Below are 144,179 nucleotides of genomic sequence, written 5' to 3'. Positions count from 1 at the left end.
ATTATTTGCAAAGAGCTCGACCCTGAAGGGCGAAACGGACGCGACCGGCGCGGCGGCCTGGTCTAGACCAGGGGGCTGGGGTAAAAGGATCTCGAACTTTCGAGATTGCGGGGGCGGCGCTCTGCAAATTCCGAATCGCGCCGTAGAGAACAAAGGAAGACGCGGGTGTATTGGGCCCCGCACGTTTTCGGATGGGGATTTCGGCGGTGTTGTTGGGCGCCGCACAGTCGGCGAAGGTGACCAAGTTCGTGTCAAAATCGCAGGTCTTTTGACAAACATGAGATAGGGAGACGTCCTCTTTTTTTTAGCGGAACTTAACCCTTTGCACTCGGATCTCGCCGATACGCTCATGTCGATGTGGCATCTCTTTTTAATTATTAGTCTTCTTCGTACTGTGAGTGAAACACGTACAGTGGGCCACAAAAGTGTTCGCACATCTTTTGAAACGCAATTACTTTTTTAAGATTGGACTAAGGGGCTTGAATATTTTGCAGATGATAGCGGAACTAACCAGACGATGACCAAAATGCTTTTTTTAAATTTTGATATTACTTGGAATGACAAAAAAAAACAATTCAAGTCCCTTAGTGCAGTTTCAACAAAGTTATTGCATTTCAAAAGGTGTACGAACACTTTTGTGGCCCACTGTAATTGAAAACACAAAATCTTTTACTTATCAGTTTGTATACAATTTTCGAGCAGCATAATGATTTTTCTATCAATTCGACTCTGTATAACGAAATCTCAGTGTTTGTAAAATCTGTTTCGGATGGAAAAGGTTAAAATGTTCCGAAAGAAGGGAAAATTATAGAGAATGACGCACGAACGATTTTCGACGTTGGAAATTTATGTCGAATTTGATATTCCTCGATGAAATTTCGGTTTATCCATTATGACATGTGATTATAATTGAGTGATTTGAAAACATAATTCAGGATGCATTCTCTGGAACGAAAATTTGCGAAGTAGATCTTGAGAGAACTAGATTTGACGGAGCGAAAAATATTCGTAATTAGCGGTTGCAAAGTAGACGATCTCCGGAATCTAAATCCGTGAAATAGATTTTCAGAATTAAAATTTGCGAGACGGCAATCTGCGAGGCATAATTTAATCTGCAGCATACCGAAATCATATTTCGACCGAAATAACGAAAGGGGGAGTGACACCGCTCTTAAGAATCGCGGACAATGAGCGACTATTTTCGCCAGCATATATTTTATGGTAATGAGCATAACGTAAAGCGATTCGAGGCGTGTGTCAGGAAGCATTTCTTCTACTTAAACCCCCGACAAACTCGAGCCCGCATCTCTTATCAATCTCAATTCCACCTCCACCAGATACGAACACAATAAATAGTAATTCTATTAGCAGGAACAGTGCAGCCTGATGAAGACGGCTAGCCGAGCGGATCGCGAGGCCTTCAAGACACACGTCATTTAGTACTATCAATTTAACGTTTCAAAAGTAAGTGCAATTGACTTCCGTGAAACGGGAGAGAGGCGACGCGCAAGAATGGTCGCCGAGGCTAATAAATTGAACGTATTTAAAAAGGGGGGCTGCGGACAGCGGAGCCAAGAGGCAAGGTAATGCCACCTGTCAACCTCAGAGCTTCAGACCCACGAGTAGACGTCTCTTGTGTGCTGCCGACGAAACGCGACTCTTTAATAATTCAAAGTCCCGTGGTCAAGAGTGAAACTCTATTCTCTATGTAGAGTAGACGCAGATTTACTCGCGAAACTCGAAACTTTGTTGCTACGCTTCGGCAGACTTTTCTCAGGCTACGGCTGTCTTCGTTGCAATTTTCACTGATGGTTTATTAACATATGACTTGAAATGAGACGAGGACTGGTTTTCAACATTTTATTCATTGATATATCAAGTGACGGTATAAATAAATAGATAAGTTTGCATTGATAAAGTATTGATAAAGGGAATTATGCATAATTGGCAATGGCGTTTAATTACGGAGAATGAAGGATACTTAGTTTCATTCTCTTTCAGCAGGTGCTTTTTCTATTCGCGTGAACTTCATTTTCGAAATCTCGACTGTATATGCGAGCCTGTTCCGTTTTTAAACAAACGTCGCCCTTCGAATTTTGTTTACATATTGTTACTGAACTTTAGAAATCGTATTTTCATCATCGTTTATCTGCTAGTTGTATACAAATGAATTTTTATATCTATAATTGACTTCTGAAAATCAAACAAACTCGTGACATTTTCGATCATTCGATTTGCCATCCTTACAAAATAAACATGAAGCGCGAAATGCTCCAATGAGAATGAATCATAGTAAGCAAAAGGAATCCTAAAAATTTGCAAATAAAAAGTTACAAATAAAAAATTTACAATACTTTTTACTTTAGAATAAAGAACGGTTTAATAAGTGATTAACATTGCACTTTCTGAATAACATTTGACATTGTGCTACCCAAAAAATGCTGGACATTGTACTGTCTAAAAAACGTTCCTTTAAAAAGAATACTTTCATTTTACTTATTTAACACGTTGACTGCCAACCACGAGTTACAGTAAATTCTCCCTAATTTTCCTTCAACTTATAAACAAAAATGGACAATTTGGGAAGAGTTAACAATCGTCAACTTTAAGAGAATGAGCCGCGAGGCTCTAATAATCAAACGTATCTTCTCTTCCCAAATTGTCAATTTTTATTTACAAGCTGAAGGAAAATTGGGAAGAATTTACTGTATTTCGTGGCAGACGTTCATAACGACGCTATAATTTGACTACAAAATCTATGCATTTCATTCTTAACGACCTAATAATTAATATTAATAATAAGTCATAGTTATGTCATATTGTTCAGTCATAGTTTCATTATCGTAACTGTGAAAAAATGTCTAACGACATTGAATAAAGACGCTGCGTCAGAATTCTAAAAATCATTAACGCACGATTAACTTCGGAGAGCAGAATAGCAGCTAACTGGATGAACAAAAATGCTACGGAAATGAATACTTTCTATCAGAGTCACGATGCACAATTAGCTCCGAAAGGCTGAGTAGCAGCTAACATTGAGGGAACACGCAGCATAAATCCGAGCGTTTGGCGACGTTGTAGCGTGGACAGGCTCGAGGGGGGGAAATAGCGGCTCGTGAAAATGGAAACAGAACGTCGGCGATCGACTGAAACATGGGAAAAGGGGCAAGGAAATAGGGGCAAGGGAGAAAGAAAAGGAAAGATCGAGGGAGAGCAAGTGCCGCGGCGCGAGAAGCGAGTGCGTAGCTTAATTTCCTGCTAAATTACTACTTTAATAGGAAAGATGAACGCCGTTGATGAGGAGGGTGAGCCGGAATATAAATAGGGGGTACTCGCGCTATCCTCCTCTATCTAGCCACCCCAGTACTCTCCGGTTCTCGACGTCCCTTGTCGGCCCCCGGCCCCGCGAACCCCCGGCCCAACTCTTCTCTTTAGCAACCCCTTAACACGAGGCATCATCGTCGCTCGGTTAACAGCGTGACAGGAGGCAGGAGGATGATGATTCACGGCCGTGACGATTTCACAAAGAGGTTTTTCCCTCGGAAAGCTGGCCAATTTCACTCGTGACTTTGCGACGAGACGTCGTCGCGCGACTCCGAACCAGGGAAAATTAAGGGCACTCGTGTATAGAAGTGTGCATTCGGGAGTGGTTCACTTTTGTTCGGCTTGGAAACGGAAGAATCGCGTATTGATTAATTTCCGGCTTATGGCACCGGTCGTGTGTGTATTTGATTTTATTTCATAGTCCCCCCGGCCGGTTTTTCTCGTTTTGCTTTCCTAGAGAGAAATGTTTGAAACGCTAAACTCCATTTAACGCAATTTTTTTAATTAAAAGTGGAATACGAAGAAAGAGAACCACCGACAGAAGAGCACCGTTTTAACTTTGATACCGTGGAACTTTTGTTATTGAATTCACCGTATCGCGCGCCATGGGCGCCCGCCGCGATCGTTTACTTGGTTTTATTGAACGCAACCAGCGAAAATCTTCCGAGTAGTCCTCCAATTTCTACACTCAGATTAAGACTGAACAGTCCTAATCATCCGCAGCTTCTACATCCTACTCGACATCTTCCACCTCTTGAATCCTCTATCTCTAAGTCCGTTGCTTCGCGAACATTCATTTTCATTGTTTTCTGATACGCGGGCACAATTAGACGGTTCCCCGGGTTTCCTATTCACGAAATCGTAGTCCTCGTGATCTTCTGCTTCGTGAATCCTAATTCTGCTTCGCGAAACAATTACATGTCGTTTCTACTTCAGGTATCAGCGATTTCGAGATGTTCTATACTTCTTGCGAATTCTTAGTCCCCTGATTTCTATTCGACTAATCATCTGCGAGACTCTTTAGTCTGCAAATTCTATCTCAGGATTTTCCGCTTCACAGATTTCCATTCGGGTTTCCGCGCAGACTGTTCATTTTATAAATCATTTGGAAGACTTTTTTAGGTAAAAAATAAATAATAAAATAAATAAATCCTCAATTCGAAGATCCTCTGTTTCATCGATTACAACATCCACGATTTTCCGCGTTGAAGATCTGCATTCGGAATATTTTCTACTTCACAGGCCCTCAATTTACAGATTTTTTATTTTGCAAATACACTCGATTGTTTGTAATAATCAGGAAATTATCAGTGTTTAGACGAGAACACAGTGACGCAAATAACACTCGAGTATAAATATTATTTGATTCCGCAGTTTCTGACGAATAGTGGAAACTTTCGCACGTTTTATTAAGCCCAACAGAAAAATTATCGCGTTTAGAAAGAGTACAGCATACTTATAAAAATTGATAAATAAAATTTTATATGATCCTAGATGTTCTCAGTAATATTTTTGTCAGAAAGGTTCACCTTTCAGTGAGTAATTTAATAAAATTAAAAGCTAAATTAAATCTTCACCGATTTATACAACACATACTGTTCTACATAAATCTCTTTAGCTCAATCCGTTCGCCTGTATAACACTCATCTGTCTACTCAAAATCATTCTCAAAATCTTTCGCTTTACAAATCCTGATTCCAAAAACCAGCTATTATTCCGAAACGATCGGTAAACCAGATACGACTGCAATGCTCGCAAGTTGCAACGAAATTGTAATAAAACTGGCACGAGTATCCCTACGCGATGCAAATAGAAAGCATCATTAAATTGGTACAGCACATTTCACATGGCGGAGATTAACGTTCCGCGACTCCTATTATTAACAATTTGAGCGGAGGCAGACTACTTTGAGTCCTTCGACGGAGCCCGTGCTCGTTAATATCGAACCAATGACCCCAGGACGTAGGACACACATGATTAACTATAATTATTACCGTGGCCGCTCGAGGGGACAATTTAACATTCCACGGGGGCAGCAACAACACCAATCACGCCGGCAAAAAATCGCTAGATCGCTATCAGCATAATGGTACAGGTAGGTGTGACAATAATAATAGGCCTGAAGGTATCAACATCCTGCGACACGTTCCAGCAGCCATTGAATAACGAACGAGTTCGAAACCATACGGGCACCAGTGTTTCGGCGACACATTTTTTTCAGGTACCTGCATGCCGCGATCAATTCGGCCAAGTGTATCCCGGTGACGAGTACCTGCATTATATACTGTGAACAGATGACACGAATTTTAGACCAAGACCACTCGAGTTGCGTCTCGTCCTCTCTCTCTCTCCGCTCGGTCCATTAATAGTCGCCGGGAAACGATGACGGCTAATTGCACCTGGTAAATGAAAGGTTACCGAAGACTCGGCCAGTAAATCAAACATTGAAACATATATGTGTATACGTATATAAACGATTCGAAAATTGTCGAGAGGTTCGCGGGCGTTTTCTTGAGTTACCGGCACCGCACCGGCGAGCTTCAATCATTTATATAAACGTCCAGACGGACGATACACTGATGGTTATCGATAATTCGAATCGATCGGGGCAATATGTACTGGGCGTTGAAATCGTTGCCCCACGGCTACCAGAGGAATTGAAAATAACAGAATGCTAACAATTATCGGTCATTTAAATTCTGGTAATACACGTTCGCTCGGTCCACCGTTTCTTGCGTGTTCCTTTCTGGCTGTCATTGTGCCGCAAAGTTGCCCGGTCTTTCTTCACCGAAAGGTTTGCACAGATCTCGTAGTTGCTTGATAAAATACTCTTCCGAATTTCGCAGAAGTGTGAAACGGTTTTTCGTTTATTTACACTTTATTCTGTGAATTTATCCGTATACTTTTTTCTCGTTTTAGTCAGTTACAATCGTCACTGAAGTTGCCAAGCTCTTTTGAAATCTTCATTATGAGTTAAACGATTTGAAAAATCTCGAATTTAATCGAAATAGATTACATGAACATTCTGTTATTTAATAGTTAATGAACGCGGGTAATCATTTTCGTTTTTGCTTTACATTCAAGATATGACAGATATGACAGTGACGTGTAATTTAAAATTTTGTAAAGTGAAATAGATGAACGTGATGTATTGGTGTAGAGATCGAAACAAAAACACAATAGTTAACGATTAGGATGCATTTTGCTTCTTACGCAACAACTGTGTGCATTACACTGATACGAAGATTACACTGATTTTTGCTTTATTAATAAACTGGAAATTTTTATGTGAACATCTATTTTTCGTGTCTTACTTTGCAATATTATATATAATAAATATTAATTAATATAATAAATTAATATATATTTATTTGTTTATTTATATATTTATATATTAATCATTTTACATATCCTCTAAAATGAAGATTATATATGACCTAAACTAGAAGATCATCTGATCGAGAAAAAAATTTTCTAAAGCAGAAATTAAATAGCACGCGATGAAGAAAACGCTTTCTCGTGTTCGCAAAGTTGTTTTTAATTATCGGAAACATTTGACAGAATATTTACCGTCATTACTGAGTAAATCCGCAGATCGAAACGAAGCATTACCCTTTAATTAGCACATTCGCGTCTGTGAAACGAAACGAAGACGAGTGGCATTTTTATCAGTTACCTGTTGTTCGAAACAGTTCGCGCGGACAATGGACCGTGCGATCGTCGCGCGAGTAACGGCTGCGTATTCTCATTAACTTGCTGTTTGCTTCTAATTAGAAGTTATTGTTATAATACACGTAGGTCTACGCGTCGAAACGATTGTTTCAGCGGTACTTGAGGAATAATGAAGCAGCGGTGGGCCAGTTTTGAATATCGATTGCAGAGAAAGGGAGTTCGCGAGCGCAGCTGGAATGTTCTTCAGCTTCATCTCTCTCTCTCTTTTTCTCTTTCTCTCTCTCTCTCCCCCACTTTTTTTAGTATAATCGGCACCAGAGCACAATTCTAGAATTTCGTTATTGATCGTTCATTATCGTTGTGGGAATAAACGATGGCTAGCACACGGCCGACCGTAAAGAATATTTTAATTGCCGCTCGACTCGTGAATTTCGTGCTCATATTCGACGTTCGACTGATTTAAGCCGCGCTCTGCAGAGGGGTTGCTAGCATTCAGTGAGACAAAGAACAAAGAAGCGTGTAGGGACGCTCGGCAGGGCGGTGGAGGGGGGTCGGGAACTCGGGTGGATGCACAGGGTGGGTTGATCCTCGTATGAAGGGCTGTCAAAAACCTAATGAGAGGTGTGACTGCACATGTTCACCGGCCTCTCCCGTGATTACTCAGATTTTTTGAGAGAAATTAAAATTCAAAGACGTGACTCATCCGGCGCGTGAACTGAAAAATCACGATAATACTTTCGCTCGTCCCGACAGACGACCAATCGCCTCTCACATAATTCGTGTATCCGCGGGGAAGTGAACGGAATCTAACACATTTCAGTGTATCCTTGGGATCACGTACTGATTTATCACGTTTTCAAACCTAATTTTGTTTTTAACCACTGATAAGAATTAATGTGGACTCCATAAACATCATACAGTTTGTTTAACAAAAAGGATGTATTAACTTACACAATTCGGCATGCCAATATGTTGCAACGAACATAGCAACAATCAACTGTAAAACAAGAAAATGAAAGATCCTAATTTTTATTATCATTTTATGTAGAAAGTAATTTTTATTATAGATATATTTCATACATTTAAATAATTGTGTAGAATCTTATTTTCAATAAATAAAGTTATGTATACCATTATTTCTATATAAAAATGTGCACAAAATTATATCTAGATAAAATCATGTATAAACTTACTTCTATATAAAATTATGCATGAAATCATTTCTATGTAAAGTTATGCATAAAATCATTTCTATATAAAGATATGTATACAATCATGTCTATATAAAATTATATACAGATTTTATAAATTGATTTTATATTTTAAAATAATGATGTATAATCTTATTTTCAGTAAACAAAATCATTTATAAAAATGATTTTTATATAAAATGTGTTATCATATACATATAATTGTAATATATAATGTAATATAATGTAATGTATATGTAATATATAATCATATAAATATAAACGTTATCATATAATATTATATAAATGTTTTATCATAGAAATTCTCCCTGGTGATTGTATCATAATTCTATGTTAATTCTGAGTTATCTCTGTGTAATTCTTTTATAATTCTATGATCCGTAATAATAAGTTAAACTGAAGCACGAAATAAATGAACAACACCGCATTGGATCAGAAATATCTTGCACACAAAATGACTGAAAAATGAATAATTCATTAACGCATTCGCAGATCGATTCCACGATCGACCTGAACATTCCAAAAAACTTGAGAACTACTCCCTGCCAACTAAAACTTAATTACAAGTTCTTATCCTAAAATGGAACGCAGCAAATGGTGCAAACGAAAGCGTATCGCAAAAGTCCGAAAAACAGAACCACGCGAACAGGATGAAACAAGAGCCTAACCGGATACATAAGACTTCGAAAAAACACTCGCGCGAGCCCAGAATTCTCTAAAAGCATTCACCGTGTCATTCGCTGTTCATTTTTCCGCGGAGCACCGGCTCGCGGCGTCGATTCCGGTGCTCCAATATTTTAATCATCGAAACATCTGTTCCCGGTGACAATCGAATTATAGTCAATTCCAGGGACACGCGGCGGCGCGAGAGGGAAACAGGAATAGAATAGAAACGCTTGCGCCGCTATCGAGGGAAAGAGGAGGGAAAAAAAGAGGCCGCGGCGGAGAGGAAATAATAATGAAACTCAGAACAGCGCGAGCTCGTGGGACGAGCAGACTCGTTTTCCCTATTGTCTGAAATTTCGGACGTTTGCTCCCCCGACGGCCGTCTCGAGGGCGTCTTCGCGACCCCCGGCACGTCCCTCCTTATCGTCGCGACGATGCGCCGCGCGCCGGTGGCTGACTTGCTCCGGCAAATGTCATGGAAAAAAGTTTAGATTCGCGTCTTGACCGTCGTTCGCTCTCGTTTTACAAGGGCATGGCTCACCCCTTCGCCCCGTGCGTGCCCAAGTGGTCCAGACGCATAATGCAGACGCACAGGATGACGGGGTCGGCCGCTTCGGCGCGGGGGGGCCAAGGGGGCGGTATAATTAGGGACTTGAAGGGGCGGCTACCAGGGGAGAGGAACTAGAAGAGGCTGACAGATGTGGGAGCATTGTTTTATGGGGTGAACACCACCCCTCCGACGTCCCCGCTCCTCCTTTGCGCCTTGTGTCTTCTGACTACACCCCACGGCGCGCGTGGCGTGCTGTGATTTCAAATAGGACCGGCGATTTCGTGGATCCGAGACTGAATACCGAGCTGTTTAAAAAGCTCGGCGGGCCATGATCGTGTGAATGTTCCTGCGGGCTCGGACGTGCCTGTGCGAATCGATCGCCAGCTTAAGATCGACTTGCAACGGACGATCTCCAACCGGGAAATTCAAAAATTTTGAAACTTTCACGATAAGATATCGTTTGTAGATACGTATTTCGCAATTCTATTTTCTTTCCTACATTCACTTTAAGGGCTGGAAATTAACCCCTAAATATTTTGCTATTTTTTATTTCATCGCTATCACTCGGAATCTGTACAAAATAAAATAAAAGAAAGAAGTTACTTCTTTTCTTTCCAAATCTATCGCGTGGTATACGATTTATTAATTGTGTAAAGAATTGGGAGATATAATAAACAGATAATAAATATTTTTTCTTACTTTCTTATTTCCCAGATAATCATTCAGATAATCATGACCGACGTAAAATAAATAAATAAATAATGTATTTCTTCTTTTATATATATTTATTATTATATTATTATAATATATTTATTAATTATATCATATATATTATATTATTATTATATATATTTATATTATATTATATATTATATATTATATATTATATATTATATATTATATATTATATATTATATATTATATATTATATATTATATATTATATATTATATATTATATTATATTATATTATTATTATAATTTATATTTTATATATTATATATTATATTATATTATATTATTATTATAATTTATATTTTATATATTTGTATAAGCAAATTTCGTGTCTCCTGATAATCGTTATGCGATTTTGAAGGGTTAACTTGCAAAGGGCAACGCATCTGTTTATGAACATATTTTATTCCACATAGATAAAATGTCAAAGATCGTTCCCGAAATTACAAAATGAATTTTTCTCTTCGATAAATCAGGATCGAGACAACAATGTTCGATATCAACGAATTCAAAGTTTCAGTTGAGGCAGCTGCATTCTAATTGTGGACCCAACAATTTTTTAAAACTGGAATTAAGAAATTTATTGATGCAGAAGAACTGTAAAAAAGAATGGTTGACACAGCAATCACTAAAAGTGATTGATATAGTGCGTTTATAAACTTCCACGATGATTTTAAGAATTAGAACGCAAGTATTAATATTTTATATTTAAAGTCATGATTTAACTGTCATAGAGATCATTTGTGATTTTTCGGACTGAATCATCCCGAATATGTGGATCTCCATAAAGTTCTTTCGTCGTTGGAGAGAATTGGAATTCAGTGAGATATTCATGGAGATTTCGATATTCATAAAATTCCAGGACCCCATGTAAGTCAAATCGTTGTTTGATATTACATGGGAGGGAGATTTTCGAACTTCTGATATCTTCAATTTTAGCGGCGGATCAAATTTGATACAGATGATCCACAGTATGTAAGCCGTTGATTATGAAATCAATATTCATAAAGCTCCTGGTTCTTATAATCCAGCCGCTGTTTGATTTTATAGAGAGTTTTCAATATTCATAAAGTCCCTAGTTGATGTAAACCTGACAACGTTTGACTTTTTAGGGCTTTTTGGAATTTCTGCTTTTCGCTCGGTTTAGCGGTGGATTCGATGCGGATATTCAAACAAGTTGTTTCACCGATATTTGACGCATTGATCACGGCGAAAATAAACCTTGGAAGATTTCGTGCGTGCATAGGTACCGCCGGAAATAGATCCGCGAGCTACGAAATGCGAACACAATTTCGTTCGATCCTGCGATTATAATGATTGAAATGCCAAATTAGTTCGATACCGGAAATTTCAAATACGAAACTGGAGCGACGTTACGGAAACATCGTAATTCTATTAACATTTGGTAAACATTCAATATTTTATATCGCAGTGTATTCATTTGCATACAAACCGAATAATTTCTCTCTTGCATTAACCCAGTCCCAGCACTCTGCATAAAAATCTCCCGATTCGAATGGAAAAATTTTTATCTAAACAGTGAAAAGAATAAAATGTAGACCGAATAAAATACACACTCTTCTCAGATTCTCCGCGCAGAGATGTCATAATATTTTAATGCAGAGCGCTGCATCCAGAACAGGCTACCTAATTATCTTTGCCAAATTGCAGTGCTGTGCAAAATGTTGCTAATTTAAAAATTGTTGAAACCAGTTATTTGAAGAACGTACTATTGTAATGGATGAATAAAAGTGCGAAATGCTACGTCTGAAACAGACTACCTAATTATTTTTTCCAAAAGCAGCAGTGCTATAAGAAATGTTTCCAATTTAAAAATTAGCGAGCCCATGGTTATTTGGAGGTTATGGTGTACATTATGATGTACGAATAAAGTAAAGAAGAGAAATACAGAGTGGTCCATTTAAAGCGGACTGGCTAATTATTTTTTCCAAATGCAACGCTGAAAGAACTATTTTTAATTTGACCATTACGAGGCACAAGGACATTTGACGGCCCTATAATAATATATATATATATATATATATATATATAATAATAATAATAATAATATATAATATATGTAAAATAAATAAATATTATATATATATTATATATAATATAATATAATATAATATAATATAATATAATATAATATAATATAATATAATATAATATAATATAATATAATATAATACAATATAATATAATATAATATGATATAATATAATATAATATAATATAATATAATATAATATAATATAATATAATATAATATAATATAATATAATATAATATAATAATAATGTAATATAATATAATATAATAATAATATAATAAAATATAATAATAATATATATTCTAATAATATATAATTTTGAAGGCCCCCTGAAGGCAAAGCAAACAAAGAAATAGGCGGTGCCTCGGACAATAGTAAAACTCATTGCGAGTTCAAATAGAAGGGTGCCGATGGAATAGGTATTCCGCGAAAATGTTAATTTAAGAAGCCGTAGTTTGGCTCGTAGAAACATTTTTCCCGAGGCCGGTTGCCCTCGTTGAACAATTTCGCAGTCCGGGGGCCGAATATTACGAATTCATCGTAGCGAGTTCGGCGCAAGATGGCAACGCTTAGGCGCAGAATTACAAATCGATTGAATCGAAGGGGTTCCCGTCGTTGCGCGCGGAGAGAAATTAACATCGTGTTTTTAATGCCGGGGATAATTGTAAGGGTGGAATTATACGAGGGGTCCGAGAGTCCGGGTCTGCGTTTCGTTTGGTTGCGTGGCTGGCAGCGGCTCTCACCCTCGGCCGGGCTCCGGCTCCTTCAATAATCAATGAGTCCTCGGCTCGTTCGCCGGCCGACCGGGAAAATTAACATAACGAGACCGACGCCAAATCCGCGGGCTGTCTAAATATTTGCCGGGATCGTGGCGCACCGATCGCGTAGCCGAGAACGGCGCGGATCTCTCGAGGCCGTGGTTGGCACTCGAGCGATTACACGCATTGTAACAGTCAACGCATTCGTGAAATAAAATCCAATCGGACCAATTGACACCGGAGAACGGCTCCCCCGGCGTCCTCGGCGTCCTCGGCGATCTTCAATTCCGAGCGACTTGCTCATCCGCCTTTTTCCACTTTTCCTCCCGGATACCACGCAGCCCTCGTCCCTCTGTTTTCTCCCCTTCCCCGAGCCCTCTCTATGCTTGCTCTATTTTTTTACGCGCGCGCTTTCAACCCTTCCGAAGCACCACTGTCGTGCTGCTAAGGTGACTCATGGCCACTCAGCGGTTCAACTGCGCGTGAACCCTCGATTCAACAGCTGAACCGTGCTCGTTACGTGAACCGCGAGAATCAGTTCCAGCACCGTGGGCTCGATCGGTTCCATTTGATAAGTCCAATTCGATGACTTCCTTCGCCACCGTCACCGAGAGTCCGACCGCTTCCGCCGTCGACGCCGTCGACGCCGCCGTCGCTGCCGCCGTCGCCGCCGTCGCGTCGTTGTGTCTCGTCTGCGTCACTTTTCCGCCGCGGCCGTATACACGCGTCTGTGCCTCCTTCCTTTTTTTCTACAGCAAGCCCCCACTCCCTCCCGCTCGCTCATTCGTGTATATGTGTTGTTGTTTCTTTTTTTCCTCCTTTTTTCTTCGCGTTTTTTTTTTCGCTACCTCTCCCGTCCATCGACGATCGCGCACACAGACCCGCGCACTGACACACGGACACAATCGTTTCTGTTTTCCCACCCTCTTCTTCTCGTTTTTTTTCCGCTGCTCCCGCCCCCTCGGCCCCCTACCGCCGCACCACCCCCGCCCCCTGTATACCAACGATAACAACGCGACGCCCGAGCGTTCCTCGAATCGTAGTATTTTACCCAGAATTAATCTGCAATTTTATTTACTACGGATCTCGAAAATAACGCTTTTTTTCGCCGGTGCTGGACGGTCGCCGGGCGACGAGGGGCGCGCGGCGGCCGGAGCGGTGATGGCGGAGAGGGCCCACTCGAATGAACCAGCTATAAATATATCCGGTGACATTATTCGGATGATCCCGGGTCACGGATCTATCGGGAAGGATTATCATAGGATCCGGCTGCGACAGAGGAGCCCGGAGTCGTCGGCGTGTTGCCAAAGTGGCGGTGTGAAAACGTGGATCGTAATCGAGGGCCTCGAATCGTCCGTCTTTGAAGGTTCAGTTTCGAGGCTGGTCGCTCGAATTGGGTCTGAATGAACACCCTGTGCCCGTGTAAGGTGGGGCCCTGGCAACGCTTCAGCTGCTCGAAAGCCTCTGGCAACTATCCTCTGCAAGTGCAATTTTCTTTTTTATTGAGCATATCAAAACCTTGCAGGTTTACAGTAAATTCTCGCTAATTGATGTTGAGATTGGGCACAAAAATGGGCAATTTGGGAAGAGGATAATTGGGAAAATGGACAATTTTTATAGTTGTTGACAATCGGTGATTATAAAAACGAGCTGGAAGGCTCGAATAATCTTCAGAAATTGTCCATTTTTGTGTATAATTTGAGCGTCAATTGGAGAGAATTTACTGTATTTCACTACATATTGTGAATACGCTAAGATTACAAGAAATACTCATATTTGTAAATTACAATTCTTGAAGGAAAACGAAATGCAAAGGCAAGCTTTAACCCTTTGCACTTGAAGCTATTTTAACTCGAAATCTAAAATAGTTTCTCGGATCTATAGTATTTCTATTTCAAATAATTTACTGCATTTTGACGTTGAACTTTGTGACTCAAGCATTTTGTTAGACTTCGCACAGTTTTTCAAAAATATAAACACGTCATGAATCTTGTTTGAGGTGTTGAAAGGACTGCATAGTTTACTAAAGAACGAGACACAAATCTTTCGAAAAAATTGCAATTGATTGGGATGATAGGGAAAAGTCAGAAAATAATGTTTTCTCTTGGTAACTTACAGTGACCCACAAAAGTGTTCGTATAACTTCTAAAACGTAACTACTTTTCTAAAGCTCAATTAAATGACTTGAATTTTTTTAGATGATAGAAGGACTAGTCTACTAGACGATGACTAAAATACCTCTTTTTAACTTTGCTATTGCTTGGGATGACAAAAAAAGATAAGAAACTCTTGTTTTTTAACTTTTTTATTCGAGCCTCTAACAAAAATTTAAAAAATGCCTATCGTAGATCTCGGTAACTTATGTGCTGCAAATTTTGTCGAAATTGTTTAAGCCAGAGTCGAGCTGCAGGCGTTGAAAGATTTTGAAAACTGCAATTTTCTTGCAGTTTTTGTAATTTTTGCTCTTTAACTTGTTTCTTTTTTTTTTTTTAAATTTCGATCAAATTTTCAGCATGCATATAAGTTACCGAGATCTACGAGAGGCATTTTTTAAAATCCGTTATAGGCTCAGATAAAAAAGTTCAAAAAATGAGAGTTCTTTATTTTTTTGTCATTCCAAGTAATAGCAATATTTAAAAAAAGCATTTTGATCATCGTCTGGAAGAGCAGTCCCGCTATCATCTAAAAAGAAAATTCAAGTCACTTAGTCGAGTTTTAAAAAAGTGATCGCGTTTTAACTCTTTGGGGCACAGGATTTCAGAAAATAAAATAGACCCATGTTGCACAGAAATTTTATTACGTTTTAAATTAAACAAAATTGTTATATTATTATTAACAACGGATAATATAAAATCATAAAAGGATAATAATAATTCAATTTAACTAGTTGTTAGAGGGTGAGACTCAAGTAGTCCCACCGTGCCACATGGGTTCACGAATGCTCCTGCAGATACTGCAATATTTCCAGGTGGGTCTAAAAATGTCCCACCACGCATTACCATGCATCAAAAAGATGGTACATTTTTAACCCTACCGTGCTTCAAAGAGTTAAAAGGTGTACGAACACTTTGTGGTCCACTGTACGTGGATACTAACATCGAAAATTCATCGAAGTTACTGACCATGAAAATCAGAGTCTTTCACGACTTTCAACCAACAACATTAAGAAATCTGTAGACGTTTCCGTCTTCCGATTCCACCCAATTTGCAACATTTACACAAATTTGATCCACGTCGTCTAGCGTCGTCTAATCCCGCCGACGTTCCAAAACGATCCCAGTAGCACGATGCAATTTGAACAAAACGTTATTCCGTTTCAAAAACAGCGTCCGATTATTTCCGTGGCCGACATCGCCTCGATCTCCGACATCGATCGCTCATTATTCAGGATCGATTATCAATCGTTTACCGCGCCGTCCGCCAGAAAGTCGCGGAACTGCAGAAAGTCCGCGAATTCTCGCGGAAATCGCGAGAGGCGCGAGAGCGCCGGGAATTCCAAAAAACGCGAGTACCTGGAAAAATTCGAACGCTCGACTTGGCTGGAAAGATCGATCGCTACTCGACTCGAAATTCGAGTGCACGTATGTACACCTCTAGAGAAATCGCGCGACCGAGTTCGCAGGGCAACGGAGCGTGGTCTAAAGTGTCGGCCGGGGTGCGCGGAGGGGGGGAAACCGCGACAGTCGTTGTAAGCCGCGCGAGCGGCCAGTGTTCTCGTACACATTCGTTAGGTTGCGGGTTTCAGATTAAGGGGTATGAGCGTAAAAAGGGGGCATCGGTCGAACGCGAGGAGCCAGCGCAGCGACGGGAACCGGCGGGGGAGGAGGGGGGGCGGGAGGGCGGTAAATGTAAAAATATTGCTGAATCGGTGCAGATAACGGTTTCATATGGGGGCTCTCTCTACTACGGCTCAACACCACCTCGCCCACCCCTTGCTCGTCCTATCCGGCGGCCCACCCCGTTGCTCGCCCCCGCACCGCCACGCGGCCCCGATACGGTGCGGGACTTGCTTTGAAAAAAATGTATCTCGACTCCGGGCGTAGTGATACGAAAACGTTTTGCATTTCAGCGAGCACGATGGCGAGCCCGTGCACCCGCCGTTCCGCGCGCGCGCCCGGTAACGAATCAAACGAATAACTTTCGACGCGCGAATCGTCCCTCCGAAAATTACCGTAGTTCCCTGGCAAAACGTCCGTATAATACGAGAGCGAGAAAGTCGAGCTCTCTCTCTCTCTCTCTCTCTCTCTATCCGCCGATCCGCAGCGATCCACCGGCTTTGTAATCTCCGGCGAGCCGTGGATCCTTATCGATCCATCGGTAACAAGATTCCATATGTAGATCGACGCGAAAGTTCCACCCGGCACGATTAATATTTGCCACCCTCCCCCTACTTCGTCGTTGACGAATCGCACAGTTTCTCGGCCGTTTGCCGCCGCTTGAATAAATTAAATATTGTTCATTAGCAGCTTCTCCGCTCGTCGTTGTTTTTCGAACGGGCCCGGTGTTTCGTCGCGCTCTTCCCCTTCCCCGCTCCTTCGTCCGGCGTGATTAAAAACCTTTCGAGATTTTAATCGAAGAAAAATATTCGCATCAATTGTACAGGCACGGCCGATCGATCGATCGCCGACAATATTTTCCCTCGGACTCTTCGAGCCCTCCGTCGCGGTTTCGCATTTATTCCCCTGATGCTGTTTTCACGAGGATACAATCTTCCCTACGCGACCGGTCTCAATGGAAACAATTTGTTGATCTTTTTCGGGAAACGCTTTTTTCCGGCCCTTTGTCTCGCGCCGGTGTTTGCTCGCCGATCTACGCGAGGGAACCGCCCCCGCGCGAATTCGTGTGTGTTTAATATTTTTTTCCGGCGGCGAATCGCTAGACGTTTAGCGGATTGCTTATGAAATCGACCGTTGCGAATGCTGATCGTGAGCAGAGGATTCTTAGATATTGCAGACTCGAGAACTTCTCGCGTGCAATTCTTGTTTTATTATACATAGAAGAGAAAGACGATTCGTATTTATCGCGTGGCTGGATTTGCTTGAATAATTGACCGACGATAGCAAAGGGACAGAATTCTCTTCTTTTTTTCATTTAATTTATTTAATGTCGCGTCTGTTTAATAGCAATTAGCGACCACTAATGGGATAACATTTTTAAGGTAACATGTAGTGTAATACATACAATAGTCTTGCATTACATTTTTACATTATTTTCTTAATCCAGGCTTCTTAAGTAACCATATAATTTCGCTAAACAATTTGGTTTCTTCTAAGTATGACATAATTTTTACCATTTGTTTGTAGGTCTGATTAGATATGAATGTCAATTTGGTAGAAGTGATAACAATGGGGAAAGATGATTTTCTGTTTGTTGCTGATAAAATACAGCTTTAATAAACTAGTTTATTCGACTTTGACTTGGTTGATGGACGTACGAAGAAATTGGTTTGACAGGTTTTATTCAAGTAACAATGCTCGTTTTGTAGGAATAATGAAAATGATAGAGATGATCTTCTTTGGTTTTCATTGTTTCAATATTAGTTTAGTTTATATTATATAGTATATAGTATATATATACATTATTTAGTATATATTATTTAGTTTATATCGTTTATTAAACTTCGACTTGGTGGATGTATGCGCAAAGAAATTTGTTTGACAGGTTGTTTATATTTAATTTCTTATTTAATTTATTTAATGTCGCATCTGCTTAATAGCAATTTGCGACCGCTTGTGGAATAACATTTTTGAGGTTACATGTACTATAATATATACAATAGTTTTGTATGACATTTTTACATTATTTTCTTAATCCAGGCTTCTCAAGTTAATTTCGCTGAACAATTTGGTTTCTTCTAAGTATGACATAACTTTTGTTGTTTCTTTGTAATTGTTCAAATATTTTTCTATAGTATCGGACATTTTTACTTTTCTTCTGATATTGTTGTACACTGGATATTTTATTAGGATGTAACAGAACTCTGTTTGGACTTAAAAGAAAAGAAGCTTTATAATACATAGATTTTGTTTGAGATCTTCGTCAGGAGATTGACTCAAAGTCGTACAAAATGTCTCTAAAGGATATCAAACGAAGATCAACAGGTCAACCGGAAGTCTATGAAATTATTGGATGATATTACCGGGAACGTCTCGTTGGTATGCTATTGAAATAGTTAATGCCATTAAAGAATTTATTATGCAATTTTCAGCTGTAAATTATAGCCCAACGGAAGTTATAAAACGATCGCAGATAGATAATATTATATCGTCTAAAAGAGAAAACGATTAAATTTCATTTCGATCAAACAGATCCACTGAGGAAACCATTATAAAGTTCAACTAAATAAAGTTTGAAATTTTATAAATTATATTAAATCCTCAAAAATTCGTGGGTACCTATAGGGTTTAGATTACGAAAGGAGAGCATAACGGATGAGATATCTTTTTCTCTCTCTCTCTTCGATTGATTCTTGTTTTAATGACTGACAGATCTCTTTTTTTTTTTACGTAGATATTAATTTCTTCCACATCGCTTAAGCGATTATAAATATTAATAAATATTAATGTCTGAATATTCGATGTGGATATTAACTCTTTGCACTCGACTGGTGACTTCTACTCACCACTTAAAATTGTTACATAATGTTTCAAAATAATTTCAACATTATCAAAATTATTTATACTTGAAAAACTGTTAAAAGTGTAATTGTTGTCACAAAATCCAATTTCATATACATGTATTTAAAATGCATAAATTATGCAAGTTGCAAATACCGTAAGTCAGAACTATTTTGGATTCAGAGTTAAAATGGCTTCGGGTGCAAAGGGTTAATTCCGTGCCACTTGTTCTACCGATGATAAATGATTACATGTTTATTTGATGCGTTAAAAAAAATAGTTCATAATCAATTTAGAACTGAAAAATTAGTTTCCACCACATAAATAGGTCATAATAAGTTTGTTCCATTGTTGTATATACGATATAATTAGTATAATTACATATAATCTATCAAATTTTAGTAAAATATTAAATATAAAATATCAGTTTAATAGAATATCAAAATCGAGTGAAAACAGCTCGGCACGGAACGTGTTAATAGTTCGATAATGTTATGTTAATAGTTAATAATTCGAGATTTCTTGATGCAGATATTAATAACTTCGAGATTTCTTGATGCTTGATATTAATATCTTCCAAATTTCTGTCGTTCTCAATATCTCAGAATTCTTGCTGTTCTTCGTAGGTCCACGGTGCACAGGGTGCCGTCACCGTCGATCTGCTACTTTTCTGTAATCAGACTGTCACTCATTGCTTTTCCCATTCGGCGTTCAACGGCGGCATCCGAACGGTTCAGCAGGTGGGCCAATTAGACGAATTGCCCCCTATCGACGTGCCATCGACGGAGCCGTGGAACGTCCAACGGGAAGCAATGAGTGACAGTGAGATTATTGCAGAGCGGAGTGATTAACAGCAAGAATAGAAAGAAGGCATGAGAGAGATTATGCGCACTGTAAGAATAATGCGTGACAATGCTGCAAACTGTTAACCTAATTAGTATAATGTTATTCTATCCTGTTTGTCAACTGTACCCTTTAACACTAGATTTACGGAGCACAAAAAAATATCTGTTTTATATTAGTTTATAAAAGTAACAATAAAACATTTATTCTGACTTTTAACAAGTCTTATTATAACATTTGCCGTAAGTAACATATAGATTGAATAAATAACTCATGAATGTATCTTTACGATATGAATAATCGTAAATTAAAAAATTAGTGACCCGTCATTTTGACGGCTTCCGTAAATCTAGCGTTAATCGAGGTCCTTGAAGCTTCTATTTCGAAAACAAAATCATTGAATTCGCGTTCTAAATATTTTCCTAATTTCAGCCGACGAAAACTAAATTTGAAAAATTTCAAATTTTTAATTTGAACAAAATTTTTTTATTCCTTCCCTTTCTCTTTTTATATTCTTTTTAAACTAATTCTCGGCACGCATCTTCACAACAAATAAAACTATTCAGCGAATTTATATCGGAAAATCAAAAACCTGGACCGCGATTAGATAGTTGATAGAAGAAAGAAAGCTAAGAAAATTTAACGATCTGCGTTGTGAACGGGAACAATCGGTGTATGAACTTATTAAATGCTGTTAGACAGCTGTTAGACTATCTTGACACGGCGGATCGAAGAAGCGGAACCGATCGTCGAGAACTCGTCGCCAACGCCCTGAAACGGTTTACTCGAGAGGGGCGAGGCGAAGCATTAAAATGAAAATTGATGAACTGCAGTATCGTAGCCAGCGAAATAATCTGGAAAGTTATGGGCCTCGTAATTTACCGCAGCCTTCCTTAAATTCATAATGAGACGCATTTAAAGCAGCTGCCGGTAATCACGGCGATTAAAACGTCCTTAAGCGCGCGCCGAAACAAATTATACTCCCGGTTACGAAACGAAAAAATTGTTCTTTCGGATTTCGAGTGCACCGGAACGAAAACGAAATTATTAGACTGTTAAACGAAACTGGCGGCACGCACTTCTGATGAACTTTTAATCAGCAGTGTTTTACGTGCTATTTATAAATACCTCTTTAATCATAATTACGCAGTTTTGCAGATCTAGAATTTTGTTTACGGGTCATTGTCAATTTAGGCTAACAACACTGTAAGTATACTTCTTTTACGAAATATAATGACTAAAATAGATTGAAAGCGTAATTTTTTTTAAATTTGTACCATCAGTAATATTGCAGATGTTTTCTTTTTGCATTTCTGATTTTCTGTTTGCTGCATTTCTGCATTTCGGCACTTTTGAATTTCTAAAGTAATAAGCAAGGAGATATTAACGCATTAATTTGTTTCTTGCAAATATGACAAATGTTTCAATACAAATGTTTCGCACTCAAAATTAACCCTTTCGCAGGAGTTATTCACTTTCTTGCAGACGAAATTCACTCTTTCATACTGGCATGTAATAAAGTTCATATTAACTTGAAAAATTGAACGAAATTTTATAAATACTCATCGAAGATTAACAAAGATTAATTATTTATAATGAAACTTGTATTACTTTATATATAAGTATGCAAATTCATTTCTGATCTGTAAAAAGGGTTCATTCGATTTGCAAATTTTTGTGACCGAGAAAACGATCCATTTGAAATGCTAAAAATCGAACATGGTTTTCAAAAAGACTAATTTTCGTTGAGAACAGATAAATACGATCTACAAAAAAGGTTAATATGGAGTGCAGAACGCGTTTAAAGTTACACGCGATGGAAAATATTCGTGCATCATTTTAAATACGTATCCTCGAAGCATCGTGAAAAGTGAAAAACGAAATCGATTTCTTAAGAGTTCCAGACCGGAACATGCTACTAACAATTTCGCATCGGATCCGGCTATCCGGGACGTAGATCCGACGAGAAATCGGCCCGGGGTATGAAAAGAAAGGATGCGGGCGTCCCGACGCCGGATAGTTGGTGTACTCCGGGGGATGAAAGGTGGCGGGGGCACCGCGAGCCGCACCACGGCCACGTAAAGGTATGCGGGCAAACCCCCATTGCTATTCAAAACGTAAAAACCATTTAAAAATGTAATACCCGGCCAGCCGGGGAAAAAAGTGTGCGCGTGATCCAACGTGTGACTTTGTAAGTAAAATATACTGCCCGGCCGTGGAAGCCTCGGTCAAATAATCGTGATTTATCGGCGTAAGGAATTTTCGTCGAGCGAAAAAAATGTTTTTTTCGAACTACCCCCCGCCTCGACCCGGCCACCACCGCTCCGCTGTTCGTTGGTTTTTCGAATTCGTGGGAGGGTAATGAGCGGCATCGACCGATTGAGGACAACGATGCTGGAATTCGGTCCCCACGGCCGATGAACCCATCCTCCACGGCTCCGGAGTTGCTTAACCTGTTAACCACGGAGCGAGTTGTTTCATTTTTACCTCGCTTTCGTCGCTTTCTAATTAAATTCGCCGCACGTTATATCTACCACTACACCGGTATTCTAATATCCGTGTCGGTGTTCCTAATTGTGTGAACCACTGCGGTTAAATGATTGATTTAATCATTCGCAGCTGACCGTCGAATTCACAGTTGCGTCGGTGAATCGATTCTTTAAAATGTTTAAATAGTACGTAGACGTCGTTAACTTATTTTTGCTTCCGTATAATTAAGTCTCGTTGGTTTTATTCTATTGGTCAAATACGCAGGCATATTTGTGCGCATAAAATTAAAGTCAAATCAGTGCGGCATTATTATCAAGATTCTTTAGCTGGAATATTCGAATTTCTCAGAATTTTTATGTACACGTAAATCGTCTTAGTTGAATCGCCACTGACGTAAGACACGATCGAAAAACTTCTAAAAATGGACAACAATATTCAGAGTTCATTGTCTCCAGATTCTCACATTGCCACTTCAAATTTGCCAGAATTATAGTCTCACATTGTGCACGAATTAGATTCATGTACTAGTGACCATCGTCCATACAAATTGTTCGAGTAAAATCGCATTGGACTGAAGAAACAGTTGCACGATTTTCAAGAACGATAAATTATTTTCAGAATTCGTTGTCTCTGAATCTTTTCGTTCTTTCTGCATTTCTTTATTGTGTCTCTTTAACCCTAGAAAGATAACCATATGACAACGTACGTAAAAGATAACCATACGCTTCAGAGGCGCATGCTTTTCTAAGGCGTCAATTTTATACTAACAATGGATATTTATTTAAGTTAATCTAGTCATTTTAAAGGTTTGCCATTATTGTAAAAATAAAATGCATTTATATTATATTTTTTTATATTTTAAGTAATTTTAAACTTAAATCACTAGACCTCTATGAAAAATTAACAAAAATCAACGGTCTTCGCAGGCGCCTCTGCAACGTAGGTTATCTTTCTCGGGTTAAATGTTTCAACATTTTAGTCTCACGTTGTTCAATAATTGGTCACCCTTTCCCGGTGACAGAAAAACGTTTAGGGACGATGAATTATTTTCCGTATTCATTGTGTTTAAAATATCTTACGTCTTCCTACTGTTTCATTGCAAGAGGACGCGCTGATTCGTTCGCTTCGCGGACGCACCGCGGGGACAGCGAGCCGTATAAAACCGAGTGGCGTGAATTTTTCGCGACACGCCTTGCCGGCGTGACAGTTCGTTCAAAAATCGTTAACCGATTTCGGTCTGGGCGAAGATTGAGACCGGCGAAGGGCCGTGTACCGGTCGAATTAAAATCATAAGCGACCGCAACCGCATATTGACCTCATAAACGTTTTCCCTCGTGTAAAAAACGTGATGTCCTGGAAAAGAATTACTCTTTCTCTCTACCGCGGGCACGAAACACGGCGGAGCCGCAAGTGGAAGTGCGGTATAACGTTAATTGAATATATCGGATTCCTCGAGAATATCGTGGTTGCGGCGATAGGAAATGGATGGAGAAATAATTGTCGGGAACGCGGGGAACGTGTCGCACCGGTAAAGCTTCGTTTTTACTGCAATTATATTTGTTGAATTTGATACGAATTCGATCGAAACCGGTAATCAATTTCCCGGAAGTGTCTCGGTGCCGTTCTTGCGCACCGCGGATGAACCCTTTCATCAAACAATTTTATATGTAACCGCTAATCCCAAATCGAACGTTCTTTCCGCGAAGTTAGCCGGATATCCAGTCCACGAAAATGTAATTTACATCGTTCCCCGCTTTCTTATGCGACAAGCCCGCTGTATTAATGTTTTTCGAAGGCTGTAGCAATTTTTTTTCGAGCTCTGTAGCAATTCTCTTTCCACGTTTATATCAATTTTATACAATTTTTTGAATCCTGTTGCAACAAGATTTTCATTTCTTACGGATCCGATGATTTTTATATAGTTTTTTAAATCGACTCGATCAACCCTTGACATTTTTATGGTGATATTGTCAGATACTAATTTCTTGTTTTGATAACTAATTTCGATGAAAATTGTTTTCTACGTCGCTAGATTTTGTAAGTAAAACGATTTTGTATACTCTCCTGATTACAATGGTATATATCTTTTTAACATTAGGATCATTTAAATGTGTTTTAAATATGTTTAAAAATTTGAATATTGAGACACTAATATATAACATAAATATAATACAAATATAATTACACAACACAAAATAACACACAACTATTTTTAATCATTTCAAAAGGAAGGGAGCCTGCTATTGAGACCTTTTGCCATAATTTTCAGAGTGAATTGAAAAACATCCTACAAAATTGATGCTTTCATGGTGTCTCACCATATTCAAATATTGTTCAAAGATATTCAAATGTTCGCAAAAGCAAAATAAAATATATCCCGGCATTTGGGAGAGTCTGTAGAATTATTCTACATAAAAATCATTCTCGTACCTATCACAATTAAAACAAAAAAAATTTTTAAACCAAAGACTTTATCATCAAAATTGTCTCAAATACATTTAATCGATGTGAACCTGATAGAGATTATTAAACTATTATGCACTAATGACGGATGAATCTGTCAAATATGCAATAGTCACAATTTTACAAGAACTTACAACTACAATTATATTAAAATTAATATGAAACCACATAAATCTCTGCGTAATACTGATATCTCGCAATAAACGCAGACACTCTTCATTTTCCGCAGTCCGTCAATTATTTGCAACAATTGCCCGCAGAATCTATTTTTCAGCAGCTCCATTATGCATTCCAGGGCTCCGTGACGTCACAGGAACGGACCGCGGCCCGGTGTCAGGTTTTTCGCGGTCGTGTACGATATCGTTTGTGTCAGACGGGCGCCGACCTCATTTACGAGGCTTTCGTCGGAACTTCGCGGCCAAGAATTATAATTAAGATCCTGCACCCCCGTCGCTCACGCGGTCGTCCAACTACATCCCCCCGCTTCCCCACCGTCGGCGTCTTCGTAGTTCTCCGCCAACGACGCCAGCCACCTTCCGTGATATTACATTCCATTCCGAGCTGGATCAATCCTCTAATGGCCGGAAGTTTAATTTGTGCGCGGCTACAAAATAATCGCGAGCTGGCCCGAGGAAGCGTGACCCGTCGAGAGGTTTATTATTCATGAGGTCTTATTATTGCGCCGATTCGACGACCCAACGTCGATACCTCGAATACCGTCAGGTGTCTCGTCGATCTTGCGGACGTTCTCCTTGTGGAAATGTTTTGACTTCGTCGGGGCTCCGTTGATTTAAGGTATTCTAGTCTAGAACGCGATTCTTTTGCTTTTAATTGTATTCTTCTTTTTTTTTTATAAAGAAACTATGCAATTTCTTGCGTCGGAATTTTTCATACGTTTGTTACTCTTTTAACAATATTTACGAATTTTTACAACGACGGAATATTCAAAATTGGTGATAGTTCTATTCGTCTGAGATAAGAAGAAAAAACAAGAAAGAAAGCAGCAGTTCTTTTGAGGAAAGAAAAGAATTGATAATTATAAAAGCGGCATTGTTTTGTAGTTGAAATATCAATTTTGTTGGTTTTTTTTATTATTTTATAAATTAATAATTGTTCATAAAATAATTATATAAATATATATAATTTATATAATAATCAATAATTATTTATAAGAACTAATGTATATGGTCGTAACGTGATGTAAGACTGAACAATTACAAATAAATAATCAAAATTATAAATCAAATCGAAATAATAATCATTTCGAATAATCAATAATAATTCTAAAAAGTCTATGTTTAGCATAGACATAATGATCTACATATTTTTAATTAATATACAAAATCCCGATTTCCTGTAATTCTACGATTTTACTGCACAAAGAACGATTCTAAATTATTTACAAATAGCATGCATTTCTATGCGATTCATATTTTTAAATACAAATATATGCAATCGTATGTATTGTAATCCTAAACAATTCAACCAAAAAGAATGATTCTAAAGTAAGTAGGAATCGCATAAACATGACGATCCACATTTCGTGATTTGATGTACAAAATTCAAATTTCCAATAATCCTGTGATTTCGCATCGTCATTGGAAAAAAATGTCGCAGCGTTTCGGTGCCTTCGCAGGACCAGGCGGCAAGTACAATAGGGTAATATCCGAGTTTATTATTCGTCAATATCGGGGCTTTAGAGGAACCTTCCCGCGATCAGTTTGTACATACAACCCGCACAGCGGTGCCTATTGATCGGTAACTTTATTCCAACTCAGCTAATGGAACCGGGGACGTAATTCGGCTATGTGACATAATGTTAACCAAGCATGCGTATCTTATTGAGTCTGGTGTTTTGGGGGGGCCCCGTCCGTTAATGAACCATAATTACGTAAGCCCAAATATTGCTTTAATTATATATCTCACTAGTCCGAGCCTTTCAGGATCGGCGTCATGCTAGGCTAACTTCATCGATCCGCACCGGTGTATTGTCATTAGTATCTTTTGTAACATGCCATCAAAGTGATACTTTCCTAGTCGGACTAACCGGATCACAGTAATTTATTAGCGGACCGATAATGCCGCTTTGTGAATTCTGTTGTCGAAATCTAATGCACGGCGAATGTTTGCGTTTCGTTCCATAATTACGCTGTTACAGAGCGGAGTTCGGCGAAATATTATTCGGGTAACGGACAAATGATAAAAACTAGACAGAACAATTTCGTTCGAGACTATCGAATAAATGTTCAGCGAGTAAAACTTTATTCAGATAAAAAGTTGTAAGTTATAGATTTTATTCGAATGAGGAATCATTGGAATACAATTTTTGTATTCGAACAAGAATTCGTGCGAATAAGATTTTAATCGAATGGGAATTCATTCGACCAAGATTTTATTCGAATAAGAATTCATTCGACTGAATTTATTCGACTATGAATTCACATTCGAATAAGAATTTATCGGTACAGGTATTCATAATCAATAATAAAATAATCGATTTGTATAGAAACGATACAATACGAAGTGTCTTTTTCATAGTTTAAATTGAACTGATTCTGAATGTATTCATATAAATATATTCTCATAAATTTAAGTAAAAAAAAGAAGCAGTCTAGAACTATTCGCATTATTTTCCGAATAATTTTACAATCGGACTTTTACAATTAGATAAAATAATTTATGACGAATAAATAGATAAAACAATATACGACGGATAAAGAATTATTCAAATAAATAAGTAGAACAATGTATAACGAATGTACAATCGTCTTTCGAATAAAACATTCGACTAAAAAGAATTCATTCGAGTTATTCGCTGAATTCGAGTACCAGAATATTTGAGCAACTGTTTCCAAATCGACAGAGAATATTCAGTTTCTGGAGCAGGAAATAAAAGTGAGCGACCGGTGTAGAGCGTCTTGATTTTGCGACGATTCCCTTAATTGGAGGCATACATCGAATTAATTTCTTGGTTGGTATATAATTAAGGAGAGCACGCCGCCACGCCGGGTGGCGAGCAGGATCAATTTTGACGGAATGAACGTCATCCGTTTAATCGACAATACCAATGATTCAAGCCACTGCCGACAACACGTGCTTACGAGAATCAGATTCGCGTTCATCGTCAGATACCCGAAATAACAATCTCGGGCACGTACATAACATGTCCCTGTCTCTCGATGCATATACGACAATCCGTGTAAGTGGCAAATTACCAAACCCAATAGTCGCGCCTGACTCCCGTTCAATAATTAAGTCGGCTGGTGTTACGTAACGTGCCTACGGTGTATAATCGTATCTACGATTGAGAGCCGTTCGTGTGTAATTCGATATGATTATTCATTGGGACAGGTGAATGCGACGGTAATTCCGCGGTGATTAAAATAATCGGCACCCGTGACCGTGCGCCAGCATCGCGTTTCTGTTGCACCGCTGATAATAAACGCTTTCATCTGTCGACACCGCGGCAACCTAGCCTGATTTCCACCGAAACCAGCCCAGCTTTCCCCGGAAAACTTTTCCCAACCATCGGCTGCTGGTCATCGTCTGCTACCATCGTCTTGTTGAAGTCTCCCGGCGGCCGCGACGACTTCCATCATGGAACCGCGACTTTCGTCGAAAACTCGGCGATCAACGTAATCACAGCTTCATTTTTAACTGTCGATTCATTTTGCTTGGAGACTGGATCGTTTAACTTTAGAATTATAAAGTGAGTATTGGAATTTTTTGATCTGCAATGCGAACGATGCTCGATTGAAATTAACCTGGGAACAGTTCGCGAATTTTATTTTTCACTGTGTTTGGGAATATATTTTTTAGTAATTAAATGATTGATTGTAATATTATGAGGAATTTTAGAGATAATAGTCTATAAAATTCACAGGTTTCCGATTATACTATTTGAAATCATTTAGCATCGGATAATAAAATATTTCAAAAGTTTTCTTCGTTAGAAACAGTAGAATAAATAACATCCTGTATAATTTGCTCCTATCCAATAACGAAATGAGAGTCGATGCAAATTTGAAATTAGTTAATATCGAAGAAATAGTTATTTTGAGATTTTTCTTCATCAGAAACGATGGAATAAATTACATCCGTACTATAAATAAATGGAGAATGAGAAATCAGAATCAATGTTTATTTGAAATCATCAAAAATCGAAGGAATAATTATTTTGAAATTTGTCTCCATCAGAAACGGTATAACTTGTACAATTATAATAACTGAAAATAAACGAAGAGTGATAAATGAGCCGTTTATTTTGATAGTGGCATAAGTCACTTTGTTTTTAAGTCGATATATTTAAGGGTTTGCGTTTTAACACGTTTAAAAATATGGATGCTAACTTTCGAGAAGATTCACTTGTATTTGTTATCTCAGGACACTGATATTTTTCTCAGCATAAATAATTTCGTATAAACATTAAAAAATCACCACTTTAAAGTGACTTATGCCACTTTCAAAATAAACGGCTCAAATAGGCTGCTGATTTTATGCATTTATGAAAAAGGGGTGTAGCTGAAATATAAAATTTATAAAAGAATATTTAATGACACAGTTACGCTAATTTCAATGTATTATAACGATTAAAAGAAACAATTTATTCTTATTTCATTTCTGTTCCCCACAATCGTCTTTGGAAAATTTTTATGTTGATTCGCGGGCGATCTAATGATAAATCAGAGTCGACGCGCATTTAAAATCACTTACAATCAAATAAAAAGTAGCTTCGAAAGTTCTTCTAATTAAAAGCAGTGGAACAAATCAAATCCTATACAATGTTCCACCATGCAATGACTATAAATAAAAAGGGAATGAGAAATCAAGAGCACAGGCGTCTATTAACGTAAATGTAATTTGAGAAATCTTCGCCGTAAGTGGCTACACGTTTAAAATCTTACCATCATCGCACCGTGGCGGATTGATAGACCCTCGAACCGGAGCGTGTGTTCACGGTAGAGGAGCTCTTCTTAGAAATCGTTCAGCCGCGTGAAATGGAAGCGATTAACAGTTTCTAGAATTCTGCAGTTTGCGCGTTTAATGCTGTTGGTTTTCAATGTTTGCGATCGGTTATCTCGGGCCGCTCCTTTCAAAATAATAATTATTACGCTGTTTAATCGCCGGCCGGTGGTTAGCCCGACCGAAAACTGTAATACAGACATTCGCCGTATTATGCTAATGGCTGAATCCATCCGGCCGAGTTTATCGCTGGATCGGAACGATCTCGGTAATTTTCGAGGCAAGAGTTTACGATGCCACGGACGGTTGCGTGGGAAGTGATCGCACAAATCAACGGCGCGTCCAGGATCGTGTACGCTAAAAACTCGCTAATTCCAGTGATTAATTATCGGCTGTATATATATATACTATAATGCATATAGATATATGTATACAGTATATACACATATAAATATTCGTTACGTTCCACTCGTTTCTTTAATCAATTATTCAACGTCCCGAGCCGCGTTCGCGTTTAATTGAAATTTAGATGCGCACCAATCTATGAAATGACCGACGATCAATTAATCCTCGGCACATTAAAACGGAACGAGGCCATCGGAAAGAAATAATCAGCTCCTTATTAAAGGTTCCATTAAAATAAAAATCTCATTGTACTTCATTACGCGTCCCGTTCTACGGTGTTTTACATAAAAGATCCATAAAAACCGCGGTCTTCTAATTTAATCGTACCCATAATACACACACGCGTTTCACCATGTTGCTAACGAGAATTCCAAAAAAGATACAGACGCGGCGGGAGCGCCGCTTTAAGAATTCGTTAGGATACTTGTTAGCGTTTTCTAATTTCAATTTTCAGTTTATCGCGCCATCAAGGAAAGGATACATTTAATAACTGCTCGGGTTATCGTGAAGCCTTCGCTTCATTTTAACCGGAATATGCTTAGCCGTAATGCGATATTAACTTAATTAACCGGGTAAAAAGTATGGTACAGCCCACCGAGGCTATTACAAAACCGTACACCGTATTTGTTAATGCGCCAGACAATTGGCACTCTTACGCTCTTAATTAGATGTAACGTAGTGGCATTTGCGGCGATGATACGCGTCCCTTTTCAGCGTGTTTAAACAGATGTTGTTAATCTTTTAAAAAGGGGAAGTTGCGTGTCGTACGAATACCAGTCAGGTACGAAGCGGTCCTTTGTAGGGGAACTGACTTTCGTCCGACAATTATGGTCGCTATTATCGCGAAAAGGTATTACTCTGTATGAACCGTTTATTTTGAAAGTGGCATAAGTCACTTTTTCAAAAATATCGAGTTAATGGTAACACTAATTACAATTGAACGATATCTTTTCATTAAAAAAAAAAAGTGACTTACGCCACTTTCAAAATAAACGGCTCATATGTATATGCTCTGTAATTAAGTATTGATCTTGTGGAATTTTTTACAAAATAAATAATCATAGCGATGACTGTATATAAAAATAGAAAAGAAATAAAGACGCTATATATTAGTCGTTCGAATCAAACTTTGTTGTTTCCTGTTTCATAAATTCGTCCACGTTATAAATATGTACCAGGCATTCATGCAAAATAGAAATTTGCTGCATTGATACACAAATGGCAGAAGTTTCATCAGAATTGATTTCCCCTCTCCGTACATTGAAACAACAGTTTTATTAGTGTTTGACGTTTCAGCTATTCATTCGTGTCACAAACGAATAAACTCGCTAGACCGCAAATATTTTTGCATTGTTATTGTGTTTACAAATTTCGAACCACGCCGTTGTATGTTTTTGTTTCACCAATATTGCACTTATTAGTTTTTTTTTACGGACTTGCGACGAACTTGGATAGATCGAGACCATTTATTACATTTTCAATTTATACGAATACTTATAGCTCTTACTGTGAACATTGACAATGTTTATTTTCCGTTATAACCCACAGTCTACAAAAATCAGTAAAACCGTAATATCCAAACGGAGAACTTTTGAGAACTTTGGAGAACTTATGTGATATTTAATAAAAATATTTCAAAGAATTTTTATTAAAAAACGACATTTCGTTTCTATACTTGATTAAAGCAATCTTTAGTGCACAATTTTTCTTCGTATAAAAAATAACTTACACTTGGTCATATGCAAACTTGAAGTACATCTAATGACTAAATAACTGTTAAATAATATATCCTCCTTCCCATTTCCTAAACGGTGAACAAAACGGCACCTAGATCACCCAGGAAAAAACCCCTAAAATTGCACCAACCATACAAAAAGAGCTACCAAACAATCGGATCATCCCAAGAAAAACAGATTCCCGAAAGAATGTTCCCAACGTCGCCAAAGAAGGTCCACCAGGTTCCCCTGATCGGCGTACGTAACCGCAATTCTGTCGACGACAAACAACAAATGACTCGGTTCCCGCGGCAGGTTCGCAAAAATCGCGGGTGCACGACGGCGGATGGCCTCGAGTAGGTGACATCCTCCCCCCCATATGCAACGTCGTCGCCCCCCATGCTTGAGCGATATCGTTGATCAGCCGGGGCTCGTCCCTCCCGCAGAACCGAAGTGGAAGGTAAGCCTTGGTGGCGCGCGGGGTCGGCATCGGCTCGAGGAAGCGGGTTCCTCCTGTCGTAATTCGATAAACGAGTGCGTCGATGGTCGTCGGAGGGGTTTGGCAGCGAGGCAGCCAGACCTGGCAGGCAATTGGCATCGATACTTTCGATAGGTCGACGCGTGCATCGAGTCAGATCCGGTTCGTTTCCCCGAGTGCTCTACGATGCCACGGTTCGACGGAGGATAAGAGGAAGAGGAGCCCGGGAATGGGATCGACGGAAAGAGAGCTGCGTAGAGTGCTGAGAGAGAGAGAGAGAGAGAGCGAGAGAGAGAGAGGTGGGTGGGTGGAAGGGGGAGAGGGTTCAGAGAATTAGGAGGGTGGGACGGGCAGGGAGAGCGGGAGAGATCGAAAGAGAGAGAAACGGTTCGCGAGAGACGCGGAACGGGAGACGGGGAAGGTTAGCTACTGTAATTAGTGAGAACGTATCGTAATTAGAGAAAATGCCACGTTTAATTGCTAATTGAGTTTCTGGCTGATGCGAGATCTAATTTTAATCACCTAATTACGTGACTACAGGCTGCGGGCTACGGACAGCCACCACCCTCTCCGCCTCCTGCGAATGTGCATGGCTACCGGTGCCGTTTCTGTGGGCGTATAAGTACTCGTCTAGTCGAACTGTAACGGGTGATACGCTGCTCGTGCCGGTTAAGCAGCGGAACGGTTCGCGGAACGCGACCGGATACGCCGTGTCGTCGGCCAGCCCTTATCGAGAACGATCCCGCACACCTGGCAGCGATGCTACTTTAATATCGCTTTCTTACCGATCCCTAGGATCACTTGCTTCGGAGAACACACGCAGCCGAACACCCCGCCTTCGCGCGGATCGTGATTTACGCGGACTCGGAGTGGATTAGCGCGACCAAGCAGTCGCGGCCAACCGGAGGTTCTTCTTGTTTTTCGTGGCACCGTCGAGCTTTGGTTGTGGCATCTTGTGAGTTCATTATTTAGGGCCTTTAATTATCTAGGGTGTTTTCGCTGGGCTGGTTGGTAGGTCGTGTGGCTTCGAAGTTGAAAGCTACCATTTTGGAAGGTGAAGTAAAAGGAAAAAGATGAGAATATGGGTTCGTAATGGAGTGAGAGTATTTATATTCTATTTTTATATAATATATTCTATTAATATATAATATTTTTATTTTTATTTTTTTGTATATAATATTAATATTATATATAATATATTCTATATATATATTCTATTTTATATAATATATCATATTATATATAATATGCAGCCCCTATTTTTATCTATTTTCAATAATTTCACCTTCCGAAACAGTACTATATAATAATAAATAATATAATAATATTACGGTAAATTGTAATTCATTTATGGATTGTTGATAATATAATACGGAGTCTTTTATCTGTACGATTACTAATAATAATGACATAAAAATTACACATAGTCTTTAAGCTAAGTGATTAATCAACACTTTAAGAAAAATGTTATATTTGATAGAATAATTCCATTTGATCGGTCATTAATTTTAATCCTCGATAAATAATCTGCGAGTTTTAGCGAAATTCAATAATTTACGTGTAAAACAGTCCTAGTACAATTCTTATTTTGTATAAAAATCCGCAGTCTTGTGTGAACGAAATGCACAGATGGATTCGACTTCCACAAACGTAAAAAACTGCGATACAAACAAAAGAACAGACTTGCACGACGATAATTAATTATGATTAAAAGAGTTATGCTTCCAATAATGATCGACTAATCGTAATAGCGATAAATACAAAATCTCCGATTTAATAGAAAATAATTCACCGTACAAAATATTCTCCAAACATCAAAAACGTTAAACTCCAGCGATGTCAACTTCCCAAAAAATCTTACAAATTTCAGTTTCCGTCTGAAAAATTGTAAAATCTATAATTCGTCCAACAGTGACTGGTAAATCAATTTTGGAGACATTCGATTCGGCAGTTAATGCATTAATAAGCGACGTGGAGGGGACCATGAATGGAGGATGCCCGCGTGCACGGATCGGTTAACCCTTTTCTGCTTCGAGACACACGGTATACCGGCTCGTAACTTCCAGCCACCTTCGTTCGTACGTGTACGTACGTTTCAAGCGAATACAGGGAAATGCGGTTAGAAATTACATGGCTGCCGCTTATATACAGAGCGTGGAGCGTGGAACACGGGGCTCTTATTAACGCGTGTATTAGCTATGCCGACTCACCCTTCTAATCTATATCCAACCCCGTGCCACGCGATTATTGGTTTCACGCAAGGACGGCTATCTACATTATGCCTACAGGGTGACGCTAATTTTGGAAATGCGCGTGTTTCTAATCTGCGGACCCGAGCCGCGTTTATAAATAGGCTGCTCCGCTCGCCTGGTTAATGAGCGACCCGCCGACCGATCGATTGTTTCAATCGATGCCGCGCCGGTAATGGCTCCCAATTTCGCTGTTTCCTACAATTGCAACTAAAGCGCGGATGTTTATGCAAATCCGGAACACTGTCGGCTAATTCGCGGGAAATCCGATCAGAGGAACATTTCTTTGCTCCATTAGGGCTGCCGTCATATATAAATTGTTCTAATTATCGTGCACAATTGGCTGATCCACGATTCATTCAACAAAGTCTTAGAAAATCGACAGTCAGCCGAGCAATTTATGAAAGCGCGCCATTTTCGTTGCACTTTATTCTGCAATTCATTAAATTTTTATTAATATTGTACCAATACTGATGCCCCGTTGAAAGGATTTCCGTTATGAATTTTGAAACAAAATGGGCAATCAGTTCCTCGATTTCTCTGTTTTCCGAAACTTTTTCAATGAATGTAACATCTTAAAGTACTAACGACGAAATATACCTGCTTTGAATACGAAACAAAGTGAATAACTATCTTTTTTATCTCAGGAAAGACAAAATTCTATGCACATTTATGGCAAAAATTAATCGATCAAACAAGAAACGACAAAAACATTTAAAGAGTTTCAACTAATTATTACATTATTTTCAACTTAGTACATTTCTGAAGAGATAAAAGAGATAAAAGTATTTATTTTTAACTTCTGTTTTTTGTTATTAACGATAACAGAGTTTTTGTTTTGAAGCAAAATCCACAGTAACCTAGGAGTGACTAATTGCTGTGTCCTTTGATTTGTTTGCGAGTACAATTAACTTTATATTTATCCAATAAGACACGTTAAATTTTTTTAATCAAAAAATAAACAGAATAAAAGAATAAAAAAAGTTAATATGTCTTATTCGTCAAATATAAAACTAATTATGTTAACCAAAGACACAGCAATTGATTCTCCGCAATAACCGGCTCCACTACCATAACTAAAAACGAAAGGAAATGCGCAAACATTTTCTTCATTTTGATCCTCGGCAAATATGGATTTGGACAAAAAATCCCGCGCAAGATTCATAAATATGCAAAAGAGAACAATGAATTCGTAGAACGCGAAGTTCGTTAATCACAGGTCTGCTGCAATTTCGCCGAGGGAAAATTTAGCGCCCGATCGATACCAATTGACAAAGAAAAAATTTGCCTGCTGCACGGAGTGCAAGTGTATTGGGCAATTGCAACTTTTACAGGAGAAACTTTTCGATCGAAGAATTGGCGATTACAGCCACGTGAGAACTTGACCGTCCCGTATCGATCCTCGAAATTGTTGTTTAGTCACGGGTGATTATAACCGTATCGCGAAATAACTTGCGGGAAAGGGGGCGGCGAGGGGCGGCCACGAATAGTCGAATAGCCACTCGAGCCTACGGTTAGGGGGTTCTTAGACCTCCCGTTACTTTGACATTTTTAATTACGGACCCTTGTTTCCGGCGAGCTCACTTGTCTCTGCTTTGTGTACGAGCCGACTTCTGGCGGCTTGACCGGCATTAAAAAGCGACATTCGCTGCGCGGAGTCGAGCACCATGAGTTAAACTTGAATTAGTAATCGTCCTAAGGCCGGCCGACCACGGCAAGCACTTCATGCGATTCTTTGTGCGGATCCTTTGATCGCGTCATCATTGCAGAAATTTCGCGATCCCTTCGATGACAGCGCGTTAAAAGCTTTGTTTGCGGGCGAATCTGGGCGAATTTTATTCGAAATGTAAATAAGCAAATAATCGGTTGAAATTATTTCGTTATCGACCGTCATTTGAAAATAAAGATGATATCGATCCATTTGAAATGACGGCCATTTCAAATTAGGAATTATGCATCAATTTCGCAGTCTAATTACTTGCTTTCAAGATAGACGAAATTGTAAGCGTCGGCTTATAGATAACCTTGACAAAGCAATTTCACTGGCACAACTTGCTTCAAACAAAATGACAGTGATAATAATCCATAAAGTGTATCCTTGTATTTTTTATAACGTTATTACCAAGTGTATTATTTGAATTAAAAATTTCCTTATTAAAATTATTCTTTAATTTTGTTAAAGAAATTGATTGGAATAAGTGACACCCTACCACTCTTATCACGTCAAATTGCATACCACACTGACACCGGGTTAAGGATATTATTTAAGTCTTTTATTAGACAAAACAACGAATGTGTCAATTTTTTAGTATGCTTCATACAAATTGAAAATTTCTAGGCATGGCAGTGAATTCAAAGTGCAGAAGTACAACTGCAAAAAAGATTCACTATGTTCACAAGAAAATTCTTTTTAGACAATTTTAAGAATTTTAATTGATAGAATAGAATTAATAAAACGTGAGGATACACATAAAAGTTAACAATCAAGAAATAACTGTTTAAGACAGTAATGTTTCGAGTCGTCGTCTGATTCGTCGCTATCGTGAAAGTTAATTAAACGGTATTAAATCTTGCCGGGGTTTTTTGATTCGTTTATGAGACCGGTGCTCGGACACAATGACGTTATTTTTATTCTAAATGAAACGAAAAGCGGGGACCTAGAGACTAACGAGAGGTGGCCTTACGCGCCCTTTCATCATCTCTAATACGATTTTTCAATGTCGTTACTGGGAACGTTTCAGGAAAAGTGAAGGCTTTTAGGGTAAACGAAAATTTCGGTGTTTCTCTCAGACAATGCAAATGCAAACGAACGAAGTTGATTACCTTACGGATTGAATTAGCTTTTATTAACAAGACCCTTACGGTGATTGATCGCGGCGGTAAAAAGATTCGGAATCAAATTACATTTTACGGTCGTTGGATGTGAACGGTGGCGAGTAGAATTAACCTGAGATGCAGGGATAAAAATCAAGATCATCCTTTGCATCTTTTTAACAGTTTTTCATTTCAAATCTCTTCCACATGGAACCTAACGTAGGAACATTTTACTTTAATGAACTGCAGATTTTACGTATTTACGAGAAAAATGAATAGGTGCAATTTTAGACAACGTAAACGTTAAAATAATTTGACAATTTTGATATACTATCTTGAACCCGTTAAAATTCATTGAACAAAGAATCAAATGTGCATCTTGCTTCAGAATTGACGTAGAACATTCTTATTATGCGCAAAGATTCGCTATCTATCGACTGCATTAAAATAAAATCCGCAACACCTGTCAAAGTGACAGCTTGCAAACTTTTTAATTTACAATTATTGAGACGTTAAATATATTTATTTATACGTTACTTATTCAATCTTGTTACTTAGAAGCAAATATAACAATACAAATTACGGTTACTGTTACCTTCACGAAGTAACGTAAAACAGTTAGTTTCAATGAAATAAACCTAGTGCCAACCACGGCTCCAATGTCCCTAATTAAACGCGAGCACCCCATAACAAAATCCCTCCTTAAACACGAGGTGTAAACCGGCCAGGGTCCAAAGTCCCTGGAGCATTTCCCAAAGCGATCTACCAAACGTTTCCTCGTGCGGGCTAACCCGACTGCAGGAAAAGCGAAGAAGGAACGAAAATGCTGGAAGAAAACGCGCGTCCGCCGTTCCGGCAGTGGTGCATACATACTTTACATCTCTGTGTTCCCTGGAGTCAGTCTCACCGGTGCCCCTTTCGGCCTTTCGGATCTCCCACCCCATCTTGCCGAGACTTTCCGTCTCTTTCCCTCGAAGCGAATGTAAAAACAAAAAAGTGGGACGCCTTATTGTGCGCCGGTGAGACTGCGACTCAAAGGCTTAGTGCTTTGTACGTGGAGCTATGCCTATGTGCAGGCGCAGCAGGAATAAGGGTTGCAGGAGGAGGAGGAGGAGGAGGAGGAGAAGGAGGAGGAGGGGCGGCACAGGGGGCGCGAAAGGGGCGACGGTAACTACCCCGTGTATGGGCCGGCGTGTACGTGCACCCTCGTCAAAGAAGTGGGGGAGAAAAATACACCTAGCTACCTCGTTCATTTTTATCCCCTAAAGCAATTTCAGCATTGTTTTAAAATAGTACTTAGCAGGGTCATTGTATTATGCATGCGCCCTCGGTCTAGTGGACTGCGGCAGTGTGTGAGAACACTTGATTCCTCGCGCACGTGAGCCCCGTCCATTGTTAACTCAGGAGAAGCGGCGCGGCGGCGAAGAAGAGGGGGTGCCGGAGGAAAAGGAGCCGGAACGAACCCTGGGTGGGGTTCCAACACGTCCGGGGAGCGCGGCAGAAGGGATTTTCTCGGGCAAGATTTTTCAACCGTGCCTCGCCTCGGTCATGAAACGCATCGGTGCATGAGAATTCGGACTGTCCGTCTAACGGCCCGAGTACCGCGCACTCCTCGACCCTGGAATCGCGGATCATTCGTTCTGACAGCGCGCTGATGGATTCTGGCGAATGTTTCACTTGGCCACGTTCCTGGAACAGGCTAATTACGGCAAGAATTGCCAGTTGGCCAAAACTGTGAGAATATAAATTTTGTTCGTAATGTATCTTCATTCGATACGAAAACATTTTGGATTACGTACAATCGAATGCTGGGTACGTAATAGGCAATCGACTTAAAGGCTCTCTAATTGACTTTAATAAATACGTTCAATAGAGAGTTGACGTAAAATGTTGTGCATTTAAAATTCTATACACTTGATATACATACGATTTCGAATTTCCTTAAAATGTTGTACATTAAATACACACAATGAAGAATTGACTTAACATCTGATGCCTTAAATGCATACAACAGAAATCTGACTCAAAATGTGGTACATTAAATATACTGAATAAAGATTTGACTTAAAATGTGGTACATTGAATACCCGTAATAATAAATTGATTTAAATTCTGGTACATAATGTACACATGATAAAGAATTGACTTAAAGTGTTGTACATTAAATATACATAGTAAAGATGTGACTTAAAATGTGGTACATTAAATATATACAGTAAAGACGTGACTTAAAATGTGGTACATTAAATATATACAGTAAAGACTTGACTTAAAATGTGGTAGATTGAATAGGCACAATAATAAATTGATTAAAATTCTGGTACATAATGTACATACGATAAAGAGCTGTCTTAAAGTGTGATACATTAAATGTACATACCGAAGACTTGACTTAAAATGTGGTACATTAAATATACACGGTAGAAAATTGGCTTAAAATGTAGTAAATTCAATACATCAATTTTACAATTGACTTAAAATGTGTATATTAACTACATACAATATAGAATTAAATTAAAATGTGGTAGATTGAATACACACAATGAGGAATTCTCTTAAAATGTGATTATTAAGTGCACACAATAAAGAATTGTCTTCAAATAGTGTACATTAATTATACACAATAAAGAATTGTCTTAAAACGTGGTACATTAATTATGCACAACAGAGAATTGGCATAAAATGTGATACATTAAATACACACTGTAGAGAATCAATTAAAAATATAACACATTAAGTACACGTTATAAAGAATTGTTTTCAAATATCAAATACATATAATAAAGAATTGGCTAAGAGTGCCGTGCATTTTAAAGACACGATAAAGAAGAGAGCAGAACGTAGAACCAGTAGAATGTTCCGCAGTAAAAAGAGATGTAAATTAATGGAGACGTAGGTAGAGGCGGATAACGATTATGCTCCTGATTTTGAGACGTGCCTGCTGGCAGCGCCACAACCGTGTTCGGTTAAGTATGAAGTCGAGTGCGATTACTATTGTTTCGGGCCTGGCACTGTCGAGCTTCTCGACTGACTACCGTGTAAAGCAATATTGCATTCGAAAGAGAGCGTACACTCGCCAAGTGTGACGCCCGCGGTAAGGTTTTGAGGGCTCTTCCGCAAGATAAAGGCTTGCATATACTTACTGAGTACATATACTCGTCCAGATTCTTCTTCCGTTCGGCCGGTGAAATTTTGTCCGACCATCCGACACGGAAATCTTCAATCCCTCATTCGAAATGTTATTTCAGATCTTCTTTCGGCCGCAATTGCGAAAAAATAGTTTCCCATTAAACGTAACTTTTTACTTCGCCAAGCTAGAATTCTAATTAGAACTTCAACTCTTCTCTGATACAGGATTTTTGATGCGACTGCAATTTCGTCTTTAAGAATTCTGTTCATTTACGTTGCAGACACTTTCGAATTAAATTTACTTGACGCTGTTTTTTAGGTACGGCATTGTTTTAAAAATGCAAGTGTACTGACGTTCTGCGAAATTAAAATAGATCAAGGGAACAATAAATAGAAGTATACGATGTGTACCAACACTTTCATACTAATGCAATATATAAGATTTGTTTATAAATGAACAAGTATACCAACACTTTCATACTAATGCAATATATAAGATTTGTTTATAAATGATCATATATACCAACACTTTCATACTAATGCAATATATAAGATTTGTTTATAAATGAACAAGTATACCAACACTTTCATACTAAAGCAATATATAAGATTTGTTTATAAATGAACAAGTATACAGATCAAATCGTTCGTAATTGAACATTGTTAAATAAATCATAGCACACTCTTCAATCTTGACAAAGGGATAGAGTAAATTTTCTGTAAATTAATCATTTTTCGACCGGTTTCATTTCGATAAGATGTGCTTAAATGATGACGTGGTGATTCTTGTGTGATAGAAGATTGCTCTAGGTTCGAGTGGTGGTTTTGCCACCTTGAACGGACGTATAGGACGAATATGGGTTTGCCTAAGAACTATTGGAAATAGTCGAACACCCAGTATAATCCGTCGTTACGGAGGAGGGCTGTAGGATCCAAGAATGCATCGCACGAGACAGTGACAATTCCAGAGCTACGATGTTAAGTACATGGCCGTGGGCCGCGTGGCCAAAGGCGCTGGAACGGCCCTCTCGTGTTCATTGTTCATAGTCAGCGTCCTCCTACCCCCAACTGGCTCGGTTGTCGAGCAACCCCACGGAGTCGCAGGGATCCCCCGGCAACCAGCCGTGCTTCTCGCTCTCATCTCATCTTGTGCCAGCCTAGTGACTTCATGAGGGTCTCATTTTCATTAAGAATTAAAGTTGAAGTCCGTCCGCGGGTAAAAAAGTTTCCATTCGGCCTTTCTCATGCAAATGAGATCGCGCTATCTCGCGTCCGCGAAACTATCTCGATCCCCCGGACGACGGCGCGACGCAGAACCGCGAAGATCCCGGCGACCAACGCCGCAGATAAAAAGAGGGAACTTCTTCTTATTATTATTCTTTTTCTTTCTGTCTCTCTCTCTTTCGCTTTTTCTAGTGGCACGGTGGCCGTTGAATCATTAGTGAATCAACGGCGCCGAGGACCGGTTTAATTTCGGGGATTAACTCCGTGGAAATTAATTAGGCCCGGGGAAAAGTTTGGAATTGCCGGCGGCGACCAGGAACGATCGATCTCGTAGATTCTTCGATGTCTTCCAAGGGATCTACCTTTGTTTTCAAATTTTCGTCTACGCTTCGTTAGGAATTGTTAATAACGTAACGGAAATAATTGTAGAAAAAAAAAGGAATTGATCGAAGTGCTTTAACACTAGATTTACGGAGCAGAAAAAAACAGCTGTTTTATATTAGCTTATAAAAGTAACAATAAGACACTTATTTTGATTTTTAACATTTGCCGTAAGTAACATATAAATTGAATAAAAAAATAAATGCATCATAAATGTATCTTTACCATATGAATAATCGTAAATTAAAAAATTAGTGACCCGTCATTTTGACGGGTCCGTAAATTTAATGTTAAATACGTTATTGTTCTCACATTAAATGTTCCATATTACTTTTAATATTCAAGATCACGAAATGATGGAGCTGCACAATATTGTCGAACTCCATGCCCGATGAAACTTTGTCAAACAGCACCCACTAGAAATGGATAAAAAATTGTTCTATGCTCTTAAACAGAATTACAAAAATTCAACCGGTTAAGATATTAATTACATAGATATTAATTAGATATTTGTAGAGAATAATGTGTAAAAATTTCAAGTTACAGGTACGAATGGCGTGGAAGATAAATCGGATGCAACACTGTAATGCATGTTTCAATGTCTTTGATTGAAATGCATCAATAAAACAATTCGCAGTAGCAATTATATCCAATATACTAGAAATCCACAACGATTATGCTATTTATCAAGAACGGAATACGCGAGATTTCGGAGACAAGGTTACGCATCGTAAATATTGTCATAATTGTTCTGTTTTGCAGGTTCTAATTAACCGGACAACTACGTTACCGCTTAATTTGCAAAGCAGCTTAAAGTTCACCGATCCGTCCGGTTGAAAAATTCATGACAATGAATCGTACACACAAAGGGACCTACACCGCAGGTATTATCTTATTTGTTTCCTTTGATAGCATCAAGAATGTTAATACGCTCTATGATTATTCATACGCTCGTCTGCTTGATAAAAGGTAATGGAAAGAATGATTCATCCGGTAGATTGAAAGGAAATTCCTTAATAAATTAGCATCTTCAACGAGTTTAACGCGTTAACGATCGACGCCGCTCGAGTTTCATTCGTTCGATATTTTTTAGATACGGCGGTGTCTTCGCTTGGAATGTTATCTGACGAATTCCACAATTGTATTTCATCGGATCGAATAATTTCGCAGGTGTCTATTACAAGGAACCAAAGCATGATTTCAGCTAACTAGTAATTGAACGGAACGAATGCAGAGAGAAAGAATAGATTTCTTGAACCAAGCGTGTAAAACAATATTCGAGATTAATCCTAATGAAGAATGAGGACTCGTTGAACATCGTAGAAAAGTCGCAGTTATTGGAGAAACAGTTAGGCCGTCAACGTTAAATTCAGTTTGCGGAATTAACCGTGAAAATTATACGCGAGGCTCGACGGGAAACGCGATATCGATGGCGGAGCGGCAAGGAAACAATCGGATAGAAATCAGATTCGCCTAGAATACGCATAGCGTTTCTCGTTTCAGCATCGTCCGTACAACGTCGATACCTGCGATAATTAAGCGACTGCTCTAATGAATCCCTATTCGCATGACTAATTTGCGCGATAAACTGACTAAATAATAATCCGTGATATTTCTCCCCTGGGTAAAGCGCGGTCGATCGGATGCACAACGTTTGCGATATATGTGTATACGTATATATATATGAATATATACATATATATATATATATATATGTATAATATATATGTATATGTGTCGACGTAGCACATTGTTGAAGGTCTTCTATACGAGGTGAATGTAATTTGACAGGTCAACGTGGCCGATAATGCGTTTCGAATTGATTTCTTTTTAATCCATCCTCCCGCAACAAGCTACGTCACGCTCCACAAAAAGTCTTCTAACCCTGCAACACCGCCCAATAAATCGTTCCAAAAATGTTCTATCAGCTTCATGAATGAGCCACCTATTATACCCATGATTTAGCTAATCAATTTCGCGGAAATATTCAACACCAGAATATGCGTTTCAAATAGTCAAAATCACTGTTTTTGGTTCATTCTGTTGCAATTCCTGCGACTATAAAAACGTATCTATGAGAAATTGTTAAGCAAATTTTATCTGGACGAGTATATACTGTAATAAAAATCAATTGTAATGGTAAACGATATAATTGTAATTGCCATTGTTATAAAACAATGTGCATTAATCGCGTTTAAGGCTTAGTAGATCTATTGTTAAAAAATATCGTCAAATTCGTTCCAGATTTAATGGATTATTTTAAATTGCATCTGCCTATTAAATTATTATTTATACTTGAATCTTTTGCCGAAATATTCGGAGTGAGTTTCACAATGTATTTCATCGTTTTTATCGAAGATAAACACTCCAGAGTATTTATCGCTGTCTCGAAACGTTAGGCAGATCTACTTGGATCATTTTATCTGAACTGGAGCAATTATTAAATTTCCACGGTGTTTCTAAAATTTGAAGAAACGTGTAACGATTTAGAGATTGAAAGTGCTCTTGTTTCATAAATTGCAATTTCCTGTGGCCAGCTTTCGGAGAAGTTGGACCATAAGAGAATGAATATTATTAACGTGCTTTGTGTTGCGAATCAAACCTGTTGCAATAAACGACATTTGAAAAGCACCATTTCTAGGATGCAATACGTTATTACAAAACAGCAGAGCGAACAAAGGAGTTGCAAACGTGGTTAGGTTTTCTGAAAATTGTTTCGTTTCACGGTCCGTCAACCCCTTACGCTGTGACAATGCGTTCTTATCAAGATATCGAGCATAATTTACTAAATATAAATTTCAATCACTTCCTTTTAATAGAAATGCTAAGCGAACCTAAACGAAAATATTGACACGCGATAAATATAAATTTTCTTCGTCGTTTCGGATTTTAATACTGGCAAAGATGCGGCGATCGTGAAACGTAACTGTGAAAGAAATCGCAGCGCAATTGTTTAACAGTATGTTTAGCAAAAAGAGACACGCACCGATTTTTCCCCGGTGTCGAATCGAAGCGCCTCCCCTCAACAAAATCAAAATCGGGATAAAAATACCCCGAACGAAGCGGTCCTCGTCAATTCCATCTCTAAAGAACGGAAAGACTATATATCCTGGTATGATATCGATAACATTCGTTATTACTCTTTTTGACATTTCATTTCCATTCCCGTCGCCCGCCGCCACACCGCCGCGCCCCGCTGCGTCCTCCGCCGTGTGGCTAAGCATATAACACTCGTGCAAAGACAGCGTTCGCGGGCGCGGCGCCGCCGGGAAAAAAATTCCCGAATCAAAAATGCTAGGTCGAATGCATGATGGAGCCGAAAGTCATTTCGGTGCTCGGTCGTTTATTTATATTTCACAAATCGCTTTCAAAAAGAGCGCAATACTTTGGGATTACCGGTCGGTTGCCTCGGTTATGCGAGAAAGAGAGAGAGAGAGAGAGAGAGAGAGAGAGAGAGAGAGGAGAGGGAGAGCAATGTCACACAGGGAATCGCCTATGAGTCCCTGGAGCGGCCAAAAAAATTCAAAAATATTATTAAAAGCTGCTGGACCAGCACCCACCCTGCCGGTTCCCGTCACCTTTGACTAGACGATGCGGACCACCACGGTTATCCTCGTTCGACAACTCTTAACAGACGAAGCTACGAATTTGCTCGGAACGACTTATTCTTGGTCATTCGGTTGATTATTGAGTGCATTGAGGCAGTAAGATTACTTTGTTGATCTAAGAGTTAGGTGGAATTTGATGAGAGCGAAAGATACAGTGATCCATAGACTGCGGATTTTATGCATTTAGAACAAAAATGAGTGCGCGAAACAGGAAAGAGCGATACGATTGAAAGAATGTCGATGTACCAATTTCACCTTATCGAAATTATTAGAGAAAGAAAGAAAATTGTACCTGGCTCATTAGTCTTGCAACTGATGCAGAAAATTATTGTGTTGCATAAAGATCTGCAATCTAATAATCAGATACTAAGGACAACCTCGATTATCCTAGTTCATATCTGATCGAATAAAAGTGTATCTATGGTAGCCGAGCCAGTTACTGTGGGGCGATCAACTGCATCTTTTATTTTATTGAGTTTTCAAACTGCTATGAAACAACTGCTTTTAGTGTTTCGTAAATCCTTTCGTTAACCCTTCGCAGCACTTTGCCGAGTCCAACTCGTCATGAAAATTTCTAGTAATCACTGTATACAGGATGTCCCAAAATTAATGTACAAACGAGAAATGAGAGGATCCTGAGATCATTTGAAGCAACTTTTTCCTTAGCGAAAGTGCAATCCGCGGCTTCGTTTGCGAGTTATTAACGAAAAACAGTGACCAATGGGAGGCGAGATTATCTAGCGCCAGGCGGAAGTCCAGTTTCGCTATAGGCTCAGCCACCTCGCGCCAGCTAATCTCGTCTCTCATTGGTCACTGTTTTTCGTTAATAACTCGTAAACGAAGCCGCGGATTGCATTTTCGCTAAGGAAAAAATTACTTCAAATGACCTCAGGAATTTGCCGCTTGTACAATAATCTTGGGACAATATGATAGATGTTATTCTGTCCTTCAAAATTGAAATAAAATTCTAATCATCATCAATGTTTCAGCATTCAAATAAATTTAGGCATACAATAACCTATCTTTCTCTTCTAAGAGATCATTGCAATCGAAAAGTTTCTAATCGCAGCAGCTGCGAAGAAAATGATATGTCAATGGATTAACCCGAGAAAGATAACCTACGTCGCAGAGGCGCCTGCGAAATAAACAACTGACTGCACCGTGGATGACGCAAAGACTGGAAGCACCCACTTTGCCAAGGCATGTGCGAAGCAACATTGAAAATATTCTTCCAAAATCTGCTGTACAGGCTTCCACAGATGATGAAGAAGAACCCTCAGCCAAAAAAAAGACGTTATTGCAGTCTTTGCACGTCTAAAAAGAAAAGAATGTCAAAGATGACCTGTGCCAAATGCAAAAAGACAGTTTGTGGTGAACACAAGAAAGACGTTTGTCATGACTGTCTCTAAAGAAATTTTTTATAATATTATAGTTTTTTATACACTGATTATATTATAGTCTACTAGTTTGTAAGGATAAAACACTATTTTTTGTGATATTTTACGGGATTTGTTCCCATAAACCGAAGACTGTTGATTTTTGTTAATTTTTCATAGAGGTCTAGTGATTTAAGTTTAAAATTACTTAAAATATAAAAAAATATAATATAAATGCATTTTATTTTTACAATAATGCCAAACCTTTAAAATGACTAGATTAACTTAAATAAATATCCATTGTTAGTATAAAATTGACGCCTTAGAAAAGCATGCGCCTCTGAAGCGTATGGTTATCTTTTACGTACGTTGTCATATGGTTATCTTTCTAGGGTTAAGGAAGGAATTTCTGTTAGTTTCACCTAACACAAATTGAACTAGGAGTTTACGCAGCACATTGTGCACGGGTCGGAACCGGGCGAAATAAATACATTGGAAGAAAAATCGGCTGGTGGAAGAGCGAGCAGGTGGTTGGTTATTTTCCTTGAATTTAGGGGCGGGTTATCGCCGAAGGGATCGGAAGCGGCGGGGTTGCAAGGTCACGGTAATGGACCGTACGGGAATCACGGACTAATAATAATCCAGGTCGCGTCGCACTATCGGCGGTAATTCAAAGCAAATTTAACGCGCAGCGTATCGCAATTGCGGACAAACCGTATACATATAGAGCGGGAAGCATAACTCACCGTGGGTTTGTTTGCATTATCTGCCGCGCTCAAATACCCATATTTATCTCATCTCTCGTGACACCCTGATGGGAGATCGTTATTTTATTGACACCCCGCGTCGCGCGAATATTAAATAACCCACGATAGAACGTCGCGTGCAACACTCTTTCCCGGCTCTATTAGTGCCTAGCTCCGATCGACGATCTCCGCTCGATCAAATTATTTGTTAAAACAGCGACGCGATCGAACCGTTTCGATTAGCGCGGACCCGGTTGGACAATACTTGCCCGGCCGGAGGCCAAGCGATTTTTCTGATCGGGGTGTATCAAGCCTGCCGATGAATTATCGGTAAAATAGTCGGCATAATATCGGCCGGCATTAATCCCGGTAATGGCGGCGCCGGGTAATTATTAATTCATACGACGCCTAGGAAAACGATTCGTGACACGCCGGTGCATTTGTCACGGGATTAAGGGTTTACGCTCGGCCGGTCATCGGGACAGACCAATCTTTCGCGATCTTTTTCCCTCGAGAATTGTGGGATCTTTTTCAGAAAAACATTTTCTTTTCGAAAAAATCGATCATGGGGCATACATCAGAATTTCTTCTATTTCGACATATGAGCCGTTTATTTTGAGAGTGGCATGTAAGTCGCTTTGTTTTTAAGTCGATATATTTAAGGGTTTGCGTTTTAACACGGTTTAAAAATATGGATGCTAACTTTCGAGAAGATTTACTTGTATTTGTTATCTCAGGATACTGATATTTCTCTCAGTATAAATAATTTCGTATAAACATTAAAAGATCACCACTTTTCATTACGGTAAAGTGACTTATGCCACTTTCAAAATAAACGGCTCATATGAGTGAGTTAGGATCAAAGAGGCGTAAGTCACATTTTCCTGATTGTGAGAAAAACGAGGAGTGTTATCGTTTGCTAATATATGTATAACAATACACGTGTATTGACCAAATATATTGTTAAGATCGTTTAGAGTGAAATTAATTTATAGTAACTTCATATAATTCGTTTCGCTTGTCTTTTTAACATTTTGGAATGTGTGCATTACATTTTAATACGAATATTTTCGAAAATGTCACACCACTATAATTCTAACCGAGCTGTATTTCCCATTTACAAAGTTATGGCTAGATAAAATGACGTTGATTGACAGGTGCAGAAAATAAATGAATATATAAAAAGTAAAATAAATGAAAATAAAAATGAAAATAAATGAATAATCGCTGTCTTCCTCGAAGTCCTGCAAAGAAAAACAGTTTGCAGCGACCATTGTTGCTGAATAAATGAATATAGAAAATTTGGATTTTCTTTAAACAACGAGTGTTATATTCGTCAGGGATACGTGAAGCGTTCAAATAAATGTCAATCGAAATGGGGTGACAATTTCAGAAAATTTCAATCGTTCCTGGTCGCATATTCTAAAAAAATATTTGCAATAGCAAAACGTACAGAATGATATGATTTTTCTGTCCGGTAATATATTTCTAGTGGCGAGGGAATGAGGAATGAAGTCGCGGCAACCGAATGAACAGAAATGATTTTATGGTAGCATTTATGGGTCACGAGATATTGGTCGAGGGACCATCGAGCTTCAATGGCGTCGCCGAAATCTGGGTCTTTGGATATCGAGGATTTTTCGGTCACGTTTGCCTGATTGCAATCAGCCTCACTGTCGATCTTTCGCAAACAGAAGTTGTATCTGTGCTGAATTAATGGTATCGGTGTATCGTAGACAAGCCTGCCAGCATTAAATTCTATATTTCGTTCGGCACTTGATGACATCCTTTCTACCCGATCAGCTTGTATAATTATAGACGGCGTAACATTTCACTCTGCCTCATTGTTCTTGCAATTCCTGCAAACTCTAAAACACTAAACGATAGAAGGACATATGCAGCAATTTCTCTCTAATTCGCGCTTAGATCGCGCAAAAAAAATGGACAACTTGGGAAGCGGAGATTCGATTATTCAAGCCTTGCGTCTCGTTTTTATAGTCGTTGACAATCGGTAACTATAAAAATGAGTCGCGAGGTTCGAATAATCGTATCTCCTCTCCTCAAATTGCCATTTTTATGCGCAATCTGAGCGCGAATTAGGCAGAAATTACTGCGTTCTTTCAAACGATGCGCTTCGAAATAAACGCAACTAAGAAACGTTCGACACACGAACGCACCGTGTGCAACAAATTCGAGAATCGTAATTGATTTGCGGAGAAGCTACGGCATTCTGCGATGCACACGAAACTGGTCTAGACAATGGCGAGCAGCAACAGTGCGACGTGAATCCGCAGAATCCCGATCGCCACGGTATATGCGGCGAACGCGTAGATCGCGGCGACGACGTCTTGGCGGTGGGGAGAGAAGGATAATCTTACGATCCACGATGTCAAGTGATTACAGCTATTTTGTGCCACTTGTACTTATTAGGGATGATACGCCGGTTCAGCCGGCCATTATGAGTGCCATCTGAATCTCGGGCTCTTGAATGCCTCCATTTACCATTAAGCACATTACTATTATCCTATCACGCGCTCGCCCGGCCAAAGGGACTTCTTTGGTTTGCCCGTGATGCACGAAGCCATTTGTGCAAAGTGGTCGTTCATTACTAAATTATGCCGGTTTTATAGCATTACATTAAACCCCGGCCTCGTACGGCCCGTTTCGAGCGACCTTCGAAAAAACTTACCGGCCAACGGGGTACGCGACACGCCGCGTGCCCCGTCGCATTTCTCATTCCGGTCTGTTTCTTCTTTTCACCTGCGTGGAACGTTCGGCGCGAGCCACATTGAAATCACCGGCACTGCTTCCCGGAGCCTCGACATTGTCTCCGCCGGCCAGGATTCACCCGGGCCAGGTACTTCCACCCGTAACGATTCAGCGAAAGCCTTGGAGAAGGATCGGTGTTGCGTTTACGATTTTCGTGGACAACGCGGTTTGAAGTTGTACTGTTTTCGGAAGGTTTGATAGATAATAATTCGAGGTTGAACCTCTTTGCGGGCAGCAAAATACTACTCGAAAGGATAGGTTTCCTTCGTTGCGCTCTGGTTCCGTTATTTTGTGAAAAGAAGTTATATAAAAATTGCAACTATTCTTCAGGACATGTATAATAACGACCATTTGTCAGATTTTCTCACTGCACTTACTATACTGTCATAAAAAATTGTCGAAATCGAAAGTAACCTTAACGACAATGAAATTGTAATTGGCGTAGAAGTGAGAGCAATCGCAGGCCAAGGGGTTAACAAAGATATTAGTCGAAGTGCGTTTCGGAGCTAAACTTCGCGCAGTCACCCAGTTCCAACCCCCCAAGGCGAAAGCCTTGGAGAAGGATCGGTGTTGCGTTTACGATTTTCGTGGACAACGCGGTTTGAAGTTGTACTGTTTTCGGTAGGTTTGATAGATACTATTCGTTACAATGAGACAAAATAATGAAGGGTGACGGTAAACAGAATTACTTCATCAAGAAATATGCGTACTTTATGCATATTTTGATTATTCTATTCTGTGACGTTACAATGGCTAACTACGAATACCAAAAATGTTGTCTCTTTTTTTTTCATTTTAGATCTGCTATCGATGAAGTATTTACAACTAGTGCGCGTTACAGAAACTGTCCTTAAAACCAGTCAGCTATGGCGCCTCCTTTTCAGAGCGTGCACCCATATGTGTAGCGAGAATCAAGCGATGACGAGTATACTCGTCATGACACAAAATACTGCCACTTCATTATGATGAGTATACTCGTCGAACACAGCTAACTGGTTAATCGAGGTTCCCTATTCAATAAGTAACATAAGTAACAAGATTGTTGGTGATCGTATATTTGAAACGGTTGAGAAATAGTACAACAGTTGTTGTGTAACATATAATTGTGGCATAGTGGATGGATATAATGTATAATACATCAGCAAAATTAATAACTATCGGTGCAAGAATTAATGGTTATATACGGGATAGTAGGGAGTTAAAGAAACGCTAAATTATTGCCGAAAAATTGACGATGTTTGCTCATCAATGCTCGCTTTATCAGGAGGCTAATTATTAAGCAAAATTTGTTGTAACAATCATAGGAAAGAATTTCTTGAACCTCGTAGACTCGGTCGAATTTCTAGCGTTTCAATCTTTTGAGAAACAATTTCAGTTTGCAAAGAAAACGGAGTCTTCGATGAAACTGAGTTAAATTGCGTGAAAGTATTCACCCTTTAAAATAAGCAGAAGAGGAACATTGTAAGATTTTTTGACAAAAAGCTACTGCCATGCAAAGATCATGATTTCATTTCGCGAGACCAATTAAAGGATACCGATGTAACCAAAGCAATTTGTTAAGTAATAATTTAATTGCTCGTTTTTTGAGTAGAGCTTGATCTATATACCTAATCATAAGCGACAGAACAACTCCAGCTCAGACTAAATGGTAGTTAGACTATGGCAATCCCCTCTGGGTCCAAATAATCCACTTAGTCAAGAAATGCCCAAGGGAAGAATTCCTTGCATCAAGAGGAGTCTTTGATCCTTGAAACCCTGTTTTTGTGGAAGTTGATGGATTCGAGTTCTTGATGGTGTATTAAATCCTATCATGCTGTCCGGAGCTTCATGCCAAAGCTTCATTATGTCAATTAGTGGCTATTGGCACCTGTTCCCTCGTAAAGAGACTGGCAAATGTACATTTAGCAGATCCTATTTAGTTGCATCTCGCCGACGTAGATCTGCCAAGAATTGATCCATGAAATTCACTTTGACTCCATTTTTTTAACAGTTCTTAATATCTCGAAGCAATTATAACTTGCAAATGAACACTTGGGTGGAAGTGCTAGTTACATTAGTAAACTAACCTTCTGCAAGTTTCGATAAATAAGGCAATTTCATTGACAGCTTATATATTTTTTAATATTTAAAGCATTTGGACTGTATTTCAAGGTTTTTCTAGTTATTAAGCATTTTTTTTTTAGAAAAGTATTAACATGAATTTGAGATATTAATCGAAATCAAAGGTAAGTCTATCAACTGAGTCTTACAGTAGAGTTATTTTAGTGACATCTTTAAAACAATTTTGTTAACATGTAAATAATGTTTTGTATCGTAAAGTGCCTTACTTTTTTCACTTTGACGTTCATCTACCCAGTGTTGCTTAAGGTTTTCGACGAGCATCACGATAAAATCACGTCGTAACATGTATCACGGATTTTAAATACCGTTTTTCCTGTTTTTGAAGTGTAAATAGATTACGTTTTTAGTCACTATACGTAACTTTAAAGTAATATCGCTTTAAAAAAAATTAATACTTTTAACCTCAAAAAGCGAAATTTAGTTAGCTTAAGAATTTACTATTTTCTTAGATTCAAGGACACAGTAGCTAATTTTAAGCTACCGTTTCGTACTACATCTTATAAGATTCATCCTCTAAATACGAAAAAAAACACGCATCTCTTATTTTTTGCTCCTCTATAACATATCTGAGAACCCAAACCGACGCAATCGAAGGCGGACACTTAAGAACCCTTCCTCGTTCACGTCGACAATTTTTCATTTGATTGCCCATCTTTCACGAGGTAGTCGCGACTGAAACTGTTACAATCTTGCAAAGAAATGGTGGTCGCGGTGAATAATTTTTACACACCCAGTACAGAAATCAACTAGAAGCGCGACCCGGAGGCGAGCGCAGGAGGTCCCGGCGGCGGAGCAACACTGTTGCACACACCCGTGGCCGTAATGCGCATATAATTAATGATAATTATGCCGGTCGGACGTGGGTCGGCCGTTTTTTGTCCGCGCGAGCTCTGTAATGAACCGAGCCGGAGACGTCGGAACCAGTTCCACGTATCTTCCTTCGTTTGTAAGACCGTCGGACGTTGCTGCGCGCCCGTTACGATACCGATGCGAGCATTTACCCGCAGTTTAGCCACGTAATGAATACTATTACCGTCGGTTCCTTACCCGGGCCCGTATTTTACACGAATGCAGATGATCTCTCTCTCTCTCTCTCTCTCGGAACGACCGGCTCGATCATCTTCGCTCGCAAGAACCGGCCAGCCGATCAACCGATTCGAAGCCGAGGAAGCTCAGCTGTCCCGAAACATCTTCGCACTCCGGACCAGCAAACAGCTCCGTGACATTTACATAACTCGCGAACAAGTTTACAAGCTTTCTTTTCGTCCGAGGTGTCGGCAAGCGGCCGATGATCCTCGCCGCGATCAATGTGTCCTGTTAACACGTAACAGGTTCACTCGACTTGTCAGTGGGGATCATCGACGGGCGGCGACGACGGGATTAATTTGAGCTGTCGATCCTAACGAACGACGCCGCATTTTTCAGCGGGATTAATGATCTTACGTAACCCGGTGATCTTTACGGCCGTCATTTTATTGCGCACGCGCGATTCGTCGTGCTTTCAAACAAGTCCTGCGAGTCTTGCGAGCTACGTCGATCGTGTTTCAAGCACGATTTGGAAAATGGTACTTTTGGGTTCGGTTTGGTACCTTTTCCTTTGCAATTAGAAGGCTTAGTGCAATAAATTTTTCCTGATTGACGCTCAGATCGTGTATAGAAATGGACAATTCGGGAAGAGGTGATACGATTATTCGAGCCTTCGGCTCGTTTTTATAGTCCTCTTCTCAAATTGTCCACTTTTGTGGACAATCCAAGCGTCAATTAGGAAGAATTTACTGTACTCAATTGCGATCATTTCATTGAGCATCGAAAAGGTTCATATTTACTGATACATAATATTACGTGGAAGTAACAAATTTTTGGTTCTTTGTTTTATGTTAAAAATTCGAGGTTAAACCTTTGCGGGCAGCAAAATACTGCTCGAAAAGAGAGGTTTCCTTCGTTGCGCTCTGGTTCCGCCATTTTGTAAAGAAAAGTTAAATAAAAATTGCAACTACTCTTCAGAACATGTACAATAACGACCATTTACCAGATTTTCTCACTGCGCTTACTATACTGTCATAAAAATTTGTCGAAATCGAAAGTAACCTCAACGACCAAGAAATTGTAATTGGCGTAGAAGTGAGAGCAATCGCAGGCCAAGGGGTTAACAAAGATATTGGTCGAAGTGCGTTTCGGAGCGGAACTTCGCGCAGTCACCCAGTTCCAAAACCCCCCCTCTGGCCCCCCACAAGGGCCTATCCGTCGTCGGTGATCGATGAAACGATTTCAATTAACAAAATGCGCCGTGCCGCCGATGGTCGGAGCCGGTCTCTCATTCCGCGGCGCGGAGCAGAGCGGAGAGGAGCGAAGCGCAGGGCTCGGTCGCGCGTTTTCGGAATTCGTCGAAAAATATGCTCGCACTCAAGGTTAATGGACCGGATGAATGAGGCCGTTTCGCCCGACGGAAATCACACGCGGAAAAATATCAGCGGCAAAGTATCGCGGTGCGTCATTCCGGCGACATTTCGATGCCGGCTTTTATTTTCGCGCCATCGGGGCTCGAAGCCTCCGAGCGGTTTCGGTTTGGTGCGAGTTCACGATAATTGCCCGAGCCTGAGCTCGTTTCCGACCCTCCTCCAGCCCCCGCCGTTCCCCTCCGCCACTTCGCCGTTTCCCTGCTGAAAGCGAGAAATATAATTACAACGGATAATTTGTTTCATGTGGACGATTAAAGCTGGATTTTCTTTCAGATTGTTACCTCTAGCCGTGATGCCGTTGCTAGATTCTCGTTCCACGGTTCTTGTTCTGGCTTTTGCACTACCGGCGAACTTTGCCAACCTTTCTCTTCAATTTCGGATCTACTTACGGCGTCGTTGTTGCATTATTTGCTTGTAACTGCAAGTTTTGTAACACGGCGTTTAATTTTTCCTTTTTTTGTACTTTCGAAATTCATGCATGCATCGTTTGGAATTTATTTTTGTAGGTTAGTTATATTTTTGAAGAGCTTGTCTGTCTTTAATATGTTCATAAAATTGTTCAGGAAAATTCGTACAAGTTTGACAAAAGTGGACTCAATAAAATCATGTGCGGTCAACTTGTGGTTCAATATTTATAGAAAATAAAAGCAATCATTGCAAATTATTAGAAAAGATAAAAAGTTTGTTTTAACACAACGTGCAACACGTTTTTCGTTCCAGAGATTCCAGTTTTTCAATGTAATTCACAAATATGCATGACGAATTACATAAGTAATCGTGTAACGCAGTGAAAATATTTGCAGAAATATTTAATATTAATTTGTCACTGCGGGACTAAAAGATGAAATTAAAATGTATGTATTTTCTCTTTTAATAATTTTAGTAGGTCGAAAATAGTAGAACAATTTGTATAGTGTCTTCGATGTTTTGTATTATGCCTACGTATAAAATTACCAACGGACTCCAAATATTTGTGCAGAAGTCGTATTAACAGTAAAATTATCGAGCTACAAACGCGACTAATGTACATGGTTTTACAACAATAATAATATTGGATTTATGTAAACTTCGTACGATTTCTATTATAATATATGTTTCGATAAAGAAATATATCTAAAATATGCTCATAAAAACGTTTTAATAATATCAGAAATTGTAAAAGGAGACAAACAGAAATCAGTAATTTTTACTGGCTTCGTAGTTCTAGTGTTAAGAATATTAATTGTTCCACAGTGGCCCACAAAAGTGTTCGTACACTTTTTAAAACGCAATAACTTTTTCAAAACTGAACTATATGACTTGAATTTTTTTAGATAGAGGGACTAATCTACTAAACGATGACTAAAAAGCTTTCTCTTTAATTTTGCTATTACTTGTAATGAGAAGAAAAGAGTAAAAACCCTCGTTTTTTAGCTATTTTATCTGAGCCTATAACGAAAATTTAAAAAATAGAAGATAAAAAAGTTAAAAAACGAGAGATATTTATTTTTGTTGTCACATCAAGTAATAGAAAAATTAAAAAAAAAAGCATTTCAGTCATCGTCTAGAAGACTAGTCCCCCTTTCATCCAAAAAGAAGTCCAAGTCATTTAGTTCAGTTTTAACATAGTAATTGCGTTTTAAAAGGTATACGAACACTTTTGTGGGCCACTGTATGTCAAATCATTGCGCGAATGTTCCTAATCTGTGTAGGCTATCTGTGGAGCCGATTTTGCGAGGTTACTAGAAGTTAACGTTCGCGGAAGTAGGATCGAAAAGGATCGTTGGAACGGGACGTGACATCGATTAAAGGTAAATGGCGACTTGAGGGAGACCGGAATAAACCAAGCCACGCTGTAAGTACGTAGTGCCATTTTAATGTCGTTACGGGGCATCCTGAGCGCGAGAATTTGCGGCGGCGAGATTAAAACTAGCTAACGAGACTCGGGGCCACAATGGTGATTGCAAATAATAAAATCTATTTTGCCGGTTTATTAAATCCGAGTGCGGAATAAAAGTGTTCGCGGATTATTGAATTATTCCCGCGGTCCCGTGGCCGCGGACCGCCTCCGCCCGCAATAGTGAGCCGCGAGCAGAAAGACTAACAACTTTTGCATCGACCAAGGCATCGCTTATGAAATTTCACGGCATTACAACGCATGTTAATGGAATTGGGAGGCGCAAACGTAGGAAAGTAGAAATTCCCCGGGAACCGACGCGCCGGCTCTCTCTCTTTCTCCCTCTCTTTCTCTCTGGTAATATTCCTTAAAAAATTCGACGTGCCAGGCGAACCGGAAACGACGCTTTGCTAGACACAATTTAACGCTAATATAATCTCGAGAGCTTTTCCAAAAATTTTGCATTTCTCAATTATTCAAACCATAAAAATTGTTATACCACGATCCAAAATAATCGTTGTCAAATTGTTTGTATTTTTAAAATATGTAACTGCTGCATCAGTCACAAGATCAAATTTTATATGTATAAAATAGACTAAATAAAAGTTATAAGGAAAATAGTCTGCATTAGCAAAACTGAACATCAGTTTTATTTAATTTGTGCCACGAAGTGTCTTGTGTTAATGAGATCAATTTTTCTTTCGTTCTGTTCTTCATGAAATCATTTTTACGATGAATCTGCCGTCTACTGATAAGCTTTTGCGAATGTACAACAGAGTTTTATCCTAGTATACTTAATGTAACATAATTTCTATCAAGTACCTTCGTAGGATAAAAAGAGGACGTTCACAGATAAATTTCTTTATCGAAGTGCATGCTGTAAAAAAAAGTTGCACAAAATCTAAATAAATTCGAAAACATCCTAATCGGTTTTGATGATCGAAAGTTGTAGCGTTAGGCACACATTTCTAGAGAATAATTCCCATATTACAGAATTTATGTTGCACGAATAAGGATATTATTGAGAAGAACTGAATTGTATCGATTTCTATTTAGTTTATGCTGAGCAGTAAACGTGAAGTGGTAGAAAATTTTAAAAATTCGAGTCCCTTTTCGTTGCCGAAGTGAATAATATTATTAGAGAATATTACGGCCCCAATCTCGCGGGATCTGACTAAATTTGTTTCATAACTATAAACTTTTACCTCTAAACCAAAAATTGTCACGTACGTGTGGTCGACGTGATATTCGAGGTTCCGATAAATGAAACGCCATGGCTACCGTGAACTGGCAGCCTCGCTGATTAATAAATTCGGCTACGCATTCCTAAATGAAAATCATAAACAGTGGCCGTCCCGTCGAGCATTACTATATGATTATGCATTTTTCATTTCCTTTAGAGCATTCCAATATTAATTACCACGTGTACTGAAAGTCCAATTAGTTAATATTTCTGTCCAATGTGGGGTTAAATAAGCAGACAAATATTGATTGACTTTTTTAATTAATACCAACAGAATGACCGAACATCTTCCATTGGTATTCAAATATTCCAATCTGTTATTAAGGCATACGTTAGTAAATTTTTTTCAGGAGATTCAATGACATATTTTTTACGAAAATTTCCAAACTTATTTAGATATCTCTGAACTACGTTTCTGATTTTTAATACGTTATTATCATTAAAATTTGAACACTTACGTACTAAAATTTGTACCATATATTCAATGTTGTACGGATTCGTGATAAAATAGCCAGTTCGGTCAATAACAACAAATAAAAATTCTTATATATAGAACAAATATATGTATGTATATCATTTGATATAAGAGAACAAAATTCTCAAAGAACGTCATCGAATCCTCAGAGAAATAGTGGCAATCCCATAAAACGATCGTGCGAAGTCTAAGAAGCATGGTCCACTTCCTCGGCGTGATTTCCTACAATTTTGTTAACAATAAGAAATAAAAATTCCTGAACATACACCAAGTGTATATGAACAAGCCTGCAAAGTTTCACAAACATATCTCATCTGATACACTAGCAAAAAATTCCCAAGATTCCTCCCCAAATGAAATCTCGTTGAAACTAATTCGTCAAACTATTCGACGTATCCAAAGAAATGATTAGAATTCTTTCTCGCAAGACAATAGAAGACGGAAGAACGACGACAAGATAGATAGATCATTTATGTTTGATAAGGTGCTTGGAGCCTCCAAGAATCGCTTCTTTACATCAGTACTGCAAACGTTATTTCAACATTTATTGTTTCTTCATTATTACAAATCTCTAATGCATCTCACGCTAACTATAATACAATATAATATAAAGTACACTCATAGAAACAAGAACAACGACAAAGAACGAAGTAAGCACAAACAAGTAAGAACGGTGCGTGGTTGTGCGTGCCGGTATGTGGGCCAGCGATCGTCATCGAGCCCGGCGCGCGTCACGAATAATCATTTTAATGCAACAATGTAGAAACGGCGCGGGGCGCACGGTTGGATAACGTGGCCACATTTCAGCGTCCCACCCGGCCGTATCAACAGTTGCCACCTTCCGTCCCTAATTCCAGCAGCCGCAAGCCAAACTCGACCTACCAAAGCGGCCCGGACACCGGGGCCGGGCCCGGGGAAAAAAGCCCCGGTTCTTAAAAAGGCACCGCGCCGTCAAAGACCATCGCGTCCCGGAATTTGAAAGCAATCGCTTAATTATCCGGCATCCCATAAAAACAGGCTGAAAAAAGCCGCGAATTCGGGGAGGGAGAAGAGGCCGGGAGGAGGACAGGAGCGGCGGGCCGGGCATGAGGGAGATAAAGCGTACGTATGATCGCTTCATATCGCCTCACAAAGTGAGTCCTCTGCGTTCTTATGGTTATTTATCGAGTCGTCGACCCCCCGGAAAAAAGCCGACGGGTACCGCTCGCCGACAAAGGAACCGAAAAAACCACCCCCGCATCTCACCGACGGCCACGTGCACGCTCGCATGGAGACGCCCACCTGCACAGGAACCCACACAGGTACAGGAAGAAAGAGAAAATAGACCGAGAAGAAAAAAGGAAATATGGGGAAAAAGTATAAAAAGGAGCGATCCGTAGGAAAAAAAGGAATATATAAAAGGGGCATCGGGTATGTGTGGCGCGTGGGGCGTCGCCATTTCTGATTGAATCCAGGCTTCGAGCTTATATTTTGTCATCCATTGGCGCCGTCGGGAGCGTGAGTGCAGCTAAAAGAGTCGGAACGGTGACGAGGGGGCGCAGATTGGGGCGCAGGTGGAGAGCCACACCAGGCCAGGCCAGGCAGAGGGTGTAGGCGGTGGGTCCAGGGCTGGCGGCTCCACGGATCGGCCCGTGGAGGGGGAAAGGGGCGCTGTTTGCCAACGCGAATTTTAAAATCACGAATTTTTAAAAAGTACCCCGCGGCCAGATTCTCTTCGCTAACGTGGTTACGTAGTCCCGATGCAGCGTGCACGTGTACGTGCACGCACGCGAAGGGGCAGCCCCGGTGCATGTGCCCGTGTCGATGCAGCCGCGATGCAACGGTGTGCGGCCGTATACCTCTGTATGGGTGCAGCGCAGGGTGCACGCGCGCCGCCGCGCCACTATACGCGTTTATCCTACATATCTGTAAATGCATTCAGTTATACCGGTCTCTCCACCGACAAAAATTTCATTTTTTTCTCTTCTCCATCCCCCCGTTCTTTTTCTTTGGTTCCGCGTCCCTTTGTTGCCGCGCTAGCCCCGGCATAAACGCCGAAAAACGTCCGCCCCCGGACCGCTTCGCTGCGTCTTTCAGCCCGCTTCAGCCCGCTCCAGCCCGCGCGGTTTTCCCGCAAGCTGAATAGCCCGCGCGCCGCTGCTCCGTAATTCGCTAAGTCCCCTCAATGGAAGAACGATGCGTCGACACTACCGCGTGCTGATTAGGGACCCCGTCGAGACACCTGGATACTGGCACTGTTTTTGTGTTTTTTGCTGACTCGGTCCTCGTTTTGCGCTGCACCGCAGTGCCGATTTTCCGACTTCGACAGCGATGCGGTCAGTAAATCTTTCTTTTTCAAAACGTGTAGCGTGTGGGTGTTGATAGTGCACGCTCGATGTTGTCTTGACAGTGTACTGAGCATCGGTTTTTTAAGCGACAGTTTGCACTTTTTCTGTCGGATTGTGCAGGGTGAAATGTAACTGGTTTCTTGTCGTTCCTGAAACCGTTCACGAAAACGCATACAATGCTGTGTAATTCGATTAAGTAGCAGAAGACATTTGAGTTGGAACGAAATGTTTCAAAGCCCTGAGATTATTTTCCTCAGAAAAATTAATTATGTAGCGGAGACTAAAAGAATGGTTACAGTGAACAAATGAATGATCCAATTATGTTTCCAACTTCTGGAATAAGATGTGCAGATATTCGTCCACAAAGAACAGATATTGTATTTTATATTGAAATTGTATTTTAGGAATTACAATCAATTCTCCCTAATTTTTCTTAATCTTGTAAAAAAGATGGACAATTTGTAAAGCGGAGACATGATTATTCAAGCTTCACGATTCATTTTTATAATTGCGAGGTTATCAAAACGAGGTGTACCGCTCGAATAATCGTATCTCCTCCTCCTAAATTGTCCACTTTCGTGTACAAGCTAAAGGAAAATTAGGGCCGTTTTAATGAAAGTACTGCAGCACAGTCTAAGCAAAAATCTTGTCATTTTTATAAGACAACGCGCATCAATAAACTTATTGTTAGTAGATCTTATCAGCTTGCAACAGTAAAGAGTGTGCAAACAACGCAGCGATCAGAAGAGCAGATCAGTCTAAAGATACTGTAACATTCCTTCCAACTTGTTCAACATCGTAGCAAAAGAAATCGAATTCGATTTGCAATCTGTTCCTTGCAATTCGCACACACAATTTTTATTTTGCGGAAAGATCCACGTGCCAGTCACTTTTGGTGCTCGGTAAAAGCGTCGAAACGATGAAATATCTCATTTTATGAACTCTATCCATTTTTCGAAATACAGTATCAAAAATTTGTTCAAATCGCACTCGTTTCCATTTTCCCTTGCGACACCAGAACGAGTCATTTTTCAATTAACTTCAGTTTCATCTGTTCTGAGAATTGTTTGCGATTCAACGACGTTTCAAAATTTTGTAATCCTTCGTTTGAGGATTTGCTCACTGTATTTGCAGGCTCTTATCCTAATGGACGAGATTGCTTTAGTTTTCGGTAGCTTAATCACGAAAACCCTACTTGTTGCTTCTATCTCTTCATTTTTAATATGCCAATTCGTACGATGATCTCCCACGAGCGTGTAACAATCGATAAATCGTTCCGTGTCTCCTCTGCAATCTTCGAGTGTCCATCGCGCGTATTATAATAATTCGAAACGAACTTGATCCTAATTTCGCTTGCCGCTGCTTTAAGCGACGATAACGTGAACCCAAACGTTCCGAATAATTAAAACACAGCGACCACTAAAAGACATTACAGTATTACAGCGGCCGCAAAAAAGGGCTTTGAAATGAGTCTCGTGGCGTCATCGATGAAATTGGTTTCGATCAGGCACAACAGGGTTCCTTCGGCTACCGCGGCAATCCGCGTAAACGATCGCAAACAGGAACTTTCGACATCATACGGAAATTAATAAAACAGCCCGCCAAAAATTTGACCGGTTTTAATTATCACCGGACAAAGGATGTCAGCGGGAGAACCTTTGCAGTAATAAACTCTCTGTCACGGTTGTACAACAGACTGTCGCCGGCAAACTGTTCGGCGGTTATTAATTGTTTCGGGTAACGCGATATTGTTTAAAATGTTAATCGCGACGACGGCTTTTATCATCGCGCGATCCGGCCGGCCCGTAAAAAAACCATGTTCTCCGCAGCGTTCTCAAAAATAATTACTGTTTACCGAGTAATTATGGGCCGCGTTTTCCTCGCGTTTACACCGCCGCGTCGCGGCGCGGTGCCGCGCGCGTGTCATTCCGCGCGTCGATCCCCGCACACGCATCGCACGGCCGTGTTGCATACGGCTGCACGTGCCTCCGCGAATGTATGCAGGTGAATAAGTACAGACGAAATACCGGGCGAAGTGAGAGACCGCGCGGATATTTAGCAACAGGCGCTTCACCGGAATACGCTCCGCGGGCTTCCACTTTATTCACGAGACAGCTCTATTTTTTATTCGCAAATAAATGTGTCCCCCTAAAAATAATATTTAACGTCCGCGTAATGTGGGACCCGCGGGACGGTAGCCGCGAGGATGGTATATTTTGACAGCGTTGTACCGCGCAATGTTTTTGTTCCCTTCGAGCAACATGGACGCGGGATCCGCGCTCGCGACCACGACCGCTCAAACTTTCTATCCCCCGGACGAGGAGGAAATGATTAAAAAGCTCACGGACTATTTACGTTTCCTACTGTCCGCGGCCCGATGAAAAATTCAGAGGGAATCAACCGGTTTAATTAAATTCTATTTAGCGCCGGCGCTACGTTCATTATTCCGCGACCATGCTCCTGCACTTACCGTCGCTGTCGGCGCGCTTCTTACGACCAATTCAGGCTCTCAGTTCTCTCGACACTTTTTTGATCTTTGGCCGCTTTTTCGCGCGTTCTTTCGCGACTTTCCCTCGGCGTCGTCACTCGCAGAGCCATCGGTAAATGTCCGTTCAAGGCCGTCGGTGGGTCGTTTTGAAACCAGACATATGTCTATTGGGTTGGCAACTAAGTAATTGCCGATTTATTCAATGAAATAAAAAATTTTTTTTACTTGGAATGAAGTTTAATCTGTAATGTATTTTCCATTTTGTTCGATGACCTTTTGCCATCTCTCTGACAACTTGAAAATTCCACGCTCGTAGAAAGTCTGATCCTTTTCGGCCAAAAACCGAGTTAAGTGAGTTTTTACAGCGTCATCATCGTTAATAGTTTTACCACGAAGGGAGTTGTCCAGGGATCGAAATAAGTGGTAATTCGATGGCGCGAGATCAGGGCTGTAACATCAATTCCCAACCAATATCCATCAATCTTTGCCGAGTGGACAAAGACGTGTGCGGCCTAGCATTGTCCTGTTGGAAAATGACACCTTTACGATTGACCAATTCTGGTCGCTTTTCCTTGACCGCTGCATTCGATTTGTCCAGTTGCTGACATTCACGGATAATAAAAAGTAACATAATAATAATAATAATAACAACAATTTTATAATATAAGATTTACGGATATCACAAAAATGAGAGTGAGAGACATCTATTACTAAAATTGCCAATTACTTAGTTGCCAACCCAATATATTAACGCTAGATTTACAGAGCACAAAAACACCTGCTTCACATTAGTTTATAAGAGCAACAATAAGACATTTATTCTGATTTTTAACAAGAGTTACTGTAACATTTGCTGTGAGTAACGTATAAATTGGATAAATAACTCATAAATGTATCTTTACGATATGAATAAATTAAAAAATTAGTGACCCGTCATTTTGACGTTAATATGTGCATAAAAATGCTTATTCGCCTTGTTATTTATTAATACTTTACCGAGCTTGTAGATAATAAAATACGCTATTTTTGTTTTAAATTTATCTGTCAAATATGCAATAGAGAAAAAAGCATTTTCAGTCATCACGATCACAGTTTACATGGTACAGTTATTGTTATCTTCGAATTAAAAGCTGCAATCTTCGCATGCAAACTGTTCGTATGTATCATGTTTGTTAGAATATTTAGCGTCTTTTCTGTGGATCTGTATCTAAAAAGCCTCAAACAGTGCCCGCGCAAAAGAGATTCAATAATAACAGTGTCTACGCTTCCCGGCGTTTCTTCGAATTATTTTATTCTACGTTATATATATTTTGAATTATTTCTAAGAATATATATTTTGAATTATTTCTAAGAATTACGGAACAGCTCGCGTCCTTATGATCTAACATGAATCGAGAATTCAAAATTCGTATTATGCACCTGCGGGTCTGCTATTCTGTTGCATTGATAATACTAATTTGTGCGTGAAAGTTCTCAGAAACTTCACCTGTCCAGTTATTCTTTGAATCGTCTACTTTGTACGGTTGAATCGCCGATTGCGAATGTTTCCCGCAATGAAGTGTGTCAGAGTTTTCACAGAACTTCGGCATCGATCGTCGTTCCACGAAGGTCAGAACTTCGTATGTATTTCGTTGGGAAGTCAAGCAGCTCTCGTTCCACAATGGGGAAAGACATGCGTCTGCATAGTATTCATCGGAACGTGTAATGGATACGTTTTCTTGTGGCAGTCGGCAACTTTACGAGGCCGTAATTTGCGAGAAACTTTCCACGGTGTAAAAGGTGGGCTCTTTGAGCCGCCGGAATTGCGTTCCTCGTTCAACTGTGTGTCTTAATTCTCTGGGAACAAGAACGTTTCACGGCGCGAATATCGCTGTAAATACTTTGGCATCGATATACCGTTCGCACTAATCAACGTCGATTGCAAATTGAGGAATCTTGCAACATCTTTGCGTACTTTTACCTGTCTTGAGGTGATACTACTGTCTATGAAACTTATTTAGAAGAATTTTAAACGCTGCGAAGAAAAATGTACGTCTCTGTACAATTTGTGCGATTCTAGTTGATGATGCTATTTTTTATAAATTATTTAAGACATTTCTAAAGGTTAGTTAGCTTCTAAAAGTTACAAAGAAAAATTTACTAGACCTTAATACAAATTTGTATCATACATGTAATGCTTTTGATTAAAGCAGGTTGATGGTAGCTCAAATTTTTGATTTAGAAATTGATTTGTGAGGTGTTGGAACTTCGATGAAAAGATGTACTGTAGAATATCAAGCTTACAGTGATAGTTAACTTCGATTTAGACACATTTTAGAACATCTAAACAAAATCACCTTTTTCAGAAATGTCATATAATCCCGGCATAGTTAATTTAACTTCCAATTATTAGTCCAATTTGACGAAACTTGTCGTAAATAAAAATCTATTATTCACTGAAGTAAAATTACACACTGGTGCCTTCAGTATTCCGCGAATACTTACATATTTGTTGCTTAAACGTTTATAATATATAATAATAAACAATATATAATTATACAATATTACATATGTTACACAATATATAGTTATAAATATTAAATTATACTTATAAGTTTAAAAAGTCAGCCAAACATTGGATTTAATGAATCCGACACAATTACTCGTTGTCTATTTGTAGTAAGAGAATTGTTACTTGCAAAAATCAGGCTTTAGAAAATAAACCTAAGAATCGTTTAGCGATTTCCAAGCGATACAATTTCAGTGTGGCTGTCAGACGATTTCGCAGCGAGGAAGAAAGACGGTGTTGCATCGGCGTCCTGTAGGGGGTGGAAGGATTTGCGTTGAAAAAGTGTCGAAACTCGGAAGAAAGGGCGCGGAGTAGGACATCGGACTTTGGAAATTATATTGGGAATCAATTTCCTGTCGGCGTGGAGTTCTGACGAATACATCGCTCTAATTTCTCCGCAGCAGAGCACGGTCTATAATTTAACACAAATTTACGCTCGACTAAAGTTCCCGGGACAGCAATCGAACTGAACGTCAGCCGAGGTCTTTGAGAATCAATGTAGAAGCTATAGAGATGATCGGCGCACATAAACGCAGCCCGAATTGTCTGGAAGCCTTCCTTTAACGAAGCTGTCGTCCCTCGTAATAGAACTCGAGTATTTCGTCCAGCGCCACTAATAAGTGGGAGGGCCCCCGGACAGTTCCTCGAGAAAGGCCAATGCTACGGTTTGATGTTCCTTTCGAAGGGTCCCTTGCGAATTCGAGAACGTCTCATTTCACGACCCCTTCAAGGCCTCCGTCCACCCCTCGGCCACGGCTGACCAGCTGCATCTTCAACTACTTCCCCTCTATCTCCTTCTCGCTCTCGCTCTCTGTCTCTCTCTCGCGCTCTCTCTCTCCCGCATATCCCGGCGTAATATCGATCGATCGGCTCATTTGAATGTTGACCGGATCCGACGATGTAAAATTCAAAGTATCCTCATAGGCATTTTTATACTCTGCCCGATCTGCTTCGTCCTTCGTCCCGGTCCTGCCATTTTTCTCGCCGGCGTTTCGGATGAAAACGTGTCCGACGCCCCCACCACTCCGCCTAATGTATTTATGCAGGAACATGTGCATCCGCATACATGAGAATTTCCACGACTTCTTTCCCGCGGCTCGCCCGTCCGGAATTATGTAGCGGTCCGCACATTTTTCAGGCAAATGCTGCCGAAAGCGTGCGATTTTTTCGGCTTTCAACCCTTACGTGGACGATAGATCGCGCGGCTTCCTTTGAAAGTTCTACGTAATCTCTTGCGCTACGATTAATTTTTACGACCGCGTTGATTAACACTTCTTCGTTATTAATAATTTTTCAATGCGAAACAGACGTACAACCCTCTGCGAAATTATTAGAACATTAACGGAAAATTAAATGAATTTGAATCACCGATAGGAGATTGTTGTAGTTCCTTAAATTATATGCACTTGTCACAGTTTAATATAATTAACTTTCACATAAATTTAAGGAACTGTAACCTATTTACCTATCGGTCAATATATTTATAATTTTATAAAAGAGAATTAAATTCCCTCTGCGTTGATTCATGTACCGCGTATTTTAATTACTTCTTGGACTTATTTCGCCGTCCGTTTAATTATCTTTTCTATTATTTCTGATTCTGTACTTCTCTATATTTCCCTAAGTCTTATAATTTGACGACGTTCTACAATGCGCGAACCGCAATTTACGTGGAACGAATGAATATAACGTCGCCGGAATTCTTACAAAAAAAAAAAAATTCCACCGAAAGTGTCCGCCGTTATGAAAAGTACTGCACGAAATCTGCATTTATCTAATAATCAAAGGACGCCGCCGCAGACTTTCCGAGCGGCGGCTTCACGGTCAAACGAATATTTATGCAAATTTAAGCTGCTCGACGCACACACGAGAAAATTCAAATCGAATAAAAATGAAATCGTTCCGTCGAGGGCTTGTGACCGCCGGAACGTCAATTATTAGGTAATTATAATTTTATTTATCGTTTCGATCCGTCGCGAGCGCCGTAAACGCGTAAAACCGGCGGCGGGCTAATTAATTATCAGAGAAAAATTACATTACATACGTTCATTGGAAATCTTGTTTAATGGCTGTGCATAACTCGATTGTGTCCGCCTTTAACAAACCGCCGAATGCTTCCAATGATGCTGACACAAAGATCAATGGAAGAACGCCGCCGCCACAAAGAAATTATTTTGTTAAATCGCGGCATAATTAAATATTTCTGTCTGACTGGATTAAAATCATGCGGACCTGCGTAATCAGTTATAACCGTTACACACCGGTGTTACGCGTGTAATATGAACGCTTCACCGAAGTCGTGCATTTATTAATCGCAACGTTCTTCTTTACTTTTTTTTTTAAGCGGCCGCAAAACGCAAGCAGTTGTCCGCGGAGTTGGGACAAAAATTATCTGATCAATGATCAACGATCATGCCAAATATATGTACGTGAAATCACGTTCGCGATTAATGATTAAAGATTACTAAATTCTAATCACGATTACCGATCTATTCCAAGTATCGATTAATCGAATGATGATTACGATTGCCGCGATTGCTTTTCGTAATCAATTACAAAAGCAATTACGAAATAATCGATTACCGGCCGGTTCTGGTTACTCGGCGTCGAATTCAACGCAGAGAAATTGTGCGTTCGAACGAAATGTTTTTGCAGGGGGTTGCGAGGAGCGAAAAAAAAACTGTACCCTTTTCCGCGGAAACGGCGAAGTAAACGATATCGCTCCGTCGAACGTATAATAATTTCCGTGGTTTCCATCACTTCGCCGCGGTATTTTTCCCCCCCGTCGAATTTCGGAAAACTCTCGCCACCGGGGGTTACACGATAAAAGGGGTAGTTTTATATCTTTCGGGCTGGACGGGCGGGTGCGCGCCAGGGGGGGAGGTTTGTAACCAGCCTAATCAAACCTGGCTGATTGCAAACATCGTGCCGATTGGAAGGGCAATCAACTGAGTAACGTTAACTAAGTGTAACTTTGCTCGTTACTCGCCAAGGGAAAACTGGAACTGGCCTCCTGAACATAAAAGTCCTGCCAGAGGACATTACGGATTCTGCAAATCTTTCCCTTCATCAGCGGATCCACTGTCCGTCATTATAGAAGATGAATAACTTCATTATAAATTACCGGTTTATGAAAATTCGACCGAGACAGAAAAAGAAAAATGTTTCAGCGATGCACGGATTAAAAAGCACCGCTTTATTGGTGGAGAATTAATCGAAATTGTAAGCACAACCGTTGTGAGAGTGAGATTGAAACGTTCGTTTGATAGAAGCAATATACAGTCGCCTCGAAAAGTACCTCGACGCCTTTTCAAACGGAATAACTTCTTTAAAATTGGTTCAAAGGACTTGAATATTCTTGAAATTTTAGACTGACTGGTTTTTTACAAAACGAGTATACAAAAAGTTTTTTAGGTTGCAATTCATTGGAATGCTAATAAAATTAAATAATGATGTTTTCAAACTTTTTTATCTGAGCCCATAACGAAAATTTTAAAAATGCATTTTGCAGATCACGGTAACTTATATTTTTCATTTTTTTTTATCATTCCAATCAATTGCGATATATAAATAACTTTCTGAATACTCATTTCAAAGAAAACTAGTCAGTCTAACTTAAAAAAAATATTCGAGCCCTTTGAATCAATTTTTAAAAATGCGTTAAAATAAAGGATGTTTATCGTGTTCATTTCAGTGTCCCCACGTCATCATATCATAAATGTATTATAATTCGTTTCTGTAATTCATGATTAATTATTGTTAATAGAAATACTTTCCTCGTTACACGAATGAACAATTATAATAATTATTGCACTGTTATTCGTTATGCAAATGGAATACTTTATGCATCAATTTTAAGAAACGAGACTTAACACTTACAATTAGTATGGAAGTACATTTTATCGAAGTGCATCGTGTGTAGGATTTATTTTAGACATTGAAGAAATTCTTCACCTCTTTGAACCGTAATTCCTTTTAGCATAATTAAACGTATTACTGTATAAAAATGTCAGTATAAATGTACAAACATAAAGCACATAATCTTAAACAGAAAAAATGTATAATAAAGTCGTGTAAGAACATAGATTGTTATTTCCAAACTGCCATCATTATCCATAATAAAAATTGTATCAGATAAAAATATCACACTCTCTTTAATGATCTTCAATGATCTTTTTACTGTTTTTAACGTCGTAAGCGCGCAAAATCCGTAGTCTAGTCATTGGATCTCATTCTTTTACGTTCACAGAAAGTTGAAAAAACGAAATCTATGTAATTCGTTAAATGTTTTACAAAACAAGAGAATTTATAGCTACTTAATTAATAAAATATTCTATAAACGCGAAAATGCTTAGCTATTCGACATACGACGAATTAAATGCAGATAAATATATTCATATATATATATATATCAAATATTCATATATATATATCAACATATTTATATATATATATATATATAAATATGTTGATTATACGGAAGGTCGAAGAACGATACGAATTCCGTTCCGGAGATCCGAATGAAAAATCGAAGACGGAAGAACAACGATTCGCGATCGTTCGCGTTCTCCTTTTGTTCGGCAAATAAAATCTTAATCCAGGCCGTGGTTTACTTTAACGGCCGTGTAATTTTCATGCTAATTTCAGGCGCTCCTGCGGCCACCTTAACCGGGTGTATTTAATAAGAACCGTATAACTGGAACGGCGCATTAGTAATAAACCCCTCGGTGAACCGTATCGGGACGAAACAATCGATAATTCATTTGTTGCGTCAATTAAAAATGTAATTTAAAAATATATTAAAGGGTCCGGTGGCTTGGCCAGGGCTCGGGGGAGCCGTGAGGGGTCACGGGGGCGGCTGGTGCGAACCGTGGGGGTGGGTTGATGGGAGCCGGGGGGGGGGGCGAAGGTATGCGGTCGAATGCAAATGAATTATTAAAAATTTAATCAATCGAATCGGCCAGTACCTTGCCTCCCATCTACGAGACGTAATGATTATTCATGCTGAGACGGTTCTCGCGCGGGCGAATATTTATAATTTGTTTATTTAAATTGCTTGGCCGTGCCGCCCCAGCGCCGCGTGTCCTCACGAAATTGCGTTATTGAGTTTACCGTTTCGTATAAATCGCGTTTTCAGCCGGAGATTATTGGAAAGCCCCGGGAAAGCTTGCCGACTTCCTGCGCTTTTGTATCGTCTGGCCGTCCTGTTCGGTTTCGAGGCGGTTCCTCCTGACTTGATGTACAGGTTACGATCGGCTGATCCCGCCGCATTGCCGCGTAATCAATTCGACAAACAGCAGGCCGCGACGGGTAAATATTTAGAGTCCGAATAGAAGTTCCTTAGCCGCTGCTGCGATTGTTCAACCAATTTCCAAGCGTCCTCCAGCTGCGATCGAATGTAAATCTCTTGATTTTTAAATGTGCATCTTCCCGTATGCATCTTCTGCAGCGAGCATTTCGAGAAACCGCGTTCGTTCGTTGAAAATGCAATTAAGTGGAAACGAAAGAAATTAGACGGCTGTAATGGATGCTTACGTGATTTAATCTTTTGTTGAAATTTGTCCATTAATTAACTTGTGCAATGATGGAACTGTTCCGCAGTCTCATGCTGCTGTTTTATGTGGTGTTGTTTATATACATATTGTAAAATATGCCATCTAGAAGTGGTACTTCGATAGAATTACATCATTTTGGAACGTTCTCGCGATTTAATCTGTTTAAATTTTATGTAGTACTTTTTTTATTTATAATGTTCATAATGTTTATAATGTTCATAAATATTTCAGGTAATATATTTATTTCGAGAAGTAAAAACGAATAGCTAAACATTTTATTACTCGTCTTTCCTCTGTCGAAACATTACAATTATTTCGGTTATCCCAATACGATACAGAGGAGTTTATTCTACCTTGAACTAACGCCTAAGTTAATCCAACCGTGAATTTAGGTGTTAGTCTCATTCAGCTATATATCTTAGGAGCAAGGACTATTTGTATTGTAACTCGTGACGTTAAATGTTCGACTCGTTGTAAATTGGATCCAACCTCGACAGCAGCGCCGATTCTCGTCATACTTCGACGTTGTGTCTTCAGAAGAATGTGAGAACTGTTTCAAAATATCTCATTAAAAACTTGACAATTCCCAATAGCTTTGTAAACGATACAAAAAGACGATGGAAACATCGTTGATTTAAAAAAAACTTCTCTCGCATGAACTGAGATCAACGCGAGACTGCAGCATCAACACTTCGACCACAGTGGTTCGTTCAGGGCTGGTGAAAAATAGATTTTTCAAGCAGTAAATAGGCCATAAATATTTTTATTTTTTCTTCTTATTACGTGAGGTCGTATACTGTCATTCAGAAGTAACGCATTAAGATTTTATGTTCTAAACTTTTTTTTGCAACAGTAGTTACATTTAAATATTAGTTAAATATATTTGCACGTCTATGTCCATATGTAACCAATATTACAAAAAGATTTGCTAAATTCTGTATTACACGAGGGGATAAAAATATTCATACTCTATCTGCTGTATCAAAAATCTATTTCTGCTCCGCGCCCACTTAATAAAATCAAAAGCGAACAATTCGGTCGCGCGGCACTGAAACCATCTCCAGCATCCTTGCATTTTGCAGACCTCAATCGGTGCATCCAAATTCTTTTTGAATTGCGTATCTCGTTTCTGGCGGACGGAGCGGCGCGCCGTGTGGAAGGCGGGTAATCAGGAAACGGCGGTAACTATCCAGCAGCGGCAATATATTCGCGTTCGCGATCTGCCAGTCAAAGTCCTCAAATATTAAGTGATTTCCCGGCCGCAACCGCGTCCCCCTCGCCTGCTTCCTGGGATCGGTTTATTGCGACACCGGGGCCAGTGTATCTTGCCGCATAATTCAATTGCATCCCGCGGTTCCCGGCGAGATTCGATGAAATGCAACATTTGCCCGACGTGTCCGGCGCTGGTTGACGCGGATCGGTGCGGCGCGGAGCAGATCGGGGCGCAAAAGGGGGACAGAAAGTACGCGACCGTTTCACCGGGCGTTCATCGGTCCGAAACGAAGTCAACGCGGATCGGGGCATCGGGCACGAAATCCGAATCTCATAACTTCCGGTCCGCCGACGGTCGACTCAATATTCAAGATGACCGGTGGATGGGACGGATGTGACGTCACGCTTCGTCGCCGCCTCAAGCCATATTAGATCGAGGAGTTTCATATTGCCGCACACAGCTCCTAGATCTCCTGGCCAGGAAGTTTATCTATGGTTCAGTTCGCCTCGTAATAATGTCCATTCCCGGGCACCGTGTTCGCCCCGAGCGTAACCGTTTTCCTACTCTTCGCGATCGCGACCGTTAACGACCGGGTCCGACGAATCATCATCGCCGGCCGGACCAGGCCCGACCCGACCCGGCCCGGCAGCTTCCTTACGCAGGTTTCCGCGTTCCACCGAATGCGAATGCTTAAGCGACGACTGCCGGTCGATTGGCAGAAAGTCCTCCCAACATGGGAATCGCGTTTAACGAGATCGGGAACGGGCACGCGATAAGGCTCCGTTCGAAATCGAGACGAGGAAGGATCCGGGAACTGCTTCTTTATTGGATCGTATGGCTGGTCCACGAAGTTGATGTCTAACTCCAAATAGGACGTAAGTGGCGCGGCGGAGGTTGTCTGCTGGGAGTAGAATGTCACGGGAGGAATTATGTCGAGCGGTTTGCCGAACGAATTTTACAAGAATCTTGTCTCTTTTATTCTGTCGACGGATTCGTTAACGTTTTTGCGGTATTCGTTCCCTCTAGGAAGTGACAGATGCACTTTCTGTAGAAAGAGGATGGGGTTTCCGATGCTATAAACTTGTCAATGATTTTAGACGGATGTTTCGACGTTTTACACACTCCGTAATGTAACAAATAATGTTAACAATTTGATGGTTTGCGTATAGACGCAAGATCACGCGTTCTGTCAATTGGTGATCATTCGTTTTCTAGTCTTAATTAAGAGAGAGATTAAAGTGTTCTTTTTTACATCACGTTTCATTCTGCTGAGTTCGTGGAGCACAGTTCGGTTATTGTTGTGATTGGTTCTAATTAAAATCGAATGGGAATTGCCGCACGGTCTAATTCGTCTGCAGCTGTCCCTAAAAATCGTCTCAGCACTAGACCCATCGATCACTAAAAATGACTGGTTTCTCTGGCTTCATAATAAAATGGCAACAATGAATATAATTCGACTTCTCGCCAGGTTTGTCGCGGTGTAAACGGAAATAAAGGAATTCATTCAAACGTTTACAACTAAAACAGGAAATATGACATCGGTAATTTCGACCGACATGCTAGATTCAGTGTTAAGTCGGACACATTCCAGCGAATACGTATCATAAGGGGAGAACAGCGAACAACCATGCCGAATTCTCCCCACGCCGTCATCGACTGCCGCAGACAATGACCCACCGCAACCTTACATCCCCGAGGTCATCGGCGACCGGAATCCAGAGCAGCAGTGCATCACCGAGTCATGATCGACTGCAGCGCCAGTTCCAGCGAAAAAGTTCGGTCGGCGACGCGTGAAAAAAAATTCCAATAGCATCATCATCAGGGTGACTGGCGCGACCGCGCAGGGACGTAGCGTCGGTCTCGAAAATCGTGGGGGTGTCGGCGACGGTATTTCGGGAGGGGTTCGTCGGTAGGGGGTTAACGGGGAGGGAAAAAACCGGGGGGTTGGGGTGGTAGCAGGAGGATCGGGACTCGGGTAACACAAGCGCCGGGGGCAGCAGAACGAGAATCACGAGGATATCCCCGAATCTCTTTTTGTTTGTTCGCGGAGCGTCATCTCGTAGCGGAACGGCGCGGCGCGGCGGCTCGGCTCGGCTCGGCGCGGCTAGGCTCGGCGCGGAGCGGAGCGGATCGGAGCGGTTGGCGGGCACCGGGCATCGTACACCGGGCCCCGGCGCAGCACCGGTTTTAAATTCCTTTTGAGTCCGTTGCGCGGGTGTTGCGGGGCCGAACAGCGTGATAGAGCATCGAGAGTGGCCGGAGGAACAACGGAGGGACAGAGACGGTCGCTTAGGCGGAACGGGGTACGCGCGGAGCCGAGCGAAGCTGAGCGGAGCGGAGCGGCGCGGCGCGGCGCGAGGACTCGGAGCGTGCAACGGGGGGTCGCGGCGGCGGTGTAGGCGATGGGCGTCCGGCTAAGGGAGGAGGGAGAGCAGGAGAGCGCGAGTGCGCACTCGAAAAAAAAATCATTTGCACGGTAATTCGAAGCCTGGATTTCAGTCGATAAAAGGATGCACACACGCCGCGGCGCATACAGAGGGAAGAAACAAATGAACAAATTCGCGTTTCAGAATAATGCCCGGCAATCCCATCTACCCGCCTCTCTCGCAGCTCTCTCTCCGCTCCCGCCCCACGCTCCTCTCCGCTCGGCTCGGCTCCGCTCTGCTCCGCGACCGCCGCTGCCGCGCCGTGGGCCACCGCGTACCCCGTGTGTACCCGCCCGCACACCCGCACACCCTCAACCACCTACCACGTCCTACAGTTTCACCCGCTTCACCCGCCTCACCACTGCCGATGCGCCGTGGCACCCACTCCTCCGGCACACACCGCTCGCTACCCGCGCAACCCCACAACCCTACTTTTTTCATTCCGTCCTATCAATTGATCAGGTTTTAAATTTCCGCGTCCATCCGAGCCGCGCCTCCACCTCTTCCTCCTCCGCCTCCGCCTCCTCCTACTGTGTGTAGCGGTGCTGGTGCTGCTGCTGCTGCTCGCTGCTACTGCTGCTGCTGCTGCTGCCGCTGCTGCTGCTGCTCCTCCGCACACCGAGCCAACCGCCTCTCCCTCCCGGCCCCCTCGTTCCTCCTCCACCTCCTACGTTCGGTGTCCTCTTCCACCTCCCGTCGATCCCACCCTCCCGCCGCGGCCTCCTCCGCGCCCCGTTGATCCGATCCTCCACCGCCTGTGCCTCCTCTCTGTTTAATTAAAAGGACACATTAAATTATTTTTTCAATTGAACCCCCCATTGTTACTCGCAGACTGCTGATTCTATCCAATCTTTCCCTCTCGCTACGTGTCCCCTGCCCCGCCACCTTCCCACGAGCCGACGTCGCCCTTCCTTCATCTTCTTCTCCCGAAAACTGCCGTCCTCCTCCACCTCCTCCTCCTCCTCCTCTTCCCTGCGAGGACCACGCGCGCACATCTACGGACACGTATTTTTTTGATCCGCGTTAGAAGCTTTGTCAGGAATACGCTTGCGCGGGCCTGTGTGTACGCGTACGCGTACGCGTGCATATTGTACACCTCGTGACAAGGCATACAATAAAAAAGTGTTCACCGACGGGGGTGTAACGGGCGTACACGCGCGCGGCCGTGAGCGCGAGCGCCGTCGCGATCGGGAGCGGGGGTGCGTGGCGACTGTAAATTGTACGTATATAGGCGAGCATGTAAAAAAAATGTGTTTACGTACCTGTGTACGTGTTTCTTTTTCCCAACGGTATTTTTCCTGGCGCGGCGCGCGCGCCTGTGTGCGTCGGACAGCCTCGGCCGGCCCCTGTGTGCGAGCGGGCGAGCGCGGCCGCGCGCCCGCGCGCGCGCGCGCGCTTTCCTATTAATTGGGAAATACCGAAATGCGCGGAATATCGAGCACCTTGATGGCACGGCTAGCGTGTGCCCCTCCGCAACGTCCGAGCCGGAGAACGAAGAGGTGCACAACCAGGAGGAGTGGGGCGGGTTCGGCGCGGGGTGGACGGGTGTTGGTGTGGGTGTGGCGACGATTTTTTCGACGACAGGCCTCCACCGCTCTCCAGCCGTTCTCGTTAAACGAATTCGACGGCTTTCGCGAGATTGGGAATGAGAACTGCGCACTGGCTGCGAGATATTTGGGTTACTTCGAATTTTGCCCATGTGAAAAAAGGTGATTAGAGGAACCGCCGACGATTGTTCCGCTGTTCCGAATGTTCATTAGGCCGTGCCGCCTCGACACCCGCCGGCGAACGGGACTCCTCCGTCGCGCGGGGAAATCGCGCTTGCCAGACAGCGCGGAACCGAAACTCCTCCGTCTGAGGTACCGTAGGGATCGAACCTCCGGTGTCTGTGGATCGCCGGGATTTTTTCGATGATCGATAACCGTGCCATCTTGCAACGGGTTCTATTTTCCTTTCGGCGGAGGATCGGGTTCAAGTTGATCGGACGGGGTCAAGGATGGTCAGAGGATGGCAGAAATCGAGGATGATGTCGACTGCGGGTTTTTTGTGCTTTCATGGCAACGTTTAGTAATCGATTTGTCGTTTATCGGAACGATTATGGAACGATCGAACTTGCTATTTGGTTCGCGTTTCTTGGCGCGGACAGTTTTGATTTCGCTGAAAAATCCGCGGCGTAAACGACCGAAAAATGGAGTTCGTTTCAGCCGTGGCTCGAGCAACTGCAGTTCTAACACTAGATATACTTCTTTCAATAATTGACGACGTGAATATACTTTGAAAACGACGCGTAAAATGCGAGCACATTAATCGATGCACAGCAATCGACGATAAATGTAGGTCCTACGAATAAAAGAATATTATTTGAGAATAGATTTTTGGAAACGTAAAATGATCTGTCACCTCTTAAAATTACGCAAGAGGGAAGAAAGAAGTGGCACCAATTTGGCAGGTATATTTGCCAAGTAGATCAGCTAACTGCTGGAACCATTTTCACCGAGAATAATCTGTGCAGTAAATGAGTCGCATTTGAATAAAATCCATGTAATATAAAGAAGTATGACGTAAGAGGGTCAGGCGAAATCCCGCTGAAATTTAGCGAAAGCTCTTAACGCTGACGTCGTCGTTCGTTTGCCCGGGGCAGATCCGAAAACTGAGGTTATTTGTTAATTGAAACGTCTTTATTAAGGTCCCCGGTAATCAGTAACTTGGCCATTGTCCAAGATAGACGACGTTGAGTAGAGGTGGAAAGGTCTAGTCTACCACCCCCTCAAGGCTCTTCCTTTGTTTGTCCAGCAAAGAAGCTTGAAACGGTGAATCGAGCTGAGCTACATCGGTAATTCGGAAAAGCTAATTAAAAGTTGACTCGTAGGTACGAAGGCCGGCGCATCCACGCCAGTCGGCCCTTGAAACGCCCTCGGTCACCAAGCCGACCGCTACGAGGGGTTAAGTGAGGTGAAAACCAACCCCCGAGAGCAGAAGTCTCACCTCACCCCATCCTCTTATCCTTCTGATCCCGTTCCGCCACTTTTTCCAGGATTATTTTCGCATTGTCTCGATCATTACAAACATTTTCTTTTTACTCGTCGTGCGTTCAGCCACTTCCTTTATTTTCCAGTGCTGCGAAAACGGTCTTTTGGGAGACCGGTTGTCCAACGAAATATTCTTCATGATTTTGTTTACAAGACTACGTAGCCTAAAACGATGCAAAACTTATCGGATCCTAGTAGCAATTACTCGAGATCAGATTTTTTGCATTTGTAACGAAAACGATCAGATGAATTATGAAACAGTAACATCGGCAGAAAGAGCAAAGGATGCTGTTTAACGCCTAATAACATTGTTGCTAGTAGTTGAAATTGCGGTGAACAAGTATAATCGTAATAAGCATCGGAAAGACTGCAAGATCGTAGCAAAATTAACGTACTATATTAACCCTTTGCCATTTTCTTCGCAGCTATAACGATCGGAACCTTTTTTTTATTCTGATCATTGTTTCGAAGAAAAAGGCAATTTATGTTTATTGAGTGCCTAGATTTACTTCAATGCTCAAGTATCGATGATGCTAAAACAGATATTTATTATGACTCAAAAGAACGGAATAACATTTATACTTAACAGATTATTTTCCTAGACTCGAGCAAAGTACAAGAAAAAGTTAATGCCCACGATCTCGTGGTTCATGTAAGAATAAGCAAAGTTAACGTTATCTACATTGTTCTTAAAAATCGTAGCACCTGGCACATGTTCACAAAACTGTTTGCTAAATTAATTTAGTATGTCATAACATTTGATATAATGTTTTATCAATGTAACATGTGACGGCCAAGATTTTGTATTTCACGTAAGCATCAAATGAATTTTGTGAATACAATTATTTAAAACTGTAACAAATAGCATAATATTTAGAGAATTTATACTTTCCTTTTGACGACATTTTTCTTATATTTAGAGGATGCGATGTATTTTCTATGATAAATACAACAAATACAACTATGTACGCTAGTAGCGCCGAACGTGTCAAGTTCTAATTATGCAATTAACGAACTCAATTAAAATAAAAATCCACAACGAACATTGCAGCGAGGTGCCAAATGCTCCTAAATCCGCAAGTATCATATAATAGAATTCTCGACATTGGCAGACGTCATCAAGACGATTCGTAGCAAGCGCTCCGAAGACCTCTAATTAGCGGGTCGCGGGCGCACCGAGGAACGGGCCGGGAAATGGAGCATCGACTGGCCTTTTCTCACACGTGTAGGATCGCATAAGTGCTGGGTGTGGGCGAACGGGCCACGGTGACAGGGTCATATCCAGTCCTTGAAGCCGCGATCGGCGCACCTGTCGGCCCGCGCGTCGCGTCGCGTCGCGTCGCATCGCGTCGCGTCGCATCGCATCGCGTCGAGTCGCGTCGACTTTCTTTTTTCTCATCGGCTGTCACCGGAAATCCGTGGAACGACAGTACCGCCATCGTATCTGTCGATCTGCGGTATCGGCGACGAGGGCGATTCATCAAAGTGTTGCTGCTGCTGCTGCTGCCGCCGCCGCCGCCACCGCCGCCTCTGCCTCCACTGCGGCTTCTGTTGCCTCCCTATCCGAGCTACCCACGGACCTACGGCTAACGAAATATTACGTCGGACCCGGGTCGAAAACATCCGCGTTGAGTTATCCGCGCGGCGAGCCTCTCGGAGAGCAGGGCTGTACGGATACGAGCGCATACCACCTAAGCGGATACGCGGAAAACGAGCTCGTAGATGGATAAATACTAAAACGTCAGTAACTCACGATCAGGCGGAACCCTCCTCTGCCATTTCCTCATCCTCTCCTGGTCCCACCGTCCAGTCGCCACTCCCGCGCAACCCCCTTCTCCACCTCCTCCTCCTCCTCCTCCTCCTCCTCCTCCTCCTCCTCCTGGTGCACCCTTTATTTTTTTTATTCCTCGCTCTCCTACCGATCCGTGCTTTGTGCGCGACGCCTATATAGCGCATTGTATACATCCTGCAGGATGTACATCTAGATCAATAGCATTGGAAATTATCCAAACAAATTATCGATAGAGCGAAAAAAAGCCGAGCCAGGAGAGGCGACCGACCGACCAACCAACCAAGCAACCAACCAACCGACCGACCGACCGAGCTCGGACCGAACCCGAACACGAGCTCGAACCCGAACCAGAACCCGAGCCCGAACGAGGCGCTACATCACGCATAGCTTCCCTACCGGAAGAGAGCGAGAGAGCGGAGCGCCGGTCAGCCCGCTGGACAGAGATCGTTGACGCTGGAGCGACAAGGAGCGTATTAAAAAATAAAAAATTGCCGTACATTTTTCAGGCATTAACGTGCGCGCGGGTGGGTTGGGGTCGTTGCCGGCTGAAGAGCCGGGAGGGAAGGGGAGCCTGGCCGGGACAAGGGGGAACGGTTTTTAGGGACGCGAAGGGGTTTACCAGCCCCTGGTCGCCGCGTTTGCACGTCGGGGTGGAAGGCGGAGAGGGTACGCCACCTACGTGTGCATGTCTCCTCCCGATTGGCCTGGCGAAGCCCCCCAGAAGCCAATTCACCGGGAACCGTGTTTAGCGCAATTTTTCAAAATTAACTAATGTTCGACAGCCGCCGTGCCAGCCCCCGTAACCCCCGCCGGCGCCGCTCGCCGAGCCCTCCCTCTTCGTCACCCGCCGCATAACATTAATCACTCCTAATTAATGGGGGATACCGCCGCGCCGAGCATTGTCTTTCCCCCACGGTGTCCATTTCTTAATTTGTCGCCACGGATTCGGACGGGACATCTTCCCCCCTCCTCGATCGTAAATCTAGCCACCCTTGCGCCTTGCCAGGAGCTGCCCTATCGCGCGCAGGAAATTGTGGTCCGGCAATCTCCTGGATTCGATTTTGGATTTTCGTCGAGAGAAAGATTGTCCAGGCGCTCCTTCCGAGAAGGATCTTCCTGTGATTCGATCGCGAGGTTAGCTGGCCTTTTAACTTGCTTTGCGGTTGCCTGAAGAATGCAGGAGATTTCCAGTTATAGCAATATCCTGGATTTGTATTTATTCGGTTGGCACGCGTAGAGAGCGTTGTAATTGTCGCTTCAAAATTGAAATTGTTTTCACAGCGATATTTTGGATTTTGTTCGAAGGGAGGATTGGCAAATAAATGGTCAGAATTTTGATTATCGATGAAGAAGGGTCAATCGTAAGACAAGCTTTATATCTGTCCTGTTTGAAAATGGTATGTAATGCACAAAAAATTGTGTCCTAGCCATCTCCCAGAATTTTGGATTTTGTTCAAAACGAAGATTGACAGATTGTAAGAATTTTTATTTTGAAAGAAGAACAATTGCATTTAGAAAAGGCTTCGAAGGCTAGTCACCCTTATAGCCCCAAGCTGGAATAAAATGATTTTCGCAAGAGTCTTCTACTTCTGAATATATTTTCAATTACGTATGTGTAATAATCAATTGTTGAATATTCATCCTGGAGCTAAAACACTTAGATTTGAAAAATCGCCCGTTTCTGTTGCCGAAAATTAGCTCAAGAAACAGAAAATTACCGCCAAGAGAATCTTCTATTTTCATAAATATTTTATACGTATATATTTCTTTCAATAAAGATCATTTGAAAATCAGAATTATTATTACAAACTGTCTCACTAGATGTCAGCCCACCCAGGATTTTCAAGAGACTTAGCTCTTAGCTCCTGCATAATATTTCGAATTGTCCGTAAAACAAGGACCGCTAATCGGTCAGCATTCTAATTCCGTTACTGTAACACTTGAACTTCGAAAAACCACCCCTCTGCTAAGCGATGTCGCGTCAATACTAAAAAAAGGAAAACGAAATTCATCGTTTCATGTATTTCGCTTGGAATAAAAGATCGCCAAGCATAAGAAAGAAACGGATTGGTAGAGAGCGAGAAAAGACAGCGAAAGAGGGCGGGGGAGGGTGTAATTTCTCGGCGTTTCATCGGGCGGCGCTGGCAGTCCTCGGTTTTCGTCGCGTTTGGCGGCCAGCGTAAAAATTACGTCGACTAGAGTTTATTTGTCCGGAAATGGCGGTGCCCCGGGGGTGGTGCTTGCACGGTTATAGGTGCGGGGCAGAAAAAAAGGGGACTGGCGTAGGTGGATGCGGAAGGGAGACAGAGCGCGCCGGGTGGGAGCGAGAGAGGGCACGTACGTACCTACCTACCGGCGTGGTTGATGTATTGCGTATTATTTGTGTGTTGCGTTCGTTGCTGCATTGCGCGCTTTTTTCTGCTCCCACCGCCTATTATTTATTAGCACTAACGTGCAATTGTATTGATCTGCAATATACCACCCGTCCGGCCCCACCCACGCCGATGGATTTTTTTTTCCTCTTTTCGAGGATGTATCCGGACTTGCCGGGGAATGGAAGTTTGCTACGATTGGCCCCGCGTGATGGAACAACCGCTGATGCTACACTTCGGTGTTCCAGCGTGTCACGATTTTCCTTTGCCTTCTTGCGCCGTTGAACGGCTCGGGGCGAGGGGGAGGGGGAGAAGGCAGGTCCGAGGACCGGGGCTTTAATCCCTTTTCATATTTAATCGCGTCCACGGCCGGCCGCTGGCTGCCACTCGAAAATTGAAAAGATTGCGACAAGTAGAATTTAATCTGGTTAAATCTTGCTCATCCCCTCCGAGTGGATTTTCGCCGAACCTTTCCTTTTTTATTCCCCGCGGTCTAATAGCCGAGTCGCGCGAACGACTTTATTCCTGTGTGTGCCCGTTACCCCCGCGTGTTCTCCGCCTATGCGAAGCCGCGGCGAGCCGCGCCGAGCACTCGCCGGCCAACGGAAAATAAAGGATCATCATACTGAAACGGTATTATTTTGTTTATTCCGTTGAATCTGCTTCCAGGTGTTCTCGGGTCGTTACCGGCCCGCGCGCTGTTGCTCGTGCACTTCTATCGATTACAAATCCGAGAAATGTAATAAAACACCGGCTGTATTTAGATTTAATAGCGTTTATACTCCTGCGGTAACGCGCGGAGATTGTCCGATGTCGATGCTGGTTTTCTGCTCGTATCAAGTCTTTCGAATGGTTTATCAGGGAAATTCGTTTTGCGGGTGTAACACTCTCCGGTGCTACTGATTGAATAACAATGAATTATTTAAATTAGTTTATTACGCCTGGAACGTTTCGGAACGATGTCAAGAGTGACAGCGATTGATAAAGGAAACTGAAAGTTTCATCGGATTGATAACAATGATTAAGCATTTTTCTTTTTCAATGCACAATTATTTGTTAACGACGCAGCATTTTTAATATCTTGTTTGGAGAAAATGACATGCTGGTTTAAATATTTGTTAACACGATGTGCAGTGAAGTTGCTTCGCGAATGTCTTTTACGGTCACATCTTCGCCAACGAGGAAGCCATTACACTGGCTGCGCATGAACTACTTATACCACTGGCTTATTATTTCACGTTGTACTATGCCTGCATGATGCGGACTACGGTGTTCTTGAACTCCGCAGTTAATTTGAGCCGTAGAAACTATAGACACTCGGCTGATGAAGCACCGAATCCGAAACCTGAGTCTTGGCGTCTATCGTCCTCTCAGTAACCTTTAAACCCAACAATTAAAACGGTGGAAGTATCATATGTACACTTCTAGTTATTTCCACGATGCACAAAAAACTTGGATTTTGCTGTTGTCGCTACGAGACTGTGAAGAGACGTAAACTGAGCAGAGCAATTCAAGGAGAATAAGACTGCTGTGTCTGATCATTAATGCTGAACACTATTCGCTACGTCCAAATTCCCAAGCTAACAGCTTTTAAACAATTGTTTACAATATTGAGTAACACGGAGTTTTCATGTTCTCAATCTTCGACCAACAATTTCCTGAACTGCAGCGAGTCTTTGAGTACAAGTTAGCTGTAGACAGTCAGACAAAAGGATGATGAATACGTGTATCGTTTTACAAGCCTCATCCAACAAGAGTTTTGTGTGAATATATTTTTAGTAGAGCTAAACACCCCTTCAACCACCGTACAATTTTATCCATGTAGTCCTGAACATAGATGTTTAACACTAGATTTACGGAATCCGTCAAAATAACGGGTCACTGATTTTTTAATTTACGATTATTCATATCGTAAAGATTCGTGAAGAATTTATATGTTACTATATCTTAAAAATGTCACAATAACACTTGTTAAAAATCGGAATGAATATCTTATTGTTACTTTTATAAACTAATACAAAACAGCTGTTTTTTGTGCTCCGTAAATCTAGTGTTCAGAACAGAATTACTGTTGGACAATGCCAGATGAACGCACTGGATCGTATCACTTGACATCGGACAATGATAAGTGTTTCCAAAAAGGCGAAACTGATGATTCTGTCTCTAGATGATCCAGCCAAGCATACTCTTTATCAGCGATACTCCAAGTCACAAGAAATCAACGAACGTCTCACAACGTTTTCTCATCGAGTACTCCTAAAACGATCGTAGAGAGCCCGACAGATCCAACGAATAAGAAAGATTGGTTACAACCTAGTCAAAGAGGACACCGAGACCTGATGCGCCAACCTCGAGTCATCGAACCACCAAATTTAACTCTACCAAAGCCAACACAGCAGATCCACCAAAGCGAAGTCCAATCCAAAAGGGATAAACCGCTACCAAACGGTAGCCTCGGTACCTCGAATCCTAAAACCCCGAGGACCCGAAGAATCCCTTCGGAAACCGGACCGCGGCTGCAAATGATCTCCTTACCGTGCGGGGTCAGAGGTCAGTGGATCATCGATGACGCATGAATGGAAATCCGGTCGGTGGGACTGGGCGTCGGTGGCGGGCGCGTCAAAGTGAATCTAGCCGGCGAGCATCAGTGGCGCTATTATATCGTCATCATAACGATATAACGCGAAATCAACAGGGTAACGATACACACCGGGTCCCGCGTGGCGAAACACAATAGCCTCCGCATGCGACCTGCTCCCCTCCCCCCTGCCCGTCCTCGCCGCTCTGTCTCTGTTCAGGCTTTGGTTCCTCTGGAAAGCCCGAGTGGTCCCCCGGCCCGTTTCGCCCCCTGGTCATCGAGCTGCCGGTGAACGGGGCGCTTCGAAACAGCCGGCAAGCCCGCGAAACTGACCGTGCGGCGGCGGGCAGTCGCGTTGCGTTGCGTTGATGTAACTAAATGATTGGGTAAATGATTCCACAGCGTGCCGCGAGTAATTGAGTGGTGCTGGTGTGGGCGATGACTGCCGGAGAGAGCGCCGGGTACGGTCGCGGGCCGGTGTTGGTGTCGGCCGTGTACGTGCACCGTCACTGACTCTGTGCCGAGCCGCACGATATGTACAGATCAGCGCTGCACCGGCGGTGCATCGTTGTTGCAGGCTCGCGTCGCACACGCGTGCGGCTCCCCCCGTGCGTGTGCACACGGGCCGGGCCGGGGCTCAGGGTGTGCGTGGCACGCGCGCCCCACGGCAATGACGAGTCATCCACGCTAGAACACCTCGCCGCCTCTCTCTGTCACGCTCGATCCCGCTCGATCCCGCTCGATCCCGCTCGCTCGCTGACTCTTTGGCTCCGTTGCCGGTCTCTCCCGCTCTCGAGAGCGTACGCGCGTGTCAGTGGCCGTATGTGCACGGTCCACGGGACCCACACAGAGGGCCGGAGTTCGCGGCCGTGTCATGATTTCGCGTTTGTTTACGCGCTCTCGCCGGTCACTCTCACTCTCTTCGTCTCGCTCGCCACTGATCGTTCTCTCGGTTCCGAGAGGGCTGACTTTTTCTCTCTCTCTCTCTCTCATTCTCTCTCTCTTTTTCTCTCTCTCTCTATCTTTCTCTGTCTGGCTGTCATTCGCTCGGTTCCCCTGTCTCCGTCGCTCTCGCCACCAGCGCAACGTTTCCTCTCGCCTGCGGTCGGGTGTTGGCAAATTTGCGTGGCCACCGGGATATGTTTTCGTTTCCAATGATTTATGCCGGCAAATGGGTCGCGCGCGCGTGAAAGTGTCATGCTCCGCGTTATCGATGACAGCTATCGATGGGAAGGTCGAGTACGTGCTCCTCGAAAGAATGCGGTTTTGTAGCGGGACAACCGGCCGCCCACGCGCCCCCGACCGCGGGAATCATTCAACCGACCGACCCGGTTGGAAAATCATTCATGCTGATCCTCTGTTTGCGGCGCTTAGGGCACGCCGCGGCCGACCTCCCTGCAGAACAGCCCGCGCCGCGCCGCCACGCCGTGCTGGTCAACTCGCGGATTACCGCCGCGTATGTTTGATGACTGCCGGGATAATGATGCCGTCGCGAATCGAGTGCTTTTCAATTGATCATGGAAAGGAGAACAGCTTTCACATCGGCCCGCCGATTTTCTGAGTGCACCGCGACCTGTCTGCGAGCTGAAACGACGCTTTGCCGATGCTCTTGAGTGCTTCACTATCGAGATTAGTCTCCTTCGTTCGTGGTCCTTTGCTTTAGACACCATGAGCTTTGCTGTTTCATCATTGTTGCGATTTCATAAACTGTTTGGAAGTTTCTTTATTCGTTCCTGTTGCCTAACAGCATTCTCGACGGGCTGATACTTGTTTACTGCATTGCGAATGGAACACAATTAGTGGGCTTATGGCGTATTTATGGGCTTATTTAGTGCACTTGTGACGAAAATGTGGAGACCAGATACAAAATATTAGAAACATTTAACGCTAGATTTATACGGAACTCGTCAAAATGACGGGTCACTGATTTTTTAACTTACGATTATTCATATCGTAAAAATACATTTATGAGTTATTTATTCAATTTATACATTACTTACGGCAAATGTTGCGATAACATTTGTTAAAAATCAGAATAAACATCTTATTGTTACTCTTATAAGCTAATATAAAACAGCTGTTTCTTGTGCTCCCTAAATCTAGTGTTAAAGAATCTCAAAACACTGTTACATTGTCCTCGACTGATTAAAATTATTTAGAACAGAATGAAATGTCTGTATAGCTCCTGCATTTTGCAATTAATGGTGACAATCTCTGTTTCGCACAAAAATCCGCAGTCTAGTTATAGGAGAATTTCAAAGTAAATTTCTGTGCAGTTTTCAGTGCTGTCATTAACGTTTTTATGTGTTCCACAGGACGTTCTTTCTAAACGACGATGTACACGAAGGAGTAGAGATTCTGTTACGTGAACGAACTTCTCGAGCGAATGTATTTGAACGTAAACATTCTATGAATCGAGTAGTCCGCAACTGAATCATCAAGAAGTCATCGAGACTTGGCCACGTTAAACACGTTCGTAAAACATTTACGACCGTGCATAAAATCATTTGAACGTCATTATGCCAAACGATCTTAACGCGTTCATAAATAAATAAATAAATGAATAAAAATGTAATTCCTCAGTAAAATACAAAGTTTCTACGCGAATCTACATTCTCCAGGAATGCGTGATCTATCGATCGCAAACTTACACAGTCGCGAACGCGTTAAAGCTTCAGTAAGTTACAGAAACGCTGTATCATGCATTGCAAAGAAAGCTCGAGAAGATCGTTGCCACGTCCGAGCGCTGTTTGCTAATAAAGCAGCAAGCAAATGTTTAAAGAACAGACCGACTAACAAAACCGCTGAAATTCCATTAGGAAAGGCGGCGGCGGGTCGGTTATTAAAATGTTAAATTTAATTGGAACGTGTAACCGATAAATCTGTCGCCACCTCGAAACTTCAAACAACCGGTCCGGTTTCCATTGGAACGACGGCGTGCGTGCGCGTTCGTTCGGCTTTAGGATCGCGTCAAAGGTATGACCGCGAAACTGCGAACGGGACGATGACCGAATCATTCATGACTACAGGCCGGTACATTTTAAAATACAATACGCAACAGCTGACAGTCATCGATTTAACGTTCATTTCCACCGAACGATTCGATGAAATATTTACCTTGCCACGGCCCCGTGAAATAACTCCGTTTTTGCGAGGCTCGGAGCCGCGCGAGCTCGCGTTTCGCGTTTCACGTTTTCGCGGGACCTCGCGAACCGCTCGGCGGGTGTGCTCGGCACGCCCGTACCACGCTCGTACACGCTCGCGCATCCGCGTCCATGAATCCGACATAACGCAAATTACCCATTAAAGGCCTCTTGGTAGTTCGACGGTCCGTTTCACCCTGGTTTCCGGCGGAGGCTCGCTTGATTATCATCGCGCTCGTACGTCCCGACTAATCCGGGCAAGGGCGACTTAATAGAGGGAATGGATCGCGGCCGAACCGTTTCAGCCCGAGTGACAGTACCAACAAAAAATGAGATCGAGTTCTGCTTGACAGAAGTGGGGTTCGTAATTTAAAAAACAATGGACGGTAAGGCACAATGAGGCCAAATGAGATAGGGGATGGCTCGCGGAGCCACGGTGGCGTGGCCCACCACGGAGGATGGGGGATGAAATCCTATACTGGACAAGGGGAAGGCGGCGGTGTAGGTGGCCGGGCCGGGCTCCTAGCGAAAAGTTCAAACGATCCCCGAGCTCGAACAGAGAACCGTCCCTCCGGATTAAGCTTATGCCGCATTAATTAATTTCTATTCTTTCGCATCAGAAAGGCCAGCCCGCGGACTGCAGTATTTATTGTACGCGAACACCGGCCGACCGAAAAGACCCCGCCGCAAGTGATATTTCGTTTAACGGCGGCAGTGCCGCGTCGTTGAAGATGCACGCGACCAATCGGAATGCGTCTGCAACGTTCCGCGGGAATATTTTTAGGATCGCTTCGCGTTCGGTCGCGGAAATCTTTTCTGACACTCGCGTGCTTGAGGCTTCGTGCCGGCTGTTTTGACTCCGAACGTGACGAGTGCGGTTTCTCGTTGGAATTTGTCGTCGAGCATGCTTCATTTGTTTAGGGAGCTCGTGTGGTTTTGTTAGCGCAGATAAATGCGAAACATTTAAGTTGACATGTTTTAAACATTTAAGCAAGAACTGAAAACGGTACGTACTTAATTTTGTATTGTATATTTGTAAATAGACTGCGTTTCTGTTGTTTAAAATTAAATTATTGTTGTCGTGTTGCATCGCTGTGCAAAGTTTATTTAGGCCAAGTCTTTTGTACGATTACTTCGACCTTCTCGATTTTTATTATTCAGCGAAGGCAGGATTGATGGCAATTTTGTTTCATTTATATCAGTATTTTATGTTTATTTTATTTTATATTTTATATTATTTATTTTCTCATTTATGACAGTATTGTCTGATTCATTATTGTTTGATTTCTTATTTACTTACTCGCAGAATTTATTTATATCTTCTTTCAATAATTTTATCCAGCTTGATTTTTGTTGCTCAACGTAGCAAAAAAAACGGCACAGAAAATTTTACTCAGTTTATATCCCTTTTAAAATAGTCTGACCAGGATGTTCCTTATCTACTTAGTGCTTTCAGTTTATGATTGCTCTTCCGAGATGGGGAAGACAATTATTTGATTAACAACATTTGATTAACAACATTATTTGATTAATCAACATTCTACATTTAAACCAATGTACAGCGATAATCTCAATAATATTTGTACAAAGGTATCAAATCATACGTTGCGTGAAGAATTTTTAAACAAAAGAAACAATTGTCTTCGTAATTCTCATTTTTAGAAAAACGTGTAGCAGCGTTGCAATTTTTTGACGAAGCAAACAGTGTATCCAGTTATTCCTTAAATTACACAAAAGAAACAATTCCGTGTGTAGCATTTTATTTAAAGTCACATTGTTTAGAAACTTCTTTAACAATTGCAGATCGTCAAAAGGACGAGAAAGTATAATTTTCTTTACAAATCAGTTTCGTGAACGATTGAACAAAAGCTGCAAATTTTTTCTTGAGCGAAGAAAGAAATAATTATAAAAATCTTCATTTTTAAAAAATGTTTAGTCGCGTTACAGTTTTTTTGTGCATCCGCAGACCATCGTAATTTTCATGGTGCAATCGGTGGATCTCAGTTTGCTCCTTCCCCGCGAGTTCCAGGACAGGTTCATATTCATCACTAGCAACTCCTATCGATTGTTGGTCTAATTGTGTTACTGTGAACGTCCGATTCACCCAGCGGACCCCAACTCGCTGCTCAGACAGCAACCGAAATACGGCACCCGTACACCGACGGGTAAAAAGTGCGGTTTGCATATTTTTTAACATCCGCGGAGCATCCCGTAAATTAATGTAACTTTTATCCGTCAAAGCGGAGGCCCGTCCGTCGCGCGGCGAAACGTTTCGCGCCGTTCCGTTCTTCCGGGGCGAGAAAGAAAAAGAAAAGCGGCGCGTTCTCTGTCTTCATCGGTGCAATTTTTGTCCTCCATGGAAATAAAGTTTCATTCGAGCCGCGCGACCCACTGTGAAATTCGCTGAATTTGTTCTTGGCGTGTAAATAGTTTTTGAAGTTTCTTGGGACACGCGGGAAATAAAATGGTTGAAACGGAATTCGTTGCTGTTGCGCGACTGGTTCGCTGGAACAGCGAACTACGATGCATAAGGTATGTGTTAATTAAAGGTAATTAAATACGTGGAACAGCTAAGATACAAAGAGAATGAGCTGTTAAAAAAGGACGAAAATGTGCTTTGAAATCCTTTGGATGTGTTCGTTTCTTCTTTTTGATTCGTTGTTGTTTCGGCACGCGTGCAAGATAGAATTTTGTGATGAGATTTAAGGCGAAAACGAACATAATTTTAAAGTTTGCTCTGGAATGGTGTGTTTGGTGGAATAAGTTAGTATTTTTCTGATGAGTTACTGTTCTGTAACTTATTTAATGTTTAGTATTATATATACATATATATTATATACTACTTCTATTATACTATTGTATATTATTGGTAGAATAAGTCAGTATTTTTCTGATGAATTACTGTTCTGTAACTTATTTAATGTTTAGGATTATATATACATATATATTATATACTACTACTATTATACTATTGTATATTATTGGTAGAATAAGTCAGTATTTTTCTGATGAATTACTGTTCTGTAACTTATTTAATGTTTAGTATTATATATACATATATATTATATACTACTACTATTATACTATTGTATATTATTGGTAGAATAAGTCAGTATTTTTCTGATGAGTTACTGTTCTGTAACTTATTTAATGTTTAGTATTATATATACATTTATATTACATATTACTACTATTATACTATTGTATATTATTGGTAGAATAAGTCAGTATTTTTCTGATGAATTACTGTTCTGTAACTTATTTAATGTTTAGTATTATATATACATATATATTATATACTACTACTATTATACTATTGTATATTATTGGTAGAATAAGTCAGTATTTTTCTGATGAGTTACTGTTCTGTAACTTATTTAATGTTTAGTATTATATATACATATATATTATATACTACTACTATTACATACTACTATTCACCGATGACGATAAAAGTGTTTTAACTGTGCAAGGAATTGTAAGAGATTAAAATGATCATGGAGAAACGAATGTAATAAATGAATTACGAGCTCGAAGTATTCTGAACTTACGTACACATGAAAACTGAGAGTGGAGATTTTTTTCTGATTATATCCCCTTGTAAAACTGCAGTCCGTTATTTATATGATGGATAACAATTGAAACATGTCGAAGAAATATGATATTAAAAGAGAATAGAATTGGGAAACATGGCAAGAATGCGAACATACGATTCATATACGTCGAATTCTGTCTGGCGATGTTTGACCCATTCTACTGGCCCTGTTTCTGTCCGACGGAAGCAAATTCGAAACGTTTCGGCTGGCATCCGTACAACTTGCTACCATACCAGCTCGCTAAAATCTTCGCTCTTGCAGTCGTATTCATTGTTAACAATTAAATCGTTTAATAAGACAATATCTAAATCGTAGAAAATTGTTTAATTCTGGAAAACTAAATGTTGTATTTTTAAGGATTCTCGTTTCTAAAATTTTGGTTAATGTTTCGTTACAATGTTCTTGTGATTGTTATTAATAATTTGAACTGTGCAATTTCCAATGTTCGTAGATTATTTTGCAACATCCAAAATAAGAGAAATAGCATCCGTACAACTTGCTATCATAGCAGCTCGCTAAAATCTTCGCTCTTGCAGTCGTATTCATTGTTAACAATTAAATCGTTTTATAAGACACTAACTATCTAAATCGTAGAAAATTGTTTAATTCTGGAAAACGAAATGTTGTATTTTTAAGGATTCTCGTTTCTAACATTTTGGTTAATGTTTTGTTACAATGTTCTTGTGATTGTTATTAATAATTTGAACTGTGCCATTTCCAATGTTCGTACATTATTTTGCAACATCCAAAATAAGAGAAATAGCATCCGTACAACTTGCTATCATAGCAGCTCGCTAAAATCTTCGCTCTTGCAGTCGTATTCATTGTTAACAATTAAATCGTTTTATAAGACACTAACTATCTAAATCGTAGAAAATTGTTTAATTCTGGAAAACGAAATGTTGTATTTTTAAGGATTCTCGTTTCTAAAATTTTGGTTAATGTTTCGTTACAATGTTCTTGTGATTGTTATTAATAATTTGAACTGTGCAATTTCCAATGTTCGTAGATTATTTTGCAACATCAAAAATAAGAGAATCATGACTTTTAATAACTACATGATGGTTTCCGCTTACCAAAAGATGACTTCTACTAACTGAAAAATGACATGCCGTCTAAATAAAATAAAATCGTTTCAAATTTTGATTAGAATGCATGTCTTTTCGAATTTAGCACATTTCTATTGCCTTTTGCAGGGTGTATTAGATCCTCGATTACAATAAAAAACGAAACCTTCCATTTTCACTGTCAAAAGACATCATATAAAATTTCTGTTGTAATCTCACAATCGTTAAAAAACGACTTAGCTAGCTAAAGTCGACTTAACTAACGACTTAGTTAGCTAACTATTAAATTCGAATATACAACATCCGAATTTCATTTTGCAACATCAAAAGGATAACAACTTGCACTATAACAACGTGTCGGAGTCATGATGAACAGTTCATACATAATCTTCAAATATGAATACTATTTATACTCATCATTAAATGCATACAAACAGAAAAGAATCGTCTCGTCCTATTAGTTCCATCTTTTGCAAAACTATAACTGAATATGCCTCGGATCGTTTATAATTTCTTTTATCAACTTCTTGTCGATACATTTTTTAAAGGATACCTTGCAAATACGTTAGTTCTTCTATCGACTTTAACGAAACCTGTGAGATTGCAAGTCAAATTTCAGAAACTGTAATCAAATACTTGATGTCCAAATAGACCTCAGCTTTCTCGTCCGAGTGTTAAGAACGAAGAAAATGTTAATCCACGTAGCTACACGAGAAAATCTAGTGCAAAAGTTTAATGAAACAACAAACAAGAATCATCATACACTTTAGATACAACACACATTAGACATAAACACAAAAATTACAAAATAGCCGCGTAGCTAAAGACTATCTCTAAAAAGGCAGCAAAGTACAAAGGGTTAATAAAATAACAAAAAAAAATTCTATACACTGCTAGAGAAAACCATAAAAATTAGAAAATAGGCGTGAAGCTTAAGAGAAGAAAATGAAATTGGATAAAACAACACTTCTAGAAAGGCAGCAAAGTACAAAGGGTAAATAAAATAACAAAAAAAAATTCTACACACTGCTAGAGCAAACCACAAAATAAGAAAAAAGAACTACATTCTACTAGAGAGTACCACAAAAATTACACAATAGGCATGGAGCTTACGAGAAGAAAGTGCGATTGGATAAAACACCTCTAGAAAGGCAGCAAAGTACAAAGGGTAAATAAAATAACAAAAAGAAATTCTACACACTGCTAGAGCAAACCACAAAATAAGAAAAAAGAACTACATTCTACTAGAGAGTACCACAAAAATTACACAATAGGCATGGAGCTTACGAGAAGAAAGTGCGATTGGATAAAACACCTCTAGAAAGGCAGCAAAGTACAAAGGGTAAATAAAATAACAAAAAAAAATTCTACACACTGCTAGAGCAAACCACAAAATAAGAAAAAAGAACTACATTCTACTAGAGCGTACCACAAAAATTACACAATAGGCGTGGAGCTTACGAGAAGAAAGTGCGATTGGATAAAACAGCACCACCAGAAAGACAGCAGATTGCAAAACGTTAACACAATAAAAAAAACAGAACTATACGCGACTAGACTAAAAAGATTAAGTGATGCAAAGGACACGAAAGAACAATTGAATAAAACACTTGCAAAATGGCGAAGTTAATAAAGCAACTAACAGCAAGCAGAACGATAAACAGGGCCGACGAACGGCGTATCAGGATGGCTCGGCAGCAGCTGTCGAAGAATTGAACTTAATAACGCGCGCAAATCAGGAAACGATGTTTCCCAAGTCCTCGTAACCCTCTCCCACTCAATTTCAGCAACAACAACCGCCGTTTGATCACCCCTGAGCTGCTTAAACGAGTCCCCTTCACAGAATAATGGCGGAAAGTGAATCCGGGGCTACACGGTTGCGCTCCGGTGTCTCGCTTTAACTCCTGGGCGAATTTAATCCCGCGGTTTTTACCGTCCGTCTCATGCATATTTCAATAATTTCGTGCGTCGCTCGTTGATACCCCCGCGCGCGTTGCACGCTCGCGCCCGTATCCTGGAAATCTGGCAAATGTTCTTTTGTAAATTAACGAAACCGTTCACCGGCGGATACTCTTCGCGGACGGCGTCCGGGGTAAAAAAAAAGGAAAAAAGGAAATGAAAAACGTTTTCGCCGGCACAAATACTTGTTTCCCATTTTTAAACGACCCTTTTTTCTCGCAGTCGAAGTTCGATAAACGCGATATTAGGTTACGACGGATCGCGGGTGCGCGCGTTTGATCTTCCGCAGGAAATTTCCATTCGATGGGAGACCCCATGGCCGTCCCGGCGCTGCCCCGCGAAACGGCCTCGGTCCACGGGAATTCCGGTCCTGTTCCGTTTTAAAATGTAATTACGATAGAAAATAGGAGATATTGTTTGTCTTTCGGCGGCAAAGGGGGGGGGGGGCGCGGAGGACCGAACGTTTGCGGGAGGGGATGGAGTGGGGATCACCGTCGACGACGCCGTCGCGGATAAAGTAGACAAAGTCCGCCTATTTGTTCCTTTGTGGCCGTCGAGGTAACTGGATACGCGGTTAAATAATAAAGGAGCCAGAAGTCGTGGCGCTAATTAACAGTACCTTTGCGTCCCCGCTAATTGCACTTCACTTTGTTATATTACATTTTAAGTGGGCCGCGCGCTGAGAATTACGCGGCCGCTCATGCGTTGTTACGGTCATTTGCATAATGAACGAATGCCTGTCGTTAATTAGACTCATAATCGCGGGAACAGGCCGCCGCCGACTCCGCGCTAATGCATCAAATAATGCGCCGGGAATATTTTTCATGAAACTGATAGTCGGAATAAGAGGGGAGCCGAGATCGAGACGATGCTAACGCAGCTGATGCTCGGTCCCATTGTCGGAGAGTGCATCGCGGTCCACTGAACGATCTTTCGTGGCTAAAGCTCGATTCGCGAGGTTCTCTGCGCGACAACTGTGCTTTGAAGCCTCGCGATTCGAACGCGTTACTTTTCCTTCTGGCAATTGCGATTGGTAGAATGAAATGTTCGTGCGTCGACTGCTAAATGGAAGGGCAAAATTGAAATTTAGACTACGGACGCTGTGCAACTTGGTGTAAATTGTGTAGGAAACATTTGAAATAGCAAAGGTCTTATTTTCAACTTGCTAAAACTATTTTTGAAAGAAAGAAGTTTCTCGTTGTTTCTCTGTTGACGCTGAGAATCTGCATCCTGCATAAAAATCTGCAGTCTGGTTATTATTTATAATATTAGTGTGTAATGTTCTTAAATTCTTTTGATCCTTCCGCTGTTCTAAACTTCGTGTACTCATTGATGTCACAAACGCAAAAAATTCGCAGTTTAAAAGGCCGAACGACACGAGCTCACAGTTAAATAATTGTTTCAAGCACCCATTATTTAAATAGACAGTTTAATTCTGCGGTTATCATTGCTTAACCCATGTAGAAACAGTGCAATGTTTGTAACAATTTAATCTTTGACAAGACTTGGTTTGGATTAACTTGAATAAAAGTGCTTGAAAAAAGTGCTAAGCTTAAAGTTAGTTTTGCAGGATAATGTAAATATTTATTCGAAAGAATATACGAAACGCGTAATTTCCTTTCTAGATAATTGTACGTATAATAAATATTGAATGTCTGACAAGTTATAATTATTTTTTAATACAACGAACAGTGCAGTGTTTACAACAACTTAAGTTTCGGGAAAGAATGTTTGAAACTACCACACTACAAATATTGCTCTGCACAAATATTTGTGCACATTTGGTAAAGAGTGTTATACGTTGCACAGACCATAATTTGCAATTGTACACTCGAAATTGATTTCTCTTGAGTCGCGTAACAGTTTGCCAGCTATTATTGTTCCGGGCATAACTAATGTTAATGGAACAGGAATATTTACCTTCGTTCTTAAAAGCAAAAGGGAATCAGTAAATAATATGGATGCTAATTGGTAGCGCTCTATTTGTCTTTCATTATCAAACAAATTAACTCGGCACTTGTAACAATCTCTCGGGACACGGAATTTATTTGCGCGTTGTAAAATTCGGCGAGATATGGCCAGTCTCAGTAGTGCTTGATTAAAGAAATCGTTCGAATCGCAATTCAGGCAGATTTGTATCGTTCACTACGTTAGATGACACGTCGATCTTGAAACAATATCGGAATCTGCCTATTCTTTCATTTCAGAAAAATACTTTTCTTTCATTTCTGCAAAATACCTTTGCCTTTATTTCAGCGAAATACTATTCTTTTATTCGAACAAAATACCTTCCCTTTTTGCTCTCTATTTGAGCAAAATAAATTTCTTTCGTATGAACAATATTTTTACTTTATTTGAACAATACTTTTCTTTCATTTGGACAACACGTTTCTTTCATTTTGACTACGTCAGATTCTTTTGTTAACAAAGACATGTTTCACCTTGTTCCAACTCGATTAAAACAACAGACAAAGATAGAAGTTCGTTAAAGAACCTGCAGTGTGCTATTATCTCGCCCATTAATGTACGAATCCAAACGCTGCTGTTCTTATTTCTGCATTAATTTCGTTCAACACCGACTGCAAAATTAAAGGAAATAAAAATCTGACAAAGTTCCCACAGTTTCCACGCGATTCCCACGATCTCGAACACTAATGTATAAACCCAAAATCTCCTCTCGTTAACTTCTTTCAACAATGAGTGCAAAATAAAGCCGGAAGTGTGGAAAATATGAATGACCAAAGCGCGCCGCTGTCACTTCGACGGTCTAAAATAACAGCTCGATCATCGTCTCTGATCGGAAGTTCAGAAATTCCATGGGAGAAGTAGTTAAAGTGGTCCAGGCGGGTGCGACGGTAGTCTATCAGATGAGCTGTCGGAGGCGATAATTTTCCATGTGAAAAGAGTCGCGGGCTGGCCGGCCGTGTGCACGCTGCCTGCGTTTTTCCGCCCGCGCTAACTAGTATGCAAAAAAGCCTTGTCGCAATAAAGGTGTGAAGGAAGCAAAACTTCCGTGAAAATCGCGACGCGGAGGATAATGTATACCAAGCGGCTCTATCGGCTCCTGTCCGACGCTATCTTCGCGTCGCCGATGTTTCCCAGCGCGCCCTCTGTCCGCCTATGGCCGAGGGGGGCACCGGGGGAGCCTCCGGACCTCAAATGACTCACGCAAAAGTAAATTATACATTGAAAGGGTTTAATATAATGAAACGCTCCATATGCATGAGAGAGGCCAGCCTGCCGCTTTGCACAACCACGTCCCATACGGTGCCCGCGCCGCGTTTCTCTGCGTGCCACTGACGTATCGTGAGTTCGATGAGCCCAGATCGAACGTCTCTACGAGCAGAATAATGGCGCTTGCACGCCGACGGGTTGAAAAAAAAACATACACACACAGTCACACATGTGCACAGAAGAGAGCCAGCCAGAAAGAGCGAGAGAGAGAGAGAATGAGAGAGTGAGAAGAGGAGCGACCCGTAATTTAGTCTCTATAACCAAAGCGGTCGTCGCGCGTTCGCTATATTGCCGGTGACGCGATTCCTTCCCTTTCTTTTTGCAAATTTCCAACCCTCCCCGAAAGCTTCGCGTGTGTCCTGCCGTTTTCCCGATCGATTATCATCGTAAATGCGACAACAACCGACAATGAGTTGATCGAATCGTACGGCCTCCAGATTGGAGAATGGCTGAGGTACGCGGATAAGGCAATTTTCTTGTATTATAATCGTGATGGACAATCGCGATCGATTATAGATAATTGTATCAGATGGCTGAGTTAAAAATATGTTCGGAAAATTTGCGGGTCTAATTACTATTAGCAGATCGTCGATCTTCGTGGACATGATACATGCGTGCACATTTTTAAACAACTTTTAAAAACACAGACGTATCACTTTACTAATTGAATTTTCTCAAAATTGTACACTCTTCGTAGATGAAGGTTTACTTACTATTATTGCGAGTAGAATTAGCCAGCAATGAATAAACAATTCAGTTTTTAGAGGCATAGATGTCTTACTAATTTTGATGACATATTTTGTTGAAACTGTATACTCATGAGACGAGGATCATTCATTTTTACAGTAAGTAGAATTAGATAGCAATGGACAGACACTTTTTGGTTAGCATTTGGATGTAGATATCTTACTAGTTTTGTTAAAATTATATATTCTCGTCATCAAAAGAGTTTCATCAATTGTCATAGCAAGTAGAATTGGCTGTAATTGAGCAGACTCTTTTTACGATCAATTTTCAAAAGTACAGATGTGTTGCTAGCTTTGATATACTATTTCGTTGAAACTGTATACTTATCAGTGGTCTTTCATTCATTTTTATATTAAGTACAATTAATTGGCAATGGACAAACACTTTTAATGTCAGTTTTCAGAAGAATAGATATCTCAAACATTTCAGTATTTATATTCCGTAATACTAAACATTGTTTCTGACGTTGCTTTGCTTCCTTTCACTGTAAGTAGAATGTGCAGTGAACAGACATTGCAATCAATTTTCAGAAGTACAATTATCTAACATGTCTCAGTGTTAGTGAATTTTATTACGATTGCTGGACTGTAGATTTTATGCACCAGTGTTAAAAATTATTGGATTAATTGCAAAACAGAACAAACATTTCAGAAATTTGGAAATATTGTCGAATTATTTTTGAACCTATTTCTAATGTTATTAAAAAAAGAAATACTTTTACGTTGGTCCTGCATCTTGCGATTAATCAATGGAATTCTTTTTTCGCATAAAACTCCGCAGTCTGGTAATTACATATTTTCCCTGAACAAATTTTTGATCTAATTTTTCAGCGAGTAAAATTGACCAGCCACGACCAGACACTACGTTAGATTTCTGCAGACCGAAATGTCTCACAAAATGCTCAATATCTTCGAACTATACATTTTACGCTAAAAAATGTTTGATTCGTTCTTTTCGTAAGCAGACGTGGTCGTGGACAGCCACTTCAATCAGATGTCCAGATGTTTGGCAGTCTTTTACATTGAATCACATCGAAATTCTATACTGTTCGCGAATAGTACTCAATTTAATTTAATTGCTAGGAGAATTATCCAGTAATGGACTGACACTTCAGTGAATTTTCAATAGTACAAGTGCTTCATAAATATTAATGTTCAATCTCGATGAAACTATATGCTTTTCATCGAACAAGTTTTATGTGTATTATCGTCGTAAGTAGAATTAGCCCGCACTGGTCGGACACCGTAATAAACTTCCAAAACTCAGAATACTTTACAAATTAACGAAAGTCATGATTAAACAAAATGTTCGTTTATGTTCCATGTGTCCGTAATATGTCTCTTAATAATTCGTCCAGAGTATAGACACAGGTCCGAAACGATAAATATTTGCGCTTCAATGATTATTTAATAAATCTTGTACACATGTAAAAAAAACAAAGAAAATGCCGTAAATTTACAGCATTGAGACTCAAACGGAACCTAAAATCAAATGAAACGAGGTAAGTTCCTGTTATCCTTTACAAGTTATAACAATTTACTAACTTACTACAATAGTTTCTATGATAACAATTTACTAAATTACTGTGAGAGTTGCTATTACAACAATTTACTAACTTACCATAACATTTCCTATTGTAATTAATGGGTTGGCAACTAAGTAATTGCCGATTTGTTCAATGAAATAAACAATTTTTTTTCACTTGGAATGAAGTTTAATCTGTAATGTATTTTCCATTTTGTTCGATGACCTTTTGCCATCTCTCTGACAACTTGAAAATTCCACGCTCGTAGAAAGTCTGATCCTTTTCGGCCTGGTGGAAAATGACACCTTTACGATTGACCAATTCTGGTCGCTTTTCCTTGACCGCTGCATTCAATTTGTCCAGTTGCTAACATTCACGAATAATAAAAAATAACATAATAATAATAATAATAATTTTATAATATAACATTTACGGATATCATAAAAATGGGAGTGAGAGACATCTATAACTGAAATCGGCAATTACTTCGTTGCCAACCGAATATTTCCTATTACATATAGATGCAGAAAAATCCACGATCATGACGGAAACATACTCGAAATATTCCAACACCTTCGCAAATAAAATAACAATGTTCGCTTAATTTCTCCAATTAATATCGCGAGAGTGAATGGCACAATTTAGCAGAGAATCGGTGGAGCCGATACGGTTCCGGTGACAGGCCGTCACCTGATCACCTGGGCGCTGAGATTAATTCATAGAATCGCGTCGAATGGGCCTGCGAAGATAATCTTAGCGAGCACGGGCGAGAGGTAATAGGCTGGAGGTGGCCGAGGGGGGTAGGCAGGAAAATCCAGGTAGGGGGAAATGAATGCGATATCGGCGAAATTATTTTCGATCTCCCGCGCCAGTTCGTCCGGAATCGTTCAACGGAACGGACGGCGAATGGACCTGACGGTACTTACGGTGAGAAAGGGTGCGCGATCGGGAAGAATGGAGTGAGAAGAAAAGGGGGTGAGAAAGCGGAATGCAGCCTGGCTGGAGAGAAAGCGAGAGAAAGCGAGAGAAAGCGAGAGAAGGAGACAGAGTAGGAGAAAGAGAGAGATCGCCGTGGGCGGTTGCGAACGATACTACGGTAGGGCCGAGGGTGTGCGGGGGCGGCTTAGTCGCACGGGGGAAGAGCGGAAAGCATCAAAAGCAATGTTTGGTGGCGCTATAATGAAATGAATTTATGCAGAGCCGTAATGCCTGAATATTTAGCAACCCTCTTCTGGTTCTGTTCCTGGCCAGACCGTCACCCTAGCCTCTATACCGTATTCGAATTAAATTCGACCACTGGACCTCCATTACAAGCATTGAAACGACCTCGGCCGTGGTAACGGGATACTTTTGCATGAAATATTTTGCACACGATCCCATTCCGTGATACTGTCTTGCTCTCGGGGGTTGACGAAGCGCCGTAAACCGACGGTTTCTAGTTCTCCGCGGAACTTTCACCCTTTGACTACCGTCACGCCTCGTTTGCCGAAATGACACCGAAATCGCGACTGTTTTACGCCAGAAAATTGCTCGGTTCTCCTTTCAGCTGCTAACTACGTGTGGCGGACTCGCGATAAAGATCTGTCAAATACGAATGAACAATGTGCAGTAAATTCTTCCTAATCGATGCTCAGTTTATACACAAAAATTGTCAATGACTATAACAACGAGCCGTAAGGCTGGGGTAATCGTATCTTCTCTTCCGAAATTGTTCATTTTTGTGGACAATTTGAGCGTCAATTGAGGAGAATTTATTATATTTATATCTTAATATTGACATATGTTAATTGCAAAAGGAAATATTGAAACTAGTAAATATTTATGCATGTGCCTTCTCTCAGTCCTTCAACTGAATCTAAATGAATTTTAAAGAAAAATTTCAATCAAACTTCGAGTGGTTTAATAAAAACCCATAAAATGAAGAAGTCCATCTGACACATGAAATTAAATTGCTTATCCTTGCTCGTATTTTGTTAAGAATACAGAGGATTAACAGTGATGCGGAGGCTACCAAAGCGGACGAGACTATATAATCGTATCTCCTCTTCCAAAATTGTCTATTTTTGTATGCAATCTGAGCGTCAATTAGGAAGAATTTACTGTACTTCTGTGTTCTGGCTTTTTCATGTCGTAGCGAATTCCATTTATTATTATTTGTCACCTTGCTCTTACTTGTCTGTTTCCACAGTTATCACTAGACAATGAATTCTATGCATTTATGGCAAAAATGAGTGGAAGGAACATAGAACAGTGAAAAGTTTAAGGGAGCTAAGTCGACATATTATTCTCAACTTATCAACATTGTAAGCAGATGAATGAAACATTTAATTACTTACTGCTTTATGCCACTGATGCAGATAATTTGTACGCGAAATAAAAACTGTCTGCATTAATTGCAAGATACAGCAGCTGCACATACTTTCATTGTTCTTATTAATAATCTAAACCTGAGAGTTGATAGGAATATAACAGTGTTTGTAAATTCTTTAAACGTCTTTACTGTTTCGCATTGAAGTGCATTCCTTTTGCTCACAAATGCATAAAATCAGCAGCCTGGTTATCACTTTCGATTCCAACTTTGTAACGCGAACTTAAAAAATATTAATTTTTATTTTTGGAGCGCAGTTCAACACTCGCGCTTTCTGATTGACTTTTACACATTTATACAGAAAATTTGGATGGCACATTTTCCAGAATTTGATACCTTTTACATATCGTTTTCGGCCTCCTGAAAATTTTGATATTACGAGTCTAAATTTTGAGCCTCTGCCGGAAGTTTTAAGCGAGACATTCTAGTATTTGATGCTACGGAAGGATAAATCGTTCACGATTGAAGCAATTCAAAAATATATTAACAATCTTTAACACTAGATTCGTGTAGCACTAAAGTCAGCTATTTTTTATTATTTAGTAAATTATTTATCTAGTAAAGTATTTAGTAACTATTATTTAGTAACTTCGTAAAAGTAATAATGTTTGACTGAAGCAACAAATGAATGCAATAAATTTCTCGTAGATATAATTTTGCAATCTCAATAGTCGTAAATTAAATATTTGGAACCCGTCACCTCGACAGGTCCCGGAAAAAAGTACTGTTGAAATGGAATTCGACATTCGTGAAACGAAAGGACACTGCACTGACGCTTTCGCAGTTTCACACCGCAATCGTGTGGCGCCAGTAGCCAGGATGGATCTTTCCTATGTATAGAACGTCGTCAACGTTCATCTAACTGTCTCTGATTGAGTATTATTTCGAAGCTGATGAGTTTCATACTTTTGTCATTATTTTATGCGATTTATACTGTTTTAGCTGTAACCACTTTAAAGCTTCCGATAGTGTTCGACGGCACAACATATCATTTATTTATAATACTAATTAATAATATTATAGTATTCTAATGTTATAGAATTATAGCATTATAGTATTATACTATAATAATAATAATAAATCCTTCATTTTTTATCATACTCGCTTTCTTTCTGCAGTGGTATCGTATAAATATATTAACACTGTTATAAACCTTTAACATACTCGTATTTCATGTCCTGTTCCCAATTTTGTTATGTCCAATAGACGAAGGTGAAAATGAATTTTTGAAACTGTCCGAACAGTTCCGCGACTCATTGACACAATGGTAGACACGTTAAAGATGCATAATACACCTCTTTATATCTATTTCATTACCGATGTCATTACTATAGGAATACAATCAATACCTCTAAATCCACATTAATAGAATTCAATATATCGGCCCGATGCAAAAGTAATGGGAATATTGGCGTTACCTCAATATTATCAACTACCTAAATGAAACCAAGGCAGGAAATGTCAATACAATAGCTTCAGCTGTCTCCGACAAGCATTTGCTATAATCTGACTAAATACATCTCTACAATGTCGTATAGTTTCAAAGTAGTTGTTGCTGGATTTAATTTAATTTAAAGCTTCCGATAGCGTTCGATGGCACAACATATCTTTTATTTATAACACTAATTAATAATATTATAGAGAGAGAGAGAGTAGAGAGAGAGAGAGAGAGAGAGAGAGAAGAGAGAGAGAGTATTATAGTATTATAGTATTATAGTATTATACTATATTATAATACTAATAAATCCTTCTTTTATCATATTTGCATTTAAAGTATTTACATTATTATAAAATGAAAATGTATATTCCTTTAATTTTCTTTAAGCATCGTCGATTAATTTTCTAATATTACTTTATTATATTATACTTATATTAAACTTTTTCTAATATTACAGTGATTACGACTTGTATCTAATAATTTCCCTAGAATGAAAACGAAGCTTCTATTAATCGTATGTCTACATTCACTTTAACGCTAAACCTATCGAGCACTAAAAGTGACAGTATGTTGGTTTGTAACTATAAAAAGACTATTTATCTAGACCTTTCGCCATTATTATTTATAACGTACTCTTGAATCTTGAAATTTATTCAATCTTTTTCTATGAAAGAGTTTTTACAATTCCAACAACCTTAAAACGGGAAATATGAAACCGGTCGTCACGATTCACCAGTTAATACTTCAATACGTATCGTCATTTATAAATATCATCGTTTATATCATCATTCATATCATTTATATCGCCATTTATAAATCATCATTTACAACAACCGTCGAAGCGATCGATAAAAGGAAGATAAATAAAATAGTTGTATTTCCCCCTCGAAATCGAGTAACTTTCGCATTTGACATTTTCCAAAAAAAAACTGTGTTGTTTTCGAGATATATTTAGAAACTTCTCGAACGAACACACGGTATATTGTTAATAGCAAATTCTGAAATAGGGGAGGCGAAACATTTTAATGTGTAAAGGGTTAAAGCCAGCGTAAGAAACAAAACGAGCGAAAACTGGAATCGGTCAATTAAGCGGTCCGAGCACGCGTCCCCAGTTAGCAGCGCACGAATCGCCGCGCATAATCAAAGCGTCGAAATTATTACGCGACACTGGAAATGCCAGAAGTGTCCAGACACGCCCGGGGAGCCAGGATGGTCCGAATTCAATGGCAGTGCCGTGGACAACAACGCTCGGGCGTCTCCTTACCTCCGGGCTAGTGAGAAACCGAAGGAACTCGAGGCAGCCGGTTAGGTCTGGACGCCGTGGAACTCCATTATTACTCGCCAATTAGCCATGATTAAAATATTTCGGCATATCGCGTGCATTCGGAATATTAATAGACATATGGGCACCCTGGGAACGACGATTATATGGAAATGATCGACCCGATCGTCGAGGGACAAAACGATCGAACGCGAAGACGACCGTTCACGAGTATTTTCTTCGTTGATTAAATAATACTCGCCCCGCGATAATGACTTATTTATTACGCCAATCACGCCCCGAGTATTAGCTATGGTAAACACGGACGGGCATCGGTCTGGTCACCGTAAATTCCCGCGAAAATTACCCAGACCATCGATGTTAATTGCATATTTATACGGCCGGTTAGCTAGCGACGCGAGTCGATTTTATGGCTCCGGTAAAACGCTGTGGATCAAAAAAGTATTGACATTGTTACACTCGCAGCGTCACTATGAAAAACAACTATGGAACTTTAGGAGCGCGGGGGGCACACGATAGATATATCACAGTCCGGAGTCCTTCCCAAAAAATACGCGAAATTAACCACCGATAATTTACATGTCCCGGAAAATCTTTTTCTGTCGTACGTCACACGTTGTTTTAGAAAAGATGGAACGAGAGAAAAGTTTCCTTCGTCAGCTAAACGATTGCTCGTTGTAAGATGAAAGCCAAATTAGATCTTGTCAATTGTTATGTTTTGTTTACATTTTAAGAATGCGCAGGTCCCTCGAGTGCTGAAAGATCCGCAGACCAGCTATAGTTCGCGAACTTTGAAACACAGAGGAGAAGTTGTTGAGTTTAAGTGCGTAGGTGTGAAAGTAGGAATTTCACCCTTTCAAACGAGCACAAATAGATCGTCGTGGAACATGTTTTTCCATGAAATTACAAGGGTTGAAAGATCGACGATTTTGTCGGTCACAGTGCCCCGTCAATTTTGTGAAAAAGTGCATTGTGCAATCGTCTTTCGTAGCAACGCATTTCCCTGCACTCTCCAAATCGAATTAGAGATATCAGATAGGAGAGATGTAACTTTCACTAATTATTTACGACAAACGGTTTGAAACACGTAGATAGAAGCAGTTTACAGAATTTTTCGAAAAATCATAGCGCGATGGTTCGAACTCCGAACAAAAGGATCCCATTATATTGTAATTATAGTGCGTTAAACATTTTCGAAGGCACCGGAATGCCACACTAAATCTTTCCAAATATGTATTGGAACAATTTAAGGGACTCGCGGGATTCGTGAAAGCCGCGGAATTCGTGCAACACGAAAGTAATATAAATTGAGTAGTTATTAAATTGAAAAGGTTGACGTTTCGACAAAATGTCAGTAAATTCTTGGGCGCGGTGGAGCACCGCGGGCCGGTCGAATTGTTGGACGATGTTCCTGGTCGTCGATAACATTTACCTGGGAAAAATGACGAAGGTTTTTAGCGGCGGCCCGGGGCCGAGCATCGTCAAGCGACTAATTACTCTCGTGTCTCGTCACACGGCCGCCGCGGTTGCTGTTTATACAAAGAACGTATTATTTCATTTTAGAAAAGGGTGCGCGAGAGCGAGTTCGAGCTCCATGGTTTTTCCACGGCGAACCCGGCGACGTAATGGCGATTCAACCGTGTATCAATCTTTTTAATTAGTGTCTCGATGAAATTGAATTATTAATTAAATTACGACGTTTCCGCCGCTCGTTATCGAGCTACACCTGCTGAAACGAGACATTTTTTATGAAAATAACTCGTCCCTGCGGTCTGATTGCATTCTATCCGGTTTTAATTGTACGCTCGCGCGAACCGAAGATCGGCGGAACACGCGGACCGGCTCGATTCATGCGATCATTAAACCGTAATGTGATCTGTATTAAGGAAGAATGCGGCCCAGCAACGCCTTTTTATTCGCGGCGGTGCGAAACAAAACCGTTTGCACCAAGTCGAATTCCCACTGATTTTTCAAACGGATACTTGTTAGCGGACTCCCCAGATTTCTCTGCGTACTCCTCTCTCGCATTGTAATCATCGGGCCATAATAAAAGTAAATTGATTTTATTCTGGCCGTTGTTGTTAGACGAGCGAGCATTTTGCAAGAGAATCTCCGCATCGACTGTGCAATTACCGCTAGGCGAAACTTATTAGCAAATATTTCTATCGATCGTGGTAGTCGTTCGTTTCGCAGGACTGTGATAAATTTCAAACTGAAAAAACCCGTACGGTAAATCGTGCAACAATTTTCACGCATTCCAGACTCTGCAATTGAAAATTCGGTATCTAGAAACGGATCATTTCGCAGCAACGATTATTGTTTAAACGAACAGTTTTGTCAAATATCATTTTCTTGCGAATCCGAACATTAGACAAATTTCGGTGCGACAGAATTGAAGTTGCTTCATTTCCTGCTAATTTTGCGAAGTTTCTGAGCTGTTAAAAATACCACTTGCCCCTTTGGCTAATTTTTTCGAACGTTATTTAAGTAGAGCGATTTCGTTTTCATATTTAGTTCGGCGAATTGAACGCAGAGATTGTCGGTTAGGAATTTTTCGCGTCTAGCCTCACTGCAAAGTTAAGTGAAGATCGACTTCATATATTGAATGTCTTCGTAACTGCCGCGCTCGGTTCCGATCATAGTGCAGGCGCATAAATTATGAGAAAATTCGGGCATAGTTTCGGCCGGGAAGAAGGTTTTCGGGGCTTTCAAAATTGCGCGCAGATTCTTCGAACTTTCCGACGACGATAATTCAGAACTTTCGTGGTTGCTACACCCGTTCGGTTACGGGCTATATTTCTCTGATGAAATGGGCTCTTACAGTGTTCGCCTAACAATAAACGTCTACAAGTAATTCGATTTTAGATACCATATTTATCCTACAAAATGGATGAAACTATTCCCTAAATAATTAAACGTCTCAATAACACCGTAGGTTCACAGTTAATGCGAGTACAAGTGACAATGTTTGTCACACTCTTCACAAACGTATGCTTCTGCAGTTTTATTTATGCGGGAATAATGATAATAATTACTGTACTTTATTTTTGACGCAATCGAATTTCAAGGAAAAACAATAATTGCTTAGTTGGTATAGTCCAAACAAACATTTACGATCCAGAAAATCGGATTAAGTAAAATTGGACAGTAGTGAACAGATATTCTATATTTTTAAAGCAGACGTGTTTCAGAATTTTGAAATGAAACTCTTTTAAAACTGTACACTTTAAGATTGAGAGGTTTCTTTGCATCACAAGTAGAATGAGTCTGTAGTGAACAGACATTTCGTTCAATTTTCAAAAGCACAGATGTCTTACACATTTTAATATTCCATCTCGACAGAAATGTGCATTTCTCGCGAAGAAAGATTTACGTATTTTCGTTCTAAGTAGAATTAGTCGATCATGATCAGGCGACCCTGTCAATTTCCAAATACACATATGTTTCACAAACTATAATATCGACTTTCGTTCGAACTGCATATTTTTTGGGGGGGAAGAAGTTATATTCATTTTCTTCTCAAGTAGAATTAGCTAGCCATGGTTAGACCGTTTCTGGCATTTTCCACCTGCACAGACGTTTCACAGTCTGTAACGTTTAATTTTATCAACGTCCTACCATCCGTGACGAATGTTTCATTTATTTCCATTGCACGTGGAATTAGCCAGCAATGGGCAGACACTGCGCTCATTTTTCAAGAGGATAACTATCGCATAAATTTCCGCGCGTAATTTTCAGGAACCGCACACTTTCTCATAGAACAAAATTTGATTCCGCGGCCGGAATTTGCATACTCATAAAAATTCACATCTTCAGTGATTACACTATTTGCATGTCATCTTCTATAGGTTTTTTATTTACAGGACCGTTCGATCGTAGCCTCTCCGTCACAACGATTTTCATAACAGCTGGAATCCGTGTAATTCTACCGGAAAAAAAAACGAGATCGAGCTACTCCCACCTGTCTTTCAATAGCATCGAAAGTATTCGGCCATTTCATCCGATCGGATTTTTCCTACCGCGCGCTAATTTACAATTTCTTTTTGTCGGCGCGCCATTTCGTAATTACCGCGGTGGAAATGCAGCACTTATTTATAAATACAGGTGTGCTCGGCGAAATTGAGTCATCTCCGCAGGTCTATTAAAACAGCCGCAACGAAGTTCTCATAGTGGAACGCACACATTGAAACGCAGACGTCGGCCAGTACCTTCCAGACGCTTTCTGAAACTTTTAGCAGTAGATTGTTCCCGAAAATTATCTTGCCGGGCAATTTGGCGGTAAGTTCGTCCGCTCGAAAAGTTTCCGAATCCATCCATGGTGGCGAGCGGACACGCGACCCCATCTCGTCGATACGAAATTACCGAACGCCTGTGCGGCACGGTTCTGCCAAATTGAATTCGATAGCGTAAGATTATCGAAAGGAAAACGCGCGCGGCGAGCCGCACGCAAAATCAATAATATCGTCGGCGAAAACGGCCGCGCGCGGCGGTACTTATGTAAATTCATTATGAAACATTCATTCGCGGGGAATTTAACGTCTGGGTCATCCAGAGACGTGTAGTGTGTGTTCGAAGCTCTTATGCATAAAGCGGCTTATTCGTGGCGCGCGATCCTCCTAAATCTTCCAGAGATAACATAGCTAAGCTTTCTTATGCGAGCAGACAGCCACTTCCTTCCTTAATAATTTTCCCGAAATTATGAAGTAATAACTAGCCGCGTCGCGTATAATATCTCTATATTTCAGGGCCCATTAGTTTATAATCAACACGTCCGAATGGTACGAAAAGCCCGCCGGCCGGGCCACCGTCGGCACGCCCACTCTTTTGAATATTACTATGTCTAAGCACTGAGAAACATGCGAGAGAGAGCCCCGCTCCTAAATCTGCGAATGTCTTATTGCCGGCGGAACACAAGCCCGCGCGCGCTGAAAGTGCTCTCTGACCGCCGGAATTCCCGTTCTACCCGTTTAGACCCTCACTTTTGACAATCTTCCAGCACCGCACTCCACGTTACAACGGTCTCTGCGAGAGAATTACGATGATTGCGGTCTTCGAGATGCATCTCGTGCTTCACTCTCCTCCAGACACCGCGAATTTACTTAATGAGAAGATTACCGTGGACGTAATCGTTACCGTCTAACCCTTCTCGTCCCTTCTCGACCCCGTCGGACTTAGAAACGCGGCGTTACGTTTTACAAAGTAATTTAAATCGCGAGGAATCCTAATTGTCTCGCGTCAACGATGTACCGTGGGGCTGTTTACGCTTCGTGGGAATTGTTTGTTCGCGATTCTTAAACCCTTTCGATTTAGAAACGCGAGGATACATTTTACGAAGTGGTTCGATTCGAGAGGAATCCTGATTGTGATGTTGATGCTGTATCAATGAGATAGTTCACGTATTTACGAGAATCGTTTGTCGAGATTGCTAAACCATTTAGATCTGTAAACACAGTGTTACGTTTTATATGGTCATTTTAATTGGGAGAAATTCTAATTATCAAGGTTATTTGTACCACGAGGCAGTATACGATTTGCAGAAATTTTTAGTCAGGATTTAATAATGCATTTTCGCAGTTGACCCAGATTCGAGTAGGATCTGCAAGATACAAAAAGATCGACAGAGTACAGCTTATCAATCTTTATATTTCTTTAAATGAATCGCTTCGACATTATCATATTTATTAAATTGGCAATGAAAATATTAATGACCGATTCTCGGCAACTATGCTTTCAACGCGAACAATATTTGCTCTCACAGCAGTTCTTTAACCGTAAACAAATTTCACATTGTCCAAGTTATCTTGGATCCAAGCTATCTTGGACTCTGTCTGATCAGCATCGCCGCACGAATGTAGAACACCAACATCGCTTCGCTTAGCTCGACTGATCGAGCCAAGTCGCTAAAGCTGGCGAAACCCGAGAGGAGAAAGACGTCGCAATCGGGACTGAATCGTGTCATCCGAGGCAGCGTTATCAGAGAAAGAGAAAGAGAGAGAGAGAACGATCCATATCAGAAGCATCAAGAGCAGCATGAACAGCGGTAGGAGCATCGGGATCCCGTCGCCGCTCGGTCAAGTCGATCCCGCGGCCGAATAATCGAGAAACTTAATCCCGCCCCTCTCTCGCGGGCGACATATCCAGCACGCACGCGGAAATTCCGAGGCACCATTCCAGTCGCGGGCTGCACATGCACCGGCCAGTAACAGAGAGATCCAGGGAGTCCAGGCATAGAACGAAGGGAGATAGCCGGGGGGCCGCGCGCGATAGGTCTGTTGAACGGAGACGGACGACAGAGGCGGCAGAGGCGGCAGAGGCAGGCGGCTTGCATACAAGTGAACGGGTCCGGTGGATAGATAGAAAAGAAAGGGAAAAAACACGCGGCTGGTTCGATCGCTGGAATCGTAGCCAGTTCGTAATGAAAGGTGAACGGAATTGGACCCCCTGGAGCCGGAGAGTCGGAGCGGCGAGTGAATATAATTAGAGGATTGAGGGCAGGGGACGGCGAGGGGCTATGACGTAATCAAAGGGTGGACATGAACGTAGAGGGGGCGACAGGACGAGTTCTGCTGCGGGGGTAGAGAGGAGGGCCGGTGGCGGCGGCGAGGGGCCAGGCGGCTGAACCCGGAGGAGAGGGTGTACCGATAGGATAGAGGAGGAAAATGGGGTCCTGGAGAAGAGGTGGGTTTCGGTGGTGTGTGGAGGTGGTTAGGGCAGGAGGAAGAGGGCTTGCAAATTATCATTTGGCCAGAGAGCGAGGGTCCAACTGAACTGGACCGGCAACAACTTGATACCCGACGTCCACCGGTGCCGAGCGCGCTGGCCAGCGCCGATGCGCTACCGTCGGAGCCTGTAGTTTTGTCATTAGCCGATAGCGTCCGCCGATAGACGACGTGGAACAGGGATTATTGGGCTAGGATTGCTAACGGACGCCACTTGGATGCAAATGCCCCGACGCCTAGCCCCGTTCCACGGGGCCACGAGGCTGCTGCGTGGGCTGCTTGCCCCCGGGATCTTCAACGACTCGGACTCGGAATGCCCGCAACGAGAGGTTGTAATAATTTGTGGCTACATTAGGATGCTTGATTAGAACGTTAAGATCTCTAACGACAGGAAACGTACGCCGTGCGACCGGTAACTGCCCTGCGGCTCGGTAAAACGGGATTCCTCCGGCCACCGACCACCCCCGCGCCGGGACACCAGCCGGCGAAGACGCCCGAGGGGAGGCCGGTCATCGGTGATGAAGGACACTTCGCTGCGAGGAATTTGATTCTGACGTTTCGAGACTATGCGACTCGGTGCTTACACGGTACTTGCCAGGAGAATTGAATCTTTTCGTTGTCTCGTAGTTGTCTAGTTACTAGGTTGCTGTACTCGGCTGATGTTCGCGACGAGAGCACAAGGTTCGTTTTTAGAAGTGGGGAGATGTTTAATGATGAAGGAGAATTGACATGTTGATAGTGTATATAGCTCCTACTGTTTAGCAATTGAACAGTTATATTAGAATAGAAATCCTTGGAACAAAATCTAGTACTTAGGTGGCACAAGGTAATGGGTACAATGATGATTGTGAGTACGTGATCATTTGATCGGTTTGTAAAAGAAGATGATGTTTCGTCAATTTCATGTGGATCTTGATAAATGTTCAACAGGATATCGGTGGAACTGATTTTATCCGAACTTTGCGTACAAACTACAGTAAATGCTTCCCAATTTTCCGTCAGCTTGTAAACAAAAATGGACAATTTGGGAAGAAGAGGTATTATTATTTATATTATTAAGGGGAGGATTATTAGAGCCTCGCGGCTAATTTTTATAGTTGCCGATTGTCAGTAATTATAAAAACGAGGTGCAAGGCTCGAATAATCGTATCTCCTCTTTCCAAATTATCTTTTCTTGTTTAGGAGCTGAAGGAAAATTAGAGAGAATTTACTGTATTTACTGTTTCTTTTTTAACTAGTTAATTTGTTGGTTTCGTCTCGCAAATTCGTGAACGCTAACTACTCAATAAAAATTTTAGTTACATCAATGATTGTTGCTTGCTAAGAAAAAGGACATTTTAATACAATTTGCATTGATCGTAAATAGTTGCAAATGTGTAGACACTGGTAAATAATCAAAACTGTCAAGAAAATGACTTTGGCTAACCATTCAATAAGAATTTTAGTTACATCAATGTCTGTTGTTTGCTTCAAAAAGGAACTATAGAATTTGATACAATTTGTATCGATCATAAATAGTTGCAAATATGTAGCAAATGGTAAATAATCGCAACTGTCTAGAGAATGACTTTTGTGCCCACGCCAATGGAAAGAAATTCAGCGAACGCACTGTCAGCAATTTTATAAAACAACTGCTGAAACTTCCGCTAACTGTATTTGCATACGAGTTCCCCGATGTTAAAACGGATCCAGCGATCCCCTAATGTCATGCTAACACAAAAGACTATAACCATATATAGAAAGCAGGTAGCGCGATGGTGGAACGAAGCAAAAAATTTCAAGGAGGTTCGTCAATTATAAAAAAGCGAGCAAGCAAAAAGATAGAGTGCCTCCGTTGGAAATTGAAAATGATTCCGCTCCCTCCATTACGTACCGAGAATATTTCAACTATGAACTTCTCGCGGGCACTACTTGAAACAAGGGGTGCTTTTCTGGATCATTCGTTACCCTTCGGTATATATTATTTATTCCACATTCGCGCGGCGCTCGATCGAGCCCCGCGGCAAAAGTTCTGACCGTGTTTCCAACCCCTCGGCGGAATCATCGAAAGCGAAAACTCCGCGGTCAACAAAAATCATCGCACCCCAATTTCGATGCTGAAAAATACCACCACGCGCGAGCCGACCACGTGCGCGAAAATACAAACAAACCGGTCGGCGCGACGGGCCGGCGACTTTTAAAGGAATTTCGGGAACAGCAAAAGTTTCCCGGCGGGTTGGCTTCTGAAGTCGTTCGTGGGCGCCTCCGGGGAGCGATTCGACGAGGCGCCGAAGACGGTAAAAATACTATTAAAATTCCATTATGATCTATCCGGCGCTCGGTTCCACATATTGTCGGATTACGTGCCGAGGCGTTGCGCCGGAATTTCGCGATGCAATTTATGCGCATCGGTTACCGGCCACGGCCGGCCAGACCGAACGAAAATGATAAATTGGTCATTTCTCAGCTCTCCGGGGCTGGCTTTTACAAATGCCGCGGAACATCAGGATTCGGCCGTTCCGTATCGCCGGGAAATCGAACGTATACACGCGTCTAACATCGGCACCCATTATAGTGTACAAGTTGAGGTTATCTTCTTTCCATAGCGCTCTGCTTCATTTGCAGTCTCGGGGAGGTAATAATTGGGAATTTTTGCCTTAGAAAATGTGAGAGTTTGTTCAAATAGTCCTCGCTTATTCGAAAGAACGGACTGTCGCAAGCGTAGAAATTTAGGATCTTTCCAAAGGGTCGTGCTATTATACCACGTGACAGCCGCCATTTTGACGTGAATCGATATTTCGGAAAGTTCTTCGCGGAAAGACCAAATATCATGGAATCGATTAATATTAAGCGAAATGAGAGGATCAATTAGTTATGAAGCGTTAGAATACTGTAATTCTATTTCCAAAAATTAGCAGCTAGATTGAGACGATTAGGCGAAGTTCTTTAAGGTCCAATCACGTTCCGCGTGGAAACGGTAACACGCACAACACTCTATTGTAGGAAATAAAAGAATAATAGAGATAAGATGGAATAATACAAGTACAAAAGAATAGAAGAATAAATAGAAACAATAATACGAATAAAAGATTTAACAAATTGTGTAAGCGACTGTTCTATTATCCCAATACTCGCATTTCAAGAATCTTGTCCAAGAATTGCCAATTAATTTTCTGTTGTTAAATGATTTTCTAATGTGTTCCAAGGTTGGAAAAACATAAATATCGTAGTTCTATTATCGAATAAAAAGTGAAGAAAGAGGCATTTGATTCGAATGCGATGTAATTTTTAATAAATTACCCACAACCATCAAGGTCTAATCACTCGAGATGCTAAATTAATTTAATTAATAGTTGAATCTTGAATTTTATTTGATAGTAAAATGTTGAACCTTATTTAATAGTAAAATGTCGAATTTTATTAGTCAAATTGTGAATTTTATTTAATAATAAAATTAGACGATATCAACAATCCCGTTCCAGAGGAAAATAAAACACGAGAAATAGGATTCACATGGAAACAGTCAAGAAATGATAATGGGTTAAAGGATTGATTCTGTTTTAGAGGATGTCCGAGTATTAATAAGAGTCACAGTACGTTTCAAAACCCGGAACGTTTCGCGTGGTTCGTCGACACTGAGTGGACTCAGGCCCCCGGACTTTGCATACTGATTATGTCGCCGTGATTACATGAACGAAAGGGTTCGGATCGGCCGACGAGGAGCTCGGCCGCTCCCAACGGGGGAGCAGGGAACGTCTGCGTCCTAATGCTATCGATTTTGGTGCTTAGCATAATCAGGTTGGCCGATGCTCGATAACGGCCCCCGATATGCCCAGACGAAACGCCTCGCTCCGAACTGTCCGTACGTAAATTTTGCTTCGACCTAGCTTACTCTCCCTTTCCCCCCATCTCTCTCTCTTTATATCTCTCTCTCACTCTCTCTCCATTATCTTTTTGTTATTAAACAGTGTCTGGAGTGCTATTGTAAATTATTACCGTGTTAGTTCGTGCCGTTTTCTGCCGGATATCGGAGATTCGCGAGAGGCGTGTTCCACGTTACAATTGCGCTGTACATTTTACGCATTTATGGTCGGAATGATCGTGCAGATATTTGAGAAAGTTTAATGAAGCTCTCGTTTCGAACTGTGAGTAACCTTGAATAAAGTTCACGTATTTTTGCTTGGCTCCCACGAGCCGCAAATTCGCACTTCTGAATTTCTTATGGACGTTTCACATAAAATGAAAATATTTCTCTGTATGTTTCTAAGAATGTCTTTTCACGCGTTTTGTACCCGTTGGACACATTTTTTCGGCATCATTGTTTAACGCTAGATTTACGGAGCACAAAAAACAGCTGTTTTATATTAGTTTATAAGAGTAACGATAAGACGTTTATTCTGATTTTTAACAAGTGTTATTGTGACATTTGCCGTAAGTAACATATAAATTGAATAAATAACTCATCTTAATAGACATTGTTATGAAATATGCGCGTTTGTACTTTTCTGAAAATAATTATGATTTAGTGTGTCGCTGTATGCTGCTTTTTATATTAACTCGTTCGTTAATCTTTCGATGGAACGTGCCATTTTTGCGAAAGTATGAAACAGACACATTTATAGTTCAATAAATACTAACTTCATTTAAGACACCACTACGTGCTTCATCTACATTCGAATGATCGTAAAACATGATTAATTGTCTCATTCACTCCTTCGTTAACCATTCACGGCCGCGCCGGAAACACCTAAAAATTTCATAGAATTAAAGTATTTTAATCAATGAAATTAAACTTGCGAAAAGCAAAGCTACATGACATCTCTATTACTATTTCACCATTCTTACCTCTTGCGAATCTTAATAAAATCAAGAAATTCGTATGGATTAGCATAGAAATTACGCGGCAGCCGAAGCGTTAATCTCCGATCCGTCGATTCAAGTGCTTTCTCTTTTAAACATTTCACGGAACAATCCAGGTTCATATTTTCCCGAATTCCATGCGCCGAATTCACATCGGAACGATCGCATAACATAACGGAATCGCCTTTTTCTCTTCTTTCATCGCTCGTTGAAGGATATTTTCCTAAAAATCAACTGCGACGGAAAGCGTCGATTTTACAGCGGAACATTTAGAAATTAGACGAACGCGTTCCGAACGGACGAGCCGCAGGAAAGAAACGGAAGGGTGAGATTCTGATATTTCGGCGGGAACGTGGCAAAAGTACCGTAACGAGTATCGATCCGCAGATACGAAAAGATCAACTCACGCAGCACCTTATCGGAACGGGATCCGCGGTCGAACTTAGCACCGGGACACGCGATCCCGCATTCCCGAATGTCGCCGGAATAATCGCAATAAATTCGGCCGATGAATCGCGAACAACCCGGGGCATTTTCGCAGCGCCACCCTCCGAGAAGGCTCGTCCTTTTCCCGGGCATTCATTATCAATTCGTCAAAAATATTCGATATGGCCTCGGTCGGCGTGTACGAGCCGCCCCTCTCCCGCCGTTGAAAAAAACCGAGAATATATATATATATATATATATATATATATATATATATATATATATATATATAGAGAGAGAGAGAGAGAGAGAAGAGAGAGAAAGAGAGGGAATATAAAAAAAACCGTTAAATTCGTCGATGTAAAGGGGGCGGGGAGAGGGGCCAAGGGAACGGGAGGAGGGGAGGAGGTCGGCGAAAAAGAGAAAGCCGGGGGAGCGGTGGGAAGGAGCAACGAAATAAAAAAAAAAAATTCCAGCTGTACACGCTTCGAAGCCGAAATTCAATTTATAATATGACAGCAGCTATTCGATTTTAAAGTCCATTTTTCATTTTCGGTCCGCAGTACGCACACACGTCCTGACGTACGCGTGTTTTTCTAAAATTCGTTCGAAGTGTCCAGCGAGCGGCCGGCGAAAATACCGGAGAGGCACGGGCGTTTAAATCGCCGGACCCTCCCCCCGCCACTCACCCCCGGCTTTTCGTCGACCGCTCTCGGATATGAATCTTAACGCGTCCAGGACCGGTCGCGAGTTTTCACGCGCGTTTTAGAGCCGTAGAACGAACCGTCGCCGGATTAGTCGGTTTTACTGCTCCTCTGGCCGCGATTAGACGCGCCGGGAACAACGGAAGTAATCGGACTATATAATTCCCGGTCTGTATCGCGTTCCGTCGATGTGTGTTTCTTCACGCGCGCCGCCAATTGACGTTCTGGCTCGATAACGTTCCGAAACGTTCTCTGATTTCAAGGCAGAGATGCTCTCTTAACCAGTTGCCGACGAGTCTACTCGTCGTGGAGGAACGTATTTCGCGTCACGAGTGAAAAGCAGTGACCATTGGCTATTTAAATTGTAATTTTAGCGATAATGAAAACATGTTCTCAAATTTCAAGATGTTTAGAATATTTCGAGGCTAATCCTGAAAAAAGAAGCGCCATAGCTCACTGGTTAAAGCGTCGCTTAAAGGTCTTATTGGAATTACTTAGGTAATTACTTACTTAATTAATCAGGTCGCGAAACATGGGCTAAAGAATCTACAATGTGGGAGGTGGGGCTCTACGATTTTCGTATAAAAGAATCATTTCTTTTCAGACGAAGGAAGTAATCGAACCACAATGCGTTATTTTGCAATTTAGTTATTTTATTATCTCCACCTTACTGTTCGTATTGTGGCTCGACACATGAGCCGTTTATTTTGAAAGTGGCATAAGTCACTTTACCGTAATGAAAAGTGGTGATTTTTTAATGTTTATACGAAATCATTCATACTGAGAAAAATATCAGTATCCTGAGATAACGAATACAAGTAAATCTTCTCGAAAGTTAGCATCCATATTTTTAAACGTGTTAAAACGCAAACCCTTAAATATATCGACTTAAAAACAAAGTGACTTATGCCACTTTCAAAATAAACGGCTCACATGTCGAAAGAAGTTCTGTACGATGTCGCGGATTTTTGTTTCCCTCGCGTCCATAGGAACAGAATTTTATTTCCGCTTAAAAGAACGGGATAACATTCGTTCTCGTCAAATTGTTACTAAACATCTCCATGTCACGTATCAGAGTCGTCGAAGTACAGTAACGAGCTGATATTATCGAGAATTTGGAATGAATACTGTAAAGTAATTGCAGCGATACACAGTCCGGTAATCGATTCTCCATTTTAACGTCGATTTCGTTCGAATCGGTAGAAAATTGAAATGTTAGATCGAGCGTGGAACCTTGACAACAGATTCGAAGTATGGCGATAATAGCTGGCAATATAAACGATTCGCAGCTGCTCAGAAATTCCATGTGTTCGCGGTCGAAGGTCCGCGAGATATCGTGCCGCTTTATAATCGCACCGGTACGCGAAGAAACCGGGCGGTAAAAAGGGTGCGAAAGTAACCCGTCGATAATTTGCATAAGTGGCAGAGACATGTGCCGCGGCAACCTAATGACAAGGCCGGAGGTAGCGGGGGCCGCGTCGTTATTAGAAATTATTAGAGGCCGCACTTAAAATCAAGGCTCTTTCATGCGATGAATGTCCAGTGATTAAGAAGATAAAATTATTCAGCGAGATCGCACGGAAATCATTTTAATTAGTAGAGATCGTGACAGTGAATCAGACGGCCGATTCACCGCGCGATGTCTTGCCCCGCTTTATGAAATGAAAACCTTCTTATCCCCGAGCGGCAATCAAGACCCCCGTTGTGTCACTTTTCTCCCATTCAAACGGCGGCCCTTCCTTATTAAATATTCTCGATTAATTCGGTCAATTATCGCATCACGGAGTTGCTACCTTCTTTTCCCCAGTAGAATCGCGAATTCTATACGTTCCCGGCTCTTCGCCTTTCTACGCGGAAAATGTTTTCAATAGACTACAGATTCTGCCCCTTTATAACGCGATGCTCCAGAAGTGAAACTTCTACTTCGCTTCTTGTTTCTCCGAGCATTTTATGCAGGGGATACAACTTTCTTGGTAACTGTGATATTTAGTTTTCATTATTGTTATAGTCCGCGGTATTGAAAAATACAACAAATACCACAGCACGGTCACTGAGAACTCAATTATTTAATGAACTGTTCACACCAGCGTTTTTTCGTTGATCCGTGTACTGTTTTGTATTGTTTTGTGCGCTGCTTCCTTCATTTTTGGCAATCGGGCAAGCCGAATCGTTCGAGAACATGTAAAATCGAATGTTAAAATAACATTGCGCTTGTAATTACGTTTGTAACACGTGTGCGTTATTTGCACATAGTATAGCGAATTTATAGAAAAAAGAACTGTTCAGCGAGTAAAAGAAATTATAATTTAAGAATAAGAAGAAATATTAATTTCTCTCTGTACAACTGTATAATTAGATCGCAGATGTTTATGCAAAATAAAAATGTTCCTGGTCGATCAGATAAAATAGAAGTTTGATAAAACTGTATTTCTTCTTTAACGATGTTAATGCAGTGACAGTAATGCAACAGTATTTGTAAATACATCCAGTGTCTTCGGTAATTTTTCAACGTACGATTATTCAGATCGCGAAGATGCATTTATCAGTTATTTACTGAACGTACGTGTCACTTGTGCAACCAATATAAATCAGCCGCTTTCATTGCTCCGCGAATGCAGCGTTGAACAATCCAGCAGTCCGGTTTCATAATGTCTAAAATCACGCGGCAACATGTTCATAATTGCCAGAAGTGAATAAATGATCGTCGAAAAAGCGCGCGCGGTGCTCGACGTTTAAAAAGCAACGCGCGAGCTGCCGGGAACGGAATAAATAATGTCGCGTATAATTAAATTGACGTCTTAAACGATGCCGCGAGATTTATTATTACAGAGGTGGTCCGCGCCGAAAATAGTGGTCTCGCTCGGATTAATAAAGTTCGCCGGAAAGTAAGGGGCCGGCGTTCTTAATTTAATATCCGCGGTTAGCGCGATCGCGGCCACGTAATTTTTATAGTTACGCCGCTGATTAAAATACCAGGCCGGGGTCATTACGAATGCAGCCGCGTCGGAATGAATGCGTTTTGCATTACCGCGTTCCGCGGCCGCCTCCGGTGTCCCGCTGTAACGTTGCTTCCCGGGAACCTCGAGGACGCTCCTATTTTTTTATGGCATAAAATTTCGCCGAAATGAAAATTGCTTTTGAAAAATTGATAGACAGGCCCGCGCGTCGGCCGCGTGTTACTACCCGGCCGCGCTACAGATTGAGTTAAGCTTCATTTATTCCTTTCTCATCCTTTTTTCCCTTTTCGGTGTCCATCTTTCTACTCTTTCTTCCTTCTCCACCCTTCTTTTCCTCTCTCTCTCTCTCTCTCTCTCTCTCACTCTTTCTCTATCTTGCTCTCTCTCTCTCTCACTCTGTCTCTCCCTGTCTCCTACGTTCCTCTTTTTTTTATCTTTCACCTTGTTTCGCACGTTTTTTCGGTGCCGCGCACGCGGCGTCCTCGGGCGTTTCGCGACAACGCGGCCCGCAACTTGTACGGAAACAACTCGCTTAGAGTGCCTCTTAATTCGGCCGCGGCCGGGTGTCGTGTTGCACTTTAACAAAGTCGCCTCGTTTCATTTCGTGTACAGAGGTAAACGGACCGTTCCCCGCTGCTCCGCGGAAAAAAAAGATACAATTCCAGCCTCCTTCCGTGCGGGTTGTTTGCTCGCCGCCGTCCTGGCGATGTATCCTTTCGAGGAGGATCAGCCGTGAATCATCGGTCTAAGCCTTGGAAGAGTTTAGGTGAGCCTGCTCGGGGATTAGACAAAAAATGGATTTTCCCCGCGACCCTGCTGGGGCATTTTGGGTCGTAGAGTATTCCTTATTTGTTCGAGGACCTTTGGGCAAATTTTCATTTGTATAGGATATCTTGGAAAAATCGAAACAAGGGAAAATTTCTTGCAGCGATTAGAACATTCTCGCAGATTCAAGTGCATAGAGCGTTTGCATAATTTCTACAATCTTGGACAATCTCTGTAATCCTCTACAATTAACCCCTTAATGCACAGTTTTTTTGAAAAAGGTCGGCCAAAAGAAATCAATTTTTTTTAATGTAAAAAAACACAATTTAAAACGTTGTCTTGGCAAGAAAATTACAAAAATACAAAAATATTAAATATTTATACAATTGGTATGATTTCTAATTTTCAGAATATTATTATTATTATTATTATTATTATTATTATATTTTATTTTACATTATATTTTAGTAAAATATATATTGAAAAATGAGCGAATCAGAATCTGAATATGAATACGCTGTCGGAAAGCGGCTCACAAGGAAGAGATAAATCGTAAGTGATAAGTAGAAAAAGGATATATTTTATACTTGAACAAGTAAGTGTTATAGCTACAATCCCAAGTAAATGGTAAATATCAATAAAACAATTGTGTTTTTTTTTTGCTTTCACATTGTTATTTTCAATTCTCGATTGCATTCGAGTGTGAAAAATTATAGCAACGTAAAGTACAACGCCGCTCGAATTATCTCGAGTGTGCACAGTTTGGCCAGTTTAGCGCGCTCGAGTTAACTCGAGCGTGCACGTTAAGGGGTTAATGGCACTCGTTCATTTCACAAAAATAGAAGTTTAACAGAACGGTGTTCGTCAACTTTTGTTAGCGTTCTGTTCAATTTTCTCTATTTGCTTGAAGGAAATAGCAACGCGTTGTTTTTATCGAATTGTAGATTTCTGTACATTATAATGCTTTTTGTACGACTTTCAAATCTAAAGTAACGTTAAAAAAGAGCCGACAACGTTTTCATTTTATTTGTCGAGGGTTCCTCAAATATTACGTTAATCAAATACGTTTACATTATGAACACAGAAATGTTGCATAACGGTGCAAGATAACGCGTGACGAATACGAAAGTCAGTGACGCTAAGAGATGATAAATAGACTGCGGATTTTGTGCGGTTATGGCAGAAATGGGTCAGTGAAATACAGAGCAGCGAAGACGTCGGTGGAATTTGACACGTTTCTATTCATCTCCTGCTTCTGACAATTGATGCTGGACATTTCTATTTTGCATAAAGATCCGCGGTCTAGCGACGAAACAAGTTCACAGTGAACATGATTTTTATCATTCTAAATGCGAGATACTATAAGTATCAGTACAGTGAAAAGAAATAATAATCGCGAAGATGGCGACTGAAAATACAATATAATTCAACAATACGTTTCTCGAAAACTTTGAGAATGTATAGAATCGCTTGATATTTGAAAATTGAATGTCCGGATTTATAAAATTGTTCAAAGACACGTTGATCGCAAACGCGATGTCTGTAACAGCGATTGCAATCGAGTGAAATTCATAACATTCCAGTTTCAATCGTTTATATCTTATTGAAAAAAATTCAATTTTCAGATTGTACACCACTTTCGAAGAAATTCGCCGGCATCATTGAGCTCTACATCGTTCGATCGAAGTTTCAAGTACGAAAAATCATTGACCGTATGCGCAGAATTTGTATCATTAACGGCCCTAATCGAGCGATTATTCGCACATCATGTGAACACCCACAAGAGCAACACGAGGTTACGTATCGCAGCACGGTTTCATTTTATCCACGTTAAACAGAACTCCCGGGCAGCGTACAATTTTAACCAGGTCGTCCTTTTCGCCATGTAATATTTAAGCCGCAAAATCGCTTGGAATATCATGTAAATATTCCAGCAAACCAGTCGGATACCTCGCGAAACGGGGTGAGAAAATCGGGACGCTGATTTTCGTGGCGTTTTAGAACTGCTAACACGAACTTGATCGAATTATTTTTTAACCAATTGAATTATTTGCCGCATTCTTCGCGGGAATAATCTCGAAGCTGCAACGTTATAAATTATTTAACACTTCCTCTAGACAGTGGAAGCAACGCTAATCAAAATTCTGTTACCGTTCTCTTCAATTTTCTCTATTTGCTTGAAAGAAATAGCGATGCGTTATTTTTATTGGATCGTAGATCTTTGTGCGTTTATGCTTTTTGCACGACTTCCAAATCTAAAGTAACATTAAAAAAAATAGTCGACAGTGTTTCCATTTTATTTGTACTTGAGAAAGTCTAGTAGCTGAAGGATGAAGTACAGTAAATTCTCCCTAATTTTCTTCCAGTTTGCAAACAAAAATGGACAAAGAGGAGATACGATTATTAGAGCCTTGCACCATGTTTTTACAATTGTTTACGATCGGTGAGTTTAAAAATTGAGAATTCACTGTATTTTCTTCAGCCTAATTTTGATGAACCATATTCTCTCGCATCTTGAAGGAAGAACAGACTTTTGTATCTATCTATCTGTACTATCTTTTATACTATTTATATAGTATAAAAATATATAATATTTATATATATTATATTTATTATATTATATAATATTTATATATATTATATTTATTATATTATATAATATTTATATAATATATAATATAAAATATACTATTTATATACTATTTATATAATATATAATATAAAATATACTATTTATATACTATTTATATCTATACTATTTATATCTTTTGTACTATTAGGCATATTGTGTATGTTCAAACCGACATGATTTCGACCGATCAATGACATCAAATACCCCATCCTGCGGAAAAGAATAATGTTATTTAACCCGAGAAAGATAACCTACGTCGCAGAGGCGCCTGCGAAGACTGTTGATTTTTGTTAATTTTTCATAGAGGTCTAGTGATTTAAGTTTAAAATTACTTAAAATATAAAAAAATATAATATAAATGCATTTTATTTTTACAATAATGCCAAACCTTTAAAATGACTAGATTAACTTAAATAAATATCCATTGTTAGTATAAAATTGACGCCTTAGAAAAGCATGCGCCTCTGAAGCGTATGGTTATCTTTTACGTACGTTGTCATATGGTTATCTTTCTAGGGTTAAAACGTATTTAAAGGCTCCACTAAAGCGTTACATTGGTGTCACGAGAAACGCATTGCCGCGCCGAACAACGCACCGTCGTTCGTGAAAATCGGATCACCTGCCGACGAAAATTAGTTTCAAAGATTAGAGAACGTCAATAAGCATTGCACGTGTACTATACAGAGGCCACTCTGTCCGACAAAACATCCAATTACCTCCGCGAACGTAATCTGTTCAAATACTTTCAGCTGGGAACTCGGCGCTATTGATACGAACTTCAGCGAACCAATCCCGATTCTGTGTGCCGGTCGCGCGTTAATACTTTCAAGGATACACGGGCTGACCCGCATCCCCTGATCCGGCGCTGGACCGATCAACCTTGCGGAACGAAGTTTGCGATAACTTTATTGTAATAAGATGAGCCTCGCCACGTATCCCCGGCGTGGTCGGTGTCACGGCTACTCTGTGTACGGGGGCTTTGCGGGTGGTTTTCGAGTGTGTCGGTAAGTGAGAAGAGTGCCGGACTCTCTGGCCTGCCGCTGGAAGATCATTATGAGCTTGAGTTACCATGGTGACCATCCAGCGGCCGATCCCGAAGGTGTGAGGGGAAAGCCCCAAAGCGAAACGGTCGGCCAAGTATCGCATTTGACTTTACAACCGATCCGCTACCCCTCCGATTGTTATGCTTATGCCAACCCCCCCCCCCCCTCTGTCTCTTAGCGTTGCACGCATGCTCGATCCAGCGTTCATCGATCGAGATCCCTTATCGTCTTCGTTCCACCCCCAACAGCAATTATCGTTCTTTAAGTGTCGCTAATGCCAGTACCGTGCATTAGAGCTCGATTAGGATCGCCGGTTGCCATGTCGCCGCGGCCGCGTCCTTCTGGGCACTTGCTTCGCGAGGATTCTCGGTTATGGCAAAAATAAGCGTGCGAGGTTTCTGAAATAGTGCATTCTGAGGCGTGTAGAGATCGTGCAAGCTTGTCGAGTAGTTTCGGCCTGTGACAGAATTTCGTGACTTTTGATAGACTTCGTCTACAGCTTAAAAGTCTCCATTGTGTTAGTCTTTTGTAATTGTTGATTGTGTGTGTGGGGGGGGGGGGTGCTTAAATGACGGTGAACACGTTGAAGGATGAACTTTGCGAGCAATTCTAAGGACCATTTAACTCATATTGAGAAACTTGCTGCACGAGCAGAAAATTTGCGCTAAAATGTTAACAAAATGGTGAAAGATTGTGTGCTGAAATTATATAATATGATAAATATGATAAACTATATCCGCAATAAATATTGTACAAACTATTGTATCAATCGCTTGACTGAAATAAAAAGATGTAACACTTAGGGCAGAGGAGCCGGTTACTGTGGGGCCTTCAAGCGCCGCGTCTTTTATGGCATAATTAACTTTATATTCGAGTCAGCGAGACGTACGAAATCTTTCCATTAAAAAATAAGCGAAATAAAAGAATGAACAACCGCATTTGTAGCTGCATAATGAAGTTTAAAATCTGCGAACGCTTTCCTCGAAATTACAACGCGTTCCGACGCTCGCGTAAAACTCGCAATATCGGCCAATTTTACATCGTTCTTCTTGCAGGAAAACGGCATCGGACATCACGTTCTCCCGACTAATTCCAGCATGAACGCACGATATGAAAAAAGAACTGAGACCGAATTGAAAAAAAGCGGGTCGTAAATTAAGGGGAAAAATGGAGGACGCAAGTGGCCGGCATAAAGATTCATCGTAGCGTTCGAGGAAAATCCAGTGGCCGTGATAAATCAAACGGCTCGTAAATCGCAGGGAAGCACGGTCATTGTCTAAGACAAGAGAGGAGGAGGCGAAACACAGTCGAGGAAAAAGAGCAAGCAAGAGAGAGAGAGAGAAAGAGAGAGAGAACCGGGCGGAGAATATTCCACGCGTACAATAAAATCCCATCTTGCGGTTCTCGCGTGCTAAATACTTTCGTTTTTCTTCGCCAACGATGTACTTGGCCGGACCGTTATTCCACAGGTGTTTGGCACTTCCGTAAGCGATAAAAGCCCGGCTCCGGTCCGACTTCCCGCCCTTTTCTCTCCCGCAATCTTTTCGCGCCACTTCGGCCGAGCGTCGACGCACGCTGCCCCCGATCGAACCCCTCAACCCCTCGCTTTTTCTCCTCCACTCTCTTTTCCACCTCCATACCTCTCTCTTTCTCTCTCTCTCTCTCTCTCTCTCTCCCCCCACTCTCTTCCACCGTCTCTATATTTTTTATTCCTTGCCCGGTACGACGCACCGTAGGCCAGAGATTCCGGCCGATAAAAAGTCGTACTCATTAGCCGCCGATTCGTATTGTAATTTTCATGTCACTCGGAACAGCACACCCCAATACTAGATCGATGCAGACGAAATGTAATTATCCTCTAGATTAGTTTGGACAACCGCGAGATATTCGAGTATTCTCAAGCATATTATTTTCTCGCAACGAGCAAAGAACGAGCCGTCGCGAATGCATTTATAACAGATGAGCAATATTTTGAATTTCTCTCGCAAACAGATGCGTTTAAAAATGTAATTGGAAAAGCTCTTTTTCCAGAGAAGGTATACGAACTTTTCAAAATCGAACGACGCAAATTTAGACCATCTAAAAACTGCTTTCAGCAATATGTGGCAGTAAGATAACACTGCGACAAATAATTCAATTTTACCGTTTCTAGAGAGTCTTTATTTCGTGAAAACGCGTTTATCGTGAATCAAAAAATTAGTGATCCGTCATTGCGACGGGTTCCGCGAGCCTACTATCAAACGTGACCGTATCTTTCGACCGGGTTCGACTTTACAATTCGAATTTTCGTTCGGAACGCATCGATCGGAGACAAAAAAAATGGGGGAGGGAAGGGAGACGAAGGGAGAGAGAGAGAGAGAGAGCAGAGAACAGGAAACAATTCGTCGTAGCCGAAGTATCTACGAATGCGGAGGCAGAACGCAGCGGAACCGGCGAGATGTAACGAGAGGGTAGTTGTTGCACCGTTCGGTTGCGGTATGACGATGTATCGCCGTCGAAACGGACGTAACCGGCCTATGACCGATCGCAGATGGCCGATGCCCACGGCCCATAAAACTTATTATCCACCTTTTACGGCTACACGGCGGTAAATTTAAATTGGTTTTAAAAAAATTCGAGCCGGCGAATGGCCTCGCAAAAAGGACCGTGGGCTTTTCGAAATTGACGACGGAGAGCACACGGCGGATGTTAGCGCGAGCGAGCCGGGCCCGGCCAGCGAGCGAATAAGCGCATCTACCCGCGTCACCAACGAAGATTAATATTACCGCGATCAATTCGGCCAGCGAACATTATCTTGCCCCGTGGCGACCGATACCCTGTGTTCCGCGGAATTAATAAATATTGTTGGGCTTTTAGCTGGCCGGCGCTCGTGTTTTCCTTCCCGTGATGGATTGGAAGTGACCGGGAATGGAAATTAAGTTATCGCCGATAGGGGCGGCCGTACAGATCTCATTTTCTCTGTCGCCAGCAATTTAGATTGAGCGCAATGCATCTTTTTCTTCGGTTGCACAATTTTCTGTCGATTGGCCCGGATTTGCGGAGCTCGATGAATTTTTTTCATGCTTGTAATTCGATAATCGAAGGGATCAGCGAGAACGGAGGAGAATTGTTCCGTTCTTTCCATTGGAAGCATTGTTTTAAACTAGTGTTAATTGGGGGAAATTAAGATTGCAAATATGGAGAGGCGAACAGCTGAGGCTTCTACGTGTAAACTTTGTAGGAGAGTTTGTATTATTCGGAGAATTATGGATTTTAGGAAAATAGTCATTGTTCCTTTGTTTGAAAACTTGGGAGTGTCCTTTTCGTTGATAAAATTTTGCTTCATCAGATTACGAGAGGAAACTGGATGAAACGAGAAACGGAAATAAATGTTGCTATTCTCGTGCACCAACAACAATGCCTGCGTTATCAAGATACTGTCACGAATCTCTAACAAGAATAGTGGTGTTTGAATGTTTAAGCATCTAAATCGAGTAATTGTCAGCTTGCAAAAATCAACGTGCATTCGAAAGACGGGAGACGCACGATCCAATCTAATTTTATCTGTTACGTAACTTAGAAACGAAGACTGTCAAACACGTTTTACGAAAGTTCAGTGAAATTTTCGTAGCAGGAAATGTACTGGGTAATTCATTGAAAATTTAATCGTTTTGTTAGACGTGGACAAGCTACGTCACTTAAAATCTACGTCCGAACTTAGACACTTTAAACAGTAGTGCAAAATTAATAGTATATTGGCTAGTAAAACTTAGTAGTAAATAAAGCAGTGCGAGTTGTAAGTATAGAAAATATTTTTCATACTTTTAAACAATTTCAACCATGCGTTATACAAATCATTTTACAATCTCCGGTGCTTGAAAATGTAGTCTAAGCAACAGTAAAAGGGTACCCAAATGTTAGGGGAATTATTCTAGTAATTTTTCTTTCACAAATGCAAATCTTGTTGAAACAGTTATGCTTAAAAATATAATAAAAAAACGATTATTTCAACAGTTACTCTTAATTGATAATAACAGTTGTATATATAATAAAAAATGATAATAACAGTTGTCTTAATTTCTACAAATCATGGTAGCAAGAATACATATGGAATATAAATAATTTTGCTTTCATGGATAGTAGACATTATTGTCATTTCTATGACTACTGAAAATTTAACTCAACCATAAGATAACCACGTGAACAATAAAGATACTGGATGGATTTTAATTAGTCACTCTAATAGACTTAAACGTGTCATCATGACGTTAGTATGAGTTCAAATTAGATTAACTTAATCGTAATGCATCTTTGATTGAATATAACCTTACAAACAACCCCACATTTTATTTACGTATGGAAACTGAAATAATACCTAAAATTCATGAAGTTATCCAAATTTTCATCGCACAAAAATCAAATAAGTTAATTTTGGAATTTAACTATAAAACAACCAATTTTCTTTTTTTAATATTAGAACTAATGTAACATCTAAAGTTTTTCTGAAGTAATATAAACTTTTGGTTCATTATGAAACCACCCTGAAACTACTCAATCAATACATAAAAATTAAAGAAGTAAACAATCGAATTTAACATAAAAAAACAACCCCTAATTTTTGTTAGCTATGAAAACTGATATAAATTAAAGAAGTAAACAATCGAATTTAACTTCAAGAACAATCCCTAATTTTTGTTAGCTATGAAAACTGATATAAATTAAAGAAGTAAACAATCGAATTTAACTTCAAGAACAATCCCTAATTTTTGTTAGCTATGGAAACTGATATAAATTAAAGAAGCAAAAAAATTAAAAAAGTAAACAATCAAATTTAATTTCAAAAAGCAACCCCTAATAATTGTGTTAGCTATAGAAACTGATACAAATTAAAGAAGCAACAAAATTAAAGAAACAAACATTCGAATTTAACTTCAAAAAACAATCCCTAATTTTTATTAGCTATAGAAACTGATATAATTCCCAAAATTCCAGAAGTTACAAATACTTTTTCACCATAATTCCTTAACCTTAAAGCTACTCAACAATGGCACGAGAATTCCAGAAGAAAACCGTCCAAATAAACCCGAAAACAGCCCCTTACTTTTACACATTGAAATCGACGCAATACCTATAGTTTCCGCGCGCGAAGTACTATAAATTTCTCCCTCATAATTCACCAATCCCGAATCTGCTACACAAAAATTAAAGCGGCAAGCGATCGAATCAATCCTCCAGATTAATACTTCCGGCACCAATGGAGCAACCATTGCTTGGAAAGCAAGGGTGTAGGACGTAGCCGAGCTCTCGACAGCACTATCAAAGATTCAAATCATATCCAAAATCGAACTGCACTTTCGAGATCACCTGGCGAGGCTGTCTGCGCGAAATTGTGCCGGGCACAGGTCGGGCCGGCATGATCCCGTAAGTTGAATTAATTAAATGAATCGTCGGCAATCGATGGAATCGGGTTTTCGATGGAAAAGATCGTGGTAGCCGGTCTTATTATTGGTCGCTTCGGGAAGTTTCGCGATGCTGTCCCCGGGCGGGAGGGCTGCGTTCGAAAAAGAGGGACGCCCGGTCCAATCTGTATGCTTCTCTATCGATGCTTTGTACGCGGCCGTGTGGAGGTGGACATACAGATACACGGCACCATCGGGGCAGGGGTCTACGAATCGATAAAAACGCATCCCAGGCAGGCGCCAGCCAGAAGAGGACCGCGCGGATGAAAAAATGCGAGCGGGGTTAATGCGCTGATCATGTCATATCGAGGTGCTCGCTAAACAAATACCCTGGCCGTCGACGGGGACACGACGAATGTACGAATGTGTCGACACTCGCCAATCCTTCTCCGATCGCTTTTCAACCCTCCCCCCCCCTCCCTCTTCCCCCGACGACTGACCAGGGTTACGTAAATCGACGATCTCCCGGTGATTTCCTTTGTCGTGTCTTCCTGCCATTTTTAGCACGATCCCGCGAGCAACGGGGCTCGCCGGCGATTTTTCACCGGCACTTTCGAAACAGCGGGATTCTCTCGGTCTCGTTTAAACGATGACGTTTCGATGATTCAATCCGCTGGAATGTTTTAAAGCGATGGCGCTGACAGGGTGGTTCTTCGTGCGCCAGGATTTCGGAGATGGTTCGTGCTCGGCTTGAATGTAAATTGATGCGGTATTTGCGGTGAGATTTTTAGTAATTGTTTAAGGATTTTTGGTTTTTTGCAGGTTCGGTCGACTTTGTTTGCTGTACCGTTGACGTGCTTGCTGGAAGTTGTCACAGTGTGCCGGGACCCGCGGTTTCGAATTTAAAGAAAATCAAATTTCACGGATGTCGATGTGGTTGAGATCGTTTGTGGGAATTTGTAGGATCTGTTGCAATTCAGCGTTGAAACTATGAGGATTGTTATTATTTTTAGTCGAGAATTTAGGTATTTCGACTGGTTTCAAACATTTTCATTGCAAACGAACTTTTATGCATTTATAGTTTCAGCTGTTTATTAGAGGCAGATGAATTTGGCAGCGTGATTTCATTTGGCCTTGAATTCAACATTGTCACGATTTTTAGTGACGTTTGATTATTGCTATTCGATAGGTTTTACATTTTACATTTGTGAAGTTAAAAAAGTTACGAGATCGTGTTTGCTAAAATCTGAGGCGATTTTTACAGCATCTATATCGCGGAGTTTATGCGTCTGCGATATACAATAATATAATATGCAACCGATATGCAACCAAATAAAATCCGCAGCCTGATTGAGAAGTTTCATTAAAAAGTATTATTCTACATGAAGCGTAGTAGAATCCTCAATCCAACAGCAGAAGCACGTACAAATTAATTTATTTAACAATTCTCCACTGAGCTACGTTTATGATCTAGGTAAATGTACAATCCAATATTTCCATTGTTAAATTAAAGAAATGAATGAGATGAAGCTACAACGTCGTTGTAAATAAACAAACTTCTTCCGAAGCGAAATAAAATTTGTTAAGACAAGATACATTTATACAGTATAACATTTTCAAGAACTGCAACGTTTTATAATTTGTAATTCGACCAATTGAATGTCTAAAGAAGGTTACAGAACCCAACGTACAATTGCAGTTGCATCTTTTCATGGAGAAATAATTTCCCAAAGAAAATTGAGCGAGTCGTACAGCATAAAATTTTCAGGAATTTGAACGTCTGAACGAAGAAACAGTAAACAATTAAATTCTAACAGGTTTCACGACTGATAATTCAACGATTTGGACGATTCAAAATATTTCACCAGCTTCACAAATGAAATTGCGATTTTATCGTGGCAATATAATTTCTCAAACAAAATCGAAGACGACGTGCACCAATAAGACAAACATTTTCGAAAACAGTGGACAACTCATTAAAAGAAGAATATACTCGACACATGCAATTGCAAAATAATTCCTCAAAGCAGACTAAAGACACAGAATAATCGTACAACGTAAAACTTTCGATAACACGAGCATCGCTTTCTAAAGGCAACGAACTACCAAATTGATTTTGGAAATCAACAAATCCAAAACTCAACGATTACCAGATATTTCATCCAATATACAATAGCAACGACAACACCCCTTAGCACTCAAAATGATTTTAACTCTAAATCCAAAACAGTTCCTCCTCGCCTGCAGTATTTCTCATGCAACAGAAACACTTTCAACAGTTCCATCAACATAAAAAAATTCGCCGATATAAAAATTCGCAGCCTCGGAGTAGCCTCGTCGCCTGCAAATGGTAAAAATCTGTCAAAGAAAATCGCAGCGATCTCGGAAAAGGAACAATCCGCAACAAAGTTTTCCACCCCCGCGAGTCTCATTAGCCGTCGATTACGAGATCCCAGGGCTGCCGGGAGGCGTTGATCCGTATCCAGCCAAGGACCGCGACGTTCCTTGTGGCGTCCCTCGCGCGATCGGCGTCGCCCCTAAATCGTGGGGGGGTGTCGATCGTTGCGCGGGTCCGGCTCGCCACTTGATCGCGCGTTAAGGTTCGCGAAGGTTTCTCCGATGTAATAATATTTCCATCCAATTCGACCTGAGGCCCACCCCCGGCATCCATCGGCGGCACCCCCTCGATATATGCACCCCCCGTCGGTGGCGGAGCTCGCACTCGACCGCGCGCCCTCTCACCGTCGTCTCGCGTGCATCCCCACCCCCAAAGCCGCCGGGGGGTGGCACGTCGCTCACTACGTCATCTGTCCCCTCGACCAATCGACGGGCGGCGCGCATTTTTTCCCCGCGTCGAAAAAACGAGCGAAAAAAAAAGCCGTGGAAGCAAAGGCAACAGGGGGGAGCGAGATCGCGAAGGGGTCGAGGGTGAACGAACGAGAGAGACCGGCGGAGGGTAGCGGGCGAGAACGACGAGCGGACCGGCGAAAGAGCGAAAGAGGATACCGATACACGATAGAACACCGAGGGGCCAGGGCGGGGACGGTGTGGCGGCAGAGAAAATGGGGGAGGGGGTGGAACGGGGGTGCCGGTGGAGAGAGAAAAAGAGCGCGCGGTTCGGCATTACCCCCGGAGCCCCGTTGCGGACCAATCGCCATACGTAAAGAGGCATTTTTTATGGGTGCCGCTCGGTCGGCCGGTTTGTGTGATAAAAATTGACCTAAGTCCTCTTCTTTTTTTTTTCCCACCCCTCCCGTCCCGGTGCGAGAGAGACCGGGCCGCGGGGCCGGCCGGTCGCCGGACGGAGACGGGACGAGGAAAGCGAAATAGACGCACGCGGGCAGCGTGTTGCGGAGGAAGAAGAGAAAAAGCGGAGCGCTCGCGTTGCGCACCGGCTATAACTGCCTAACATTAAAAAAGATGGGCTGTGTACGGGGTTGGCGGTGGCCGGTCGGCCGAACCATTCGACCGACCGACCGACCGACCGACGGACGGCCGCGAGAGACTAGGATGGGGGTTGGAGGACGAAGCGGAGGAGGTTCGCTGCCTGCTACCCCGCTGGAGGTGGAGGACTACAGTCAAGAGGTGGAGGAGAAGGTGGCGGGAGAGGGAGCGAGAGAGAAGCGGAAAGAGACGGAGTGAGAGAAAGACGAAGAGAGAGAGGGAGAGAGAGAGAGAGAGAGAGAGAGCTCGGTCGGTTGCGAACGACGAGCACGGTGAGATACAACTGCGTTCCGCGTATGTGTCGTTGCGGGGGCGGCGAGGAACGCGCGGAAGATGGGTTGGGACGCGAGGATCAGGGGTTTGGGTCGCCTCTCGCGCGTCAGGATGGAGGGGGCGCAAAATAATGCGCATAAAATGTAGCGTATTTATCATGGAGATAAAATGATGTGCTCGACTTTCAGGCGACCGACGCTGTTGGCATGCAGGTACAGTCTGCGCGGAAAGTCGAAACTCGAAGAGGAACCGCGGTGGGGGTGAGAGTTGTTGCTTCGTCGCGCCGTGGCGAAAGGGGTGGCTTTCTCTCCCCTCTCCCTTCCTCTCTCTTTCTCTCTCTGTTTCTCTCTACATATCCCTCTCTCTCTCTCTCTGTGTGCATCTCCCTCTCTCACTCTCTCTCACTCTCTCTCCGGGTCTCTTACGAGAGGGCGGACTTGGACGACAACCACGGCACCCCTACTCTCTTCTCCGACACGTGTGAAAGTGTCTCGATAACTTCGGCTATTAGGACCAGCGCGGCGGTGGGAGTAATTGAAATCGTTTACTCGAGTATGGAACGTGTCTTCCCACCGCCGCCGGATTCCGTTTCTGGCCGGCCAGCAACGGCACAAAGGGAAATGTAAATATCGGCCGAGGGAAATCGTGTTATTAAATACTGCTTTCATAGACGGTGTCTTCTGTTTGCGCTGCGCGTTTACCGACCCCGTGTTCGCGCCCCCGCGAGCCCTCAAGGAAATCTGAGGGGCGGCTCTTGAAATTCGCAAGCGTGGCACTGAGATTTTTTTCAGTGCGACGTTCGAGTGAAATCTTTTGGAAGCTGAATACGCTTCTTCGTTCAGGAGATTGATGAAATGAGACTGATCGTTTGGGAAAGTAATTTGGTATGACGGTAAATTCTCCCTAATTGACGCTCAGATTGTACACAAAAATGGGCCGTTTGGAAAGAGAAGATATTCGAGCCTTGCGGCTCGTTTTGTTAGTTACCAATTGTCAGAAAAGCTGTAAAAATAATAATATAATCGTATCTCTTCTTCCCAAATCGTCCATTTTTGTGCAAAATCTGAGCGTCAATTAGGGACAATTTACTATATTTGTTAGATTGCTGGCGTGTTTTCTCAATAGAATTTCTAGCATTGCAGATGAACAGTGGAAAAACATCGGAAAAATTTTTAAGATACTGTCGTTGTCAGCTTGAAATTATTGAAGAATGATATAACTTTGTATTTAACGTTGAAAATAAAGTACATCGCTTTTGAAAATAATTTGTGCGCTACTGAATTTTCTTTCGTTTAAAGCATCGTTAAAAATGTAAGTGTTGTATGAGGCAATAAGCTCAATCAGATTGAATCATATTAAATTGAAATACCGTTACACGAAAGAAATATTTTGGTTCGGCAGTTGTTTCTCAACAACTGTCTCAGGTGCATATATTTGTGCTCTCAACACATTTTTGCGTTACTTACGAATAGACTGCAAAATAGAAATTGTGCCAGTTAATTGTAAGAAACAGGAGTTAAACGAAAATATATATCTGCATTTAAAAACTTTAATAAACTTAAGAACTTTAGTAAAAATGATGCAACAGTATTCGTTAGTTTGTGTAACATCTTCATAGTTCTATATTTCACTAATTCATTTTTATGATAAATGCATCAAATCTGCAGTCCCATTTGTAACGAACCGACTTCTTTTAAGTACCAGAGTACAATTGTTAATCTTTAGGAAAGTATTTTTGGCAAGAAATTGTCGGATTGCAGAAAAATCCTAGATTGACCTTGCAATTAATATTCGACTACGAAAACGTTGACAAATGTTGTGCGGCTTTGATCTATCGCTGCAATTGCAGTTTTTCGTAACAGTATAATGCACCATCGAAAACAGAAGACAACTATGTGTACAACTGTGTGACACGATGTATTCATAGACTGAAGTATCTAATTCAAGCGTACAGTGTTCTAGTTCCAGACTGATTCGCCTAATTAATAATCGTGCAAAGCAAAATGCAATTATAGCACGGGTCAAATCATACACAGTGCTCTCATTAAAAACAATGATGGAACACGTGTAGCCAGCCGCGAACCTTCCGCGCGGAAAAGAGGATCAGTCTTTAAGTGAGAGTGAACTCTCCCGTTCGATGTGCAAACATTTGCGAATCGCGCGCGAGTGCAAGGATCTCGTGGAAAGCTTGCCGAATTTCGTGCTCGATCGAGGCCCGTCTGCGCAAAACGCCGTGAATCTTTTTTTCAGCAAATAATGGCCCCGAACAATTTGCCGGTGAAATGATTAATCATAATGCGGCCGTGGAAAGAAATTTTTGAAATAATGATCCCCGATAAAATCCGTTCGTGATAAAGTGCATTATAATCTCCGGAACACGAACGATAATATCCCATTCATCCCATACAAAATTCATTTCTGTTACCACTCTGTCCGGTTTGATTGTAGGCCGGTAGCGAGAAAAAAGAAACTATATCTATCCCCGTCGTTTCCTAACGGGTGCCGAGGGGCGCAGCGAAAGGATAATCAAATGAAATTCGCTGGTAGGCTTCCATAATATTCGTTCCCTTTAAAACGCGGGTAATTACGCGGCCGATCGCGAGAGCCTGCCGAACGCCCCTCATGAGTGGCGTCAGCCTCGAACATCGAATCATCGCCGGTCGATTCGTTCCAGCGAAGACTTGCTCCCGATCCCCTTGAGCACCTTTTTTTTTCTTTCTTTTCTTTGAAACCGAGGAATCGAGAGGAAGGATCGAGCCGCTCGAGCTTCTTCCCACCGACGCAGCTGCAAACGCCGCCGGACCCCTAAAGTGCCAATAACATTTTGAAATTACGTCCAAAGGAAATTGGCATGAATGTCGTCGAATCTTTCAATCTCGTCGCCCATTTCACGCCCTTACCCTACCATATCCGGCGCGTTAGATCTTGTATCTTGTCGTGGTTTCTGGTTTTTCCTCGCCGATCTCACATCTGGACCAGAAAACAGGAGGTCGCGAGAATTTCATTCGCGTGGACATTTATTTAACAGAGAATTGATTCATCCAGCTCCGTGGGTTTCGAAGCAAGTTGCTTCTTCTCGTGGCAACGACGATGTTTCGATCGCAAGTTATAATGTTACTACAAAATAACTTAAATCTAAACTGAGCCGTTTATTTTGAAAGTGGCATAAGTCACTTTGTTTTTAAGTCGATATGTTTAAGGGTTTGCGTGTTTTAACACGTTTAAAAATATGCATGCCAACTTTCGAGAAGATTTACTTGTATTTGTTATCTCAGGATACTGATATTTTTCTCAGTATAAATAATTTCGTATAAACATTAATAAATCACCACTTTTCATTACGGTAAAGCGACTCTTAAGCTACTTTCAAAATAAACGGCTCAATTATCTTGGCAATAAATCGGCGAACAATAATAATTATGTTTCTCAGGAAAATGTGATTTATACCGCCATGATTAGAATCCGCTCGATCATACACAGTTCGTGAAATATTTGTTGTTACAAAAGGAGGTCTATCCCCCCCCCCCTGCCTACTCTTAATCCAAAACAAGATGTATCTCTTAGTTTCGCCCCCCGATGAAGGGTTCAAGAACGCTCCTTTCGTCCGGAAAGGACCTCATCAATGTCCCGTTTCCGCGGGTGGGGGCAAAAACTAAACTTAATATGATCCCGACTATATGAAGACGCGGCCGAGCGACGTCCTTTGTTTTAAGCGAGGGTCGTTTGTGGTCCGGGCAGTGTAGCACGCGCGGCCCGCACACAGTTGTGCAGAAAACGACCGGCCTTCCACACAAGGAGCCGGCTACCCCGTGTGTCCACCCTTCGTAATTCTATCAGAAGCCAATCACGTCCGGTGGAGAGTGCTCGTTTCCGAGCATGCGGAAAATCGTTGAGGCGGAAACGTCGATTCCTGGCTTCGTGTCTTATGAAAATATTTGGGGTGAGAAAGGCGAGACGTCACTGAACTCGACTTCCCCAAGAGTTTCCGGCCCGAGGATGTCCCCCCTCGCGATGTCCTCCAGGGGCGAAAAGCTACGAATATTCTTCGGAGATTTGAGACCAACGCTGTGACCTATGACCCGGGCTTACCCACGAGATACTCGGCTAAACGAGAATTACCCGAGTACCCGGATAGGGTAACTGTGTCAATTACTATGGACCCCCTGGTTACCTGTGCCCTCGCAATAATTTTACTTATATTTTAAAGCAACATTATTAAATGGAAGGTATCGAAGATATTCAATAAAATTTGATCTGTAATTTTCATGACCGAATCGGATATTTTTGAATTCCTATAAAATGCGGAAACTAATTTTTTAAATTTCTGATACATGAGGTTCGATGTGTTTTAGCGTTCACCTATTGTGAATTATATTCATAAAACTCGAGCAAATTACAGAAAATCAATAATATAATCGACTTCTCAGATATATTTTTTTATTGAAAATAATTCAGGAACTGAAACAGGTTTACGTTTTGTTCCTATTACTGTGTACTGAATTACTGTGCAATGTTCCCATGTGTACACTTCATTTTACACAATGAATCATAAAATATTACAATTTCTGCTACAGAAACTTCGACTAGAATTTGTTAAATGTATTTCTTTGTCCAGGCACGCGTTATTTGGTCCACTTGGTGTTACGTTTGAATTTTTAACAGCATCTTGATTAATTATGAACGAATTGCATTGCAATCTTTCCATGTGAAACGTTATTTACTACTCTATAAATATGTTTGTTAGTGTTTGGACGTTCTTTGGCACAATTGTAGTTATACCATGATTATTTAAACATTATCTTCGATTCGGATCACCATTATTTTCACCAATATATCCAATTATAAAAGACAACATACAAATAAGAGTTTACAATAGAGTTTCGATATTAATATGAACAAGAATAAAAAGAAAATACATAAAACTGTATCAATGAATAAACTATCGATCTCTTTGTACACAGATTCATACATTCGTTGCTTATTTTATGAAACGTGAAGAAATAATTGACGTCTTCATTAATACACAAACATTAACTGAAAACCCCGCTAATGTCTCCTAATAAAATTGATTTTTCGCAGCGTAAAAATTCGTAGTTAAATCGATTGATTCCACTTCCAAACGAAACCGACGGTTCGCAATATCCGAACAGCATCGAGAAACTGGTCTCCGTTGAAGACACAACGGAAGCCGAAAGATCGCTAATGCTAATTCGCGGCGATAACGGGCCGGCCTGCAGCCGAACCATTTAATGATCCATTAACGTGATTCGGGAAAGCCATTTATCCGTGGCTCGCCTGTGTTCTTCCTCGCGTTTCTCTGTTAGTCTTTCGCGAAAGGGGTCGAAAAACTTTATTGGGGCATAAATTCGCCCGCGGGACACGATAACTTTAAAATATTACGGAAATGAAAAGCTTTCGCCGACGCGTGCAATGTTTGCCTCCTTTTCCGCGAAAGATAATGCAACTACGGGCCGGATTTACGGGACGTTGTTTTGTAAGTGGACCATTCTCGTACGCGAAAGATACCGTGAATTTAAAGCCCGTTAAGCTACTTTTTCTCACCGGTCCCGCGCCGGCGACGGAACGCGGGTACTTTTCTCATATTACATAGGGAATAGGGAGGATTTAAGTACCTCGAAAACCCGTTCCTGACATTTGATAACGAGGGATAAGGCGGGGCCAGAACAAAGAAGCTCGCCGCTCGGAAACACGTTACACTTATGCAGGCCGGCTGATTCCTACGATTCCGGATTACTCGCTGTTTTACCGGACGTTTCTGTCTTTCGGCTAACGTTATCTCCTTCCTTGTATCGCGGCACTATAAATGCAAGCTTTCGAAGATGCAAGAACTACTATCAGAGTGCCGTTGACGGTGTATCGTGGACGAGTACAGTAATTTCTTCCTAATTCGCGCCCAGACCGCGCACAGAAATGGACACTTTGCAAGAAGGAGATACAATTATTTGAGCCTTTGATTGTCAACGATTGTCAACGACTATAAAAACGAGCCGCAAGGCTCAAATAATCGTATCTCTTCTTCCCAAATTGTTCATTATTGTGCGCAATCCGTGCGCGAATTAGGGAAAAATTACTTTATTTTCTTCCGTCGTCGCATTAGATTATAGCTCCTCAATTTCAACAGTTGACAAATTACGAGAACAGATCGATTATTATAGGCCTATTGAGATCTTTAAACATCCTAAATTATCAATGCGTCCTAAGAATCAGATTAAAAAGAATATACAAACAGGAACGAAAGAATATTTCTGAATTGTTTAAAATTTAGAATTCAATGTTTTTTATTAACCCTAACAGGACTATAAGGTTGATATTAGTATGTAACTGTTTATTTTAGTTTGTTTGGACGTAAAATAAATAAAAATCATAAGAGAAGTACACAACAATATGTAGTTCTTTTCGGAGTTCCATGGAAAATATTTTTACCAATGGATTATGAAGGTAACACAAATTATAGTTAGGCTTGTTATACAATGTATTTTATTTATTAGTTTATTATAACAAAATGTTAACTAAAATGATACAAAATTATATATACAGAGTGTCCCAAAATTATCGTATTTCCGAGAAATGAGGGATTCCTGAGGTCTTTTGAAGCAACTTTTTCCTTTGCGAAAACGCGATCCGCGGCTTTGTTCACGAGTTATTAACGAAAAACAGTGACCAATGAGAGGCGAGGGCGCGAAGCTCGAGAGCCCGCAGCACGTGGCTTTGGCAGATGGTCGGGGCGGATTCGAGCCGCCCTCGAAGTATTGAACAAGTCATGGAGCGTGAACTTTCCGGATTTTTTTTACTACGTAATAGTGACATTTTTAAGAAAAACGCTGTTCAACTTTACCTTAGAACGTCTGAAGAATATTTACTAACTTTTCGAAGCCAAAATAATAGGTAGTTTAACCGTGACAGCCGTTCTAATTATTATTTGAGCCAATTACAGTAAAGATTAATAATAAGAAATCCCTTCAAACCCACGCAAACGATATTTTTGTTTCAATAATTTCGTATCCAAACAGAATTAAACAAACGATTCGCAAAGCTAATTCGATAATAAATCGTGTCAAAGAATATGGGGGACATGTTTATTTAAGAATTGTGAAGAATATGATTAATAGTAAATTTACCCATTTCGATGAGGATGCATTTGCTGCTTGGAAATATCGATCACAATTCACGATGTCGATGCACTGACCTCGCACAATGTTCAGTAGATCCCAGGTCAATGGCCTTACCGAGGAAGGGATGCGGTCGGAGGGACCTCAGGTCGAAACGGCACGGTAAACAGGGATTTCACTTTTACAACATCGTCACCAAGCACTGACCACTTAATTAATCCTCGACAATGAGTTCACTTTCATATCACTGTCACAAAACATTGGCCACTTAAGTAATCCTCGACAATCGGGAAAAATGTCCTCTGGATTCGTCTCGTCGGCAGGCTCACGGTGCCGTCTGCTTCCACCTCCTCGAGGACTGCTTCCACTGCTTCTAACTTCTATGCGAAACGCGTTCTCCAGGCTCCGCTGTCACCGCGCACACAATCCACAACTTCTTTCTGGAACCCTTCTGGAACATTTCTGGAACCTTTCTGGAACTTTTCTGGAACTTTTCTGGAACCTTACTGGAACCATTCTAGAACTTTCCTGGAACTTGTCTGGAACCTTTCTGGAACTTATCTGGAACCTTTCTGAAACCTTTCTGGAACCTTTCTGGAACTTTTCTGGAACATATCTGGAACCATTCTGGAACTTTTCTGGAACCTTTCTGGAACCATTCTGGAACTTTTCTGGAACCTTTCTGGAACCTTTCTGGAACCTTCCTAGAACCATTCTGGAACTTTCCTGGAACCTTTCTGGAACTTCTGGTACTTTTCTGGAAATTTTTATAACGTCTTCAAAATAACAGAATTTTAATTTCCTGATCTGTATATTTAAAGTATCGCATTTTCGCTAAGGAAAAAGTTGCTTCAAATGACCACAGGAATCCCTCATTTCTGGGAAATACGATAATTTTGGGACACCCTGTATATATATTAAATTATATATATTATAAAATATAATAAAATAATACAAAATAATGAAATAAAATTATTATACAAGATGATATGCTAATTATGATATCCTGCGAAGTAATCTCTTTTAGTCGTGAAGCAAAGATTGCGTTTTGTACCAAAAATAACCAATAGTTAAATACGGTGACCAATTTTAAAACGAAGAAGAATGTTTCCCTTAGTCGTGAAGTGGTTAAATTGAATTAAACAGAAATTACGAAAAATCTAATCCAGCATTGGAACAAAGTGACCGTTCCATCGCCCGAACGTTAATCCAGAGAAAGAAATGTTCGCTGGACCCCTGTTTCGCGTGTCCGCCGTCGAAAGCTGATCTAATAAGTGAAACCGTATTATGAAGAGATACAATGGAAGAACGAGGATAACAATTAAACGAGAAAAGTGGCCATTTAAACGGAGCATTTTAATGCTCGACGGAACGCCAAAGGCCCTGGCCGGGCGCGTGCTAAAACTCTCCGGTTATTATTACAATCTCCGGCGACACCGGCAGCGATAATGACCATAACCGTTCCCGGGGCAGATTATCATATTAATCGCGCGATGAGCTTCGATTCTTGAAATCAATTCGCCGCTCGGGAAAGGGAGCGACGACGGTCCGCCGGTTCCATCACGAGCATCAAGAACGAGTTTCCGTTCATAAGGAAACACAATCAAAAATTCCCGAGCCCGACTCGTATGAACGGATAAGTGAAATGAAGGAACGAAAAAAGGGGGGTGGCGGCGGCGGTGGCAGAGGGCGTAGGGGGGTGCGGGAGGCTGGTGAGATAAAGGGAAAAAGAACGCGAGCCCCCATACGAGCCGTGGAAGTCGACGGA

This window comes from Megalopta genalis, chromosome 4 (genome assembly GCF_051020955.1).
Source record: "Megalopta genalis isolate 19385.01 chromosome 4, iyMegGena1_principal, whole genome shotgun sequence".
NCBI classification, from domain to species: domain Eukaryota; kingdom Metazoa; phylum Arthropoda; class Insecta; order Hymenoptera; family Halictidae; genus Megalopta; species Megalopta genalis.
The sequence above is the reverse complement of the archived record's forward strand: the minus strand, read 5'-3'. Positions refer to the sequence as shown.